The 144179-nt window shown below is 40.4% G+C and overlaps 2 protein-coding genes across 6 annotated transcripts; both read left to right on the top strand.

Moving 5' to 3' along the window:
- Positions 1 to 34421: 34421 nt before the first annotated feature.
- LOC105027114 (matrix metalloproteinase-16) lies at positions 34422 to 92502 on the top strand. Of its 4 annotated transcripts, none has more exons than XM_010899038.5 (11): positions 34422 to 34909; positions 50073 to 50221; positions 52935 to 52949; positions 53127 to 53249; positions 57200 to 57513; positions 72846 to 73007; positions 76181 to 76398; positions 84267 to 84405; positions 87658 to 87808; positions 87983 to 88098; positions 89469 to 92502. In XM_010899038.5, the coding sequence occupies exons 1-11, from the start codon at positions 34784 to 34786 to the stop codon at positions 89795 to 89797; spliced, it is 1842 nt and encodes a 613-aa protein (XP_010897340.1). In that variant the 5' UTR covers positions 34422 to 34783; the 3' UTR covers positions 89798 to 92502. The 4 variants fall into 4 exon arrangements, with proteins under 4 accessions (XP_010897340.1, XP_010897342.1, XP_010897341.1 ...); XM_010899039.5 differs by having other exon boundaries at positions 34423 to 34909; positions 57200 to 57504; positions 89469 to 89797; XM_010899040.5 differs by lacking the exon at positions 52935 to 52949 and having other exon boundaries at positions 89469 to 89797.
- A 15909-nt stretch (positions 92503 to 108411) lies between these two features.
- Positions 108412 to 116000, top strand: LOC117593602. 2 transcript variants are annotated; one of them, XM_034289225.1, is made up of 7 exons: positions 108412 to 110236; positions 110874 to 111019; positions 112751 to 113060; positions 113183 to 113286; positions 114977 to 115121; positions 115468 to 115542; positions 115787 to 116000. In XM_034289225.1, exons 1-7 carry the CDS (start codon positions 110029 to 110031, stop codon positions 115888 to 115890), a joined length of 1092 nt encoding a protein of 363 aa, XP_034145116.1. In that variant the 5' UTR covers positions 108412 to 110028; the 3' UTR covers positions 115891 to 116000. The 2 variants fall into 2 exon arrangements, with proteins under 2 accessions (XP_034145116.1, XP_034145115.1); XM_034289224.1 differs by lacking the exon at positions 115787 to 116000 and having other exon boundaries at positions 115468 to 115764.
- Positions 116001 to 144179: the final 28179 nt, after the last annotated feature.

Raw genomic sequence — 144179 nt, 5'->3', positions numbered from 1 at the left:
CTAAGGAGTTAGCTACTAGTTAGCTAGCTAGCAGGTAGCGACTAGCTAGATAGGCTAATGTATATTCCTAGATTAACTAAACAGATGAAGAGAGCTCAGAGATAACAACATTATATTGCAGTATCAGCATGGCTGCTGAGTAGAAATTAAGTAATGACTAAATGTAATGAAACATGTTGTCTGAAATGCTTTTCTAAAGACATGTGAATAAACTATGGTTAAATAATATGAACTGCAACCCCCAGACATTTCATAATGCATTTCAAATGAACAATTATAATAATCAAAACAGTAATAATACATTTCATAATTGAACTTTAACGAAAGCAACATCAGAAGTAACTGCTCAGCATTGTTTAGTAGAACTACACTCACCTAAAGGATTATTAGGAACACCATACTAATACTGTGTTTGACCCCCTTTTGCCTTCAGAACTGCCTTAATTCTACGTGGCATTGATTCAACAAGGTGCTGAAAGCATTCTTTAGAAATGTTGGCCCATATTGATAGGATAGCATCTTGCAGTTGATGGAGATTTGTGGGATGCACATCCAGGGCACGAAGCTCCCGTTCCACCACATCCCAAAGCTGCACTATTGGGTTGAGATCTAGTGACTGTGGGGGGCATTTCAGTACAGTGAACTCATTGTCATGTTCAAGAAACCAATTTGAAATGATTCGAGCTTTGTGACATGGTGCATTATCCTGCTGGAAGTAGCCATCAGAGGATGGGTACATGGTGGTCATAAAGGGATGGACATGGTCAGAAACAATGCTCAGGTAGGCCGTGGCATTTAAACGATGCCCAATTGGCACTAAGGGGCCTAAAGTGTGCCAAGAAAACATCCCCCACACCATTACACCACCACCACCAGCCTGCCCAGTGGTAACAAGACTTGATGGATCTATGTTCTCATTCTGTTTACGGCAAATTCTGACTCTACCATCTGAATGTCTCAACAGAAATCGAGACTCATCAGACCAGGCAACATTCTTCCAGTCTTCAACTGTCCAATTTTGGTGAGCTCGTGCAAATTGTAGCCTATTTTTCCTATTTGTAGTGGAGATGGGTGGTACCCGGTGGGGTCTTCTGCTGTTGTAGCCCATCCGCCTCAAGGTTGTGCGTGTTGTGGCTTCACAAATGCTTTGCTGCATACCTCGGTTGTAACGAGTGGTTATTTCAGTCAAAGTTGCTCTTCTACCAGCTTGAATCAGTCTGCCCATTCTCCTCTGACCTTTAGCATCAACAAGGCATTTTTGCCTACAGGAATGCCGCATACTGGATGTTTTTCCCTTTTCACACCATTCTTTGTAAACCCTAGAAATGGTTGTGCGTGAAAATCCCAGTAACTGAGCAGATTGTGAAATACTCAGACCGGCCCGTCCAGCACCAACAACCATGCCACGCTCAAAATTGCTTAAATCACCTTTCTTTCCCATTCTGACATTCAGTTTGGAGTTCAGGAGATTGTCTTGACCAGGACCACATCCCTAAATGCATTGAAGCAAATGCCATGTGATTGGTTGATTAGATAATTGCATTCATGAGAAATTGAACAGGTGTTCCTAATAACCCTTTAGGTGAGTGTATGTATTTATAAAGCCAAATTAAAACGAAGATACTCAATGGAAAATTATATTTGTGATCTCTCCAGTGTCTTACTTTCAAGGTAATTTGGGTTATAGATCATATTTTCAGATCTATTTACAATTTTTGTAATGATTGAGAGAAAAGCATTGGTTTATCGATTTATAACCTTGGGAAACCCACGTATACACTTTCAGTGTTACACTGGGTTGTTGCAATTGCCTGAGTTCTGTCATTAAGGTAGTTCTGAAATCATAAGCAGACATTATCACCCTTAGGAGTCTGATGTTTTGCATCCAGAAAGAATATTTTCATCTGTTGCAAATAGACTCATTGTTTACTTAGCTGGGTGTATTCCCACTGAGCAAAGAATGTTGAAAACATATGGAATTAGATGTCTTTCAAATAATATTGCTCAGTGGTTTGGCTCTGATTTAGCTTTTGCAGACATGTTTTGAGATCAGAGACACAGTTCCAGCGTCGTTGTTACCAACTCAGTGCACATCTTGTTCAATGTGAATGGTTCAGAGATGCAATTGGAGAGCAATTGAGTACATCTTTGAGATGGGTCAACATGGCCTTTTAGTGTAAGATGTGCAACTAAGTTTTGAGAACAGTGATTAGTAATAGCCAATGAGAGCTTACTAGAGAACATGCCAATGGGAATATTACGTTTTATATCACCCAGAATGTGTTGTGTAGCCATTACCAGTTACCTCCAAAATCAGACATGCAATTTTGGATTATCAAAACAACATAATTTGATTATTTTTCTTTGGGATTACTTTTATTTAAAAGGTCACTAGATTGAATCCCTGAGGAAGCAAGGCTAAAATATGTTCTCCTGTCCCTGAGCAAGCAGCAGTCCACCACAGGCTGTGTTCAAGCATTGACTGTGTTGTTAGCTTAATGGTCAGAAAGATCACGGGAAACTGGCAAGCATCACTCAAGGAGGTGGAATACATTGTCAGTTGATATTTCTGGGTTTTATCGCACTCTAATGACTACCTCAGGCTGCTCATGCCTTAAAAAGTTGTCAGGTGGGTGAACTTTCCCTTAAACACCTCGACCCACTTGGCTCCTGGTTGGAAGAACAGCATGGAAATAAATTTGAATGGCTTTCCGCAGATGCTTAAAGAGAAACTTGCCCCGATCTTCGACTCCCCTGAATCCATTGGGAGTTTTCGCGATGAGAAAGAGACGTAGACAAGTGCACATAGACACAACACACAAACAAACCTATGCAATTCTTTTATTCTCTTTTCAGCAATCTCACCTACCTGCTCTATCCGGTTCATTCCTTTGTGAAATATTTACAGTTCACACAATCCGCTCACTTCACATACTCCAGATGTCTCAAATGGCTCCCTGTTCCCTTAAAAGTGCATTGCTTTTGATTAGGACCCACAGTCAAAATGAATGCACTAAAAAGGAAATAGGGAGCAGTATGGGAGGTACAGTCTGCTCAGTTTGCTGCACTCTGGGCCCATGAAAATGGAATTACAGCTGGTGTGCTGTGGAGGTAACAATGGAAGCCAGATTGGGGCTGTTTATTCCCAAATGTGAAGTGTGTGTTTGTTTCACTTCCCAAATGTGTATTGAGGCTATGTGATGGTGTAATCTGTTTGTAACTGTGAGTCTTTCTCCCCTTTTGTTCTATAGGGGTCAGCTCCATTTCGGCTCTATTTCAGAATCAGTCGCTAATGAAATGTAATTGCGTAGACAGCCCTTAGAGAGCCTTCATGCAGGTTTCTTAGTGAGTCATTTTTTATGTCCCAACCCAACCATAGTCTGCTCAATTTCGGAGAAAGTTTGTTTGTGAAAGTTGATTTTGTTGAATTGTTATGTCCACGCCCCAACAACCCCTAACCCCATTCGGAAAGCAGTTACAACCTGCACCCAAAACCTATCCTGGTCTATAGCCTCATATCCATCTCCCCTTGTGCAAGTGCATTGTGATGGTTGGCTGCCTGGCAAGCTGACTGGGGGACTGTCTGGCTAGCTGCCTAGCTGGGGGACTGACTGGCTAGCCCACTGGCTGGTAGGGTGCCATGCTGCTGATATTACTAATGCACCCTGTGCCTGCCGCAGAGGTCATAAATTAGGCTGAAATACGAAGCAGCCTTCCCGTGCCAACCTCATCTGCAAAGTGAGCGGGGAAAGGAGAAGAGCATCGTGGGTCTCTTATTCTTTATGCCACACGCGTCTGAGGCACTGGACCAGACTCAGGGACAAGGTGGTCCCGGACCAGACCTGTTTGTCCTGGTGAAAGTAGAACAAAATGAAGACTAGGATGGATGACGCTTTATTTTGAGAGTCCCAAAGTGTGCCTGTAAATGCTATACAGATTGTCTACTGACTATCTGTAACATTTTAACCAACTATCAGAAATTCAACACTACTGTTGTTTGCTCCATGGGGTTTAAGGCTGGGTGTTTCTGTAAAAGCACATTGTGACAACTGCTGTTGTAAAAAGGGATTTATAAATAAAAATGTACAAACTACAAACCATAACCCTTACCTATATCCTATCCCTAACCTTAACCCCTGACTCTAGGCCTTATTTTAAACCTAACCCCAACCATAAGTTTAGCAAGCAGTTGTTTTTCAGTAGATAGGTTGTTTAAAGATTGTTGAAAGTTTGTTGATAGTAATACTATCTATATAACATCTACAGATGGAAATTGGGACTGTAAAGTGTAATTGAAGTTTAAATAAAGGGTAATCCTGAGATGCTGTGGACACAGCTTCAGTGTTCTTAGGTAGATATTCTACTGCCTTACAGAGTCTTTGACAGGGGCATGTGCTGTATTTGTATGTATATATTTGTATTCTTTATGAATTAATTATTCTATTATACTGTAGCTCATAAGACATTATAATGCATTAAAGGAAACATTCATAGAAGTTTAATGTCAACTGTTAAGTTGTTTTGCCTGCAAGACGGTGTGTAGTCTTCAGGTTTTGTGATAAATAGCTCTGTAGCTGTGCATATGTTTGTTTTTCCTTTGTTTCCTTTTACTGTGTACATTGGGCTGTTCTGAATTTACCAGTATAAGCTATTCTTGTATTCCATTACATAAGGCCTGTGGAATGCATTGTTTCATCAAAGTAAAATGATCCGTAAAAGACAAACGTCACAAACGCGTCTGCACGACTCAAATCGTTTGAATCAAATCAGTTAAATATAATTTTTTAGGGGACATGATCATCTTCAGTACATTTACAGCTGGGCCTACATTCCAAAGTATTTCAATGCATTATACCAACAAAGGTACATTTTACTGTAGTATTTAATACAAAACAATGAGCTTATACCTTACTTATTTTTTCTTTGAACAATTTCCACCGAAGTAAAGGTTAGATTAATTGTTTTGACTGTAAAATATATACATTTATACAATCTATACATTGTATTTAGGTTATGCCCTTAGCTTAGCTGTAATATATACTGACCCTAATGTGTATGTGGACTGTATTAGTATTTAATGAAAAAGAAAACAATCATATAGGACCGCTCTGAGAAAAGTAAATTCATATTTATATTAATCAGATTTTCATCAGTAATTGGATTCCACTATTATGGTTATGGCAAAGATAAGGAGCTCAATTTACCCAGAGATACCAATTTATGGCTCCTCAGAAAGCCCTTTAAAGTGATGGTACAAAACAGGAAAATGGCTCCATTTTATTTATAGAGCATGAATGTCCTCTCTAACCATCAAAATGCCCATACTATGTAAACTGGGGGAGCACAGAGTTTAGTTGTTTTCAAATATTATTTTGCATTGCTGAGAGAAGGGGGAAAAACTCCGGCAACCATGGAAAAAGAAACTAAAAACAGCTTGAAACGATTTGTAGTTGAATGCACCCCAATGAAGGCGACCTACAGTACACAGATGTTTCATCAAAGAAATTGACTATGTGGGTGGTGTTAACCATTTTACTATTTCAGATGTCTCAATTTTTGAGAAGAGAGCTGTAGAGATTGTAAGGACAGACAATAAATTATCTTGAAACATATTCCATGTTTTGTCATTGGATCACCATTGCTTTCTGTGCCAGTGAAATATCCTGTAAAAGGTAGAAAAGATTAGAGCTGGTCAGAAAGCCTGCTCATAGAAGATGACAGTCACTTGGCCTTATTCTATATATTCTCTGGACAATTAGGGTGAGAAGTCTTCAAAAAGGCATATAGATTGATATTTCACTGTTACAGCCTGCTCCAAAATGGGGTAAATCTGCTTTGGGATGGCAGAGACCTTAATAAGTAGAATGAGAATTTCTTTCTTTTGTTCTGCTCTACTCTTCATGGAAGAAGACTGCATGACAACGGTTTATATTTAGATTAGCCCTCAGGCATATTTGATTAATTGGTCTTTCAAACATTCATGTTACATTTTCATGTCTAAATTGTCAATGCTTAGTGGAGTAATGCCTTGAGAATTCAACTTGTCCCTTGTATATTATAATCAATAATTTAACAATGTGAAGTAAATGTATTACAATAGGATTCAACTTTCAGACAAATTCTTGGTACTCATCAACTAATTGATTGATAATGCTTGCTTGCGTGCCATCTTTTTGTAGATCTTTTTATTATTATGCAACAATTCTCCTACCTTTTTACATACATTTTGTTTACCTCTTCAGTTAAATCTGCTCACCAAAAACATCAATTTTCCTCCTAAATCTCCTTAGTGTTCATGACGCAACTAGCATTGTGGTCTGAGAAAGACAGAGTACATTGGTGATTGGGTGTTATGTTACAAAATGGGTACATTGTTTAATTTTTGTGATAATGTATAAATGCTATTCCATTCATAACAATGTTATGTAGTACATCATATTAAATGGAGGGATGAATGTAACAGACTCTATGACTTGTCCTGACGCCAACTTGTAAAAGCTGATACACACATACACTGCACTCTCAGGAACATAAACTCACACTAACAGCTTTCTAAATGGCGAATTCAAAATTCTTCTGAACAATCCCATTTTCCAAACCCGTACCCTTATCCTAACCTGAATTCAATCTTAACCATAACCCCAAAACAAAACTTAATCTCACCTCCAACTCAACCCTGTTATGTGTATCAGTCTTAAGGATACAAATAGTATGTTCTTCTCACACAGGAAGCTGCCCCTGAACACACACTAACACACCCCCCACCCCACACACACACACATACACGCACACACATACACACATTCACAAACACAATGACAGAAAGAGGGCCAGATGGAAAAACGGCATGGGCATTTGATCTTTTACACTGTGGCCACATCACTGATTTCACTCACTCCCTTCATCATTCTTTCTATCTTGCCAGTACATTCTTTCTATTTTCTTTAACAGTTTCTCTTCATTTCACATTTCAATTTGGTTCTTTTGAAGCCCTCTCCATATTTTCCTAAATGTTAACAGTTGTCTTAATATGTGCATACAGATTACCACTCAAAGGACCTTCTCTGTTAATTAGGTTTTAATATGGTTCTACGGCAAAATGGTGCATGATCTTATCAGAACAAATGATAAAATGTATTCCACCCTGCCTTCTCAATGATAGACCTCAAAATCTCCCTCACAGTAGATCCCTGGGAAGACCAACTGACAATAAGAGCAATGTCAGGAGTGACACCACACCTCCAACACTTTTAGAAGAATGAAAAGCATAGGGTTGTTTGGTTTGTACCCATAGGAACAGGTATACGGCAACCAAGCTTTTGCTGCTCAGAAATACTTCCCCTTCTTTTCCCTTTGCAATTTTTACTAAGGTAAGATATGAAGTTGTTTAAAGTTAGTCATACCCCTGAATATTTAACGATTAGAGTTTTAGAACATTTCAGGGGGCATAATAAACACATGGGGCATAATAAAGCTAAACAGAAATTCAAATTGTAATATCTTTCAGAACATTATTTTGTGCATTTTATACATCTTAAGATACATTTTTCTTTAAGTTTTTTTTTCTCCATTAGTTGGATTACATATGATTGATATTGCAATGGGACTTACTGAAGCATGGCTTGTGAATAACAAAGCATGTGTGTATCATACAGGAAAACTATACAGTATGTTCTAGAGACTTTACTGCCTTTAATTGATTTATTATTTATTTCGGAGCGCCAAATGCTAGGACTGAGCATTTGTTTTTGTGAGAAATTCTGAAAATGTTTTGTTGAATTGAGGCAACACATCAAAACATCCAACACATCATGCTTGCCAATAATAACAATAATAATAATGAAATAACATCCAAAAACATAGTCGGATGTAACAGGTTATAAGTCAAACTGTTTGTATTATAAGCGACCACTATCTCCAAAAGTTTTCCTCTTTATAAATAAAACAATAAAACCCTCAGGATCCATTTTTTTGAGTATACCTCTAAAGCCTGCACATGGATCTGGTCCCATAACAACTAAGCCTTAATCAAATCAGTGCCTGAGAGATAGAAATGCTTAGTCCTCTGGCCCATTTTGGTTGGAGAGTGCCCGTAAATATTGATTATAGGCAATTAAAATAATGAAAAAAAAGATAGACCTTGCCAAAGTGGTCTTGGCATTGCAGCACAGTTTGCAGCACAAATACATTGGGTGAGCAGTAAGAGAGCTATAGCGTTGTCCTGATTGAAAGACCTGGAGTGTCTTACTGGAATAAACCTTTAATAAGTCTTGGGCTGGATAATATGCATTGCACACAGTAGACAGAGACACAGAGAAAGACAGACAGTGAGAACCTGACCAAGGGAAATCACCTGCCAACGCACAAGAGTTAAAAGACAACACAACTAAAGCCAAGTAACAATTCGATAAAATAGCTGTGCACCCCTAAATTGAATTAATTATTACCAACAAGCTGTGCATTGCAGCTTTTGAGGATCACACAATGCTACAATCCTAGAGCTGGGAAAGATGTGATAAACAACTTGAAAGTTTGTGACAAAAAAACAACTACTGTATTTTTTATATGGTGATCTAAGTCCATAATGGGGTATAGTAAAAAGTAGGGCAGTGCACTGGGAATAGTTGTGTATTTTGGAAAGCAGATAGTATTCATACATTAAAATGCCAGATCTACTTGTCGCCTGCATGCTTGTTGCCAAGCTACAGATGGCAGAGAACCCAGGCTCTTCTTGTAAAATGCCAGAGAATCTTGATACATCCTGCATCATGTCATATTGGCTCCTATTCTATGATGGACATTATACCCCGGGCCTGTCAGTTTAACATTCCTCCACACTCTGTATCTGTTAGCACGCAAACGCGTGTATTCACGTATGCATGCACAGACGCGAACACACACACGCACACAAACACACACTCAGTAACTCATATAAGTTAGCTCAAATATATTCAGTCTGTCGTTACATGTTAAATTGATGGTATTTAATATGTGGATTATTTATTTTTTCTTCAACATTATTGCCAGAACCAATCATGATAACAATTAAATGATCATCATTTTATTCACAGAATTGCTGTGGCTTGTTGTGCCAGATAACCATACTAGCAGTGACTGTTTTGACGTTTTCTCTTAATCAACACACATATACTGACGTCTGCCGATTCCGACCCACAATCTCTCCACAGCCCATACTAAACCCCAAACATGCCTGGAGCTTAGTCCACACCTCTATCTCTCCTACACTCAGTATAAATAAACCAAGCTTCTTCATCCACCCAGAGCGCAGTGTTTTGTGAAATGCATTCCAGGCAATGTTTCACCTCAACCTAAACATGTGAACACCCCCCCCCCCCCCCCATGAGGTTCCCCCTGGTTAGGTCCGCACCTCAAGGGCTTACATAGGCTTCTGAGTGTAAACCACTTATGATACCCATGGGGGAGTTTGAATGGTAGACTTGTGATGCAAAAGAGCAACATGGAAGAAGGGCTACAAGGCCCTTATGGGCGTGCACAGCTCCAAATTAGAGTATATGTGTGTGCGAGATTATGTACATGTCTGTGTCCGTGAGTGATCGTGTGTCTGGGGTAGAACAAATTGCATCACCCTGGCTGAGCACCAACAGCTGCCTGTTTATGGGATGGATAGCGCGTGGCTGCCATGGCGGCGGCAGGGGATCTCAGAGCCTGGGGGGTTAACAGTGACTCAGTGCGCCGCGGCTTATGATTTGGGTGTGACTGAGGCAGAAGGAGAGATGATGGAGAAGGGCCGTTGGACTGGATGGCCTCTGTTGTCTTCACATGCCTGCAGGTCACTGGTGTGACGCAATACAGTTTCACTGGCGGAGAGTGGGTGAGAGAGTTAGTCTGAAAGTGTGAGCGGGTGGAGAGACAATGAAAGGGAGCAGGATGGGTGTTATGAAGACAAAGGTTGGCTGGGTATGTCGGGGAAAATGAGGAGGGATGTAACGACAGTAAAACTCTGAGTCATGACAGGAAGAGACCAGAACTGGAGTCCAAGGAGGAAGGAGACAGTGTCACAGAGGGAGAGACACACACTTAAGGTGGAAAGCATCCAAAGCACAAGTCCCAGGAGCTTCTAGCAGTAATTGGTCTACGCCAGGGAGTTTGCCAGTGCCCTGGCAGAAATCAATTGAATAAATGTACTTATGAAATATGCAGTTATGTCCCTCTCCTGATTCACTGAACCCTGACAGCTGATGAAGAAAGCATTCCAAAGTTGTAGTGCTGAGATGGACTCACACATGTAAAGTACTGCCTCCACTTTCATTAGCCCTGATTAATGTTGAAAAGATCCCCGGTCAAGTCTCTCTATACGTGGACCCATACCCCCTGCAGAGCCCTGCAGTCCGCGGATACAGAAAGCTGGTTTTATGCACCCAGACCAAAACCAAGATACACGCAAACACATTCATATTCAACTACCCTCAGTCCCTCCCTCCCTCCCACCCTCCACTACACCCATACACCTGTTGTAGAATTTGAAGGTGTGTGTGTGTGTGGTGCACATGTGTGAAAAAGGAGAACACTAAGAATATAAGAGGAGGGCTCAGAGGAGGCGGGGTTAGAAGAGAGAGACTGAAAGGGTTAGAGAGAGCTGGCATACAGTCTTACTTCAAATTGTTTCCAGCAGCTTTGAAAAGGCAAGAGGAAATACCATTCTGGAAGCAAGAGCTTTTGTTGGTGTAAAACATCATTGCCATTGTTTCTGTCTGAGGATTTTAAACTAAAACACTCCAAAACAGAGGCCTGGGTTAGAGGGGACTGGAGGAATACAGAAACTGTTTAGTTTTATTGGAGTTTTGCCTTCATCCACCTACATATAGCCAAAATATGGTGTGATAAAAGAAATGGTCCAGATTTCAACCTGTATGTGCATAGTGTTTAGCATAAGTGTTCGCACTTGGCATGCCCAATAATTATTTTTTCCACACCATTCACACAAACTATATGCTAGGATTCAGCCCCATGTGAATGGAAGCAGTGCCGGCCCTAGCCTTTTGGGGGCCCTGAGAATTTTGTTATTTTGGGGCCCCCTCTCCCCTAGTCCAGGGCCCACTGGCGTTCGGGGGCCCTAACCAGCCACTTATGTCACTCATGACTAGGGCCGGCCCTGGCTAGAAGTGCAGAAGTTGTCCCCCCGGATGGTCATATTATTGAACTGATAAATGTGTTGACCATGATGCTTGTGCATTGATAAACACAGCAATGCACATCAAAGATGGCACTGAAAATACGAAAGACGGCACATCTAATACCTTATTTCACAGCGTAGCTAATTGAATTTGCAAGAAGCTGCAGGCACATGCAATTGCAAGTAGCTAGAGCGCACCGAGGCCAGGAAATCCCTGCTGACGATCCCTCCCTCCTACCCAGGTCATGTTGATCTAGTCTGTGCCAGTCAGCTTGGTGTTACAAAAAGAGCCTTAGACACTGCACCACCTGGCAGACGGCTGCTCATGGTTAAACCTGGCCTAACTTTAAAAATGTTTTACAACATTTCAATTACAAGACACTGTAGCGTAATGAAAGATGTGTTTTGGTCGGTTTGTGAAGGCGCTGGTGTTGTCTACCATCTCAACTCAGTGGGACATCCAAATCTCACACCAATGGTCCCATTTGCTTCCGGAACGGAATGGACATACATGGTGGGAGCCAAGGTATCCCCATCTGCTCAGAAGAACAAGGTGTGATGATGGACAAATCAACAAAGTAAACATATGACTTTCGTTGGATGATCTGCACTGATGTTTGGTATTTTAATGTGTCCCATAAAGGGATGAACTCTCCAATAGGTTTCAATGCTGTATATGTTATGTACCATTTGTAACAGGTAAATGTTTATTGGAAGAATCCTGCAAGATAAGTGTCTAGCTTTGGATGGTGCTAATTGAATGTATGTAAACGTGTGAATGGTGGTTGCTTTGTTTTCATTGTTTTAGCCAAGGTGAGGTGATCCTATTGTAGATGCAATGGGGGAGTCTGGGTGGGATAAATAGGGAAGCTTGACATAGTTCTGGGAGTCTATCATTAACAGAAGCTCCTACCACACCATCGTGCTATAGTGTCTTAGATATTTATATTATACTTAGTAGAACTTTAGACTAATTGGGAGGACGTTGAATCGTGTTGGTACATAACTGTGTTTTGTATTGTCATTTTATTACTTGATTGGAATAAATTGTATTACTTTGGAATTTAGATTACTAAAGCATTCCTCGTTCAACTTCGTATTCAAGTTCATAGGGCTACAGATAATTACCCACACATAAGTACGTCGAAGCGGCCAGATCTGTAATACCTCACTCCTGGATTCTCGAAGCAGTCTGGTTAGGCCCAGGAACACTTGCCATTGACTTGTCATTCCTGAGTCATGGGTTTCGTAACATTCTGTGTAGCCCCAGGAACACATGCCATTTTACAGTAGGTTTTGTGTTAAGCGACCAACATATTATGGTCGCTTATGATAACTGATATAGGCACATAAATCGAAGTGCCTGGTCGTCCCTGAGTTCCGGGTTGCTACACCATCCCTTGTTTTCTGGACTTGACTGATGAGGAGCTTTGAAGATAACGTAGGCCGTGAAACACATGACCTTTTAAATGTTTGGCTTGTGATGAAAGATTAGCTACCTTTTTCTAAAAACTTCCAGCATTTGTTATGGTCATTTATGATTGCATGTGTTTACTTATTAGATATTTAATTATTACGTAGGTCATAGATTCTCATTCGAAGGGGTTAAACTTCATCCCCCATACAACATGTTAAGAACTAAATTGGAAATACAGTATAAAGGAAGACATTGTACACACTCACTAGGCCAAAATTGTATGCAGTGTACCTCTGAATAAGAACATCTGCTAAATAACTAAAATGTAAAATGGCCAGGCAACTGTTCAAAGAGAATACCGTATTTAACTGAGGGGACAAACACAAACAAAGACATACAACACACATGTATACAGAAATAAAACAGACTTGGTGGCATAATAGTAAAGGAACAGAAGTAACGGTGATGATTGACTGTGCATTGCTAATGACTTGATTGAAATGAATTATCCTGTGAAATGCACAGTGGAAAGAAGCAAATATTCTGCATCCATTGCTGCACATCTGGATAGAGTGAAAGGGGGTCAGCCAAGCTAAATCAAAGTTTTGTTCCCATACCCAGACATAATGAAACACACTGGCCAATATTCAGGATCATTTATCATGATCTAGGCATGCATGAAATAAAAGTACACATGACATACTTTGAACTTAAAACCACTACACAGACTCATTCAGTCTTGTCCTTAATGCAACTTTCTCAGAAAGTAACTGTTGTATAATGGAAGTTGTATGTGGTCTGAGTCCTGCAGCTGAATTCTTATACAGCCAGGTCAAAGCTAGGGCACTATATAGTAAGAAGGGTGCAATTTGGGATCCATCCTTATACATGGCAAATGCAGGCAGCAGCAACAGATGGCGAAGCTGAGTACCATCAAACACTTCAATGTAAAGCACCCAGAGAAGGTGACTTTGCAATGGTTCTCAACAGGTTCTGACTAATATTTCCATGTGCAGTTTGCCATAGCAAATTGTCAACTCCCAGATTCAGCTCAGTCTGAATATGAAAAATGTATACACTCTCTGCACAGGATAAATTTAATCTGCTAAATAACTTAAATGTAAAATGTAAATGTCTCTCCATTCAGCTAGCGCTCTCTGTGTGGGCTACAGTGTGAACTCTCTGACATAATTTGCATAGGGAGTGCCAGCTGAGGATTTTTGGCCTATAAGGACAAAGAATTGATCTGATCTGGCTCAGAATTACACTACATGTCAAATGAAGCATTTACATCATGCTGTAATGTTCCCAAGGATATGTATTATTTATTTAAACTTTTCTCCACAGTGTAATGTTCAGTTCATGATAAAGGCCCTGCTTCATCACAGAAACTCCAAGCGGATTAGGGACAGTCAATGATGAGATACGTCAACAGAAGCACATCTGATGCTGTTCTGGATCTTATCATGCTGCTCACTCAACCAGAAAGGCTAGAACGGAATCCTTACACGCTGGAGGGAACAGATTCTCTGGACTTCAATCTCAACTGAGCTTACAGATGCCCAAGTAGTCACTAGAGTGTGACGAGGCAAGGCAACCGTATTCAATTACTGAACCAGCCAACCCAGATGTTCCAGCTAACGGCACTGACCTCTGCGGGAACGCAGTACTAATCCAAATGAAGTATTCCAACCCTGGTCACTCAATGACAGCCAGTAACATCACCAAGTACCATTCCGGTGCAAAATCACCTATATCAGAAGGCTGGAGATGAAGTCTACAGACATTTTAGTATTAGTAATATGAAATGAAGCCAACTTTGTAGCTTCAGTACGATCATGTTGAATTTACAGTTATAAGAAATTGGAAAATTTACAGTTAGTCTCTAATAGCTTGATTAGTAGTTTGGTTGTTTCACCTAGTTCTTTTAAAGTGTATGCACTTGCAGTGAGTTGCTCTGTATAAGAGTGTCCACTAAATGACAAAAAAGTCAATGGAAATAACAAATGCATTACAATTATTCAGTTCCTTTACTGTTAATTTAATTAGAAAATATATAGAGTTCAGTGCAAAAGTTTTAGGCAATTCTGTATACCGCAGATGTTAATAAAATATAACAAAATTAGACATTTGTAAAAAAAAAAAAAAACTATAAATAGCAGTAAACAATGAAAAACTGTTGAATCACATAACAATCTATCAATATTTGATGTGACCTACTATTTGAGTGCCTAGGAATTTTGCACAGTAATGTATGTGATAAATAATGTTTGCACTATATAATTTTTTGTAGGAGGTATTGTGTTCTTTTACTAGAAATGTAAGTTCCAGATCTTTTAACAAATGTGCAGAATTACTAGGTTTTTTTATGGCTATCTGATGGGAAAGTATGATACTTCTATTTACATTTATATCTTAAAACATGACATATACTTTTACCTAATTTTACTTTATGTAAAATAATTTCTTCCACTGGATTGAGATGAGGGGAGGACGTTTACAGAAGGACCATCATCCTATTTAGTTATTTTCCCAGCCTGACTGTCACAGTTGATAATATCTTTAAATTATAAAAGAAACAAATTGATAATGAAAAGGTCACTTAGGAGCGGCTTTAAGCTCAAATTTCAAACATTTACGGTGGTGTATCATTACAGTGAAATGTGAAGAAAATAATTCACCAAATGTTAATTTTATGAGATTAGGATTGGTAAAAACCTGAAATGTCACTCTATCCTCCAAATACTGCATTATTAACCAGAACCCTAAACAGTGGAAAATTCAGTTCCAATTGAAACAATAATTTCATGTAATTCCAAAGGCATCACATCTAAAACTAGTTGTATGTTTTAATTCAACATACAATTGAAAATAACAATGTCAAAGGACATTGTATTGAGATACCAGGATAGTCTGCAAACCACAAAGATCATTCAGTTACAGATTAAGACTAACGCCCCTGAAGTGAAGTGTCCTCATCTTTGTCTCTCTTGACTACTAAGCATAATAAAGCCTATTCATCACTGTCCCATTTTTCACTGCAGCTCCATTAAGTACATGTCATTTTAAAGGCAGTATCCTTGAGCATAGCTGTTAACCTACCAGAAATGCATTTTATATTCACGGAAACATATATGAACACATAGTCCTTGTCTATTGCCCTCTGCTAGATGATGTGATAAGCCATTAAGTCCTATGATAACCATTGATCATCGGTGAACACCAGCACCACTGTTAAGGGCAACTTCAACCTCTTTACCAGCATTACAATTTGAGAGGTTCAGAGGATAAAGTCGTTTTTTTCTATAAAGCTGCAACGTTTCCAATTCTTATCTTTGAGGAAACCTTGATAATTGTGATAAAACAGGATTTAAGCAAATCAGGAAGATTGGGGTGTCTAGTGGTTGAAATAGAGACAATGGGAGAGAGAGGAGTGTCTGAAGGTTGAGAAAGAGAAAATGGAAAAGAGTGGGGGTGTCTGAATGTTGATAGAGAAGGAATCAGGGGTAACCATAGGTCGAGAGAGATCATGGGAGAGAGAGTTTGGAGAGGATTGATTCCTCGCTTGGAATGTCAGAGCAATGCTAAGAAACAGGCTTCAGGTGTAGCTCTGTAGAGTGTCAGTCATTGATTTAACGTGTACTTGCCCTAGGGCTTAGCATTGACATGAAGGTAGTTGGTGGCAAGTGTAAATAATAATAAAAATGAAAACCAGTAAGCCACCAGTGAACCCTCTAGAAAGGGGGTTGGAGGGATCATGCTAAAGAGTGTTACACATTACATTACATTCAGTGGAGTTTTATTGATACTATTATCATTGCATCAACCCATTTGACAGTTATTATTCTCTATTTTAGGGCACTTGAGGCCATGGCTATCAGAAACAAATGTGTGAAATCATTTGATTCATCTTTATAATCTAACCTTACTGACATCAACTCACTAAAAGTTATAGCACATGCTATGTCAAATAAGGTAATTGTGAATTTCGGTCTGAAAGCAGTAGCTTTGCAGTTGTTGAAATTAATCGGACAGGTAATAGAAAGTTCAGGAAAACTTCAGGGATGATAATCAAACAATCTTTTTGTAGGCAATGATTGTGTTTGGAGAGTCCATTAATTTCCCTCAATTATTCGCTAGAGTTACACTTTAAAGATTCTCAACTCCCTGCTAATTAATCCTGTAATTTATTTCAGTAATGGGGTCGTAGTCAGTAATAGCTTTAACTGTTTTAAATGTAATTTATAGGAAGAAAATGATTCCAAGATGCGCCAGAAGCGTAAGAAAGAGCTTTCACCGCTCCCACATGTCCGTGCCGCTAATAAAGTTACTCACGTCCACAAAGTTCAATGAAAGCAGACCGAGACAAACACAACACATTCTTTCAGGTTTATTGCCGTGAGCGACGAAAGGGTCTTGTGAGACTTGCAATGAGCATGCATATTCTGTTCCTAAGCTCTCAATGATGGATGACAATCAGGCCACAATAACACACTACACATCAGTCCAGACTAGTCAACCTTGAACCTAACCACTTAAGTAAAGTATTCAAAACATCAGTAACTTTTACAATTTTTAGAGCAACAAGATTACTAACAAGAATAAGAATACTTGTATTAGGTGTCATTAAATCTGCATGTTGCTTTTACCCAGTCCAACTTTTTTATTTCATTTATGACGTTAATTCTGATTTATACTGTAAAGTAGGTAAAACATTTTGGACTACCTCCTTGGAAATTGCGAATGATAGTAACCGGTGGACAATTTTTTATAAGGAAATACAATATTTACATTTTAACATAATGCCATTTGAAGGTAATGGAAATACCCTATTCATTTGTGTGGCTAACCATTATGTTGTTTTTGCAAAAGCAAATGACTGGCACCCACTCATCATTCCCCCATAACTGCAATAGCCTCTGTAGTCTGAGGGCATTATTTAATTCCATTATATTTATCATCATCTCTCATATGTAGTCTGATGTGATTGGTTATGGCCTTTTTGCACTGCATGATACATTCTCAAATGTCTTTGTATTGCCATCACCATGTATTTAAAATCCTCACACTGAAGCCTGTTTATAGCTGCAAGACTATTTAAAGATTTGCCAACTAAGTCCACATCTACAGTGTGGTCAGTTGATAAACCTTAATACCGTAGTCCCCAGAGTGATATGTATTAAATGTTGGTGTTAACTCATGTACTGCCTTGAAGCACATTTGAAGGGTTCCATAGCATTTCTTTTAAACGTGTTATTACATATTAACAAGAATATGTTAATGGTAGTTATTACAGGCTGTAATTACAGAGGCGTACTAATAAATTGCAAATGGGCAGGTTTCCATAAAATAAAAATCTGTATAAAATACATTCATTTAATGTTTAATTTCTTTACAGCCACATCAAATTCCGTTACAACTGTCACACTGAAAATGTACTTCCAAGGACAGACTCGGTAAATGCCACTCTAGAAACAAGGGAAGATCTGTTCAACTGAGTAAATGCAATACATATATTAAATACAATAGATTATTTGATGACAAAAAAACAACATTAAATACAACATTTTATATTTATTATGTACATGCATAGTAGTTACTATGTACTGTACAGGTTGTAATAAATACTTAAAACCAATTGAAAATATTTAAAGTCAATTTCTGAGTGTGTACTTTAGAAAACCCTTTCACATATAAGTTCATATTTGCAGACAGAGCATTTTGGATGCTCTAAAAAATTATAATTGGAACAAGCAGTCCTTGATACACCTATACAGTTAGAAAATGCAATCACCACCAATTACATGTTGGTAGTACAATATAACTATGACTTACTTAAAAAAGTATTTACCTATGTTATTGCACTGTAATATAATAAAGAGTTAACAACATTCTCATTGGTAGCAAACAAATGCGCTCTTTCATACACGTAGTTTACCAATGCTGCATTACGATCCCTCTCTCTGGAAAGACCACTTCTAAATTAAATTGTATAAAGTGCCTCAAGGAAATCCTTTCCTGAAAAGAAAAACTATTTATCAAAATATGTAGCCTATGAAATGTAAAGGTTTAGGTTATGCATTTTGTGTTTGTTTGTGCGTGTGTGTTTGCGCGTGTGTGTGTGTGCATTGGTATTTCTCTTTTGATTACATCGAGTTTGTAATGTGGGTAACGAAGCCGGGAGGAAGGATCCATCTGGATGGTGAAATGGGAAGTAGGAGGACGGGAGAGTCAGGGAGGGGGGTGTGAAGAAGGGACAAGAGGTGGCCACTGGGAAGTAGGAGGACGGGAGAGTCAGGGAGGGGGGTGTGAAGAAGGGACAAGAGGTGGCCACTGACACAGCTTTCCTAAAAGTCAGTCAGCTCAACAATAACAGATTGCAGCAGGAGGGATGGAGAGATGGAGAGATGTAGTCATGTGTTGTGTTTATGAAAGCAACACAGGGACCAGGCGAAAGCATGCTCTGAAGCACACAAAACGTGCCAAACAGAGACAGAATGAGAGAGTGACTGTAGAATAGAAGGGAAGAAAGGAGGGGTAGCGGAAGGGAGAAAACACTAACAGCATTCATCATAACAACCTAATTGAACATGGCGATACAGTACTTTCAAAGTGGCATAGATAAAACCATAAACACACATTTTTGTTTTTCCCAATGATGAATATGTAGTCAGATTTTATTTTTTTAATTGTCATCCATGTCAGATTAACCATTTAGAAATAAAAGCACAATTTAGAAACAGTGCCCACATTTAGAGTGACAAAAATATTTGAACAGTTTACATGTTTTGAACATTTCCAGTACTTGGTCGCACAGCCTTGGCTAACAATACTTTCCTAAAGTCTTTGACCCATAGACATCCCCAGACACTGTGGCTCTTCTCTATTGATGTTCCATCCAGACCTGTACTGCAGCCATCTTCAGATTGAGCTTGTTTTTGGGCTTTTTTTCCTTCAGACTTGTCTTCGACATTTGAAAAGCGTGCTTTGACACATTTCCTCATAATTCATTCTGCTGCTACCTTCAGCTGTCAAAACATAAATGAAGACAAGTTTGCTTGTCTCATGATGTCCAGGTTGCCTTGGTTTGACACTTTTCCTCACGTTGTCAGACACTAGCAGTGGACTCCAAATGCAAATGCCAGGCTTAGTACCAAGTAGATGTTGACAGCTCTCTTGTGCATGCACTAAACTCCCCTAAAACCTGATTTTATTTCTAAACGCTTAATCTGAAATGGATGAAAATACACTGTAATTAAAGCTGACAGTCTGCACTTTAATCGAGACGTCGTTGTCTAAGTAAGGGGTCCAACAGGTCGACAGCGAGCTACTGGTATGTAGGGAGCAATTATGACATTTTTGCAGTTTTCACGTTCCACCATAAAATCTCAAACAAATCTAACACGTTTTAAACACTATAATGTTGCAGCTTGATATTTCCCCACCTCTATTTAGTCACTACTTGTTTAAAACATAAAGCCAATTCTGGTAAATAAAATTTCATCATGTTGCCTGTCAGGGTAGTGCATGCGTTTCATCATTAGCTGCTAGAGTAGTGGTCACACTGGCTTGTGTGTACACATTCCATAAAAGTACATCAGTGCTGCAATATATTCAGTGCTTCCTCACACAAGGAGACCTCCTCACACAAAGCAAGGAGACGGTTTTTGCATATCGTGAGATGGGAACTGGTAAAGCTGTCCCTTTAGTTTCACTCACGATGGTGGCTTGAGAGTGTTGGTTTTTGTTTGACATGTTCAAACTCCTGAATGTTAAGTAGGGACAATGGTAGGTAGAGACCGGGTGGTAAGAAGAGATCATGGAGATTATGAACATGCCCTTGTAGACGAGAAACAGGTTTTTACCAAGCACTAACGCATTATTAAGTAATTACATTTTCTGTCAGGCAATAGAACCTTCCGCAACAAAATGTTGGCTAGTATCTAGCTATACTTTTAGTCGCGGGACTATGCATTGTCGTGAGGTATGTTAATGCACAGATTTTGTTGACAACATGTGTGGTGTTTATATGAATGCTACTGTTATAGCTACTGTCATGCATTTACTTTGGACAGACTGTCCATGAATTTATGGTTGCTAAGAAGTTGAGTGAATGTTTTAAGCATCCAACAGGGTTTTAGAATCTACTATTACCGGCACTATTCCATTTTCTTTAAAAGCATGGATCAATAAACTTAAAATGCTAATTTATTGTCGTCTGGCAAGGCAGGAGGTTAACGCATGTGCCAATAAAACTGGTAACGGGAGACAATCAACTCTTTTCCCAAAACATTATCATAATTGCAATGTAGTCTTACTATGCATGAATTTATCATGACTAAGTTGCCTACATATTATTGTTATTAGCAAGTACATTTTATCTGTGATATTTGTATAAAATGACAGCACCAGTAGGCTACTGATTCATGAACCTATTTTTCATTAGCTTGACGAGCAATTAATGGGCCAGTTTCTTTATTAAAGGAAAATTACACAAAAAAAACTGTTCTTTGAATCATTGAAATGGACTCATTTACTCTACACATTTTTCTATTAATCATATTTGTAACAATCTTATACATAGAATCCTAAACCAGTGAAAATGCAACACTGAATTTTAGTGTGATTTTTTTTTTATGTTATGGGCCCACCATTGGGGTAGTTCATGAACCCTTAATTTACCATATACACTCACCTAAAAGATTATTAGGAACACCTGTTCAATTTCTCATTAATGCCATTATCTAATCAACCAATCACATGGCAGTTGCTTCAATGCATTTAGGGATGTGGTCCTGGTCAAGACAATCTCCTGAACTCCAAACTGAATGGGAAAGAAAGGTGATTTAAGCAATTTTGAGTGTGGCATGGTTGTTGGTGCTGGACGGGCCGGTCTGAGTATTTCACAATCTGCTCAGTTACTGGGATTTTCATGCACAACCATTTCTAGGGTTTACAAAGAATGGTGTGAAAAGGGAAAAACATCCAGTATGCAGCAGTCCTGTGGGCAAAAATGCCTTGTTGATGCTAGAGGTCAGAGGAGAATGGGCAGACTGATTCAAGCTGATAGAAGAGCAACTTTGACTGAAATAACCACTTGTTACAACCGAGGTATGCAGCAAAGCATTTGTGAAGCCACAACATGCACAACCTTGAGGCGGATGGGCTACAACAGCAGAAGACCCCACCGGGTACCACTCATCTCCACTACAAATAGGAAAAATAGGCTACAATTTGCACGAGCTCACCAAAATTGGACAGTTGAAGACTGGAAGAATGTTGCCTGGTCTGATGAGTCTCGATTTCTGTTGATACATTCAGATGGTAGAGTCAGAACAGAATGATGGTAGAGCCGTAAACAGAATGAGAACATGGATCCATCAAGCCTTGTTACCACTGGGCAGGCTGGTGGTGGTGGTGTAATGGTGTGGGGGATGTTTTCTTGGCACACTTTAGGCCCCTTAGTGCCAATTGGGCATCGTTTAAATGCCACGGCCTACCTGAGCATTGTTTCCGACCATGTCCATCCCTTTATGACCACCATGTACCCATCCTCTGATGGCTACTTCCAGCAGGATAATGCACCATGTCACAAAGCTCGAATCATTTCAAATTGGTTTCTTGAACATGACAATGAGTTCACTGTACTGAAATGGCCCCCACAGTCACCAGATCTCAACCCGATAGTGCATCTTTGGGATGTGGTGGAACGGGAGCTTCGTGCCCTGGATGTGCATCCCACAAATCTCCATCAACTGCAAGATGCTATCCTATCAATATGGGCCAACATTTCTAAAGAATGCTTTCAGCACCTTGTTGAATCAATGCCACGTAGAATTAAGGCAATTCTGAAGGCGAAAGGGGGTCAAACACAGTATTAGTATGGTGTTCCTAATAATCCTTTAGGTGAGTGTATATTGGCATAAAATGTAATGCATTACGTTCTGTTGAACACTAAGGACCTTGGGAAAAGTAACAAGTGAGAGAAGAAGAATGTGCCTGATAAGAAGTTGAAAGGTGCAAACGCGCCCACACCCCACAAATCAACATCACGCCAATGCCCCCAACAGAAACAGCTGATAGCTTTCAGAAAATTCCGGAAGCTACCAGTTGGGTCAGCACCACCCATACACACCTGCATCCCCTTGGGACCTCATCAGAGGATTTATTTAAGGGCTCCCAGGGAGCAGCTTGGGGCAGCTTGGGGCAGCTTGGAGCAGTTTAGGCCGCCACAGAGACGCCGCCGCCTCCCCATAAAAGTGGTTTGTCTTTTAATTTTGATTAATTCATCACATCCTCCCCTCACCCTTCTCTTTTTATTAATAAAACAAACATACCCTGAGACTCACACTGAACACACCCTGAGACTCACACTGAACATACCCTGAGACTCACACTGAACACACCCTGAGACTCACATTGAACATACCCTGAGACTCAGACTAAACCTTCCTTGAGACTCACACTGTACACACCCTGAGACTTACACTGATCACACCCTGAGACTCACTCTAAATCTTCCTTGAGACTCACACTGAACATACCCTGAGACTCACACTGAACACACCCAGGTCTTTAAGTCCTGTACACTTAGTACTCTGCACTCTGTCATCATGTCGTCATGTCGTTCCCAGTAGAACAGTCAATAAAAGCCACCCCTAATCATTAATGACAAAATAGGATCAGTGGAACCTGACTGTATTTTCCAACGATCCGCTGAGCTGGATTATTTAGTAATTGTTTCCTTGTGGGAAAGCTGTCATATGTATAGATTATGTTAACTGTCTATTGCAGATATATATTCTATTTGATGAAATACTACACTGTAAAGTCAACTTGAATCCCCAGTCAAAACAATAAATGTATTTAGAATGCCTTTTTATATCAGCAGTGTTCACAAAGTGCATTACAGCAACCTGGCCAAAACCCCAAAGAGCAAGCTGAAGCAAAATCACAGTGGCTGGGAATCATGACGTTGGAGATGTGGCCTAACTGGTTGACAACATGCAAAGGTTGAGACAGACTATTGTACAAGTCTACAGTAAGCAGATTAAGACAATGAAAAACCTGGCATAGAAAAGGACTGTAGCTCCCAATGGAGAAAAACAAAAACTAGAGAAGCATCAAAGCCCCTCTGAAACATGACGTTGATTGATGTTATCTGAGAAACATGCTCCTATATTATATCCCCTCCACACCCCCCCACCCCACTACAGTATCTCGACACGCACAACAATTCAGTTAGTGATCCTTTTTCCACAACACATAACAAGATTAGTGCTGAGCGAGGAGCCAGGGCGATATATATCTCTCCCCTCTCTCTCTCATGTTTCATTCCCGTTAGAAAATAAATAAATAAATAAATATATAATGAGAAATAAAGCTCAGGCGTTAACAACAGGCCTTCCTGCCTTCCTTCATCTGTAGTCTGAAGCTTCGCATGTTGCTGATCCCCTGAATCCTAGTCTTTGCTTATCTCAACGACACACTCCCATGCCCTCTTCACTTGTGGCCTCTTCCTTGAAATGTTACAATGCTGCACGTTACACCAACAAACAAAATAAATAATCTAAATGCATTCTTATTAGCTTTGTGTTCCTTCTCATATCATTTAAAATGATGTTAAACATCTATCGAAAGTATGGCTTCCCTTAAGGCGCGTTCGTTTAATTATTTGTTTTGGTGAACCACGGCTTTCGTATAATGGCCCAAGGTTTATTAATACTATCTTGTGTGTCATGGCTTTATGTATAATGGCCCAAGGTTTATTAATACTATCTTGTGTGTCATGGCTTTATTTAAACGGATTTCCGACAGTATACAGCTTGACCTTAGAGTTAACGGAAGTGGCAAAGAGATAATGTGCCAGGCCATGGGGCTTAAAACATGTTAAATTATACAGTATCTCAAAAAGTGAGTACAGAAGTGAGGTGTGTACTCACTTTTGTGAGATACTGTATATCTGAGTTGACAACTGATGGGTTTTGAGCATGAGACAAACTTGTGTGTTGGAATATCTCCTCATTCTCCTCCTCCCAACAAATCCACTGGTAATCCAGCATCCGGTGTGTCATAACTAATAGACTGCTTGCATCCTAAAACTCTCCACACCACTCCATACTGTTGACCACCTATTAACACACGGCATGCCTCTCCCCCCAACTCCCGCATCTGTCGACATGCGGTATAATCTAATGCCCCACCTCCTGGTTTGTCATCACATGGTATAATCCCATGCCCCTCCCCTGGTTTGTCAAGACATGGTATAATCCAACGCCCACCCCTACTTTTTCCACGCATGGTGTAATCCAACAACACCCCCGCCACCCCGGTCTGTCAACACCAGATATAATCATACCATGACCCCCACCACCATGGGTCTGGTGCCACTGGTCTTACCAGCTGCTACCCACTCTTATCATCTTCTTTCTCATCAATTCTCTCATGTAGTCTGTATAAGGATTAGTTAGAGTGGAAAAATTCACTCCAATTTGTCAGCATTGATTTCCCATGTTGGATGTTAGTTGCTTTTGTCACGTGTAATGTGAGAGTATTGCCACCGATTGTCCTTGGGATATGATAGATGACGTGCATACCTTGTGTGAGAGATGAAGTACATTTTCACATAGGGGTGTACACACTTTTGTTGCCAGAGGTTTAGACATTAATGACTGTGTGTTGTGTTATTTTCAGGGGACAGAAAATGTACACTGTTATACAAACTGTACACTCACTACTTGACATTGTAGCAAAGTGTCATTTCTTCAGTGTTGTCACATGAAAAGATATAATCAAATATTTACAAAAATGTGAGGGGTGTACTCACTTTTGTGAGATACTGTATGTTGAGGGATTTTTGTCCATTCCTTCTTACAGAACACATTTGATTAAGGTTTTAGGGTTGTCTGACATGTACTGTCCGCTTCAAGTCCTGCCATAGCATCTTGACTGAATTAGATCAGGACGTTGACTTGATGATGTCCCCTTGATTATGTTCAGTTGATGAGATCCAGAGGAAGAAAAGTAGCCCCGATCTGGACATTCCCAACACCATGCTTGATTGTTAGGATAGGCAGTGTTGACTGTTGATGGTAGGCAGTGTTGGATCTTTGCAAAACATAGCGGTTTTCACTGTGACCAAAAAGGTATTGTCCCCATTATATCCCCTGGCTCCTAGGCCCTTGTGTGAGAGATTAAGTATTTACCAAAGGTTGCTGCACTCAATAACATTCCTAAGTGTTCACCATGTGAATGATAATCTATTGAGTATAGATCTAATTCATTTTTAGTTATGTCCTGTCTTCAACATTGTGGTCAACTGTATAATATCTTACTTCTGGCCTTTAAGGGGCCATATGTAAGATTTTAACTATGCTACTAGTATGAATACATACATAAATGACCAAAAGAAATATGTTGTTAATGTTTTAAGACGATTTTTACAAGTTCTTGAGATATTCACCATTGAAACTTTCTCGCCGGTCCCTCTATCTCTTTGCATTGCCTTGTAGTCTCCTTATTCTCGCTTTAGAGATTCACGGTACCATTCCATCTACCCTATACCACCCTGCAATAACTAATAATAGTTTGGTATGGTTTCACAAGGGAAGAGGAAGAGGAGATGTGTCATTTCATTTTTTTAATTCAGTGTTGTAAAGGTTAGAGGCAGGATGCTATACAGTACTCCTTTAAATGAAGCATGCATTTTGGTGTTAACTATGCTTTTTTGGAACAAAGCATGAGCACCACTACTGTATGCTTGGTTCCAGGCCTGTCCTTACAGCTAACATCACTGGAGTTGATTTTTGAGGTTCCCTGTCCAAAAATGTCAACAAGCTAAGTGAATGTGAATAAGCTGTGAATTTTTGTCATTGTTTCACACCGGTACCAAGAAGTTGAATCAGGAAGTGTTGTGCATAAAAAAAGTCTGCTTCCTGATTACTGCTCCATTCATACTAAGTCACAGCCAATTCATTACGGTAATGATCACTAGGTCCTTTGACAAAAAGGAATGAATATTGGCTTTGTTGTTCTTCATTTCTTCTGGTTACTTTTTATACAGAAAATTCATGGTCTGATCAGATTTATTGTGTTCAGGCTTCGTTTGAATGGGATATAAGAGGGTAAACAAAAATGAACTCAAATACACTCTATACAGGATGATTGGAAAGTAAACATTTGTTTGTAAAATGTGAAGACATAAGATGTATATGAGTTCTTGTAGGAGACTGATTTCAATACTGTCATGTTTAATGTTCCATTCCAAATTCCTGTGTTTCAGATGAGAAGACACATTGGCATTTGAACCATTAATATTTAACTTTTCCAGGTTTAACAGTGTATGAATGTACATTTGAGGTCTCATTGTGTGACCACCATTGCATATGTTCTGCGGCCAGGCAATTCATTTTCCTGAGGCAAATGAGACTGTATTGAGATGAATGGTGCATATTTCTGAACGGAAAACATTAAACCCTGACTTGAAGAGTTATAGATCAGTAGGCAAACACCATGGATCAGCGCTTTCCCCCCCTTTACCCTGAAAGGTTCTCTTTCCTTCTCCACAATGTTTTAAGAAAGATTACACTGATAATTAATCATATATTGGCAGCAATGAAACTGTGACATTTATGGTATTCATTATTTTTGAGTTTGTGGTGATGGAAACTTATTGCTGTAATGTTATAAGCTAATTTTCAAATCTTTACATGGCAATAATCAACACTACATTCCTGCAGGCCTATTTGAAGTTAGAAAAAACTGTCCAATTTAGAATGTTGCTCAGGAAACTAACCAGGGATACAATCCTCTCATCTATAGGCGAACACGTTTTCAAGGTTTGTAATTTTAGCATTTACAAATACTACAGCATAACTTCATATATTAAAAATATATTTATTTCTGATTTAGCAGAAGAATTCCAAAAAGTGTTCTTTAAAGCCCATGTCTTTATGCTCACCGTTCAGTTTGTATACCCAGTTATGGTAGGAGAAAACTGGAACTATCACCAACTTGGTTTGGTCAGACTGTGTGCTATGCTATAAACAGATTTAGGATGGAAGCAGTGCTCTGTATTTTGAGAGACTTTGGAGGAGACTTCAAGAAAACTCTCTTGGTCACACACGCCATGACTGCCAGCAAAACAGCAAACTTGGCAATTGTTATACTTCAATTGTAGGCGTGGATCGGATTGGAAAGAAATAAGCAGTGACCAAAGTGCTGGTGTGTTGTAAGTATGTTTGTCAAAGGAAGACTAAACAATCTATGACACGTTGTGTGTTTGTTTGGGAGAAGGGCTAGTTACCCAGGTTCTCCTGCTTCAAACTTTAACCTGTGAGGGTACATTTTCATCATCTTCGTGGTGGTTAGTGTGTTCAAAGTCTCAAAGTCATCTCTTAAGACCAGCTGCTAGTCCCAAAGTCTACGGCCTTCTAGGGAATATGTCAATCATAATTGTTTAGCATTGCAATCAAGAAGAAAGCATTAATTTTCTTTTACATCAAATGCCCACTGACATTAATGTAGATGCTAGACCATCCAGCAGAGCATGTCATTTTTGCATGACAACCATACAATGCACGTGCGTACGAACATAAACACTCAGAAATGAACATACAGTGAGAAGCGCACGCACCATCTCTCTTAATTCTCACCACAGATGGCAGAGACCTCATTGCTTCCACAAACTCTAGCTGGTTTCTTAGAGGGCTGGCTTGTGTAAAGCCAACTGGATGGTTAAGCTTATTATGTAAATACCCGGTCTGTTCACAGTGATGGGAATGTGTGGGCTGTAATCAGGTTATTTTTATACCGTGCACTGCAACCCATTTCTCCTGTTTTTGTCTGTCTGTACTGTATGTCACTAGCCACGGCTAAACAGCCAAGCATCTTTTCAATTACTGACAGGCAATTCCAAGCAAAGACAAACCTGAGCATCACAAGATAGACTTAATTGTCTTCCCACAACTAAATTGTGGAAGGGACTGTGTATCTGTCGTCATCCTGGTGTCTGTACGTACGTCACACCCAGTATTTCAGACACAACTGGCCCACCAAAACATAGTGGGTCCTGCTTTAAACATCCAACATTTACAATATTACCACACGGTGGCAGGGCTCCATCTGGCGCAAATGGTTATACCCATGGTACGACTAACAAACTCTTTTTTGTATATATGTTCTTAGCTAGTGGAGCCGGTGAGATATATGGGTGGCTTACTAGCTAGGTAGCTAGCATGCTAAGACTGATATATAGCTTACTTGTCGAGGAGATATATAGCATATAGCTAGTGTTTAATGTCCATATCAGCCCTTGTATTCTTCTTTTGCTTAATAACCCCTTAAAGACCCTCAGAAGTAAATTCAAATTTCCTAAGTAACAACCTGTGCAGTTACTTAACAAATAGATATTTGAACAAAGCACACACACTCTTAGTGGTATTTATAGTGGATCAGTACCATCATTGTGACATCAGCAGCTTTTCACCCACATTATTACAAGCTACTTCAAATATATATTTTTTCAAAATCTCACATGTAGGGATTATGTAGAATTTATTTAATTGAGAAACAAACATTCTGAGCCAAAGGTAGTGGTTTCTTTGAAAGTGATGCAAAATTGCAACGTGGAGCTTATAGTTTTAAAAAAACGCTGACAGAGGGCTGCAGTAATATACTCAGGCAAGTCAGAAGTAACTTCAGAAGTAACTTAAATATTCATTTTACACATGAAAAGGGCAAACATTTGCATTATATCACAAAATAGAAGTTTAAAATACTACCATTGACATCCACTAATTTTATGGTAAAGAAGAAGTAATATGTCAATGTTAAACCAAAATGGGAAAAGAAAATTATAGTAAAAGTGAAATGTTCACAATACATAATAAAAATCACAAGAAAATGTACAGTATGTGCACAACCACTAAACTGTGAAATGTTCAGGGGATGGGGCACTACCATGCACTGAGCATAAATCACATGATCTGTCAATTAACCAGTTAAACATTGGTTGAGTTACATATGCAAGTAATGCCTCTCAAAGGACCCTCAAAGGTCCCGCTCCCCATGGACCATTCAACATTGTATTTTATTTCAGAGCTGTATTTGTCTTGTGTTTCTCCATTGTAATATGATGAGCATTATCCACATCCACCAGTTGGATTTGCATCTCCAATTCCACCAATTTTAAATAGGTTAGCATTATTCATGTCTGTATTTCGGATTATAGTAGAGTTAGAGGAAGGAACTGAGCAGGAGGATGATTGATCCTTTTACTTTGACAGTCAGGCTGACACTAGACACTAAGCCTGACTGGTAGAGCACTGGACACATTGACATACATTTTAGTAATTTAGCAGAACCTCTAACTCAGGGTGATACTAGTCACATGCACCAACCAGTAAAATCACAAAACATGGCATTGTAGGCCCAGTTCTTCATTTACTGTGGTACACAGTACATCTAACATGACTGTTACAGTAACGCATGACTTTAGCCTACAAATACATCCGAAAAAGAGTTCGGATATGTAAACAGGATGTAGTTTAAAGGTATTCGGGGTAACCAAAACACATTTATTTTAACTATTATCATTCTAAAATAAATTGCATTTGAATATATAAAATATACCATAGCCAAGAAATTGGCAGTTTGAAGATTTTAATCCTGAAAAAAAATGTCCACATATTGTTTGAAGTAGAAAAGGACAACATAGCTAGTTAAGTAGGTTTAAAAAATAAATAAATAGGTGCTTGAAAACCTTGGCAAAGCATGGGTAAAATGTGGAATAATAGTGCTTCTGTTAATTAACTACAGTTTTTCGGTTTAGACCAATCCATCCTTTTCATATAATCTCTCCAGCAAGCCAATACTTCAAAGGACAAGTCAAACTGTTCGACTATCCTAATTTGCCGGCAATGGCACTGTTGTATTTATTATCAGACATAAAATAATTAAGGAGAAAAAGAGTAGAAATTTGGGGCAGAATAATAATATATATTATTTTTGCAGAGAAACATTAGTTTTAGTTTTGTTTACTTATTTTAACACTTTTGAATGATACAATGACTGTCAGGTTAAAGTGTAGAACGTCAGGGGTGCTTTGCAGGTGACACTTTCGGTGATTTATTTAGCGTTCAAGGCAAAGTCAAACAGCATGGCAACCACAGCATTCTTCTGCGATCCACTATCCCATATGGTATACACTTAGGGGGGCTATCATTTACTTTTCAACAGGAAAATGATGCAAAACACACCTTCATGCTGTGTAAGGGCTATTTGACCAGGGAGAGTAGTTGTGCTGGCTTCCACAATCTCCCATCCTTAACCCAATTGAGATGGTTTGGGAAGAGTTGGACCACAGAGTGAAGGTAAATCAGTCAAACCATTGACAGGAACTGTAAGTACAGTGGATATAAAAAGTCTACACACCCCTATGTGACTTTGTGATGTAAAAGAATGAGACAAAGATGAATAATGTCAGAAATGTTTCCACTTTTAATGTGACCTATAATGTGAACAATTCAATTGAAAAACAAACTGAAATATTTGCGGGGGGAAATTACAAATAAAAACCGTACAATAACCTGGTTGCATAAGTGTGCACACCCTTAAACTAATACTTGTACTTGTCTCCACTGTACTTGTCTTACCATTAGGAAACAGAAAATTCACGAAATGTGTAACGGGTGGTGGTGGAGAGGAACCAAACGCAGGCAGATTGCAGCTGACGTTTGTCTTTAAACAGCGAGACGGAAGCACTCACCGGTTACATGTGGACATACAAATTACAGCAACAACAACAATGATCCACCAGTGTGGGGAGCAGAGGAGAAACATTTAAACACATACTAATGGAATGTTCGGGACCTGGTGTGAACAAACAAGTCTGGGATGTGTTTGTGGAGTGACGGGAACAGGGGATGCATGGCACGGTGGCGCTGAACCTCACCGTACCGTGACAAAATGTTTATTAACATAGTCAGAAGTTTAATATTTGGTCCCATATTCCTAGCACACAATTACCAATATCAAACCTTTTAGTGCACAAAATGGATGGATGCACTTAAAATGTTGTGCTCTGTGGCATTTAGCCAATGTTTAATCAGGTTTTTGTATTAGTTTTTTTAAGCTCAACATGTCATTTCAGAAAATAGATCAAGACTTAAATAAACTGTAACATGCTAGATTTCATTTTGATGTTTGATTAGTTAAATATTACTCCACCAAGATAATCAAAAACAAGGTATGACCATTACCCATAAACCCTGGGTACAATGCAGATGTTTTATGGAGATGGATGACAATTGGACATACAGCAACAAATGTGATAGAGTAAGTTTGTTCTATACATGCTTATGGATAATTAGCAGTCATATATTTATGCATTTATCGACTTCTAAGTACTGAATTTACATGATTTTTTAAGACAGTGCCGCTTTAGGCAGCCAGAAATTAAGATACATTTTCAACTGTGTTTCTTTATTTGGGACTTATTAGGCACATATAGTAATGTTTTACTCAACCTCCTGAGGTATAATTTGGGAAATAATAAATTTTTCTGGGCCAAGTTTCACCTCTCAGATGGCAATGAATTAGTGGAACAACCCATAAATATATATTTATCTTCTGACTACTACATATATTATGTTGCCAAAGTCAACTGATGTAGGCCTATGAATTTTCATTTTAACAAATAGATGTGTGACCTTTTTATTGCCACGGCGCTGTACTGGTGGCTTTGGTTGATCACTCCAGTTAATCGTGTTTATTACATGGTTTTTAACTCTTGAAAACCTTATCTTTAAGGCAAAATTCCATTAAGGCTTTATATGGTCTATAATTGGTTTCTCTCCTTTCATTTTCAGTTCACTTACTTGTTACCTATCCGAAGTGTTTGTAGATGTGGTGGATAATATCCAGGATAACAATAATGTATCATAGTTTAGCATCACAGACGTTTGTGCATTCAACACATATTTTTTTTATTTTTTTTAAAGTTTGTATACAACAAACCATTATATGTATGTAATCTTAATGTTGAAATAATGTATAATTTATAAAGAACAATTACAGTATCACATAGTGTGGGGCCATATATACTATTTGGAACATAATCCTAATTCCTTCAGGCTGACATTTTGAAAACAGTTTACTGATAAATAGTGTTCAAGATATTTTCATATTTGAGCATCCATTGCAGAGTTATCTTCCATAACGTTCATATTAATTAACAATATATTTAGCATTTCCTTTTAAAGTTGAAATTTTGTGACCTAAGACTAACAAACTCACAGGCTTTTGTTGAAGTGTTCAATCTTCCCAAAATCAATTTCATGCACGTAACATCCAAAACACTTTTTTGCTTCAAGTATCCTGTTTGGGGTATACACTCCCTCCAAGGTTTACTATACACATACTAAAAGGATCATTTATATTCTGTTTGTCCATTCTGTGAGACAAGTTGGCATTATGTGCAGACATAATGTCCATAATGCTGGGATCACTGATAACGATCAACCATGAATAATTGTTTTGCAAGTTACGAGTATACGATATGTAGGCCACACATACTGCAAAAGCTGGTTTAACATTGGCTCCTTTGAAATCAGCAGTCTCATCTCTCAGTGGTCAACACAGTAACAGAGGTTGAATGTTGTGCAAATGTTTGTGAATGCTTTTCAATGAGTCTCTCTGCTTATTTATTGCTGTGCACACACACACACACACACACACACACACACAGAGTTTACAAGGAGACCCTGAAGAGGGGGGGAGGGGGTGCATGGAAATTGATACCTCGTCAACAGCAGTAATGGTGTCAAGGCCTTTCCTTGCCCCCTGTACCCGCTCGCTGGGTGTTTCTTTCCCATCACATTAAATCATTGATCGACTTCATTAAATCAAATTCCTTCTCTTTGGGTAGAGAAGAAAGACAAAGAGAGAGAGGTTTTGGGTTGTTTGAGGGAAAGAACAAGGCTGCTATTTTTTTTTTCCTCCAAATACATTGGTGTGAAAACTGTTCTTTTCAAATCATATTTTAAGGACTGGCGAGGGGATTTGTTGTTTGCATAACCATGCATATAGTAATTAAACTGTACATTATAACAAGCCGACATTTCCCTTTCATCTAATATTACACTGAGCTTGTCATTGCCCTCTAGTGGACATAATGGACAAAAACATAGTTCCTTATAGTGTCCGTGGTTCCATTACTGCATGCGCATCCCAAATGGCCCCATATTCCTTACCTGGTGCATTACTTTTAACAAAAACATGTTGGACCTTTAAATATTATACTATAAGGTTAATAGGGTCTCATCTGGAAAACTATCAGACAAAAAGTGCATATTGTTGGGAAATTGTTACTAAGAGAGTAGAAAACTCTGCAACATTATTTGTTGTTACTTCATAGTGGTATTTGAAATGATAAAATTGTTACATTTTCTCGAATGAGCATCAATAAGGATCAAGATTGAATCATTTTACTATTTAGGGCATCTGCGTGTAGCCTAGACCTAGTTAAGAATAACATATTGTCTATGTAGTATATGATAATGATAAATTAATGTTTCTCTTTTTAGACATAATTCGAAAGTGTCATTATCATCATCCGTATCATAATCAACAGCAATAACAATCAGCTACCACCCACGTTATCCAATTACTTGTGTTTGCATCTTGGCGCAACCACCACAGTCTCCTTTACACTAGCATCATATCTATAGGGCATGAGAATCCTATTGCGATGATATAGTTTAGCTTATCATCCAAGATTCCATTACGCTGTCCAAAATGGGAGTGTTATAATATGCGGCTCTGATGGGGGTTCAGGGGGAGAAAGAGCGCAGGCGCAGTCACTGAAGGTATGGTTGAAAACCAACAGCTATGCCGCGTAGCGCAGAATCTAAGCTTAATGTGTCTAACAACATCATTAGATGTGCATCCACTGAGAGGAACTGAGGAGTGGACAAAGAAAACCGAACGGAACAGCTGAAACACAATAATTATTGTCTTCTCCGGATAACTTCGTCTTCAACCGCTCGACGAGCCAAGGCGACGATTATTCTTTCCCCGGGCATGCGAGAAAGATACCATCACCACCAATGTTTCTCCTAGCCTCCGCCTGAGACGCCAGGGATTTACTCCTTGTCCGTTTGGTTTTATTTACTATTAATAAAACAAGCACACAAAATATAAAGAGGGTCATTATGTTTTTTTTAGCATTCCACTCTAGAAGACGTTTGAATAGATTTTATCTAGGACCGTTGGTTTTGCAATTCTTGCTGTGGATTTTATGTGCTGTGAACGGAGAGGAGCAACCGTTCAGCGTAGAGGTAAGGACGGACAAGGGGGGACTGTTGTTTTTCGTTCACTGGTGGTTTTCATTCATTCTTTCTATTTAGACAACAATACAAATGTGATTGTTATGCATGACATTATTTGTTTTTAGTAAAAACCGTTAGTTATAGCCTACAGTATTAGCGCTCAATGATTTAAGGATGAAGTTGGATTTCGCTTCATTAACTGCATCCCACTCTATCTGTGCGTGTTTATGAGGTGTGAACTAGATAGAATGTAATGGAACTGTTTTTTCACCCTCCTTTCCTACACGCTACTTACATTAATACATGGAATGCGCTTATAGCATAACCCTATTTTGGGCTATTTTACGAATGACAGGCATCGTTTGATGATTACGGTGAAATACATTACCAACTTCGCGCAGTGGAGTGGTATTTTTATGCACTGATCTAACTTGTGTTATATCCTCATTCAAACTCCTTTGCTTCTTTATCATAATGCAGCACGTGTTATGGTATATTGGGTAAACTATTGCCATTTAACTATACTCTAAGTATGTTATGTCCCATACAAGTTGTCTACAATGTGAATAATATTCATACAGCCTTTAAAAACACAACTTACCAAGAACTTACTAATAGTCGGAATACTTAACCGTTACACTACTCATTTGGTTCTACAACGCTTTTGCCTGTAAAATGTAGTGTTTTAAAAGCATTATTCGGGGCGAATCATAAGACGCGCTGTAGGCCACGTTATAACATCGTAATTACTTGTTATAACATGTTAACAATATTGACTATACATCAATATTAATGGTTCAGATGCTGTACATATTCTTCTCCAAACTGAAGGAAAAAACAAACAAACATAATATTTCAAAAGGTTATTGTCTCCCTTGCTTTCAGCTACTCTTAAATAGTTAATAAATAATTACCTGCTCTCTCACTGCTAAAATTATGCCAAGTGGGCAGCACCCTTATATTCTCATGAAGGAGGGTGTGGTAAAGGGAAAGGTCCATGCCAAAGGAAACTTTCTGCATAATGTGTGCCAAAAGAAGACAAAATGTATATTTTAAATATCACATATTTTGTGTCAGGTGCAGGCAATTGGGATAACATGTGCCTCTCCCATTCCACAACAAATGAGGCAATAACATATTACCAATCATTTAGCACATTATCAATGACAGTAGAAAATCAACATTACAATGGGCCTGGGACCCTCCCTCTCCTCAAACCATGAACATGTCCTAAAGGAAAACCAACTCCCTACAATGTGCAGTACTTTTGACCAGCATACTTTGGCCCAAAGTGGTTTGAAGGGGTGGACCATAAAGAGAAAGGGGTGACAGTTGGGACATAGGCCTTGTCTTGGTGCATTGTCAGAACCATAGCCAGGAGGCTGAAACTGAAAAGCATTGACCATTGTGATCTAGCCTGGAAACTGTTTGTTCAGTTGTTAATTCATAATGCAATAAATGTGCATTAGTTCAAAGTTTGAAGTGTGTAAGTTTTTATTGTGTTGCAAGAAAGTGAGACAACCAAAAGCGTGTATGAATTACATCCCTAAATCCCTCTGATACTAAAAATGGTTTGGAGATCTGTGGTGAATTGGTTTGGATTAGACAATAAAGGGTGAGTTTGGCAGCCTGTCCGTCTTGCTACTGTTAAAACACACAAAAGGTAACACAGGACAATAAAATGAAAGGATGAGTTTTTATCTCCTCCAAATAACAGGTATTGTTTTAGAGGGAGATAGACACAAACTGGCTGCTCCATAATGGGTAGTAATGTTGTGGTCAGGATAAAGCCTCACTATGACTGGTTGGAGGACAGTGTAATAATGTTAATAACAACGAACATCGAGATCATAAATCGCTTAAAATAATTGTTGGGCTGTCTCTTACGAGCCATCTAGGCTTTAAAACCTGCAACTGAAAGTTATCACAATAAATGTAAATAGCATATACCAGAGTCGATTGTGTTTCCCAATTTTTGGGGGGCTGTGTCAGAACATGTGTTACCTACGCAATTGTTATTTCGCAAAGTTGTATCAAATCGCTTTAGTTTGTGGAGGGCAATATAATCCTCTAACGCTGCACTTGCACTAGCTTTATCCTGCTCTCCCCGTGTGAGAGATTTGCGTGCATAAAGAGACAGTCAATTACATCAAGTGATTTGTGAACTTAGACACATTTTAGATATTCATCGTTATTCCCCTTAAAGACAGTTAGCTTTTTATAACCACATGCATCACAGTAGTTCTAGAGGGGAAAAAAAAAAAATATTTGACCTGATGGGCTGAGGGCCGTGACAGGAGTTGTCGTCAGGCAGAATCTTAAGCAGCAACATGGCCAGGTGGGCTTTGGACAGCAACACCTATACGGGCTTAGGTCTTATTGCATCTGGTTTGGAAAGTCATCCATCTGGTTTACAAATATCAGATAGGAGAAATGCATATAAATACAATGACATGTCGTGGAGCTCTAGTACTTGATAGGGCTGCACAATTTGGATAAAATATTGAATTGCGATTTCTTTGACAAATGTTGCAATGATTAGCGATTTTCAAGCATGGTGTAAACAACGTAGATTATTTCACTTAAAAATAGAGAACAGCCTACGTAATGTGCTATGAAACTGAATACAAATCTAGTTAAAGTTCAGTGTTTTCTATTTTATACTTATTACCAATTTGAAGCATCTAATGCAATGGCGTTTGCAGCATCTTCTATGCTTGTGCCGTTGCCATAGCTGGTTAGGCAACATTTCTCAACCCTTGAGCTATATTTTCTCTCATATTAAGTTGATTAACTTTTAATTATCATGCTGTGGTGTATGTGGGACAACGTCTTGGTGCCACTCGCTAGCTGGAAGCAGAGTTAACTCAAACTAACATTGACAAACCAAGTATTGAAGCAAAATTAGCCCAGGTATTTAAGTAATCTGCAAAAATACATACAGCACCCGCAAGAAAGACGATTACGGACGTATGATGCGTGCCTGCTGCCTCGAGCATCTTATTCACCTTTTTTGGAGCTGAAAATCACAGTCGGCGATTTGGATACTGCACATGTCAATATCGCTATTCTGATTATAATTTGATTAGTCGTGCAGCCTTAATATTTTTCGCCGCAGCATTGGGGGAATTGGTGATCCTCTGCCCATCATGACTTCTGAGAGACACTGCCACTCTGAGAGGCTCTTTTTATACCCAATCATGTTGCCAATTGACATAATAAGTTGCAAATTGGTCTTCCAGCTTTTCTTTATCTGTACATTTTACTTTTCCGGCCTCTTATTGCTACCTGTCCCAACTTTTTTGGAATGTATAGCTCTCATGAAATCCAAAATGAGCCAATATTTGGCATGACACTACAAAATGTCTCACTTTCAACATTCGATATGTTATCTATATTCTATTGTGAATTAAATATGAGTTTATGAGATTTATAAATTATTTTTACTCACAATTTGTACAGTGTCCCAACTTTTTTGGAATCGGGTTTGTACATACAGACCTTATTAATGCCAATGTAACAATGTGAGCCCCACGATGCTCCACCCACTGGACCTGCATACAAAGAGCATTCCCCCAGTGGAGAATCAGGAGTACAACTTGTTGCATGTTGAGCCCCAAAGGTTTTGAACAAAACCAAGACATTTGACTCTGGAGCCCAGTCCGTCAGGGTACAGTGTAGAGATGTACTACAACTAACATACTGGGTTGCTTTGATAGGATTAAACTAACAATTCAACATCGACCTTACTTTCATTAAAAGTGCCATAACAAGAGTTTTATAATTTAATTTATTGAGAAGCGCAAACAGCTTGCTCTCTATCTCTGGAACTGGTATGCGGTACAGGGCGGTATTGTCCCATGGACTCGGAACATAGATACACACGGGTGTAACGACGGAGGCCATTCCAAACAAGCCTCATGTTAATAGTTGGCATACCCCGTCTGGGGAGGCCTGGCTGACTGAATAATTGAAAGCGGGTGGTGTGTGTATGCGTGTGTGTATGCGTGTGTGTGTGCATGGCCGTGTGCTTGTCCATCAATGGGATCCATCTGTATGTGTGTGTGTGTGTATATCATACCCAGGGCCAACTGCGAGCGTTATGATGACTCCATGGTGGGACCAAGGCCAATGCTGAGGTCTGTGCTAATGGTTGATCAGTGGGCAGGGCCGAGACTGCTTGGTGTGTGTTTATTTGTCCAGTCCAACCATCACCTCATCCCATCTCTCTCTCTGTCTCTCCCCCCTCTCTCTTTCTCCTACTCTCGTTCTCTTTCTCTCTTCACCGTCTTTCTATCTGTCCGTCTCACTGCCTCTAACTCTCTGTTTACGTGACATGGTGTCTTCTTTTGGCCTCCGTGCCTTGTCTGATCCGCCCTGTCAAACGTTCTCCTCAGTAGGTCAGCTAGGGTCATGCAGGTGCAAGGAAAATGTCCTGGCTGGCCAATTTTATTTTATTTTATGAACACAAACACAACACAGCGTTGTTGATAACATAATGGATACTTAACAGCCTGTAACACGATCTGTTGAGAAGTGATAGTTTACCCAAAGAAGATATTTCACTTCAAACCTGTGGAAGCGCAGGGATTCAGGTACAGGGTCATCAGTAAAGGGTGTTGGATGTTGTTGTTGCAAGGACACATACACACACAGCTTTCCTGACATCATTGGGCTTATGTGTGAGAACCGATTTCACTGTGCCGCTGGGGTGTCAGTGTCCCTCTGTTTTCTCACTCTGAGAGAGAGAGAAACACAAGACCAGACCAAACCCAATTGATTCAGAGTCAAGGCATTCTTTTTTTTGTTGTTCACACTAGCCTCATTCCTGCGGCTGTGTTTGTCCAGACTTCTCTTTCCCTTTCTTCTTTGTCTTATGTATATACTGTACAGATTATCCCTCTTATGTCATTTTCACTACTGTTGTCTGTACTCCTTGCTATCTCTCACTTCACAGGCCTAGTAGGTTACAGTGATATTTGAGGTTGTGGTTAGTAGCTGTTCTGCGAGCTGTTAAATTTTCATGTACATGAAGCATAGAGAGAGAGAGCTGTAACGGGCAAGGTTTCCAGTAATCTTCACCAGTAGCAGGCCTGATGTATGTTTTCTGTACTACCCGTCAGGTCACAAGGAGACAGAGCCAAAAGGCTACAGAGACACAGTAGTAAGGCTACATATTTTCAACAATAAGGCTCCACAGGCGCTGTAATATGGTTGCATAGTCTCAGTAATAAGGCTGCAGGGTATAGTAATAAGGCTACGTAGTCTCAGTAATAAGCCTACAGGGTGTAGTAATAAGGCTACGTAGTCTCAGTAATAAGGCTGCAGGGTGTAGTAATAAGGCTACGTAGTCTCAGTAATAAGGCTGCATGGTGTAGGAATAAGGCTACGTAGTCTCAGTAATAAGGCTGCAGGGTGTAGTAATAAGGCTCACTAGTCTCAGCAATAAGGCTACAGAGACACAGTTATAAACAGGGACTTAGTATTGAAGCCTGCAGGTTTTAGGTTACAGAGACTCAACAATAAGACTACAGAGACTCAGTAGTACGGTTACATAGACTCAGTTTTAAGGCTACAAAGACAGAAAGTAATCAGGCTACATAGCCTTAATAATAACTCTCGAGAGGAGAGACTCAGTAAAGCAACAGGGACTCAGTGCACAGAGTAGTGATCTCTTCAAAGGGTGGCTGGTGGGTCAGGCTGTGTTGCCTTGGCGACCGTTGCTGGTTGGCACTACTTGCCAGCCGGTTGGTGGGTGTCCTACTGAATTATTTAAGCAGGCTGAGGGAGAAACGGAGGAGCCGCGAGGTGACGTCAGCTACCCCACGAGACCAGTGTCGTGTTCTGACATGTCATTTGTTAAAAGGGACCTTATGACTCCCAAAGGCAGCCTCCTTGGGAACACATATCTGTGACTTCTGGTTTACGAGCAGTTACAGGCGCACATGCGTGGAGGGATTTTCAGCATTACTGGAAGAAATTGCTTACATATGCATCCATTCATACACAGGCTATCTTGCATGCCCACGCGCTCATGCACAGACAGACACCCACAAACACACAAAAAAACACATACGCATATTTCCATACAGTAAATATAGTTGTTTATTGTAGAATATACAAAAAGAGTGCCGGAGTCTCTGCATCACAGTTATCCTTGTCCACCCTCATTTCAGCCTCACATTCAGTGTTTAGTGTGTGGTTTCATAGCATAAGTGATCTCCTACACTAGCCATGTGCAACACTGTTGACAACCAGTATGTTAGCGGCATGTTGCTATGGCTACCAACTCTTCCAAATATTGTGTCTGTTTTCCACCATAAGGTTAGCCTTTGATGTCGTAGCCAGGCTAATTAGGGAGCCTGCATGATGTGGCACTAGCTCATTATCTGAAGATCCACTGACGCTACCAAATTGCACAGGAAGTTCACATGAGTTAAGCACTGAGGTGGCGCAAAACACAGACTGATGAAGGAAAGCTACAGTATAAGAGTTCTTAATAGCCCTGATATAAATTGAATCTGTTATTAGCTGCCTGTTGCCTTGAGTGTTTGTGATGATCTGCACAATTTGTAATATTGTGTTGTTACATTTCAAGTTGTGAATGAGCTGTGAATGAATGTCATTGCACCAAATAACCGTGTTTCATATTTCTTAGTAATCCGTACACCTCTGTCGACTAGCAATTTCCTGGCCACTCAGACAACATCCTCGAACACTCGAAAGTCGCATTTACCAACTTTTTGATAGGAATAACCGGATCTTTGAAACATTCTTGTAGCTTGTCCAGCTTAAGACATGCCCCTCTCTTTCACCGTTAAATACATTGATACCATATTGGAACCTGACACATATCCCAACACTAACAACTACAAAAAAGGTGATAAGCACCAAGTGTTTTCTATAATTCAGCTTTTTTTTATTGTTTAGAGCATGTTGATAGTAAATTATTAAAAGACATAGGTAAGAAATGTTCACACACTCTCCCATCTAAAAATTAACATAATCAAATCAAATCATTTTCTCAGCGGATTGCACTAAACTAGTATGCAATGGTAAGGTAATTCAGATTTACAATCAAAACAAATCCTCAACTTCTAAGCTACCTCTGCATATTTACGAATTCTAAACAGGCAAGATGAAAGATATGGTGTCATTGGTATCAACAGGAATTCTGAGAGGTGGCAGAGGTTGAACGTAGATTCAGTATCATTTATGTCAGATGGCTTCAACACTTCCTGGTGCAGTCTTGGTTTGGTTTGTCATTTTCTTTAGAGATCGCGGGCAAGGATCCAGCTTTGTTTGTATTCAATTAAATGTTGCTTTTTATGGGCTTTTTAGGGCTAATAAACCCTTTGTATCACTACAAATAGAGTACATTTAAAAGGCTATATTTTTGTGATTTCTTTGAAAATAGCTGTATTGTGCATGGTTCCATTCATTTGTGTTAGAATGTTTTTCAGCTTAGATGCCAAACCGCACTCTTATATCTCTGTCCATCCATTGCCCAAACATTCTTTGTTCTTCCATTATTTGGGTACATTTGTAAGAATACACCATGTGTGAGGGGAAGTCAAGGTAGAAGTTTCGAAAAGCACACATTTTTGAGTTTCCCCATTCAGGAACATAAACATCCTAGTCAGATGTGCATCATTGTTATATAACCTTGATTGCTTCACCCAAGGGAGCGTTATGTGTCAGAACTACAAAGTCACTGTGTAGAACAGAGTGTGTGAAAACAGCCCCTAACATCACGACTTCGTTTGTACAAACCCAGAGGCAACTTTACTGAAAGACTCGCTAGGTTGGTTTCTAAAAATGTTTTCTCAGCATTGTTGCCGACATCTCCATCAGATATATTTCAGATACAAAAAAAAAGTTGCCAAATAATTTGCAGCAATGTCAAATTCACTGTGTTTTAGTCTAGGAGGGGCATTAGCAAAAGACAATATGATCACTCTCAAGTCACAAAGAGTTTGTGAGTTCAGCCGTAGCTGATTTTGTGTCCTTTGCACGTTACGACTTACACCAAAAGCCTACAGTACGTGTAGGACACACCAACACGTTTAGAAAGAGATTTACATAGTGCATTGACTGTGCTGTTTTGTGGCCGGTAACCTTTGTAAGGCCCAGAATCATGATGGGATGATTCACAAACACTGAAGGATATTGTAAAATGTCTTATCTACAGTCCACCGTTGTCCATCCCAAATCCTTTCTGTGCAATTGCATGAACATACAAATACTTGTTATTGTGTCAGTGAGAGACAGACATATTGTTGTATCCCCCCTATATGTATTGAGTGGGAGCCCGTCTGGAATGAAAGGCTGTAGCCTGTGCTTTAGTCCAGAGACCTTACATAGGCAGAACACTGCTAAGAAGCTATAGATCAGGAAGAGAATGAATCAATGAGAGAGAGAGAGAGAGAGAGCGAGAGAGAGAGAGAGAGAGAGAGAGAGGGTCTACACTACAGAGACCTTGCATTAGCTTTTAGAAAATGTACATTTGACACTAATTCATTTATGTAATTCATATTTCTCTCCCTACAACCGTCTTGGTTTCTCTCCCTGTACTTGCGCTTACACCTGGCACATTCATAGTATTCAAGTAATGTCCAGGCGTGAAATGGACAGCCACACGCTATGTGACTGTGATGGATCGACTGTCCTAAGTCACTTTCTGATAGCAGATGCAGCATTCTGATCGACTGTACAAAGGAGAGCTACTGTAACTGACAGGGGTGTATGTAATAAAAATAATTATCCGAATTTATGTTGCTTCTAGCGTTTTCCATGAAAACAAACTAATATAAAAACATACAAAACAGTATGTCTGGACGACTGCACAACAATGTTCAGCAAATGGAAAGTTTAAACTGTTTTAAGCCTCAAACAGATGGTGTGACTGTCAACAAGGACACACATAGCTTTACCGAGGGTGGGATAGTCAACAGGGAAGATGATCACATTGTTCATTGACAGGCAGGCAGCACTGTTTACTATCAATTCAAGGCATGTCTGAGGCGCCACGACGTTCCCACCGTCCGACCGTCTCTGTTAAACCTAATGCCGTTCCCAGGCACAAATTTGCTGAAGGTCTGGTGGACCATTAATTCTGACCGGCCTTTGTAGCCTACAAGAAAAAGGCCAGTTCCTGACTCTATTTGGAGGCCAGCCTTGCAGTTTTGTTTGTTGGGGAAATTAAATAATGACAAAAACATGACTTGCTAAAGTCCCTTCAACAAGGCCAACTTTGGATGGAAGGTGTTTCGGGCTCCTACCCCCTGTCCGCCTGGGGATGATGGTAAACTGAACCTTCTCCATGGCCGGTGCTTCTGTCTTGTACAAGATTAAATGACTGAATGATGACTTGATTAGGCTACTGCGGCTCTCCATCCACCCCAGTCTTCCTCATGGAGTAGGGAGCTGTAAACCACTAAATAAATATGGTGGTGGCTAGGCTGTTCAAATCAAAACACGCTAACAGGTAACATAAACTTGCAAGCAATAAATATATACATATGTTTGCAAAATGTACCGGAGATCTCTAGGCTCGCTGCTTCACGGCACCATGGCAACTATAGAACTAATATCCTCCCCCTCCACTGCTAAAGGCTTATGTGTCATTGTTATTGTCCCCCAGGGAATGGGGACACCAATGCAGACCTAACCCCTCTAAAGCAGTCCGGCTGATTTGGCTGATGGGTGTACACTGTAGATGATACAGTAGTTTGATAGGAACACAAGCTTCACATGTTCACCCTTCACTTACCTGGCTGGATCCATCCAAATTTGCCCACTATTCCCAGTAGTGCCATACCCAATGATACCCAATGAGCATAATGAAAATTGAAAGAGGAAAAAATGGATGTTATCACTTGGGTTGTATACTCATTTTGAGCCCCAGTAAAAAATAAAAATAAATACAAACTCAGCTTTCTAGAACGCATTTGCTTTAGATAAGAAAGTTTGCTCATAGGCTGAAAGCACATTCATCAAAGTGCTTATGGCTCAGACTATAACACTGTTTCTGAAGGAAGAGATATGTGTACGGGAACTTCATTACGTTCCAAATGGCATTTTATTCCCTATATAGTACATTACTTCTTTCCAGGGCCTTAGAGATGGTGGTAAATGTAATGCAGTAAATAGTGAATATGGTTGGATTTAGGATGCAGAAGCCTCCCAGGAAGTACTGTACTACTCAAAATCCAATCCCATGTTTGTTGTTTTGGTTTATTTATACAATTTACATAATAGTGCTCCACACATAACACATGCTTCTATTCAACAGCAGCACCACATCAGAGATATAACCATAACCAACTACAGAAGCAATTTCATGCTTTTAACTGTGCTGTGCATTGAAGTATTTGGTGGTGAGGCGGTCGCTTCAAAATGACTGAGTCCAAATCAACTCACAGGAAACACTGTGATAGCGGATGTGGATTTACCTAATTCAGTTAAAAGGCAGAAAGTAAGAGAGACGTAGCGAGAGGAAGAGGAGATACATGAAGTAACTGAGGTAAGAGGAAGAGAAAAAGGCAGTCAATGTGATGAACAGCAATGTAAATGCAACATGTTAAGTTTGTATTTAGTCCATGTTCCATGAGCTTAAATTAAATGGAAAAAATGGACACATATGCACAGATATGTTTATATCTCTGTTAGCGAGTATTTCTCCTTTGCCAAGATATTTGCATATCAAGATAAACAGCCAGATTATTACACAGGTGCACATTGTGCTGGGGACTTTCAAAGGCTGCTCTAAAATGTGAAATTCTGGGACCAACATATCTCTCAAGTTCTGAGGGAGCTTGTAGTCTGCATGAATGTCTCAAAGCTGTTACCAAATAATGTCATGTTGATTTCTATTCCATAACCCATCTTCAACATTGTTTAAGAAAATGTTGGCAATGCTACCAGCATCACAACCAAAGACCAGGTGTAACCCCTCCTGCCCAGGACCTCCACATTTAGCTTCTTCCATTCCATCACCAGATATTTCCTTCAATGAACTCCAACTCTGTAAAATCTTTGAACGTTTTGTGTGATGTTGTTAAATTCCTCTTGCATTTACATTTCTCACTCCCAGATCGTGCATTTTTTTTTAGCTACTAATTATTATTATCAATCCCTAGTAATGCACGTTAGACCAAATTATAATCAGCTCCAATGAGGATGCATTAAGTACAATGTTCATTTGGACAACAATACCTAGAAGCAATACCAGTTAGCCTTGTATATACCTGGCTGATGATTGCTGCACAATCCATGCAGTGAACGCAAATGAAAGTGCATGAGATAAGGCAAACTACAATGTGTGTGTCTGTGTGAATGTGGGTGATTGAGGAGGTGCTGTGGCGCTGAACGAGCCCACTCAACATCACAACGTCAGATGTAGTCAGTGCCCTGTGTAACTCCTGGTCTATATTTCCCACTGTATTACCATCAATACTGAATGGAGCACAGATACAGAAATCCAACACTACTGTTGTTTGCTCCTTGGGGTTTAAGGCCGGGTGTCTCTGTAAAGCACTTTGTGACAACTGCTGTTGTAAAAAGGGCTTTATAAATACACTTGATTGATTGATTGATTGATTGATACGTTTGGCTTTATCCCTCATAGAACAGAACCATTTTATAATTTCTGGGAGCAGATCTACCTCTAGAACAAGATCCAGAAGCAAAATAGGTCAACCTGCTCCCTGGTACTGTGGTCTGTCCTGGTACTGTTGTCTTATCTTGTACTGTGGTCAGTTCTGGTGCTATGGTCCCACCAGGTGTAGTGGTCCTTCCAGGTACAGTGGTCAGTCCTGATAATGTGGTCTTTTCTGGTCCTGTGGTCAGTCCTGATAATGTGGTATTTTCTGGTACTGTGGTCAGTCCTGTTGCTGTGGCCCTACCTGGTATAGTGGTCCTTCCTGGTACTGTGGTCCTTCCTGGTACTCTGATCAGTTCTGCTACTGTGGTCTTTCCTGGTATCGTGGTCAATCCTGGTGCTGACATCAGCCCTGGTACTGGGCTCTGAGGGGGCAGAGCTCCTGCATGATGTGAGTCAGGACACAACAGTCAGTACACAACACTACAAAGACGTGTATGTGTGTGTGTGTGTGTGTTTGTGCATTTATATTGCTGTAGTATTCTAGTCTTTGTACCCCTTGGGGCCTTTTCTGCCCTGAGAATAACCGACAAAACATAAATATTATGATCCCCCTCGCATAGAGAGAGAAAGATATGGAGAGAGGCAGGAAAGGGAGGAGCAAAGACAAGAAATGAAGAGTTCAGATAGACATACCCAATTTATCACATTTTATCTTTAGCCCTTTAAAGACCAAATAAGAACAAAGACAGTGATTCTTTTGATTAAAAATAACACTCCACCCCTGATCCCAAAGGCTCCCTGTATAGGTCTGTAGGGAATAGGGTGTCATTTGAGACTACGCCCTAGTAGTGGTGTTGAGTGTGATGAGGGGATAGAAATGCAGTAATGTGGAAGGACTGACTTGTCTCGACCAAAACAGATCCTATCCTGACAGGCTTCCTATGTGTGAGTGTATGTGTGTGTGTGCACGTGTGTGCACACTTGTGATCGAGTAGCAGTGGTGCTGAACGAGGCGCTGCAACATCCCGACGTCAGATGTAGTCAGTGCTCTGTGTAACTCCTGGTCTATATTTCTCACTGAATTACCATCACTACTGTAGTGGAGCACAGATCAGTTTGGCTTTATCCCTCATGCCAGCTTTGGAGACAGTAGAGCAGTAAAATGGAGTGGGACAGCTTGTTCAGTGGTGGGTAGATGTGGGGGAGAATGAATTTGAGGAGATTGACAAATTGTTGGAGATCTGCCTCATTTGCTGATCTCTGTTGGTCTCTCTTATCTGTCTCTCTAAATGTATGTGACATATGCTTGCCGTACAGTAGGCCACATAATGTTCTTGCCTTTGATAAATCGGAGCAATCACAAGGTTTGAACCTGATGTTAGCTCTGTTCCCCAGACACCCATCCTTTCGTCATATCTCAGTTTGACAGCTTCATGTAAAAGACAGTCAAGTGACAAACTGTCACCACCACTGTGACTCTCTTTACTCCCCTCCCTACCCAGAGTCCTTTGGGACAAAGAAGTCAGTACAGCAGGGATCCGTTATCCTCTGTACTGCTGCGTGCCAATCACAACATCTGCTCACAGGATGGGATGTCAGTAGCGACAACATACTTTAAAACTACCACAGGTGTCCCCTTGGGTTCTTCTGGTTCCATGGCTGCAGGCCAATTGTCACATGTTTGCCCTCAGTGTAAGATTGTTGTACATATTGGACAATGTCATGTTTGTCTGTATACCCACTGATCGTGTAGGTCATAAGGGAGTCTGCTTGATGTGGTAGGATAGCAAGCATGGCTGTTTCTCAGACTTGACTTCAAACCTTTCTCTGTACCACTCCCTTCATCTTTCTTTCTCTCTTTTCACTCTCTCTATATCATTCTATTCCACCTTTCTGTCACTCTCTGACTGCAGTGGATATTAGGTTTGAGCTTCAGCATGTGTGAGATTGCGTTTTACTCCCAGGCTGGAGAGGAGAGCGTCTTTCTGATGTAATGCAGAAATGCAGCTCCATAATGACTCTGTAAAGATGTAGTTTGATGTTTGTTTGTACTCTTGCAATCCGCTGCTTTCAGCTCAGGGTTTCTGGCTTACTACATTGTGTGTAGTAATTATTCTCTTTGTAGTACACTATTTTTTTCCAAGACCTCTGCTCTACCCTCATCTTCCTCTCATCTTCTTCTCCTCTCATCTTCCTCTCTGTCCCTCCTGACTCTCCATGATCATATAGACATCTCAGTGATCATCCAAGTCTCAGGTTTTATCGGGGCCTTAAAAGCTCCATTACACCAGATTATCTGACAAGCAAACGATCTGATAACAGTTAACAATCCCACGCTTAAAGGTCATCAGTGGATCTCTTGGTCCCTATACTTCTTCAGTAACCCTGTAGCTAGATGTTCTGGCTGGTTGCTTGTGCCTTAAAGGACACCCTCATTTTTTGTGTGGACACTTTTTGAAAGTTATTTCCAATACCTTTTGATTTTAAAGAGGATTTCTCAAACATTCAACAATAGCTGAGTAGCAAAAGATACATCAGAACATCTTAAGTGGAATAAAGTCTCTGCACAGTAAAAGTCAATGCAAATGTTCAGTTTAGTTACAAGCACCGGGTGGCCTGCTGAAGAGCCCTGGGCCGGTAGATGAAATGTCCGTTGTTATAAACCCGAGCCTACAAGGTGAAAAACTGTGTTGTTCTGTTCCTGAGCAAGAGAGTTAACGCTAATTGCTCCCAGGTCATTGCTGTAAATAGGAATCTGTTCTTAGCACACTTACCTGACAAATTAACAGTGAAAAGAACAAAAAACAATGACAGTTGCTACATTTAGCCAACCTGACTGCAAGACAAGTGCTAGGCACTTATTTTAACTCAGAACCAAGAACATTTTGATTGCGGCATCATATTATTTGTTAGACAATTTCTATTTTTTATTACACATTTCATAAATTAATCATTACTTATTACATAAATATTATAAAGCATGGCAACAGGTGTAATGACCAAGAAAGTGTACCCAGATTATTTTGCTCCTGGTGAGGCTTTTCTTTCCCTCCTAAAATGAATTGACAGTATTTAAATTGTAATTTCGACAGTGTGCTAACTTATAGACAATAAAAAAGAACATTACCCAAAATAGCTTAATCTTTTTACAACAATCAGTTTAAGAAACAATTACAGGAACCACAAACAGCTCAATTGTTGGAGTGAGTAGATTAAAACATGACCATCATGTGAAAGTCATCATTAGGTTCTAATGGATACAGAATCAAGCATTTGGATCAAAGAAAATGCCGATTATTAACATTTAAATTGGCATCGCTTGATTTATAAATGCAGGGCTTATGGTCAGTGGTTCTCCGGTAGTTTATTATTCTCACAGTTGAATTTAATAATTTAATTTGATCATTTATGGTCGTGTGGGTGGAAAGGGCTTAGGAATTAGTATCTCCTCCAAAAACCCACCTCATTATGATTATGCATTATTAAAACACTTTTGACCTTCTGTTCACTTTCTTTCTCTATTTACCTCCCTTTCTTCCTCCTCCATCCCTCCCTCCCTCCCTCCAGACCTGGCTCCAGAGGTATGGCTACCTCCCACCAACAGACCCCAGAATGTCAGTCCTGCGGACGGCCCAGACCATGCAGTCTGCTATCGCTGCCATGCAGCGCCTTTATGGCCTCAACGTCACAGGATCCCTGGACAGGAACACTATAGAGTAAGTCTTAGCACCATTCTTGTTTCGTCTTAATCACAATATAAGCTCTCATTTGGTGTGCAAGGTGATTTGTAGATCAGTGATTCTGTCAAATCCAACACTGTCAGATGTCCGAAGTGTAATTGGTTGACGAACCCCACTAATAGTGTCGCACAGTGGAGCCGGCCTTTATGGATAGAAACGGACTTGATTCGCTGCTTGACATTCCAGGGCAGAAGAGAACAGACGGGAGCGTTTCGCAGACACAGAGTTAGCTTGTCACGGGTTAAGTGTCTCGTTTTAATGTGATCAAAGGCCTCTTTAGCAGCAGACACACCTACACGGGCAGATCAAAGGCTGGGTAAATGCTACGGTATTACTCTGAACCTCCACGCTTGGAGCATGAAGGAAAGGACACCTTCTGTCTGTGTTTCGGTCTGTCGGTCTATCAATGTGTAGGAGTCTCTAGGGCTCTAATCTATGATTTAGAGAACAGGTTACTTTTTGAAATACAGAAAAGGGGTCTAAGAAGCTGACATTTTGTTGTAAAATTGATAAGTGGGACTATTAGTAACATTGTGCTATGTCTATGTGGCATGTTCTGATACCTGCCTGAAAACTAGGGAACCTTTGAGGAAATAAGCAATTTAAAGTATACTGACAGTAGTGCTTCCCCACAAGAATCCATACCAAGCTGTTCTGGTGGCTCTTGATGGCACAGTGCCCTTTTAGTACCAGGGGTGGGTAGAGTTACACTGAACTTAAGTGCTGTTACTTGGATTGCAATTTACTCAGTTAAAAGTAAAAGTTCGAGTAAAATGTGTCCGGTCAAGAAATTACTTAAGGACTAGTTACAACATTTATTTCAGCAAACATATTATAGGGGATCAGTAGTTACATGATCAGCCCATTCAGATGACTAATTGAAAAACAAACTGATTTGTTAGCACAGTTGGACTTTTCAAATCGAAAAGGATTTGAGATGGGTGTCATGTTGCTGTTTTATGCATTTATGGTCAAATAAAAGAAAATGAAGAACGCGTTGCCATTTATTTAGCAGACATATAATTTCAGCAAGCCAGATTGTTATTCTGCTGCAAGTCATTAATTCAAATGTATTTCTCTAACATGATGACAGTATTCCTCATTCATAAGTACATTATGTAAACTGGCAAAATTGTGAATATGTTTTCAAATGAAGTATCCATAGGGAACAAGAGTCGTATTCCCTTTTAGCCCATGGCTAATAAGGTGAATTGCTCTAATGACAAATTGTTTTAAAGAGTTAATAAAATATCCTTAATACAGCATACATGTCCCTACACATTCTTCACCCTGTCAGCTTGGGGATTAGAATCTGTGACGTTTCATTTACTGAACCAACATTCTTGAACAGTAGGCCAGATAAACGCCCCTAAGCAAATTATTCTATTTACTGTCCCCCATCTAGAAATAAACATATTGCATTTGAGGGTTCACCGACTTTTTTACCAGATGTATTTTCTATTTTTATTACAAGTCTGCAAACCTCACTGCAGACCTACAGTAGGTTCTTCTGTTGCTCCTCTAGTTGAGTCTTGTGCAAAATGCACATCACCAATGAAATGAAATGAGCTAGTGTGGATTACATTGAGTGGGCTGCAAAGAAAAAAAAGGTAGTAATTTTCAATACTAAAGGGATCAACAGTATACCAGTTTGCTGACAATATTGTAGCCAACAAGAAAGCAGCATTATCGTTTTTACCGGTTTTATGACATCAGCGTCAAAGTCTCTCCATTTAGCTTTGATCCACTCCACTGGAAATTTCAGGGGCATTTCTTTAAAACACTCATCCAATCACTTGACTCCTTACATAACTAGACCAATTATATGCCATGGTTCACAGTGTTGTGTCAAACATGTTAGCAGCTCTGTTTAGTGCTCTGTTAATGTCTGTGCTCAGGTCACTAGCAGAGAAGGAATCAGCAAATACTGTAGATTAGCTGAAATATGTAGATCAGCATATTTCACATCTATATATATACCAGGTGAGGAGTACAAAGACAAGTGTGTTTTGCCTATAGTCAAGCATGGTGGTGGGAGTGTCATGGTCTGGGGCTGCATGAGTGCTGTCGGTACTGGGGAGCTACAGTTCATTGAGGGAACCATGAATAACAACATGTACTGGGACATGACTGACGCAAAGCATGATCCCCTCCCTTCAGAGACTGGGCCGCAGGGCAGTATTCCAACATGATAACGACCCCAAACACACATCCAAGACGACCACTGCCTTGCTAAAGAAGAAAAGTTGAATTTCTTCAGTGTTGTCACATGAAAACATATAATCAAATATTTGCAAAAATGTGAGGGGTGTACTCACTTTTGTGAGATACTGTATATATTTGGTTTTATAGGTTATATACAATTAATGTAAATGTTGTACCAAGTTATTTGGTCAGACTGAGCTAAACCATTGCTTATATGAGTTCATTCAAATGACTTATACTGTAGGAGTACAGCTTACAGAGTGTAACAAGAAAAGTTCCTCAAAGAAATTTAAGAACATGTAATGCTTTGCTTGTAGTGCTTAACCACCCACCCCCGATCAAGACATTATGTTGGGGTTTTCTTTATTTTGGAGATTAAAGGTATGTGTCTATCCATGATGAGGTGGATCTTGATGCTGATCACTAACATGCATGCTAAAGTCAATTTTTTTCTGTTTCCTTGTGCTTCATGTAACGATGTTAGTGATAACACAGTAAGGTGAGGCCTGTCTCTTATTAAATGTACATTTATTTGCAGTTGTGTGCAAGTGTGTACGTCCTTGTGACTTTTAGTATGAGAGCATTGGAAGTCATGACAGGATTGCATTGTGTGCTGTATAGTCTTGGGCCAAGCGAACAGCCTGGTTTGACCTGTGATCATCTCTGTTCTTCCTAGCTGGATGAAGAAGCCTCGATGTGGGGTACCAGACCAGTTAGGGGGAGCATCCAAATTCAGTGTCAGAAAAAAGCGTTACGCCCTAACCGGGCAGAAGTGGCAGCACAAGCATATCACATACAGGTGAGTTGATTGATTGATTGGTGGATACTAAGTCACTGGACTGTTGTTAACACTCTGTTCTATGGCTGACTTACTACTGTAGCTGGTAAATCATGGCAACATCAGTGGTCAAATACTCACTCCCGTTCTCTCTACAAATGTAACTAGCAGCCCTATTCAATCATATTCCTAACGCTCTCTTTTTAGATGGATAGATAGACTGGCAGGCAGGCGGGCAGACAAGCATGCAGATATCAAAGCCAGATACCAATTAATATTTATGAAAAAAGTTAGTTTGCAATATCAGATTAAATATGTTTTCAGCTGTACAATATGGGAATTCCACTGCCCCCTTTCCAGACTTTTCAGGCTAATCCTTGAGTTTCAGAATAAAATTGTTTGATTTGTCTCAGGCTTGAAAGATCAATGTGAGCAGTGTCACTGAACCCTGTACAGAATCTGATATCTGGAATCTGTGACCCACTCATGAACTGGGGCAGTTGCAAAAAGAATGGACAAGAAATGGAAAAAAGAGAAATATGTGTTTGTGTTCTTTGTGTATGTTAAGATGAATGGATGGATTTGGAAGAAAGAACTAAAGAAGGAGGGAAGAGAATGCTTCCAGATTCGAGGAGAATGTGAATTGTTTTAGTTTGATGATTAAAAGGGAATTCTTCTGATGCTCTGGGGTTCATAATCTGGTGTTCATAAATTGCTTTGTGATTTCAGAATGAAGAATTTTGTACGAAACAATGCAGCGACTGCATCAGCTCTAACCAATCAAAGTATCAAAGTTAATGATACATTTTTGAAATGTTGCTTTTAACACATTTTCTGTCTCTGGCCCAACACATTGGTTTCTGGTACCAATTTAGAAGAGTCAGAATTTGTTTGCATTCTAGAAACAGGGAGTTACTCAGATCCAGACTCAGTGTAGAATAACCCAATGTCTATGAGAGCGGCTTGTTGACCACATCTATACCTTTCATCATATTGTTCTATTCGAAAATATTATTACTGCATATTATCATGAAGGGAAGTGAACAGAGAGAGAAAGAGCAAGAGGTGGAGAGAGAGAGAGAGAGGGAATGATAGAACACAGAGAGATGTGGAGAATGGGACTGTTCAGAGAGCACAGAGAGACATAAAGAACGGCACTGTTCATAGAGGAACAGAGTAAGCAGAGGGTAACTCTCAGTCAGATGTTGGTTATGTAACACGATACGAGATACCTTTTGGGAGAGGGAGTGGGTGAGAGACGAGGGCAGGGGAAAGGGTTTGTGTGTGTGTTTGTGTGTGTGTGGACACGGCAGGGTGTGTATGGGGCTGTTTCCAGTAGCTGGTCTGGCTTCGTGGGGATACAGCTGTTCTTCTAACCACATCCATCCTCTGTCCACCTTGTCTTATTATAAAGCATTCCTTGTCTATTATAATCCATCCCGTCTGTTGGAATTTTGACTCTCTCCGTGCTTTATGAAACTGAGTGGAAACAATGGCATGAACCTCTGTTGGTTTGTGATGTGTATTACTAAGACAGGGAGAACAGGGACCATGAGAAAGTAGTTTCCAAAGGCTGTATCATGCTTGTTCGATCAGCTGACATTTCTGCTGATCCACCAGGCTGATATTTCAGTTTCATGTTTCCCACTTCTTTGTGTTTTCCGTACCTCAAAGTGCATCTGAACTGAACTGTAGATTCTAGAAGTATAACCTCAGTCACACATTGACATAGTTCAACTTATACACACCCGATGGATAACTGATTCAAAATCCCCATTGCAATCAAAACCCTAAGTCTACCATTAAGATCAAACCGAAGGCGACCATAAGATCCTCGTCACAGCATATTTGTCACTGAAGATCAAGCGCAATTCGGATGCTAAAAATCTATCAGTGTGACACGTTTCCCGACGCCAACAGCCATACCCCCTGGCTGCAAAGTTGTGTCCCTTATAACGACATAATGAGTTGGTGTCCTCAGAGTACCTCAGCATCACACTGTGCCTCAGAGAGACCAGAGAGTCATCATGTGACACCAACAGCTGCAGACAGTGAAGGTTTAATACAACCAGTGTCAGATTAGAGAAGCACTTTGGTGGAAAATATCCCTTTGGTAGTTAATAAGAAAGACTTAGAGTCCCTACCGTAAACAGGGACATCTTTCATATTATGTACGAGTAACAGTTTCTGAACCGTAAGTCAAGGTAACGAAAGCGGATAAGAAAGACAGAGAAAAAGAGAGGTTGCCACAAAAAAAGGTGTCATCAATAGAATTATATACTTGGTTTTGTCTTCTGTAGCTGTAGGCTTCATGCTGTATTTTGACATTTTCATGACACTCATACAAAAGCCTTCTGCAGACTAGGGTAAACCTTTTGGCTCTGGGGCCACATCAGGATATTGAAATGAATGGAGGGCCACACATTGGTTTTGTAATTTGTTAATCATAAATGATTTGCTGGCCAAAAGGGGGCAGTTATTAAAACATTTATACAGTAAGTCCATTATATTGTCTAAATAATTTCAATTCAGATGGACAAGAGTTTGCTGGAGTGTTTACTTCTCCTCAAAACTATTTTATTAGCTATTGTGGGCCGGGTGGAATTGCCTCGCGGTCCGAATTCGGCCTGCGGGCCTTAGTTTGCCCACTCCTGGGCAAAGGTCGTGAGAGAAAGAGAGACAGAGAGAGAGAGAGGCAAGGGAGATTGGAGGCTGATAGGCTAAATAGAACCATATAGAGAACGGCACCCCCAGCTGCCAGAACAGATAGCCATGCACAGTATGGAGAGGAGAGATATCAAAGATCAACTCTGAGCTGCTCAGCCAGGCAGCGCAACTCTCAATTCACATCACGCTAGCTAGGTAAACTCCCTAGGAATTGAAGTATAAGGGGTCAAGAGACATGCTCCATAACTAAAGTTGTTCCATCTCCCTCACAGAATGGGACAAGAAACAGTGTATGTGGCAATGAGCATCACAACAAAAGCCATGAGAAAGAATAAAAGAAAGAGAGAGCGAAAGAGCGGATATCAAAAGAGAGAAAATTAGATATTGATTTTGATAAATATTTTTCGGGAGGCAGGCAGATCTCAGAAGAGCAAATGAGATGAATCCTCGGTGGACATCAACAGTTTCGATCCCTTAATGATAGAAAATAGCTCTGAGAACTCGCTTACTTCACTAGAAATCTTTCTGTTGTTTGTCAACTGAACTTTACTAATCCACTCCTGTCGAAGAGAATAACCAGAGATAAAAGCTGATGCTCCAGTCCGATGTGAACTAAAAAGAAGATGGTTAAATTCTAAGTGCCACTCTTCCTGTATTTTCCAGTAGGTGTGAATAAAGTAAAAAAGGTCTGGTGATTGGCCAAGCCAGACAGAGGCTTTGTCCTATATATATCTATTTCCTTGTAGTGCATTACTTTGTCCCCGGACCCATGGGTCTCTAATCTAAAGTAGTGCACTAAATAGGGGACAGCGTGCTGTTTGGGATGCAGAAACGGATGCTCTTGTGACGCAGTGAGCTGTGTATAATCCTTAATTAGAAAGTACATTTCAGCCACTGGAAATCAGGAAATCCTCCAGTTATTCTCTCAGCACCTGCTTAAAGCAATCCAAGCAGAGAGAGAGAGAGAGAGAGACTCAGCTGTTTTTCTGTCTGCTTCCCAAATGTAACCCTCCTGCATGCCCTTTATAGTTCACTACTTGTGACTAGGACCCCTAGGACATAGTGCCATCCGTTTCCAGCCGACCAACCTATTGCTGAAGGATGAATGTTATGTGGTGTTCTGCTGTATGCTGTGTTGTGTATGCTACGTTCCAGTATGGAATGCATGTTATCATGTGTTGCTTTGTGTTTTTACTGGAGAATGTACAGTATGTCTGAAATAGCCAGTCTGTGCTGTGTTCTACTGGGACAGGCTGTGTGACCTTAGTCGCTCACCCTCCCTCTACTCTTTCCCCCCGACGCAGCATAAAGAACGTCACGCCCAAGGTAGGCGCAGAAGAGACGCATGACGCCATCCGGCGGGCGTTTGATGTGTGGCAGAATGTGACGCCGCTCCGCTTTGAAGCGGTCCCCTACAGTGACCTGGAGCGGACAAAGAAGGACGTGGACATCACCATCATCTTTGCCTCTGGCTTCCACGGTGACAGCTCACCCTTTGACGGTGAGGGGGGCTTCCTCGCCCACGCATATTTCCCTGGCCCTGGGATAGGAGGGGACACCCACTTTGACTCAGACGAACCCTGGACCCTGGGCAACCCGAACCACGACGGTAAGATGGGTAATGATAAACTAAAATCTTCCTAACAATATTGTAGTTTTCATCAGTTGGATGATGTCTGTTAGGGACTCTTAGTAGAAATTAGAATCTTTGAAACATCATCAGTGTTTCTTTCTGTGGACTCAAATGTTTGTAATAATTCTCCGGTCTGGGCTGTGTCTCTGTTTGTACACATCCAACCCCGAGCAGAGATGGGGAGGAAACGAACGGGAGTCACTGGGTCTGGCAGCATGCCGGTCAGTGGGATTTGTCAAAGCGCAGAATCTGACCTTTGACCTCTCGCATGCAGACGCCAGTAATGTCAGAGTAAATCCTGTCTTGGATAAAACAACAAGATTCATTCTAGAGAGAGAGAGCGAGAGAGAGAGAGACAGAGAGAGAGAAAGAGAGAGAGAGAGGGGGAGAGGGAGAGAGAGAGAGAGAGAGAGAGGGGTGGAGGGTAGAAAGGGTGAAATAGAGGGTAGACAGAGAAAAGGAGAGGGAGGGGATGGAGAGATAGATGGGGCGAGTGGGGATGAGAGACAAACGTATGGAAATATATGGAAATAATATGCGGTAAAAGAAAAGTAGTCCAGAAGGACATGGCATATAGGTGTGGGAGGCATGAGAGTGAGTAGGAGTGTCCGAGTGTAAACAAAGGGAAGATGAGAGGGCTGAGACGGAGTGGGATACTCGAAAGGAAGAGAAGCAGCTGGATAGGGGAGGATGAAAGCAGAGAAGGATGAGATCTGTAGAGACGTCGAGGCAGGAAGAGGAGGATTCTGAAGCAGGAAGTCAAGTGGATAGCCAAGGGTTTAGGCAGCAATCCCAGTAAAAGACAGGATTCTTGAGAAAGAGACGGAGTACAGATGTAGGCTGAGTGAGGACATACCTGAAGTGAGTTCTAATGGACACACGTTTGCACGCACACACACACGTGCGCACCAACACACACAGACACGTATACACATTCAAACACTGCTAATGAGATGGAAAAGCAGCTGTCACAGAAGCTGTCTTTCTCTTAATGTAATATTGATGCTCCTGGTTCTATCCAACACTGCCCACACATCAATGAAAACATCCTATTAAGCATTCAATTAAATTATACATTCCCAAGCAACTCACTGAATATTCATGTATTGATTAACATAGTCTGGGTTACTTTATTACTACAATGTCCCCTGTGTGTTTTTCTTTTGTGTGTGTGTGTGTGTGTGTGTGTGTGCGTGTGTGCATGCAAGCATGTGCATGTTGATGTGAATGAATTGGAATATCTAATGTGTTGAACATTGTTACATAGAGCGTTTACACTTCCTGATATGAAGCTTTCTCTGTAGCACTAATTAGTTAATTAACCATAGGAACATTGCAGATTTACATAAACAGTGTAATGAATTATATCATCTTCAATTCATAGTCAGTGGTTAACCCCTGAGTCATGAGCTAGTTTGTCCTTTGTAAAATAAAGCCCCATTACTGTGTAACAAACGTATAACATTTTATTTATTTTGAAATTATGTGACTTGGGAAAGATTAATATTTATAGGGCCGCTGAAATGGAGAAAAATAATATTTGATGGAGCAATTGGAATAACAAAATACTTATTTGATTTTGTTCAGGTGAGAAATTCTGGGTTATCAGTAAATAAGATGTAAATATCTAACTATAAACTGGGTGTTTTGAATTCAGAATGCTGTGTGTTGGGATCCCACTTAGAGTATTTGGTACCCAGCACTCTTAGTGGGTACCAAATACTCTAAGTGGGATCCCAACACACACATCCAATTCCCTTTGTTATTCAGAGTGCTGAATAACATTATTGTAGTGTCAGCTGGAGGCTTCCAGGTCTTTATTTATCTTGCAACCATTGTAGTACTCCCTCATCTTAAGACTCTTATTCTGCCCTTACACATCCAAATCATCTAAAGACTCTTATCCTGCCCTTGCACATCCAAATCATCTTAGGACTCTTATCCTGCCCTTGCACATCCAAATCATCTTAGGACTCTTATCCTGCCCTTGCACATCCAAATCATCTTAGGACTCTTATCCTGCCCTTGCACATCCAAATAATCTTAAGTCTCTTATCCTGCCCTTGCACATCCAAATCATCTTAAGTCTCTTATCCTGCCCTTGCACATTCAAATCATCTTAAGACTCTTATCCTGCCCTTACACATCCAAATCATCTTAAGACTTTTATCCTGGCCTTACACATCCAAATCATCTTAAGACTCTTATCCTGGCCTTACACATCCAATTCCCTTTTTCTTCTTGCAACCTTAAACACATCCCCCTCTTTTCACCTCCTCCCTCTACTCCATCTTTTAATCTCTCTTGCGCTCTTCTTGACATGTTGTCCAGCCTTCTCCTCCTCTCTAGCTCTCTCAATTTCACCTAGTGATTGAAGGAAAAAATCTATTTTTCTCATGGCTCTGTCTTGTTTTGAACATTTAAATAAAATCACAGTATAATTGTCATTATAATCATAAAACTCATCATACATTTAAATTGTCAACATTATCATCATCATAATAATCCCCATGAGAATGGAATAGCATCAATATCATTATCATAATAGTCCCCATACATATAGATTGTCATCATTATAATCATCATAATACTCGCCACACAAATAGATTATCGTCATTATCACTATCATTATAATCACCATGCATATTGATTCTCATCATTATCATGATAATCACTATGCAAATAGAATCTTAATAATACAACAATACAATATATATTACAATTGTGAAAGTTGCAATATGTAGAATGTTGTGAATCCGTTTTGTAGGCCCATGGCTCAGTATTGTGATGATATGGTATCATAAGGTCCCTGGCAGAGTGCTAATTTCACCATCTATCTCTATTAAATCCCTCAGTTTTTCCTCTGTGTGTTTGGTGGGAACAGCTGTGGATGACGTAAAAGTTCTGGCTGTCACCTCTCTCCACCCACCCCCTCTCTCTCTGCCCCTGTCTTTCTACCTATATCTCTCTTTCTCCTTCTCCTATTTTTCTTACACGTGCTGACAGTTTATTCAACCTCGCACACATTTGCACAGTGCTGTTGCCAGGCCTGCTGTTGCCAGGCACAGCCCTTGCTGTTGTAGTTTTGTGTTTTTTTCCATTGATGCTGGTGGAAAGATTAGTCCTTCTTCACTCCGTTCTCCGTTCTCCCTTCTCCCTGTTTATTTTATCACCTGTGGTGTCTGCTGAACACCTGACCATGTACAGACATCCATATACGGTCTTCTATACAACCAAGCGTCCCTATTTAGTCTACCATATGGACAGACATCCTTGTTTAGGCTACTGTACAACCAGTCATCCCTGTTTAGTCTACTGTACAACTAGACATCCCTGTTTAGTCTGCTGTACAACCAGACATCCCTGTTTAGTCTGCTGTACAACCAGACATCCCTGTTTAGTCTGCTGTACAACCAGACATCCCTGTTTAGTCTACTGTACAACCAGACATCCCTGTTTAGTCTGCTGTACAACCAGACATCCCTGTTTAGTCTGCTGTACAACCAGACATCCCAGTTTAGTCTGCTGTACAACCAGACATCCCTGTTTAGTCTACTGTACAACCAGTCATCCCTGTTTAGTCTACTGTACAACTAGTCACCCCTGTTTAGTCTATTATATGGACAGACATCCCTGTTTAGTCTACTGTACAACCAGTCATCCCTGTTTAGTCTGCGGTACAACCAGACATCCCTGTTTAGTGTACTATATGGCCAGACATCCCTGCTTAGTCTCCTCCTATGTAGGCATCCATTTTTAGAATAGTCTCCTTTACAGACATCCATGTTATTCTCCAGTACACAGGCAGCCATGTTAAGTCTACTGTCCTTTAGAAATCTATATTTAACTGCATACATAGACACCCATGTTTAATTTACCCTCATACATAGACATCCATGTTTAATTTACCCTCAATGACAGACCTCCATGTTTAATTTACCCTCATACATAGACATCCATGTTTAATTTACCCTCATACATAGACACCCATGTTTAATTTACCCTCATACATAGACATCCATGTTTAGTTTACCCTCATACATAGACATCCATGTTTAATTTACCCTCATACATAGACATCCATGTTTAGTTTACCCTCATAGATAGACATCCATGTTTAATTTACCCTCATACATAGACATCCATGTTTAGTTTACCCTCATAGATAGACATCCATGTTTAATTTACCCTCATAGATAGACATCCATGTTTAGTTTTTGCCTCATAGATAGACATCCATGTTTAGTTTACCCACATAGATAGACATCCATGTTTAGTTTACCCTCATAGATAGACATCCATGTTTGTCGTTCAATTCCACTTGGCCAAATGTTCCTGTTTACTTTCGTTGGGTAAGTCTTTATAGAGAGAGGGAGTGTTCCAAAAAAACAATGACTGAATACGGAACATAGTCATCAATCATAAACAGTGTACTGTACACATAACAGATTACCTCAACTGTGAATATTACCTCAATACAAATACACCGCTTCTAGATCACAGTCTTGACCACAATGTAACTACTTAGAAGGGAGATCACAACCCAGCATTGAGGAAGCATGTGATGTCGGAACTAGGTCGTGTTGTTAATGAATAAAACACTATGTGACTGTGACAGTGATGCATCGAGCACAGCGATGAATAGGTCACATTCAATAGATGTGGTAAAGAGGTCAATGGAATGCAGACTGTTGGGGATAGAAGGGCAACTGCATTGGCACACAGTCAAAAATTGGATCTTACATTTGTCAAATCTGTTATGATGTACTTATTGTAATAGGCCCATAGTGTGGTTACTCAAAACTGATGTTGATATTTTGGGCTTTTTTTCCACTGCATTATATTTGGGAAGTTGTCTTTTTTTAGGTTTAGAAGTGTTGGCTAAATGCTAACTCCTTTTTGTATGAGGTGAAAGCATGGGTATTTCACAGAAATTGATGGTGGTAGTCAAAGTTGGACTACAACTCCCCTGTATCCTTAAAATAACACTTCCCTCAAAGAGGGTAAATGTTCATGTTTCAAATAAAACGTTCTGTTTAACCGGTCTGGAAATGTATGACTCTGTTCCCACAGTTGCTGTGAAACAGAAACATAAATTCCCACAACTTCCAAGGAACCTAATGTGCTAGCTTAAAGAGATTTACAGTTTTCCCTGAAGGTATCTTCCCCCACGTGTTTCCATGGCATTTTCATTGTTTTCACTGAGTTCCATTGACCTCTTCCATATCTATAAAGGCCAGCATTATATTTTCTTCTTCCTGTCACTCTCAAACTAGCTGTCCATCATTCCTCCCTCTCCTTCTCACTATCTCTCCCTCTTTGCCCGTCTCCAACGCTGTGACTGACTTACTCCCGTTCTCTCTCTGAAACCAATATCTATCTCCTGTGTCAACTCCCTGAGGTGCAGGAGGACAGACAGATAGACAGGCAGACGGAGAGAGAACAGTGATAGCTGCCAGCGTCGTGATAGCTGCCAGCGTCACGCTAGCACAGTCGGCGGTGGAAGAGAGGGGAGAGCCGGAGAGGGGGTGATGTTCAGCTGCTGTAGCCAGAGTGAGGGTGGGAGGCCTGGGGCTAGAACAAAGAGATCCATCCTCTTACCCTGGAGCTCTGGAAGTTCCATGGTTGCTGCTTCTTCCACACACACCTTCGGCAGCATGGAGAATTAGAGAGAAATTGAGAGAGCGAGGGATGGACCGACGGAGATGGGAATAAGGTCAGGGATGGATTTTTATTGAGTTGGTTTGATAAAATGTTTTTGTAATGAAAACCATGTGTTTTCGCAATAAAACTTGAACTTCAAAGCTTTTGTTCTCATCAGGCTTTGCAAACACATGGTTTTAAGGGCTGAGGGTTTTGTCACGAATTCCACACTACACTTGTAATGTCAGTGTGTGGTATTTCAGGAAGTGTGAAGACTTCTTGACTTTCAGGTACTATATAAAGATGGCATTATGGTACGTCATATGATTATTTTTGCAACGTGCCACATCACCCTGCATTCATTTGGTCATACGTACTCCTAATATTTGATGCCCAGGAGTCTGCAAAAAAGACTGGCACCAGATCAATACGATTACATTTAAACCAGATAAAATGGCAAACTGTTATTTTTCATACAGATATTATACCTTATAAGGGTTGGAATGCTTTACAACCAGTATTGTGGTGATAGCATCGACTAGCCAAACTCAGTGAAAATGATGTAACATAGCACCCATATTAGACGTCGTGCCTAGCAGGAAATGAAAGTTCCAGTGTGATATTTTCTGACTTCGGACCTCAAATGACTGTGGAGGTTAGCAAAACAATGACCTTAGAGCAAAAATCTAAAGAATTCATGAATTTGCAATCTTCTGCTGTATTGGGAATGGTATTTATTAACAGGAGTAGGGTGAATTTGCCCAAGACACTGATTATGGGTCAGTTTACCATTCAACCAACTAACCTAGTACTAAGGGTTGGGAAGAAGATCTGCAATTACATGGTAGAGAATGAGAAAACAAAGGGGCTGTTGGTAGGGTTGACTGGTTGGTTGATCGGGTGAGTGAATGTAACAGCGCAACATAGCAGGGAGCTTAATTAATTCTTATTGATTAGCGGTATTTCTAATAATCTATTTCCGATCGGTTTTCCCTATCAGTGAACTGATTCCTCAATTAAACGACACTAGCTAAGAACAGTCATCCTGCTTCGTTGTTTTGGATGTGATGTGGCAGTAGGGCTGGATGATTAATCAAAATATAATCAAAACTGCAATATCTACATGTGCAAAATCCAAAACGCCAACTTTTGCAATATGAGACATGCAAAGTTTTTTCTTGCAGGTGCTGTAAGAATTTTTATAGATAACTTTAATACCTGGACTAACTAAATGGTTGAGAACGTTTACCTAACTAGCTATGGCAACAGTACAAAAATTGCAAACGCAGCAAAAGCCATTGCATTGAATGTGTGTGTACTTCTATGTTCCAAAACCGGCTGCACCTTCAAATCAGTAATAAGTGTACTTTTTTGAAAAGCAAAATTATTACGTTTGATAGCGTATTATGTAGTCTGTGATTTCTATGGTCTCTATTTTGAAGTGAGATTATCGACGCTGTTTACAACGTGTTTTTGTTTTTTATCCGTGTAATAATAAATCATAAACATAATAATAATTCATGATTGGAGTAGTAAATCAATCGTAATAATAAATAATAATAATAAATCATTCTTGTAGTAATAAGTCCTAATAATAAATCACACTTGTAATATCAAATTCATTATTTGATCCAAATCGTGCAGCCCTATGTGGCAAAGACGTATTTTTTTGAAGGAGCATATGTTGTCCTTGTGGGTCTATTTTTAGGCCCGGTTACCCAGCGTGCAGCGGACCCTGGGATGTGGCACTCCGATAAGACGGAGCAGCCTTCAAACTGCAGGAGCAAAAAACAGACATTCATCCTCCGCTGCTGCTTGGCTGCCAGGGATGTGGGACTGATCTTTATCTGTTTACTGCAGCGGCCAGCGTGTGTGTTAGAGTGTGTGTGCGTGGGGTGGGTGTTGTGTGCGTGTGTCTGTGTGCAGTGCGTGTGCATGTGTGGGTTTGTGCGTACGTTTGCGTTAATAGTTCCCTCCTGCAAACACCCAGCGTGGTCCCATTTGGAGAAGAGGTATTGATATTGATGGCTCGGTTAGTGGTACACCATGCTGGAGGCCATGAGCAGGGAACGGTACTGTGAAGCCCTGAACCCACAGAGGCACTGAACAGGCCCTGCTACTGTAATACTCTGAGGGGGTGGAAATGACTTTGGTGAGATTTTTTCCCCCAATTACTTTTTCTGAATGTTTGTATAGCTATTAATCTATGCAGTAAAATACTCTATCTGGGAAATGATTAGCTCGCTCTATCTGGGAAATGACTAGTACGCTCTATCTGGGAAATGGGCTGTTCAGTGGTAGTGGTCAGGCTCAGCACATGCATTTTCTGTGTGTGTGTGTGTTTGTGTGTGTGTGTGCATTTTGTAATTGCTTTCCATCTTGCAGAAGAAAAAAAAACAGTGTGTGGCACAGTGTTAAAAACCATATCTGTGGTTGCATAAGAAAGAGAGAGAGACAGAAAGAAAGAAAGAAGAGAGGAAGAAGATAGAATAAGCTAGCACCTTTCTCTTCCCCACCAGGCCGCCTCTAGAAATAGACGCTCGCCCACTGTTACTATCACTAGCTTCCATGTGGGTGGCATCGTCCTCTTCCGCCCTTTCTCTCCCTCTCTTTTTCTCTCTCACACACACAGACACACACATCCACACACACACAGAGACACACACAGACACTCACTTGCACAAACCTCTCTGCTGCAACGCTTCAGGGAGCCTGAAGTCAAACAGTCTCATAACCTTCCTAATGTCCATTAAAGGACGGCCATACGCAGCGTTGCTTGGGTTTGTCCACGAAACGCACTCCTCCTCCCTGTCCTTTCTACTCTATTGACTCTGTTCTACAAAATATAGGTGAAGAACACAGACACATTGTTCCTGAGGCCAAGAGCTCAGGTACGCAGAGAGGCTGCAGAAAGGGATGAAGTTGCGTAGAGAGAGAGATTAAGTCAGAGAGATGGAGGGATGCAGATGCAGAGGGGGGTGAGGAAGAAAAAAAACATTTGAGTACTCTATTCAAATCCACAAACAGCGTTGCATCAGTTGGGGAATTCAGACATTTTGAAATGGTGACGCTTGTCGACACAAAAGGAACTCTCTCCCCCGCACAACCAAGACGGCTGAGACTGAGCAGTACGTAGCCAGCTGCATTTCTCTGGTCTTAAGCAGGCCTGCAGTCTGGAGCACACAGGCAAGAGGCCTAAATATACACCGTCAAGTCTGACAGGAATTACAACCACCAGCCTGTGTCGCAAGTACTCTTTGGCCTCCCCAACGACATCCTACCGACACACACACAGACACACACATTCCGGAAAGCACATACACACGCGTACCTCTCTGAGGGTCACTGTTCGCTATTGGGGCCTTGACTCAGACGCGGTCCCATGTTGTCACTATGTTAGACAATGGGAACACTTATTATCAACGTTTAGCTCCTCCAGAGAAAAACAAAGTGCTCATTGTTGTCTGCACTAAGACTCAAGCATAAGAAAACGGCCATAATAATAAAGGAATCTACGCAAAATAGGCCTTCAGATTGTCAGGGTGGGACGCCTAATAGGAGGTATCTGTCTTTCCTTGGGGAGCACTGGTAAAAGATCGGAGGGTTATACTGCATCGTTTGTAATTACGTGGCTCATGGATGTTGCAGTTCAATTGGTGCTGTTTTTATTCTTGAGTGCAGAAAAATATGTAGTGTCAGCCATTAAATATCATGCCGACACCATCCCCTCTCTCTTTATCTCTTTGAGTCTACCTGCCTTTCTCTCTTTCTCCCTTTCTACTGGCCTTCTCTCTCTCTCCAGCATGCCCTTCCTCAAAACCCGTGAATGGAATGAGCAGATAATGAGCAGAGAAATACAGAGAATGTGCAAAACGAAAGACGTGATGAAAAGCACCGATAAGCCTTTCTATTCTGAAGTTAGGAACGGGAAAGGGGAGCGAGAGAGACGTTGAGAGGTGAGAGAGAGGAACATCACAGTCAAGGCACCAAGTACGAAAAGTACAGTAAACGGCTGAAGCTCAGACAGGTCCCATGTAAAAGCGTCTCTTGTTGGGAATTGCCTTTGTCCTCTCACTGGTGTATAGGGGGTTGGAGATCCAACCCTGCAGATATAGGCCAGGGCTGCCATAAAGAGCCATTGCTGCTGTTGAACCTGTGTGTGTGTGTGTGTGTGTGTGTGTGTGTCAGAGAGCCATAGATCTAGTGGAAATGCTACGAACTGAGAGGCGGTCAGGCAGAACAGTCAGGCCCATTGACGTGTGTCTCCGGGAGAAGCCCTACACTGTCTTACGTGCAGCCACAGAGCCAACACATTATAGAGTAAGCCATGGGCACAGAAAATAGACCTCTAGCCTTCTAATCACAGCTCCTGTTGACTTTGCCTGCTGTGCCCCATACAGGGACGGAGAAAGGGAGTGGGGGGGGGGGATAAAGGGAAGGAGGGAGAGAGAGAGAGACAGAGAGAGGTAAGGGAAATAGGGAGGGTGGGTCAAAGGAATGAAAGGGAGGATAGAGGGAGGATAAAGGGATGGTTGAAGACAGAGAGAAAGAAATAGGTAGTGAGAGACTGACAGGTAGGAAGGAGAGACTTCTAATCAAACATTCCCACCCTCCATTCCTACCTCCCTCTCCATCTCCTCCCTCCGTGTGAGTGGGACAGCTGCCTCCCTACCTCATTAATAACACTGTGACCTCCAGTGTCGGTCCAGAAGGAGCAGACTTCAGTGGCGCAGGGAGGAGAGGAGTACTCAATTCCTGCAGGCCATCACAAGGCCGCTGGCTCTTTTGGTACCCTGTCAATCTGGCTGTCTGTCAGTCAATCCAGGAAGTCTGTATGTCTGTTGGTCAGGTTGGCTGTATGGGTAGCCTGTCAGTCTGTCTGTCAGTCTGTCAGTCAATCCAGGTAGTCTGTATGTCTGTTGGTCAGGTTGGCTGTATGGGTAGCCTGTCAGTATGTCTGTCTGTCTGTCTGTCTGTCAGTCAATCCAGGTAGTCTGTATGTTTGTTGGTCAGTTTGGCTGTATGGGTAGCCTGTCAGTCTGTCTGTCTGTCTGTCCGTCAATCCAGGTAGTCTGTATGTCTGTTGGTCAGGTTGGCTGTATGGGTACCCTGTCAGTCTGTCTGTCTGTCAGTCAATCCAGGTAGTCTGTATGTCTGTTGGTCAGTTTGGCTGTATGGGTAGTCTGTCAGTCTGTCTGTCTGTCTGTCAATCCAGGTAGTCGGAATGTCTATGCAGTTTAGGGAGAGATTAGTACAGGGAACATCGGGGCTGGCGATTGGTCAAGGGATTTTTTGGGTTGTGTGAAATTGTAATGTTACAGATGCCTTATTTTGATTGTAGCCAGTGTGCTACAACAAGAAAATAAAGTAAATGTGAAGTTTGTATGGGTGTTTTCATATTTATAAAGGCATCAAATTGTCAAAGCCCTACCTCAAACACTGCTCTACTATGGCAGCAAGTTAAACATGTTATCACATTCTCTTTGGAAGATCATGAAAGTGTGCGTCTGAAAACACTAAGTGGACCTCGTCAGACTATTGATGATCATTCAGCAGACTGCAGCTCTTTCAATGCAGTGCGGCATGAAGTACACCTCTGTTTCATCCAACACACCAGAACAGTTCTTCCACTATGCACATAAATGTATCTAAATTTCACTACCACCAATACAATGGAAGCTCAATCATGGGCTGGTTGAGTGAGCAGCTTGACCACGCACACTAGAGTGGAGGAATAAGGCCAGGGGTGCTTTCAAGTCATCTGGGAATGCTGAAAATAACATAGTGAAACCCTGGCTGTAAGACTGATCTTCAGGTCGTACAGCCCACCAAAAATTGCCTTGTCGGAGCAAATTAGCCCTAGTTGTATTGAAAGCACTGGACATGGGCATTGGAGATTTCCATTTTCTTTGTTTCTTGTTGTTTTGAACACAGCATTAGGCCGGATAAAAAAGTGTTTATGAGAGATCAAGGGTGCTAAACTCATACTGTATGAGGTCTAGAGCCTGCTGAATTCCTATTCTACCTCATCATTGATTGCACTCCCCGGGTGTCCCAGGTCTAAATAGTCTGTGATCGGAGGGTGGCAGTGAAAAAATGTAGGCTTCAGAATCCAGAGTTGAGTTTGAGGGTGAAAGATGTTTGATTAATCACAGCATACAGTCATTTTTAAATGTCACAGAAAGGCCATTACCAAGATTCCATGTGATTCTTTGGTTGAAAAGGGAATTATTCAAACTGGAGATACAATAGGCCCCAACTACCATAACAGAGACATATAAAGCCAATCATATTTACTTTTTTTGCCATATTTCTTATGACTATTCCAGTAAGTTAGTAGATACCGGTAAAGCTTATTACTGGCTAATACGCTGTTCAAACGGCCTGGTTTCTTGTCTGTTAAAATCAGCATAGATTCCGTGTGCCTAAGGCTTGCTAATTCGAATTTTGGGTAGCAAAAAACATTATGGTTTAACTTAATAGTTGACTGGTTTAATGCAGTTTGCGGACAATTTTAGAAGTTAGCCTACAATCTGGGACTACGGACCTTAACGCCAAACTTGAAGAGAAGGGGCTTTAATGTCCTGCTGATGGATAGAAAACAGATTTCTCACAGTGCCAGCTCAGGGATTTGATCTGTAACTATCTGTCATCCTTGGTGTCTTCTGAAACCAATAGGTAAGTCAACAGAGCATTTTATTGTGCCAGACCACACTGTCTTGCTAATCAGTTTGACGGGTCATAAACTAACAGTCTGAAATTTGGTAAAGGACGACATCATGACTGTCGACACTAATGTCACAGAGACTAAAAGGGTCAGGGTTGAAGATGAGTGTCACACTGTAGGAGGGAGCAGGACACAGGCGCAGAGGTGACTGAACACAGGTTCTTTAATCCAAGCCAAGGTACATGAAACAGGTGTCACAGCAAACAGTGACAGACAAGAAAAGACGCAACTAAGCTGAACATAGAAACATGCAAACTAGACCATAACTACACAGAACATAGAAATGCAATGACTGGCAGGCCACGCCACGCCACAGGCCCTCATCAATAGCCGTTACAGTGAGCGTCAAGGTACTGTCTGATTCTGTACCACACTAGGCAGTTCACCCCAACAGTCCTTTCTATATCAACAGGTCCCCATTCGCCTCCCTACCTTCCCATGTACCACGTCGCCTCCTGTTTGCTCAAGTCATTATACTGTAGGATTTGTCTTTCGGCAGCTTATTAATCAGTATGGAAATGGCTGTTTGTTTTCTTGCCTCTCCGAGGGCTGTCCCAGTTGGACTGATGCAACACGCGCACACACACACGCCACATGGCCGTAACCCAACAACCCTGTCCTTGATTGGTCCGTGCGGGATCGCCAAGAGAGAGAGACCACCAGCGACATTATCGTTTGTTTTCTTCTCTCCTTTTCTTCCTTTTCTCCTGGCTGTTCTTTCTCTCTCTTTGTCAGCTTGTCTCTGCTGCACTCTTAGCGTATGTTCAGTCTTTCCCCCTGTCTCTCTCGGTCTCTGTCTTCCTGACACTTTCTGCTATTGATAAAGAGATGGACGGAGGGATGGCATGAGAGACTGGCAAAGGAATGTGGGGCAGTTGAAATGAACTGTCTGCAAGGATCTCGTCTCCGCCAGGGAGACGGATTGGAGAAGACCTCTCGCACAGCTCATTTGCATAGAAATCTGCTCCAATTTCCAAGGTGCCACAAGTGATTCTTAAATCATTGGACTCTCTCTCTTCTGGCTCCTCTGGCTCTCTATCTTCCTCTGTATCATTCACCAACACTCATTATATTCTTCCATAAATCTATGGTACCCATTTTCAAACTATGTTTTCATTTAGATGTCAGGTGAACCACACAGTAACACTAATTTGCATAAAGCAATGCTACTGCAATAATTTCCGTCTCTGCCTGTTACGGCAAAGTACAACCCCATTATATTTTTTCGCATGCATCTATTTTACTTGTTCATAAAATCCTAGGTACCTATATGGTCATTGGTATTTAAGTCAAAAACTAAGAAAGGATCCCCCTCCTGTTCATTGACCTTGAACACATGAGCCCTCTAAGTGTGTGTTATATGCTCACTCCTGCACTTCCTGTTCACCAGTGACTGACGGTAGATTTGGGTTTCAATGGTGACGACATAGCCAACCCCGAGGAGGTTACAGTCCTGGCAGAGGGTTGCCAGGTAAACAAACTCCATATCGGCTTACATAAAAGAACAAAGGAGCCGATCAAGGAGTTCAGGAGATAGAGGAGTGAGCATGCTACCCGATTTGAGGCTGCCTTTCTGTCTGGCACAGAAACTTAGTTTCCCACAATCACAGGCATATTAAAGCATTTTTTCAGAGACCGAAAAAACTGCGAAAACATAATTCTGCCCCCAGGCCAACATGCTCTTAAACTGCTTATCTTACCTGCACTCTGATCTGCACCTTACAGCCCTACTGCACACTGATACACTCGCACACAAAGTTCACACACAGCTAAGGCTGCGGCTGCGCTGAAACATGGGCTTGTGACTTGCAAAGCTTTCTCAATGAGAGTCGTATGTTGGCGGACAGCGGAGATTATGCATCCCTGTCCAGGACCAAAGGACGAGATGAGGTACACTTTTAAATGGCCCGACGTTACCACAAAATCATATATTCGCTGCCCAAAAATGACCTTGTTAACCTGAGAAGCGTTGTTTTCTACACCCCGAGTAAGATGCTTCTGTAATATGTATGTGACTAATAAAACATTGAAACTTTTTATGTTTTTGGTACTGCATACTTGAGAAAGTACAACTGTTCTGGGGTGGACTGGGTGCGACCACATCTGTTATTGATGTGACACATTTTTTTGTAGATAAGTGCTCCAATTAAGTGAGAAAAGAATGAATAAATGATGCTCATTTATCCCTGACGGGTGATTCAGAAAGTGGGTGTGAAAGATTGAGAGAAAGAAACAAAGTGACAGATGGAGATACAAGAATAAAGCGTTAGAGACAAAGAGAGACAGACAAAGAGAGAGAGATACAAAGAGAAAACATAGAGAAGAGAGATAGAAGAGAGTGAGTGATTTTTTTCTCTCCTTTCTCCTCTGGGGCAGTTATTTAGGCGCCCTCCACCCTATGTACCTTTGTGCAATCATTTGTGTCAATTTGGGTCAATAGCCCGATATCCCCACAAACCTGACAGTGAAACCTGATAAATCGGTCCCCAGAACGTTTGAATTGGGGCTACTTGTAGGCGTTTTGGGATGTGGTTAGGCATAAATGCTAGGCTAATGAGGTAAGGGGAAGGGGTTATGGTTGGGTATAGAACTGAGGAATAAGGAATATCATCCCCACACACACATGTACACAGATTTTGTTCTGATCCTGCTCTGACCATATTCACCTGTCATATTGTTTATGAAAGGCGAATGTTGGACTGAGAGCTCTGATCTGATCTGACAATGCATGTTACACACATCTCATCTCGCCCTCCCTTCCTGTTTTTCTCTTTCTCTGAACTCGGTTCAATTCAAAAGGTCCATTGGCATAGTAAATATGTAGGAACATTGCCAACGAAAGTGGAACGTTATTATAATACAATTGCTGTTTGATGATGTTTTTACAAAAGTAATATACAATCAGTTGAACAATGAACAATCTCTGTCTCTCTGCCTCTATCTCCAGGTAATGACCTTTTCCTCGTGGCGGTCCATGAGCTGGGTCACGCCCTGGGACTCGAGCACTCAAATGACCCCACAGCCATAATGGCCCCCTTCTACCAGTACATGGACACGGAGAACTTCAAGCTGCCCCACGACGACCTCCAGGGCATCCAGAAGATCTATGGTAGGTTAGGTTTCCTGTCATCGGCTAATGTCATCAGAGGGGTGGGGGGGTCATTTGACTTCGGCACGCCATTAAACATCCCCCTTCTTTTATGTTTCTTCCTCCCCCACGCCTTTCCTTGTGCTTTATGACTTCAAAGAAATTAGGTAGAACCAGGCTAGGTTCTCTTTTTCCTCCTCTTTTCTCGCCCCAAAACTTCTCTTAAAGACAGGCTGTATCAGAGAGGTGTAGACTTTAGTTAAAGGTAGATAGAAGATAAGTGGTATCAGGATGTAAAGTCAATGTACTTAATGGTATTTTAATGGTATTTCCCTTAACTAAAATTGACCAACATCAAGTCACACCAAATGAGCAATACATCATAAAATGCATGTTAAAGTCAAAGGGTGTGATCAGCCCACCATTTTTTCTCAAACGGCTTTTGTCATTTTCTATATTATTTTTCCCTTTTTGTTATTATTGTCACAGCTTTTTTTGATGCCAAAGTCAAGAGACAGCTGTTACTACCGCAATTCAAGAATGACCCAGATTCTATTTCTGTGTCTAGTGTGTGTTTTATCTCTCTCTGTCTCTCTTTCTCTCACCATAGTTCTATCTATCATTACATAATTCAAAGGGCTTTGCCCCGACTAATCCAGGGTCTATTTCAAGAGATTTCATTCAGTCAATGAATGAAATCCCTGTGGTCCTGCTGGAGGCAGCTGATCAGTTTACTGGACTGAGTGGGATGATGATGATGATGATGATGATAACTAGCGGGGTTAGTAACTAACACTGTAGTTACCTAAAATTATAGGCTTTTTGTGTGTGATAAAATAACATTTTGGTCTGTTTGTTTGTTCCTTTTCTTTTAATTCAGTCATTCACTCTTTCTCTCTTTTTCATTCATTCAGTCATTTTTCAATTCAGTCGCCCTCTTTCTTTTTCCTAACCTGGACAGGCGTTAAAGAAAAGCCTGGAACTAGATCTACCACATACTTTTCTTGACAAGAGGAGAAAAATTATTGTCAGGGGATTTCTCATCTGAACTCTTCAACCCCTCCAGGAAATGTCAAAAAACGGAACAGTCTCTTTCCATTTAAACCATGAACTCCGGCTTGTTGTGGACACAGCACAGGCTGCTTTTTCCTAAAGCTCAATGTTATCCTGCTGCACAGATCCTGTCCAGTTAGGGTTTATGACTGTCTAATAACCCAGAGCTATGGAAATACATCCAAGAAAGAGGGATCTTAGGTGTTTCTTTACCCAAGCCCTTTAACATTCAATAACCATACTGAACCAATAAGGTAAACGAAACACAGTCAACTGATGTCACAAAGAAATATATGTATGTGTTTAGATGGCCGACCTGTGTCCTAACTTCATCTCCTATACAGTGCATTTGTTTTGACTAGAGCTCTATGAGTGGAAAGTAGCACTAAATAACAAATAGACACTGTAAACGCGGTAACTACCTGGGTGTACACTGGGCTGTTATTGATGTACTAATGATGCTAGTGTGTCACGCTGCATTTCCCTTTCCTTTATTACCATTCTATATCACCCTTTAATTTGCCAAGGCAATTACAGCATCTCTCTTTAACAGGTGGTTTGAGTGGATTAGAGCTAGCATTTTGGTGAATCCCTGCGATCCAACTCTCTGAGCTCCCCGGCTTATTTGTGTCTCTGCCCAGTGTCTATCGACTATTGCATTAAAATGTTTTAAATCATCCAGACAGTAGTCACTGAAGCAGACACTTCTGCATAAATCCGCAGAATCTGTGTTGAAAGACTCTTTTTACATATGATTACAGTGCATTAACCATTATTAAGAAGGTAGGCTCAATAATGATAGTTTATATATATATATTATCTGGTAGTGTCTACTTGCATCTACAAAGTTGTTTATTTCTTATGTGTATTTCTTGAATATGACTTGCCTGTATCCACTTCCACTGAAAAGACCTGACTCACCTCTTCCTTCATCATGGCCATGCATCCAGAGTGGTTGTCTTACAAATTGTCTTTATACACCTTTAGTTAATCCTGTCATTCTTGAAGGGAGGATTTTGTTCTATTACTAGTATTCCAACGGAATAAAGCAATAATAACTGATACCTCTCGATTAGGTACTTATTTTGTGTCGGCTTAAGTGAAGACAAATGATCCTCCTTAAACAAAGACAAACCAATGACCCATTGGTAGCTCTAAACCAGTTAGAACTGATGCTTCATTTAAATGAATGATGTTAAACTATCATTATCTAGCCTACCTTATAAATAATGTACAAAAATGTGATTATCTTATGAACAGTTTATATTACTTTTGTTCATGTAAACAACTAGCTACGTGAATGAATGTCTTGTATCAACATAAAAAAAAAAAACACATGGTGCAAACTGTGTGTTCCTGCAAAAAAGACATAGGTTCATGTCCTGTGTCAGCCTGAGCACAGACACGAATGGTGGAGGAAGCACCGTTATCAACTGCCACACAGATTCAGGCAGACCTTCAGACACTAAGCGCAACAGTCAAATGGCAACCTCTGTAGCCAACCTAATGAAAGGGGGTTGTATGATTGGAGACCCACAGGTGAGGGAGAGTCTGATTGCAGTTTGCCAAAGCACACCTAAACATGCCACAATCCTTCTGTGACAGTCTCTTGTGGACACACAAGACCAAATGTGAGTTTTTTTTTTGGTGAAGCACACCTCTATGGTTACAGAGGCGTTCAATGAAAATAACACCTTCCCCACCGAGTCGGCTCTGTGATGTTAAAACGCTGGACCTTTCTGACGTGGCCAGCAGTGAGTTCAGAGCTAAATCCGATTGAAAACCTGGGAAGAGAGTTGAAAAGAGCAGTTGATAAGCACCACGCAAATTTGGGAGAACTGGATGAGTCTCACAAGACTGGGCCACTTACAGAATTACAGGAAACTCATTCACAGTTTTTGAAATGCTTGATTGCAGTTATTTTGGTCAAAGGCTATGCTACCAAATATGAGATATCAATAATTAGTTCAATGCCATTACAATTTGTGATTTGATTCTAAAAAGATATTTTAGCTTCTGAATCAAAAACAACAACTACTTCTTTTCTACACATGACACGTTAGCCTCCCAAATTGGAAGCTTGACACCACGCTTGGGAACCAAGGATTTCTGATTATTATTATTTATTTATTTTTATTCAGGTCCACCCGATAAGGTTACCCAGCCGACCAAGCCTTTACCGACAGCCCCCCCACACCGATCACAACCTCCCTCGGACCCCCGCAAGCCTGACAGGCAGACTCGACCCCCCAGGATACCAACGGGGGATAAGCCCAGCCACCCCAACGCCAAGCCTTACATATGTGACGGGGGCTTCAACACCCTGGCCATTCTGAGAAGGGAGATGTTCGTGTTCAAGGTAAGCAGCCACTGTGTTTATGTCTATGTTAGATTGACAGTAGCCTATACAGAATAGTCCCCCGGTAGACAGTTATGTTAGGCACGAGAGTTCGCAAGGACAGCGGCAATACCCCCGCTGCTTCGCACGAAGATAACGTAACGACGTGATGTGAGAATGGGTGTTTAATGCACACTGTGCATCGGACTCGGCAGACTTGATTTGAACCATGTGTGTTTTATTGTCTATACGGTTCACCATAAGCTTGACATCATGGCGATACGTCTTCCTGGTGACGGACACATAGCGAAAAATACATCCTAGGCAGTTAAAATGTTAAAGGAATGACTGTTTGATAGAGTGTGTGCAGTGTGTGTTCGTCTCTCCCTGCATTGCTCCCTCTGGCTTTTAGGAGTTGTTTCTTCTTTTCTTCATCAGATGTAACTGCTTGCAATGAGTCAGATGGAAGGGAATTCCGTATTTTCATTGCTCTGTTTAGTACTGTGCATGTCCATGTTTCTGTTCCAGGGTTGCCGCTGGTCTCAACTTTTAGCCACGAAAGGCTGGCATGCATATACAATCCCTGTTAGCCCTGTTATTGTCAGTGGACGTTCCATGTGTGTTGGAGGACTACATGTTGCTCTGTCTTCAGTCATCTTCAGCTAAGCTTGCCCTTTCATTGCTGCACCTGACCACACCACTGTACAGCTGACAAAGATGGGACCAGAGTCAGAATAACTGGTACAGTTGATCTTTGTGTCAAAAATACGCGTGGAGGTGGATAAGCCTCAAACACACACACACACACGGCTGCTTTCAATCTTTCAGCTGTCAGTGTTGAACTAATGAAAAGGCTCAGTGTAGGACAGCTACGGTGTATGTCCGGAATGTACCAGATAACTGAATCACTGCCAGTAGTGGGCACAGCTGTATTCTATATATACAGCAGCTATGGAGTAGTAAGAGGATTCTGCTGGCCTGGATATTATATTCTGCTGGCCTGGATACTATAATTTTAAGCGTTCTCGTCACTGAAAACCAAAGGACATATATGCGAATACTGCACTGAAGCTCATAATTCTAATGCTCTGTAGTGTAATTCACTCTGAAGGGGTTACCACACAACAGATACAGTTTAAATGAGAATTGTGTTCGCTAAATCGACAAAAGGTCCTAAATACCCACTAAATACAGTTCCATTAGGGAGGCAGCCGAGACTTGTTAATGTCTATAAACTTCCACAGAGATTATGTTTAGTCCTGGGCTCTAATGAGAAATGTCTTGCCATGAAACAACATTGACTATGGTTTTCCCAAACGAAGCCCACAGTAGCTTTCTGTCCAGTAACAATACCGCAGTATTTATCTGTGCAATTTAACATAGAGTCATGTGGTGTCTGTGTTGATGTATCTTTATTCAGACTCATAGACTCAGAGCCCAAGGCCCTGGTCACTAAATGCACTCATAGACAAAAGCACACACACACATGCACGCACACACACACACTGACACCCACACACACTAATGAACACACAGGAGAAAACGGGAAATCCCTCCAGGCATCACAAAGATCTGTTCTCCTCAGAAGAGAATGAGGGCTTGTGCTTTTTTGTGTGTTTTTCTGGGAGTTATAAATAGCTAGTATTCATTGGTTAAGTAGGGTAAGACTTATGGAACTCAGTGGGAAAATACCCTCTCTTAGATCGCCAAACTCGCTAACACTACGGATTGGTTTATTTCATTGATACACTGATTCTATTTGTGTCTTACATTTTTGGGCAAATCTTTATACTCACATGGCTTTCCAGAGAACAGAAACATATATTTCCAAATTTCTATTCTCCTGTCTCAATCCACTGTACTAAGTATTACAGACAAGACAAAATGACAAATATCCATTAGGAAAGTAATTTAATTTATCTGTGTCTCCATAAAGACGTCTGTGATGTGGAGAATGTGAATAAAAGCACACAGACACTGTTTGTCTACCACTTTGCATTGCAATTAACAATGATCTTCTGGTAGACTGCACAGATAGGATTCTCAATTAAATGTTAACTACCGAACAGCTTTTGCCTACCTGTTAAAAATGATAGTGAATATTTAATATTAGAAACACTTAGGCAGCAGCAGGGGAGATATAGAGGATGCTACAGTACTGTGGCTCTCTCACTGACTCACAGGATGACAACAGGTACTATATACATTGCCTTGCGAAAGTATTCGGCCCCCTTGAACTTTGCGACCTTTTGCCACATTTCAGGCTTCAAACATAAAGATATAAAACTGTAATTTTTTGTGAAGAATCAAAAACAAGTGGGACACAATCATGAAGTGGAACGAAATTTATTGGATATTTCAAACCTTTTTTGCAAAATGATTCAGCCCCCTTAAGTTAATACTTTGTAGCGTCCACCTTTTGCTGCGATTACAGCTGTAAGTCGCTTGGGGTATGTCTCTATCAGTTTTGCACATCAAGAGACTGAAATCTTTGCCCATTCCTCCTTGCAAAACAGCTCGAGCTCAGTGAGGTTGGATGGAGAGCGTTTGTGAACAGCAGTTTTCAGTTCTTTCCACAGATTCTCGATTGGATTCAGGTATGGACTTTGACTTGGCCATTCTAACACCTGGATATGTTTATTTGTGAACCATTACATTGTAGATTTCGCTTTATGTTTTGGATCATTGTCTTGTTGGAAGACAAATCTCCGTCCCAGTCTCAGGTCTTTTGCAGACTCCATCAGGTTTTCTTCCAGAATGGTCCTGTATTTGGCTCCATTCATCTTCCCATCAATTTTAACCATCTTCCCTGTCCCTGCTGAAGAAAAGCAGGCCCAAACCATGATGCTGCCACCACCATGTTTGACAGTGGGGATGGTGTGTTCAGGGTGATGAGCTGTGTTGCTTTTACGCCAAACATAACGTTTTGCATTGTTGCCAAAAAGTTTGATTTTGGTTTCATCTGACCAGAGCACCTTCTTCCACATGTTTGGTGTGTCTCCCAGGTGGCTTGTGGCAAACTTTAAACAACACTTTTTATGGATATCTTTAAGAAATGGCTTTCTTCTTGCCACTCTTCCATAAAGGCCAGATTTGTGCAGTATACGACTGATTGTTGTCCTATGGACAGAGTCTCCCTCCTCAGCTGTAGATCTCTGCAGTTCATCCAGAGTGATCATGGGCCTCTTGGCTGCATCTCTGATCAGTCTTCTCCTTGTATGAGCTGAAAGTTTAGAGGGACGGCCGGGTCTTCGTAGATTTGCAGTGGTCTGATACTCCTTCCATTTCAATATTATCGCTTGCACAGTGCTCCTTGGGATGTTTAAGGCTTGGGAAATCTTTTTGTATCCAAATCCGGCTTTAAACTTCTCAACAACAGTATCTCGGACCTGCCTGGTGTGTTCCCTGTTCTTCATGCTTTAAACGGACCTCTGAGACTATCACAGAGCAGGTGCATTTATACAGAGACTTGATTACACACAGGTGGATTCTATTTATCATCATTAGTCATTTAGGTCAACATTGGATCATTCAGAGATCCTCACTGAACTTCTGGAGAGAGTTTGCTGCACTGAAAGTAAAGGGGCTGAATAATTTTGCACGCCCAATTTTTCAGTTTTTTATTTGTTAAAAAGGTTAGAAATATCCAATGAATTTCATTCCACTACATAATTGTGTCCCACTTGTTGTTGATTCTTCACAAAAAATTACAGTTTATGTTTGAGGCCTGAAATGTGGCAAAAGGTCGAAAAGTTCAAGGGGGCCGAATATTTTTGCAAGGCACTGTATTATAGTAGATCAACTTTATCCTGAACATATACTGCAGTTCTGCATAAACATGATGTTGGAAGGATGTAAAATACTCACAGAGCACTGATTTTTCACAGGCCAGGTTTAGGTGTGGAAAAACCTTTGTTCCTGTAGCCTGCACTGTGCAAGGATTGGCTTCAGTGGCCAGTACTACTGGAATCTTCATCAGACTGTCTGAATGGTATTTCCTCTACGGCGTGTCTGTGTGCTGAGTGACAGGCCTGTCTGGATGATGGGTGACTGAGGGAGGCAGGAAGAGAGGGGGAGGTTGGCTGGTTTGGCTGAACCTCATTCTCCAGTTGATTGTGTTGGAAGATACGTTGTCACTACCTGCCAAGTCATTATAGATGAAATCTCCTCAGCTCCGAAAGACTGAAGTACTGGTGGTCTTGTATTGTGAAGGACAGGACTTAACAGAGGACGCTGTGGTATACCACAACAGAAGTACTGCAAGCTATTTGGTGCAGAAAACAGGGAATAAAAAGAATAATATGGATATATTTTTAGATATGTGTGAAACATAAACATTTGCATTCTTAAATGCATTTGTTAAATTTTTGTTACATATTTGTAATTGTATATACAGTGGGGAGAACAAGTATTTGATACACTGCCAATTTTGCAGGTTTTACCACTTACAAAGCATGTAGAAGTCTGTAATTTTTATCATTGGTACCTTCTCACCAAGCTGCTTGCCTATTGTCTTGTAGCCCATCCCAGCCTTGTGCAGGTCTACAATTTTATCCCTGATATCCTTACACAGCTCTCTGGTCTTGGCCATTGTGGAGAGGTTGGAGTCTGTTTGATTGAGTGTGTGGACAGGTGTCTTTTATACAGGTAACGAGTTCAAACAGGTGCAGTTAATACAGGTAAAGAGTGGAGAACAGGAGGGCTTCTTAAAGAAAAACTAACAGGTCTGTGAGAGTCGGAATTCTTAATGGTTGGTAGGTGATCAAATACTTGTGTCATGCAATAAAATGCTAATTAATTATTTAAAAATCATACAATGTGATTTTCTGGATTTTTGTTTTAGATTCCGTCTCTCACAGTTGAAGTGTACCTATGATAAAAATTACAGACCTCTACATGCTTTGTAAGTAGGAAAACCTGCCAAATCGGCAGTGTATCCGAGTGAATCGGCAGTGTATCTACCCACTGTATATATCTACCTAGATATAGGAAGGGTGACTGCCAACTGAAAAATATATGAAAGAAGTTCACAATACAAATGAAAAAAAGCTGTTCATTGCATTTTCTTTTTGATAGGTAGCCAGTTGATAGGTAGCCAACCTACCTATCAAATGTGCCCCACAGCATTGATGTACAGTGGTGTTTCGGCACTAAAATGAGTATGGTTCCTTCCACTCCTTCCACACTTCAGCAGCAGGAAAATGAGGATGAAAGAAAGGTACACCTTGTTAGAGTGTTAGATTTATAGTAATTCTGACCATCCTTTCTTTCATGGCAGAGTTAAGGAGGGTCAGTGAGGGTATGAAGAGAACATTACATTTAACAGACATCGCTTCCAACAATAACCACCACATAATACCACACACAAAATAGATCCTTGCGTCTGCTGTTCAACTTTGTACACGTATACACAGAAATACACACACAAACACACACAAATATACATACACACACACACTCTTCCACATCCTCAGGAGGCACCTACCAGCCTCTATATGCAGTAATATCTTTTCGCTAAAAGGAAACCTATCACCCGAACTCACCTCCTCCAACCAACATGCCCTCCTCTCTGGTGGCCTTAGAGTCAGACACGGGGGAACACGTTCAAATGCAAGTGCCCAGTTTAGAGCCTTTATAGAGAGAGTAAAATGAGAGAGAAATACCTTACTTTACATAATCATTTACATAACATTTCAATTGACACTGGTATGTACTGTACTGAGAGAGACGCCGAGGGAGGTTTGGAGGCTCTGAACAAGGAACACGGCCATACAGCCACTAGATCCGAGCAATGTACTGCCTTTCAGAACGTTGTGGCTCTCGTGAGATTTTGATATGTTGATATGATGAAATAATCTTTTTGCCCAAGTGTTCTTCAATACACTTCAAAAAGTATCTCATGGTATAAAAACTGTCTTGAACAAGGGAACAGCAGAGACTACCTTCCTGTCCTGAACGTGTAGTGATAGGTTAAACTGACTTAGTGTTTTCCTGTTTTACTGGAACGTAACTCACATACTGTTGAGAACTGACTTTGGGTAGTGTTAGTCTTGTTTTCCTCAATCACTGAACCAGAGTAAACAATGAGAGTCTATGTGGTCCAACATTACCTCCTGACATGATAACTGTTACCACCACAACATTACCCCATCATGTTAATTGTTTCCACCACAACATTACCCAATCATGTTAACTGTTACCACCACAACATTACCCCATCATGTTAACTGTTACCACCACAACATTACCCCATCATGTTAACTGTTACCACCACAACATTACCCCATCATGTTAACTGTTTCCACCACAACATTACCCCATCATGTTAATTGTTTCCACCACAACATTACCCCATCATGTTAATTGTTACCACCACAACATTACCCCATCATGTTAACTGTTTCCACCACAACATTACCCCATCATGTTAATTGTTTCCACCACAACATTACCCCATCATGTTAATTGTTACCACCACAACATTACCCCATCATGTTAACTGTTACCACCACAACATTACCCCATCATGTTAACTGTTTCCACCACAACATTACCCCATCATGTTAATTGTTACCACCACAACATTACCCCATCATGTTAACTATTACCACCACAACATTACCCCATCATGTTAACTGTTACCACCACAACATTACCCCATCATGTTAACTGTTTCCACCACAACATTACCCCAGTGTGTTTTTCTTTTCGCTGACGTAGTTGTTGATGGGTTCCGTTGGTTATCTTGTGTATCTCAAGGATATTGCCCATATGCTGGTCAAGGCAACTGTGCCAATCTTCAGCATCGCAAGGTAACCATGTGAGTCTGTTTTTTTGGGGAGATTATAATATAATAGTGTCTGTGTGTCAAGGTTACAGTTTTTCTTTTGATTAGTTTGCATGTTTGGGTAATTGTAAAGGGCCAGCAGAAATTGTCTACATCTCAGGTTGGCTTGCCGTCAGAGCAGGGGAAAGAGGAAAAAAAGAAAATGATCTCTTTAAAAGAGTCGAAAGAAATCAAATAACTCTGATTCCACAGTTTGATCTGTTTTCAATTATCGTCTCCCATGCGGAAGAAAACGCTGAACAATTGAAATCAATCAGGGCTTTGGGGAGAAGGGAAGGGCCACGGGATGCCGTGTATTTCTGTGTGTGTGTGTGTGTGTGTATGTGTGTGTATGTGTGTGTGTATGCGTGTGCATTCGTGTGTGCGATTGCTTGCGTATGCACAGGAGAGATAGAGTTTGAAAATGGTCTGTACGGGCTTCAGTGAGAATGAGGTGTAGTGATGATGTAAAACATGTGGCGCTTCTCCTCACACATCCTCTCCTTCTCCCCCCACCTTCTCTCCCTACTGCTCTTCAGGGCAGGTCACTGTGTGTTTGGCGTCTGCCTCTGGAAGGCGAGAGTGGCCCTTCAGTGCCAAGGGTGTGGTGCCTTACTCAGCCCTAATGTCTTTTCAGCTGGGCCTGTAAGCTCCTTCCTCTGAGTCTTGGCCGAGCTTCTTTATCTTCAGGTTACATCCAGTATTACAAAGACAGACACACCTTAAACTTGGCCATCCTCACGACGGCTTTGGATTGTTTTCTTTTTCCTCAGGTTTCTCATAAAGACAGAGCCATCTGACCTGAACAGAGTGTGTTTAGAGTGTGAATGTGGATGCTGTGTAATGGGATGAGGGTCACCTCTCCATCATTTAGCTTCACAGCTGTGAAACTGACAAGCTGGTTTGAGATTTCCAACTATACGTTGTAGCTTGTGTTAATGTGGGTAAAGCAGTGTGTTTAAATGAACCCCCCTCCCTCTCTCTCTCCCTCTCTCTCTCTCACTCTCTCCCACTCCTGCTCTCCTCCTCTCCCTTCTCCTCTCTGCCCCCTCCTTCCTATTAGGATCACTGGTTTTGGCGGGTACGGGACAACGCAGTGATGCCAGGGTATCCTATGCTCATCAATGTGTTCTGGAGAGGACTGCCCCCCAAGATTGACGCTGTCTATGAGAACAGTGAGGGGAAATTTGTCTTCTTCAAAGGTAGGGATGCCCATAGAATGACTACGCTGTACATTATCTACATTTAAAATCCTGGAGCAAAAGGCACTTTTTAATAAGAACCAGCAGGATGGGTCCTGCTAGTTTTTTCTGTGACATGCTGGTACAACCATATCAGACTGAGTCAGTAGCCTGACGATTAAATCAACAGGTATGACATCAGATGTTGTGATAGGAATACCACTCAAGTTTTGTAGTTGAACTGGCTATGCTAATATATATAAACAAATAAGTTAAATAAAAATGCTGCACACTCAGATTCATATAATCTCAAAAGAGAGGGAGGCTTTGGGTGGAGGGAGGCTTGGGGTATGAATGGAGGAGTTGGGTGGAGGGAGGCTTGGGGTATGAATGGAGGAGTTGGGTGGAGGGAGGCTTGGGGTATGAATGGAGGAGTTGGGTGGAGGGAGGCTTGGGGTATGAATTGGGAGTTGGGTGGAGGGAGGATTGGGGTATGAATTGGGAGTTGGGTGGAGGGAGGATTGGGGTATGAATGGAGGAGTTGGGTGGAGGGAGGATTGGGGTATGAATGGGGAGTTGGGTGGAGGGAGGGTTGGGGTATGAATGGAGGAGTTGGGTGGAGGGAGGCTTGGGGTATGAATGGGGAGTTGGGTGGAGGGAGGCTTGGGGTATGAATGGGGAGTTGGATGGAGGGAGGATTGGGGTATGAATGGAAGAGTAGGGTGGAGGGAGGGTTGGGGTATGAATGGAGGAGTTGGGTGGAGGGAGGCAATGTAAATAAGGGTCTTTCAGAATAATATTTATAACTCACTAATGGCGCATTTCTATATTTTCCCAGTTCCTATGAAAACAGACTGGTAGTGCTGTGTACTCTCAATTTCCCATTTCTCTACTCTTTTTATTTCTTATTCCTTATACTTTTCAGTTGTAGCATTGACTGTGTAAAACTATTCATTCAATTACTGAGCACCTTCTGCGTCTGTATGCTCATTTAACTATAATGTATTCCAGCTACGAGTAGTTCACTTACTGTACATGTATTGTAGCTTGCCAAACAGTTCTGAATGTAATTCAGTCTTCACGTCTTCCACCGCTGACAAATCCCACAAGTATCAGACACCTCAAGCTTTCATCTAATCAATGATTATGCGTGGCTTAGAAGGCATGGTTTTCACGGAAATTCAGAACCTGGTCTAAAAGCCTAGTGTTTTAGCTTAAAGCATAGGTTTTGGGTAACATATTCAACTTGGGTTAGAGGTTAGGGTGGGAGTGAGCTAGGGATAGGTTTAAGCTATGTGTGTCTTTACATAATGTGTGAGTGTGTATGTGTGTGAGTTCGTGCATTTGATTATCCGAAACAGTGTGTGTCTTAATGTAATGTGTGTGTGTGTGTGTGTTCACACTGTGTGGTCTTGTGGAGAAAGAAAGAGCCTGTAGTTCTAGGCACTTTGCCCAGTCTCAATAAGCACCATCCCTTTACAACACTGTTACAACAATGCTCAGACATTTCTAGAAGATGGCAGGAGATAAGCAGTGGACACTGTGGGAGATCAAATTTGAGCTTACATCAAATTCTGACAGTTAAAGTGAAAAGATGTACTCGGCCCCAATAATTATCCTCTTCCCAAATATTTCACCCAAGGGAGTATTTCACCCAAAAGTCCCTCTATATTCAATATCCTTTGCGAGCTTTTCAACACACATACACACCACAATGCCCTCTGACCCAGTTTACCCAGACTGCCTCAGCGCCTGTGCCCGGGGGAGGGGCTTGGCAGTAACTGTGGTAACCATGACCCTGCTGTGTGTGGAGCATGAGAAGGAGACAGGTGTAATGACAGGAATTTCCTGTCACATGACTCCCCTGTCACAAGAGCAGAGCTATACCCTGCTTCATTCTCCTTCTCAAACCCCACTCTTCCTTTATTTACTCCCTCCTTCCCTCCCACTCTCACCACAATCACTGTTGACTCTTACTTCCTTTCAGCCCCCAGACCTTCACCAGTGAAGGAAAACCCCTTCCTGGGGTCGCTAAGTCAAAACCGTGTCATTTAACCTAATTACTAAAAACATTATACCTCCATCTCCTCTCGACTTCCATTTTCTCCTCACACAAGACCTTCTCTTTGTCTTGTTTATGTACAGTGTGTTTAAAGTGCAGACCTCAGACTAGGACTGCTGGTATGGGAGAACTCTTTCATATTCAATAGAACTATACAGACAGAATGTATATGAATACGGCCAACCTGAGACACTTCTTGAATACAAAACCCAGCGGCTAGACCTACACCTTGTCCCTGGTCAAGCCATGTGCCCTTAGATGGGGTCAACCTCAGACAGACTAGAAGCAGGTGGAGGGCCTTGGGTTTTTGAGATGCTCTGATACAGTGGAGGATTTGTGACGTGTTCTGATATAGTGACCTTTAGAGGAGAGGAGTCCAATATGCCTGGGTGGAACATGCTAGACCTTATCTGAGGACAGAGGCATAGTTTTTTACTCTGCAAATAGCCAGACTGTGAAATTGAATGTTTGTTCTGCCTGAACGTCAAGTCAGACCAAATAATGCAAATAATAGACTGGTAGATAATGTATCAAAAGCTTTCCCTACTGAACAAGGGTTATTGGATTCTTGAATGTTCCAGAGGCACTAGGGTAATATCCTGTGGTTGTATTATAACGTTACACTATACCCACATATAACTTCATATGAGTACAATAACGTTATGTTATGAACACGTCTGATTTTACAACTAATATAACCAACTTTACAAAACTGCAACTGTTTTACAAGAAAACAATCTACACCTTGGACTTCAGAAACTGACTTGATATGGCTCACATTCTAGCAACGCTTCTTGGCCAACCAAATGTCATCCCTGGACTTTACTTACCCCTATCAGCCAACCAAATGTCATCCCTGGACTTTACTTACCCCTATCGGCCAACCAAATGTCATCCCTGGACTTTACTTACCCCTATCGGCCAACCAAATGTCATCCCTGGACTTTACATACCCCTATTGGCCACCAAATGTCATCCCTGGACTTTACATACCCCTATCGGCCGACCAAATGTCATCCCTGGACTTTACATACCCCTATTGGCCGACCAAATGCCATCCGTATGATAAATACCCCCAACGCCTCTGAGAGAGTGGTTGCGTTGCACCCTATACCCCATGTAGTTCCCTAGTTTTGACCAGAGCCCATCTGAGGGTGTAGTATGCCAAAAGCAGTCCCTTTGAGCCCCTGTTGTCCTCGTGTCTGTTCCAGGAAAGCAGTTCTGGGTGTTCAAAGACACCATGCTCCAACCGGGCTACCCCCAGGACATCTCCATATTCGGCCCCGGCATGCCAACTCAGAGCATCGAGACCGCCGTCTGGTGGGAGGACGTTGCCAAGACATACTTCTTCAAAGGGGACAGGTGTGTACACCCGAGCAGGGTTGGGGTCGGTCGTGCCTGTGTGTGTCTGTGTGTGTCTGTGTGTGTCCGTGTGTGTCCGTGTGTTCATGTAGGTTCATGTAAGCGTGTATAATGTGGAGCTGTTGATGTTTGATGGTCCTCATGGCTGTCTGTTTTGTGGTCCTGCCTGTTCAGGTACTGGCGCTACAACGAGGATATGAGGACAATGGACCCGGGCTACCCTAAACCCATCACTGTCTGGAAGGGTGTCCCGGATTCTCCACAAGGAGCCTTCGTAGACAAAGCCAATGGTACTTCCTCAATAGTACAATGGACGAGACAGTAACTGTTACAGCATGAATTGTCTTCTCCACTCTCCCTAAACAGTAACATAACATGAATAACAAAAATGATACTTCCTTTAGCCTTTGTAACGACGCACATTAAAACTTTAAAGTTATATGATGCTACAAGATGCTCCGGTTTTGTAAGCATGTTGGCATTTACACAAATACACTCTGTTTGCAGTTTATTGCAATACCCAGTTGGAATGTGACAGGGAAGCAGAAAACAAAGTACCACAGTCTGTTGCCCAATCCGGTAGGGGCCAGTTGGCCTGCACAGAGGGTGGGAAAGATGAGTTCTTGAAATTTTTAGTCATGCGAGCTGGAGAGCCCGAGAAGGGATCCTATTGGTTATGGTCAACAGCGCAGTATTCATCCACCCTGGCAGCACCTATATCGGAAAAAGCAGACCAGGTGGGGAAGCGGGAGCTCAGTCATGCCATCTGTCCCCATCTCAGGCCTGCCAAATCTATAAAGCGGGTGGGCATGCAAGAATCCATCTAAGCGTGAAGGGTGGATCGATATTCCCCGCGACCATTTTTGGCCGACAACACTGGGGAAAAGTATTGTTGGCTTTAATGTGACGCTGTTGAGACACGGGACGTCAACCTCGAAAATGTGCCTTGATTATCACCCATTATCCAGTCTGCTGAAAGTAGGTTAGGCCGTGCAGCGTAGCAGTGGCTGTTTGCAATATGTTTTTACTCCACCCTTTGTAGACGTGGCAGTGTGACTGGGATCTGGTACACTTGATCAGAACATTGTTTCATGAATTAATTACCATCCGCGCATAGGTTAAAGTTGCTTCTATCTGTTTGCTCCCCCGCTTTCCTTCTCATCTCATTCTCTGTGCATTTTGTTCTCGGTCAAAGCACAGGCCAAACGAGAGTCTCTCTGTCTGCTTTCGCAAGCTGAGTCTTTCAGGACCCCGCCCCCTCACTCTCTACATCTGGGGATATTGCATCTAGTTTACAGAGTCGCCGTTCCAGAGTTCCATTTTCTCCAGAGAGGAGAAAGCACACAACTTTATCACTGCCAGGTCTTGACTTGGCTGACACCACCACCAGGGATATATTGGGCCCCCGGCATAAAGACAGAATTATAGACTACAGTGAAGCAAGTTATTTACCAACCGCAGGTTGACATCAAAATAAATCCCAAGGAGTCCATTTAGAGACTTAATTAGTGTGAGCAGATAGTCGACTTGGGTTGTCCTGTCATTGCCCCTTTTTCTGCTGCGCTGGTTCCCTCCCTCTTGTCTGTCCCTTTATCTCTGACCCCTTGCTCTTTCCGTGTCGATCCCTCACACCTCTGTCTTCATCCATTCATTCCTCCAGGTTTCACATACTTCTACAAGGGGAAGGAGTACTGGAAGTTCAACAACCAGCGGTTGCGAGTCGAGCCTGGCTACCCCCGCTCCATTCTGAAGGACTTCATGGGCTGCGACCTGACCCCGATCGACCCCGAGCGTCCGCCCACGGAGGACGTGGACATAGTCATCGAGCTGGACAACGAGGCCAACACGGTGAAGGCCATCGCCATTGTCATCCCGTGCATCCTGGCCCTCTGTCTCATCGTCCTGGTCTACGCCGTGTTCCAGTTCAAAAGGAAGGGAACGCCCAGACACATACTGTACTGCAAACGCTCCATGCAGGAGTGGGTGTGATGACAGGGGAGGGACACAGAGGGGGTCCGCAAGTTGGACCAACATCAAGTTATTATACCCCCCCAGTATAATGGAATGAATGGCCCCACAACTACAGCCAGACGGGGGGGGGGGGTGGAGGTCACACTAACGCCAGTGACCCCGCCGTCATCAGATCTGAGGACTGCGGCCCCCGATTTTAGACCCACTCCCCGAAGCTCCCCTGTCTTTTTAAAGGGGGGTAGGGAGAGGACGGGGCCTTTGCCTAGATAACACCTTCACCCCCCATTTCTAGCCCCGCCCAACTACCGCGCCCGGTGCAAACTAATTACGGGTGACTGCATACTTGGAATGTATCTGAAAGGGGGCGTTGTGAACTGAGTAGGTTGGACTCGCAGTGACGGGTGTTTTCAGCGGGTGGGGTCAACGAGGCTCCGCTATTGGTTGGACCAGCCCCAGCCCAACGCACCGCAGGTCAGTTTACATATCAGGTAATAGGAAAACTGACGTGTCACGTTAAGATAATGAACGTGGTGGATTGGGTTTGTTTATCTGGCAGGTTAGAAGAATTAGCTTTGTTTTAGGGGAAAGGGTTTGGCTAAAATAATACATAGGTTTATTGACTCATCGTACTAAAACTGTCTGCTAACAAATTGGTCCGATTAACTGTTTACACCCAGTTTTGTTAATGCACCAAATTCTTTTGTAACGCCCACATTCGGATACAGTCAAACTGCAGTTACCCATTTCTTGGTGAAATCACTCTTAAATGGGGAAGAACTTTCAGGTTGTTTTCATTTCTTCCCATGGTGCCCTGCATCAGTCATCCTCCTGTCATCTAATCAGCCTGTGATCGAATCAGTAGAACACAGCCAGTCCATAGCTACAGTATCTTACTGTAGGTCTTAAACCCTTCTGCACGCACTCAGAAAGACTAAAGACCCCCAATAACTAACATTGCTGAATTTAACTATCGAGTTACCAACTCCTGTCTCTTTTTATTGTTTAGTTTTTTCTTCAAAATATAATTTATTTTTCAAAAAGAAAGTTTTTACAATTCCTTTTAAATGAGTCCTGAAGATTTAAACAACCCAAACCAAATAAAGACTTTTTTCTCTCCAAAGAGGATCGCTTTTTCCCTTTTCATACTATTTTTTGCAATCATTTTGACTTTTATTTAAAACATTTTTGCTCTCCTTGATCTTTTATGCAGTGCTGAAGAGCCAGGGGAGACGTTGACTGTTGTGGCAGTCTGTCTCAAAAACAGGAGCCAAACTATTCTGCAATATTTTTAATGGCCTTAATTACCGATCAATTGTGTTCTTCTCATGTTTGGTTTGTTGTTTTTCTGCTATTTTGTATACTGCTTTGTTAATTTGTTCAGTTGTTTTGGGATGAGCTGGTGGGCCTCGTTGATTGCTTTACATGATAGGTAGTCCTGTGTTACCATGGCTGCATTCCAAATGGTACCCTATATCCTATATTATACTTAAGGCTTAGGGTTCCATTTGAGAGGCAACATATTGCCAGAGACCTCAGCGCTGGTTTGCCAGGCCACTAGAACAGGAAAAAGTGTCAGCCTGTATTTATATAGTTTTAAGGCAAAGGCTCAAGGTCAATATAAGGAAGGATGGATTTTCCTGAAAATGCCACTAAAGCTGAGTGTTATGGTATCTGACATACTACAGCGGTATGACAGGACAGACCGGTGAATGAAATGAAAGATTAAAATGCTTTTACCCTCAAGATTTGCTCATTGTTATCGTCTTGACCCCAGGAACCCCTTTGAAGTAATAGTTCTGTATTGGCTACGTTTGCATCCAAAACAGACTTTATGGTCTTTTGAGCGCACGGACAGATCGTGTCTGACCTTCTTGACTGCCTTGTCGAGAGAGTCCTACCGAAGTCACAGACGCCTACTACCCAAGATGCACTTGTCTCTCGACTGAGGACCAATAGGAGTGGCTGTGACATCAGTCAAGACAATACAGTGCCTGTGTCTACTTTGTCGGAGTGCATGCAAGCATCTACATCCAGTTTGGACTGCTCAGAAGCAAATCTTTTTGAAATGAAAACAGAACAAGTGAAAACAAACGACGTGGAACAACAGGATACACAGAGGTAGCATTTTGTTTCTCCAATGCTTGAAAAAAAGAACAGGTTTCATTTACAGTGGAACGTTCTTGCTGGTTCCTTGTATGCAAATGGAACGCAACGTGCAGCATGCAGCTTGACCAATGGCTCTGACTACAGCTACGGAAGGACTTTACCATGTTGACGCTCAAACTCTTGAATATACCTTGTTTGCATTTATTTTTCTATGTTTCATCGTGGCGGGTTCCCTTTTTGGTACAATAAAACAAATCAAAAGAGTCGTTGGAACCTCAACGTTCAAATGGTACATTGAGATTATCTCACCTGAGCTTAATTTCTAGGTAATTGGTAATTGGCGAGTTGGCCATAACTATCTTGATTTGGTCACCAAATTAGACAAAAGTAAATAGCAAACTAGTGTTGTTGCTTCATGGCGAACAGTGTTTGAATGTGTGTCTGTTTCATAATGGTTTATACTTTCTTTCTTTTTGCAAAAACAAATTCTCTGAATTCTCTGAAAACATCTCTGAATTCCTTCTTTGTGTAAGACTCAGATTGGGACCGTGGAAAATGTCCTGACAGAAATAATAAATTGATCAGTATATGATTAAAAAATGATGCCTTGAAACTCATTGCTTATATGTATGTATTCAATGGAAGTGTGGAACAGAAGTGTGGTAATGTGACCAGTTTAGCTATTTGTGTGTGGAGGGGTTTTATATATTTTTTGATGTTCAAGCTCTCCCTGTCACGCTTTTCTCTTTTCCATGGCAAATAATTACCATAGCAAAACTACTTTCCAGTCTCATTTACCTTAAAAGAAATGAAATCACAAATGTCTGACGTCTGGAGAACAACTAAATAAGTTTGAAATGTCAGATACAGTGTTCTCAAAAGACATTTAAACCAAACATACCAGACAGTCAGTAAGCATATGGCAGACAGGATGAACAGCACCAATTCCTAATATATTCTCTAAATTCTAGGGGGATTTCCTTAGTCTAATCTGACCACAAAAATATGAAATGTATATTTCAGACTTAGTCTTTATGTGGGAAATACCGAGACAGAAAACCCAAAATCCTCCTTATGTGTCACGTTACCTGTGATATAAATCTAAGCTTTTACAGATATGACTCTGCGAGCAGGGCAGCAGGCATTTAAAGGCCCACTCGGTGATATTTCTAAGTGGTTTGTGATCATCTAAAAGCATGCTGGATAGCAGGCTAAATGGGCAGAAGCCAGACAGTAGTGTTTATACTAGCAGTGCCACTGCACTCCAGACAGTAAATAACTGCCATCAACAAAGAGGTGGACCCAGATTACACACTGGGGCCATGGTTGTAGCTACGAACACACAGACGCTAGTAAGACAATAGCCCTTCTGTGGTAGAAAGTTCACTGTTTTCCCTTAACAGTACAAGTCAGCTGTAACATGACTTCTATTCACAGGGTCTGACTAGGCCATTTGGCACACTGGTTACAGCTATGTTTAGAGGCTTATTCAGACGTGGCCTTTTCCAAGGGCTCTTTTGGGTTCTGTTTGCACTTTTAACCCTTAACCGTTAATGCAAATACACTCCTGGTTGTTTTCTCGATTGCCTGTGTTTGCTGCCTGTGTGTCTCTGCATTTTAACATTCCCTCTGACGTTCCTCCCCCTCTCACTGTCTGTGTGTCTAGTCCGTAATGGATGTATGTCTGGGTCTCTGTCTGATTCTAAATATCTCTGTGTGTATCTGTGTTTGTATCTGTGTCTGTAGCTGGCCTGCACTATCCCTTGGGGACCTGTCACTCCGAGAGGCAGGCTAAAACATTGGTGCTAACCTATCCTACAGAACACTGGACAGGGTTATAGCCATGCAGGGCTAGTTTTATGGTGCTGATTTTCTGTCAGGTTTTCTTTATCTCTTTTCTGTCATTGACTAAAACTTGAGTGATTACAACGTGAACTAGAGTAATACATTCATTTAACACGATTCCTCATGGTGCTGTGTTTAATGGCTCCGGGTAAATGGAGCCGATACATCCTCCCGGTCTTTGTTAACGGAATGTACCAAGCAGCCATTTCGCTGACTAGTAAAAGGTCACAGGGTCAAGTAGTCAGCCAGACCCAGAGGTGTTCACAGGCTTATGTCCCAAATGGCGCTGTATTGTGTTTATAGTGCTACACTGTATGGGCTCAGGTCTAAAGTAGCAGACTATAAAGGGAATAAGGCGCGGTTTGGTCCGTAGTCATACAGAACGGAAGATCAAGAAAAGGAGTGTTTTTCGTGTTTCACTGTCACTGTGATCGGAAGGACTTAGGTCGGTAATATAGGGTTGACCTTCTGTTTTATGGAATAGCTGACGAAAATGTGTTGCTCAACCACCGTCTTCTTACATTGTGTATAACACAGTTGAGGATTGTGATAACCACGCAATGAGGGAGTACTGAGTCGCATGTATGCTGTTAATGTGTGTGTGTGTGCTGTGTGTGTGTGTCAAGGGTGGGACGCACACCTGCATACACCCCCCAGGCTACATCCCAGTGCGCTTGTGTTAATGGCATTACATTTGGGGAAGGGTCCTAGTTAGGTAAGGAATATAATGAAAAACATACATTTCATACTTTTTTATACAGTTTTCCATCACACGTGTGCTAACCATCATTCTCTATGCTGTGTTGTATCTATTGAGCCTTGATCCATCGTGTTGATCAATAAAGACATTTCCAAAAGTGTCCTTGTGTGTTTTGTCATCATGTTCATGCATATGTGATGCTCCACACGCATTTTCCATGTCAAGTTTCACAGATTTTTCCATCGATGTCCATTCATATTTATTTGACCGTCACTATTTGTTACAGTTCTTCATTTACTTAAATCAGCGGGTGGTGGCACAGTCTCAGAAGTGCTTTATTCTTAGAAGCATACTATGGTGTTAGCAGTGAAGGTACAGTACAATTTATCAAGGCAGGAAAGTCTTTGAATTACTATAATTCCTCAGTATATGGTGTGGTTAAGTAACATTCCTCTACCTTACAGTGACCACACCAGTGGTGAAGTTAATCCAAATAGCTTCCCACTGCCCTGCAGGGCTCCAACAGTAGAAGAAACATAGGAATGACGTGGCATGTGAAAGGTTTCTCCCAGGCCTTCAGTTAACCATATATAAACCCAATAGTCCATTGAGTTCCTTTCCATTTGAGAAACAGTAGTGTCCCTTTCCATTAGCAAAACAGTAATTAATTCATATGAAGTTAAAGTAGAGTTTCATTTCAGTTAAAGAGACAATACATTAGACTTTCTTTCTATAGGATACTGTCTATTTCCCCCAGCCGTGCTAAAGACCAGGTCTGATCCAGACATAATCTAGGTTCAGTCCCAAATGGCATCCTACAGTATTCTCCTTTTAGAGTAATACTTTACAAAGGCTCACTGTGAAAAGTAGATTATTAAAATAGGACGAGGTAGCCATTTGAAACAAAGACCTGCTCTAATATCTGGCTGTATCCCTTGGCCACCAACCAGATGTTCAGAATACACAGGGCAGAAATCTGTTTTCTAAGTTCAAACAGTTATTCCAACATTTCCCACATATCCCTGATACTTGTGACAAATATACTTAGAACAATATCTTGTAAAATTACACATTTGTTATGTTCCATGCTCTCAAATGAGATGGATAATGTACTCACATAAAGGATTCCTGACTACAGTGTGTAACTGCATTAGTCCCTGAAACATTGTTCAGCATTTGCCAAGAGATGGGTGTGTTCTAAAAACTTATGTTAGCACCCGGAGACAATGCTTTGACTTTGGCTCAGTGAGCTAAAACAGTCTTACCGGACACCCAAACCCAGCTAAGGTAATGCGAACCCAAGCTAATGTAATTAGAATCCAGTGAGACATTGGTTTGAGACTGGCACCACTCTACACTACTCTGTAATAATAATAATGAGAATAATACATAATATTTATATAGCGCTTTTCAGGGACCCAAAGACACTGTACAAAATGAATAGGACCAGAAACAAACATAAATTAAAAATAAACTGTGTTCGGTGGCCCCGTTTATACCTGCAGCTCGTTCTAATACGTTCCCTATTGTCCTGATTTGATCCACATTTTTATGATTCAAATATGCATTGCAATTAGATTTTGATCATATCTTATGTGCATAAGATCAGAAAGAAAACATGTTACAATCCTGTATTAACAGGGCTAGACAGACAGAGAAGGCAGGCCAAGCTAAGGTAATGATTGGAGCACCCAGGAAATTAGATCAATTTATCACTTTATTGATTTCACTACCATTCCATTTCAGAGCATGCTTTGCTTTGTGGATCACCTGCCTACCCTTCCACAGTCACCCAGCTCTATTCTCAGCTCGCTTTCTCTCCAGTCTCTTCTCTTTCACCATCCAGTTTCTGGAATGATATAGTCAGTGGGTTTTGGAACCGGTTAAATCAGTCATGCATTCTGCATTCTTGAGGCCTCTCAAAATCTAAATGTTTCAGTGGATCTTTTTTGTTGTTGTTGCAGCTTTAAAGCTACTTTCCAGCAATCTACACATTTTTGCTATAGAGCAGTGATAAACCAATTTCCACTTTTTTGAAAGTCCACCGTTTGATCTCTACTTTCCAATTCTCAACATAAGTTGTTCTTAAGACACGTTCTGTGGAGAGGGAAGGATAATCTGTTTAAAGGAAGAGGAGAGTAAGAGTTCAATGTATATCACAAGTGAGAAAATGGTCTCCTTTGAAAATGTAAATGCACTTGGTGGGGTTATGTTTGTCTTTTCCTTGTTGAAATACACCTGTAATCAGTAACTGCCTTCACTTAGGATAAGTGTCACTGCACCAAGTAAAATATACGTTTTTTTTTCACTGCGCTTATTTTTGAATGATAACCTTGCCTTCCTTTCAGCGGAAAACACACAATTTCAAATGAAAAACGTTTACCATTCATTACCTGTCAAACATAATGTACAAATTGTGTTTGTCTGAGAGAAAGAAAAATATCCCATGGTTCTCTTCTGAACCAATTGAGCCGTCAGACCAGCCACCACTGACACAATTGTGAGTCCCAAAATCCCACCATATTCACTACATGTGCCCTACTGCACATAAAATAAGGCACCGACTTGGACAGTCAGTGGAAACTTAAGTGAGGACATACAGTCGGGAGAACAAGTATTTGATACACTGCCAATTATGCAGGTTTTCCCCACTTACAAAGCATGTAGAAGTCTATAATTCTTATCATAGGTACTCTTCATCTGTGAGTGACGGAATCTAAAACAAAAATCCAGAAATTCATATTGTATGGATTTTAAATAATTAATTTGCATTTTATTGCATGACATTAGCATTTGATACATCAGAAAAGCAGAACTTAATATTTGGTACAGAAACCTTTGTTTGCAATTACAGAGATCATACATTTCCTGTAGTTCTTGGCCAGGTTTGCCCACACTGCAGCAGGGATTTTGGCCCACTCCTCCATACAGACCTTCTCCAGATCCTTCAGGTTTCGGGGCTGTCGCTGGGCAATACGGACTTTCAGCTCCCTCCAAAGATTTTCTATTGGGTTCAACTCTAGAGACTGGCCACTCCAGGACTTTGAGATGCTTCTTATGGAGCCACTCCTTAGTTTCCCTGGCTGTGTGTTTTGGGTCATTGTCATGCTGGAAGACCCAGCCACGACCCATCTTCAATCCTCTTACTGAGGGAAGGAGGTTGTTGGCCAAGATCTCGCGATACATGGCCCCATCCATCCTCCCCTCAATACGGTGCAGTCGTCCTGTCCCCAGAAAAGCATCCCCAAAGAATGATGTTTCCACCTCCATCCTTCACGGTTGGGATGGTGTTCTTGGGGTTGTACTCATCCTTCTTCTTCCAAACACGGCAAATGGAGTTTAGACCAAAAAGCTATATTTTTGTCTCATCAGACCACATGGCCTTCTCCCATTCCTCCTCTGGATTGTCCAGATGTTCATTGGCACACTTCAGACGGGCCTGGACATGTGCTGGCTTGAGCAGGGGGACCTTGCGTGCACTGCAGGATTTTAATCCATGACGGCGTAGTGTGTTACTAATGGTTTTCTTTGAGACTGTGGTCCCAGCTCTCTTCAGGTCATTGACCAGGTCCTGCCGTGTAGTTCTGGGCTGATCCCTCACCTTCATGATCATTGATGCCGCACGCGGTGAGATCTTGCATGGAGCCCCAGATCGAGGGAGATTGACCGTCATCTTGAACTTCTTCCATTTTCTAATAATTACGCCAACAGTTGCTGCCTTCTCACCAAGTTGCTTGCCTATTGTCCTGTAGCCCTTCCCAGCCTGTTGCAGGTCTAAACATTTTTGGCCAAGACCAGCTCTCTTGTTTTGGCCATTGTGGAGAGGTTGGAGTCTGTTTTATTGAGTGTGTGGACAGGTGTCTTTTATACAGGTAACAAGTTCAAACAGATGCAGTTAAAACAGGTAATGAGTGTAGAACAGGAGGGCTTCTTAAAGAAAAACTAACAGGTCTGTGAGAGCCAGAATTCTTACTGGTTGTCATGCAATAAAATGCAAATTAATTATTTAAAAATCATACAATGTGATTCTTTTGATTCTTTTTTTAGATTCCGTCACTCACAGTTGAAGAGTACCTATGATAAAAATTACAGACTTCTACATACTTGGGAAAAGTGGGAAGTGGGAAAACCTACAAAATCGGCAGTGTATCAAATACTTGTTCTCCCCACTGTACCAGGCTTACAGTGAACAATGGTTTCTGCTGAATATGACACATTTATTTTTGTCTTTAATTGATGCTCTGAGTGTTTAAACACAGCACGCAGTTCAGGATGGATTCCAGGTTCCAGGTACAATTCCATTCCCCACAACTGGCTCAACATTCAATGCAAGCAGGTTCACTAGGATGGCCTTCCTCCAGAAACCAATGACCTGCCCTTTTGTTCTGTTGATGTTGTTTGTGAGGTAGTTGTTATAAAACCTGTCATGAACTCAGTTAACTTCTCTTTGGAAATGCTAACATATCAAAGCTTAAGGCTTTTTACAATGACTTACGGTAATGCCATAGGAAAACGGTCTTTAGCGCCACTGGATTCTTCTAATCACAACTTTTAGGTCTTTCAGAGCGAGGAACCATGTCTTCTGAGAGGGAGTTGTTAAAGAGAGTGGAGAGCGTGTCAGCCAGCGTTCCTTCGGTAGCTGCACCCTGATTTCTATGGTGTGGGCATGTTTTAATTTTTTTTGGTGGGGTACTAAACATAAAATATAAGGTACCATCTCAGATGCAGTCAACGAGAACTTAACTTGACCTTAGCAATAGTTTCTGTTGAATATGAAACGTAATCTCCTTTGTCAGAGCTGTGCGATGTAATTGGACAATCATCAGATTCTGGAGTGTGGATTCACTTATGTTAAGCACAGTTCTCATAGGGATCACCTGTCTTATAATGCATGTGGTCAGCCAGGCTAAATGATGTAGTGATATTGATCTTATCCATTCATCCTCTCCTCTCACCTACTCTGAGCTTCTCCTTCTCTGTCTCTATCATGCTACCTCTCTCAGAACGAAATAAATCAGTAGATGGGATTTCGATTGGTTTGTATTCCCATCCTTTCTATGGGCTCAATTTAATCAAGCCTGCATTGCAGTATCACACAGTAGCTCTTTTTCCAATGGTGAAATTAGCTCACAGACTGGTCTTTGGTACTGTATGAAAACCAATAATTACTACTAGTGCAAGCCTTCACAGGTGGATATTTACTTTTTAGAATTAGAAGCATGTGGGTACAGGATGGTTACTACAACATTTCTATGGTTGGTTTGAATGAATCTCAGACTGCATGAGAAAGAGCTCTTCCATAAAGTTGTCATGGATGAGGTAAGGGATCAATGCAACAATCTCCTGGTGATTATGACAAGATCAGGGGCATAGCTTTTTCAGGGGGATGCACTGGTGTTATGATCCAAAATTACAGACAGGGCAATTTGACCACTGCAGTGAATACAATTCCTTAACCCATTTCCCTTGACCCCCAACATGGAAAACAAACCTACCTACGCCCTTGGACAGAAAGCCTGTACTCTCATTTTTGGTTTTACAGACTTTGCTCCTGAATTAATCAATGTTATTTCTGAATGTTTGGAATGTATGTGTTTCTGTCTTAAGGTTCCTATTTGAACATAATACATTTATACATTTTGCTTGAAAAATTACAGAATAGAATATTTGCACTATTAAAAAATCAACAGTGACCATCATGGGGATTCTACAAGTTTAATTTGGAATTCCAGATACTATAATGGTTCCAAGTGTCCGGTAATGCATTAATACCAAATCTTAATCAGCACCACTGAGGATGCATCAGTCTTAAACAAACATTCAAAATACTAGAAATAGTCAGTTCAGGTATACACTGTTCTCAAACTTTTTATGGAATATCTACAAAGGCATAAAGAGGCCCATTATCAGCAACCATCACTCCTGTGTTCCAATGCATGATGTGTTTGCAAACACAACAAGCCATTTGCAAATACAACATGCCATTAAAACACAGGAGTGATGGTTGCTGATTATTGGCCTCTGTACGCCCATGAAGATATCTTATTGAACATAAGCCGTTTCCAGATACAATAGTCATTTACAACATTAACAATGTCTACACTGTACATATGATCAATATGATGTTATTTTAATGGACAAAAAGTTTTCTTTTCTTTCAAAAACAAGGACATTTGTATGTGATCCCAAATGTTTGAACGGTAGTATAATTCTTATTTTACTCAATGGCAAGTCAATGAGATGTGGGCTACTGAACCCAACTCAGATTCTTCCAAATCACTATAATAAAGGAAGTACCATAAAGGCAAGGAAAAAAGCCTCGAACAAACAACCGAAGATGTGCAGTGTCTGGTAGGGTCAATCGGTTAGAGAGATCCAACAGTTATTGTATGTAAATCATGTGCAAACTAATACTAAATAAAAGTTATTATTTTGAACTTAATTATAATCCAGCCCAAAACATTTGGTGACCTAAAATTCAGAGACTATGTATAATAAGACTGTGTCCCTAATGTAACTATGTTTCTCCATATAAATCTAAAGAGAAAACAGGAAACCATAATAGAAATAGGAGGGCATTTTGGAATCCCTACATCAAGTACCGTCGTTATATATGGCAGTAGTTAGTTTCTGGAATTTCCACAGAATAAAATGTAAACCTACCCCTCTGTCAATATTGACAATGTACAGCAGTCAAATAGCCTATTTCCAAAAATCTATACATCAAACCAATGCAGCTGTAAGTTCTGTCAACTTAAGTTCTGTGACTTTTTCATTTTTTTGGAGAAACACGGACAAGCTAGTCTGTAATCCCACATGAGATCTCTTGCACCATTCTGAATACCTCAGTAACAAATCTCTAAAGCAAACAAGGCCCCATACGTATTTCTTTTTCTCTTCTGTTCATTTATTTTCTCATGGGTTCCTTGTGGAAACAGGCTTTGAGAAATGCTGTCTATACATTCCATTTATTTGTGCTGTGTCTAGCCTTGTAAAAATAATTAAGCTGTCTCTGCAGTTATTTTGTCTTGAAAAGTATGTTGTTAATATTGTCTGCCTATTTACTTGCACTGCTGAGGTTTGACTCCAAAGATGTACACTTTGACGTTTTGGATTTAGCATACTATCATATTTGATATGTAGGTGTGGTGTCTGATGACATTCTTTCCCCAAAATGTTCACACTTAGCAAGCACCACAGGATTTATATTCATTGAATAAATTATATTGAATTATATTGAATGTTTATAATAGGAAACCGAAGTCTACATTAGTTCTTAGGGAAAACAGTCTCAGCTCTTAGTTTATCTACAGTATGTCCTCTCGTGGGGAAAGTCGCGCCAGTCTGTGACCCTACATGGCCTTATACTTAATTGTTTGGGACCAGAAATGTTGCCCTCAAGCAATATTTCGAAAGCACACCCTCGCCATGAATTTCAGTGAATTATAATGTTTATGAGCTGGTGCCCATTGTCTTTGTGGGAAACAAATGCAAAAGTTTTGACACAATGCTCGTAACAAGTTGGATCATACTGTTGTTGTTTTATCTAACCACCAGCTGTCAGGGACATATTACATGGACCAAATAAGTGTTTTGCACTTTTGAGATTAAGGTTTTTCATTTACATAACTTAATATAGTTACACAATGGACTATGTGTGTGAGATCCTCAACCAGAATAAAATGCTTTTTTAGCATTAATATATTGCAATTTTCATTAAACAACAGTTAATTATGGGGAATGACAGAAATGAAATGACAAAAATATTGCAAAAATGTAGCTAAAATATTGCACAGGAAAAAAGTGTTTATGTAAAATAGTAGTGAAAATAACAACAACCATGTTTTTGTTGGGCTATCGACATAGACACTAATCTGGGCTGGATAAGTTTAGAACTGTCAAGCATAGAGAGGATAAACATGTTATTGTGCACCAACAATGTCAAGATTAAACATTTAGAGGTCACCAAGCAAAAAAAAAATATATTGCATGGTAATTACTCGATGCCGATGTGTCGGCATCGAGTAACTGGGGGTTATAATGAGGTCTAGATCAGACTCACAGATATCAGATTTTCACTCAAAGAAAATCTACCTTTCCTGGGACTCACCCAAAAAGGGGCCAAGCTTCACCTTAGGGGTATATTGCATAGCTTACTCAAAAACTAAATCAGGTTGTGTTTTTCTAAAATAGTGGAGGAATTAACTTGAAGCTTCCTTCCATCTTTAAATTGAAAAAAAAATTCTAACTTAATTTGATTTTACAGATGCATCTCAAAAAATATTCTGAATATCATGGAAAGTTACATATTTTTCCGTGATTCAAATAAAAAAATAACACCTTCATATATTCTAGATTCATTATACATAAAGTGAAACATTTCAAGCCTTTTTTGTTTCAATCTTGATGATTACAGCTTACAGCTCATGGAAATAAAAAATACAGTATCTCAAAACAATTAAGAATAAAAAACGTATTATAAAGAAATGTTGATCTGAGAAGAGCTCTAATCATCGAATTAATTCAAAACACCTGCAAATGTTTCCTAAACATGTTAATGTATGCACTCAATACTTGTTTGCATGGAGGCAATCAGCCTGTGGCACTGCTGAGGTGTTATGGAAGTCCAGGTTGGTTTGATAACAGCCTTCAGCTTGTCTGTGTTGTTTGGTCTGGTGTATCTCATTTTCCTCTTGACAATACCCCATATATTCTCAATGGGGATCAGGTGAGGCAAGTTGGCTGGCCAATCAAGCACAGTAATACCATGTCGTTTTGGCACTGTGGGCAGGTGCCAATTCCTGCTGGAAAAGGAAATCAGCTTCTACATAAAGCTTGTCAGCAGATGGACGCATGAAGTGCTTGATAAAACACTTGATAAAACACAGTGGACCAACACCAGCAGATGACATGGCACCCCAAATCAACACTAAGTGTGGAAACTTCGCACTTGACTTCAAGCAACTTGGATTCTGTGCCTCCCCACTCTTACTCCAGAACTTTGACCTCCAAATGAAATGCAAACTTTATTTATTTGTTTTCATCTGAAGAGAGGACTTTGGACCACTGAGCAATGTGAAGCTCCTTGTGAAGCTCCCCTAAGTTCTTGAATTGGCTTTGCTTGACAATCCTCTCAAGGCTGCGGTCATCTCTGTTGCTTGTGCACCTTTTCCTACCACACTTTCCCCTTCCAGTCAACTTTCCATTAATACGATTTGATACAGCACTCTGCGAACAGCCAGCCCTTTCAGCAATGACCTGCTGTGGCTCACCCTCCTCAAGAAGGGTGTCAACGAGTGTCTTCTGGACAACTGTCAAGTCAGCAGTCTTCCCCACGATTGTGGTTGTGCGTATTGAACCAGACTGAGAGAGTGAAGGCTCGGGGAGTTAATAAGCTAATTAGAGCTCTTTATTAGAGCTCTATATTTTATTCTAATATATTGAGAAACTAGATTTCTGATTTTCATGAGCTGTAAGCCGTAAGCCAAGATTGAAACAAAAAAGGCTTGAAATGTTTTACTATATGTGTAATGAATCTAGAATATATGAAGTTGTCACTTTTTGATTTGAATTACAGACAAAAATGAACTTTTCTGCAATGTAATTTTTTTTAGATGACCTGTACATAAACAATAAAAAAACATTTGATCAACTTACCTCAAAATAATTTTTTCAAGTTCAATCAATGAATCAAATGTATTTATAAAGCACTTTTTACATCAGCACTTGTCACAAAGTGCTTTTACAAAATACCCAGCCTTAAACACCAAGGAGCAAACAACAGTAGTGTTGAATTTCAGTAGCTACCCATACGGAAATGTAATATATGACATATATGTCCCTATATCGCTAGTGACACAGTCATATATGCTACATATAAGACAATATATTGCTATCACATATATACATATCTCTAGATATATGTTGATATAGGTTTATAACCTATATACATTTTCCATATTAAATAAGTATATTGATATATATTAATATGATGTATATGATTATTATTTATATGCTATATATAAGACAATATATTGCTATCACATATATATATATATATATACATATCTCTAGATAGATGTTGATAGGTTTATAACATATACTCATTTAATATGGCAAATGTATATATGTTATAAACCTATATCAACATAAATCTAGAGATATGAGTATATATGTGATAGCAATATATTGTCTTATATTTAGCATATAAATAATAATCATATACATCATATTAATATATATCAATATACTTATTTAATATGGACAATTTATAAATTGACACATGCATATGTATATGTTTATTATTTATATAATAATGTATGTTTTGACCATATATGTCACCGATATGTTTAATTTATATATGCAAAACTATTTAAACATACATTTTACATGCCTATGTTTTCCTTATTCCTTGTTTTCCTTTTTTGAACAGTTTGAACTTTTATCAAGTCTACACACTCCTAGTCTACACACTTCAAGGCTACACAATTCATTTCAATTTCTATCCCATTTTCAAATCTTTTATAAATAAAATGTATTATTTATTATTATTTTACCACTTTTTAACTGGCTCATCTAAAAAAAAAAAATGCACAAATTCTATTTGAAAACAAATTTAATTTTTTTCATGAATAGACATACATCAATATATGTAAGAAAGTACATACATGCACTACATATGCAGATGCATACAGATTACAGAATAATATACAGTTTTGTTTGTCTTAAAAAATCCAGGGTCCTTAATTTAAACGCATTTCTCTTAACTTAAGCAGCTATGCAAACCCTGGGTTCTCCACTAGCATTCAAAGAAAACAAACTTTTGGTGCTTTCAACAAAGCTTGTCAGAGCTGCAAAAACTGATGACACTGATGCCAGACCAAAAAAATACCAAAATTAAACGGTTACTTCGTAATAGTTAAGAAAATTCAAAATGTAATCACATCTGTGCTGTTCTAAAGGCATGTACACACATTTGTGTTCAATTGCTAAGGCATGTACAGCAGTTAGGTGAGACAGCACCTTCTCAACTGAATGAAAGTGTAGAGGATTTTGAACACAAGCAGAAAAGCTGTGCTTCCCCTCCTCAAAAAAGCGACCAATAGCATAACAAGTACTGCCGTTTCCTACATCTGTCACCATGAATGTTTTAACTGAGAAGTATGTGTTGTCAGTTTTTAAACGAACTACAGTTGAATTTCTCTTCTTTGAACGGTGGTATGCCTGGGAGTGAACGATCGCACCATTGACAAACACTCGATCATAATATTCTACAACCTGCTTCTCCACCCTATCACCAACACTATGCAAAGCAATGTAGTCATCATGTGCCATCATTTTTTTCTTGGGTGGTCCAAAAGCTGTAATTCCCAAACACCTCACTGCATGCTTTCGCTCTCGTTTTCCACTCAATAACTGCCCAAGAACAGCACTACACTCTGAGGAGGGATTTTTCAGTGTTTGACTGGCATACAGTGGAAGTGCTTTTTTCATCCAGAAAACTTTACATATTTGGATGGGCACAGACTGGGTGCTTTTCACCATTTCGATCAAGTCCATGTTATAGGCCTCAAATTGAAAGGCAGAATGGGCCCATAATGGCCCCCAATTCTGGACACTTCTAGAGAGATGAAGGCAGAGGTGAACATTAAAGCTGACATTGCCTATACCATAAAGGGGCTCCATCTCAGACACAAACTGATGAAGAAGGTCCTGTGCTTCTAAAAGCTGCCGAGATGAAATCGATGTGGTTAGCAGCAAAGCTATGCCACTTGCAAGTTTCAGCCAATGATTAAGGTATCTCTCAGGTAGAATCCCCTTAAGAATGGGGATACTGTAGTAAAGTAGCCACATCAGCCATTCATGGGCTTTCCAGTAACGTCTTTCTTTTATGGATCGAGGTGTTCTGGAGACATTACTTGGGGGCTTTATTTTTAACAGTAGTTTGTCAATTTGTTGTATGGACCTGCCTAAGTACCAAGGAGATTGGTGGTTTTCAGAGTCACACCATAGCGAAGTGATAGATCTTGTAACTCCAAGGAGGACACTGTGCATGTAATCAGGGACACATCCCTCAATTATATCAAATCCAGGTAAAAGGGACAACACCGATGGTCCTTTCACACCTGCTGAAGGTGTGCCCGTCTCAACAGCTCTCATAACTAGCTCCAAAGTCTGACTTGGACATCTAAGTTCTATATTTTCCTCAAATGGGTAAACCCTGGCCTTTCCCCGACCACGTTCGACAACTGTTCCCTTCTGAAGACAAAAAGAACATCCAAACTCCCCATTGAACTGCTTAAAGTTCTGTAGGAGTGGACGGGCAACGGAATCACTTACAAGTATTAAAGCATATACTTTGCTGGTACCATGTACACCATCAGATGTAACCCAATCAAAGCCACGCTCATGTAGATCCGTGCACTCATTCACAAATGGTTCAAGATACATGTTCATTGGGGGCTTTTTAGCTCCAAACCACAATGCTGTTAACATAATATGGTCAGATCTCAGATCGGGAGGTAGTTCATTTAAAGTGCACAACACGGGCCATATGGACTGTGAAGAGGATTTGAATAAAGGTACACCATCACAACTAAAGGTGATTGAAAAATTGGGGCAATCATTTAAAGTTGTGAAGATTTGCAAGGTCTTTTTATAGAGCACACCATCACATACATCACCCAAGTGTCCATTTACGTCATCCTTGTTATTGACGGTCAACTGCAAAAACTTGTGTTGTTCAATAATATTTCGTAGTTGTGCTTCTAGAGGGAGAACAATAAAAAAGTTGCCCGATTTCACGTGCTCCTTTGCATCAACTTGTTTGCCGCAAATTCTGCAACCTACTTTTTCATCTTTTGTTTCCATTAAGACCATACAATCTGAACAGAAATGCTTGATAATAATATAGTCCCTATAATCAGTCATGTTTTTGTAGAAGTGATGTTTAGTAGCTGACACTGAGTGTTTACCGGTGATAGCATTTATGACTTGAAGCATGTCTTCTAGTGCTTCATCGGTCAAACCATGTTTTAATTTTAGAGCTAGGAGGAGCAACTCATGCTCTTTTCTTTTTTGTTCATGTAGTGCTTTCTCACTGTATTCGGACACTGTCCATAAAGGAGATACATGGCTTTCATTGCTGGGCGTTTTCTCCATAATTTCATTCTCTGTAGTGCCATGTTGAATGTCATCATTGCCCTCACTTGATTCTTCTTGGTAGTCAGCCGTTTTCTGTTTCTCATGAAAGAGTACCTATACAAAAGGAATTTATTTAAAAACATCAGTTAAAACCTGAAAGCATAACAGAAAATGGAATGTTTGTATGGCACCGTATCCTTACCTGCACATTGACTTCCACTTTATTGTGTAGGATGCTTGAACCATGAGGTGTAGTTGAATCCTTTGCAACTTCTTGCTGAAAGTTAAAGTCAACAATTTAACAAATCAATTCTCAAACAAAATACAAGAAGCCCTACACATAAGGCAGGGCTCCATTTTAGGAGCACAAGCAGAACATTTATGGCCACACCTTAAATCAACCTGCAACACAGTTTTTCATATTAAAAAAATTAAAGACATTACAATGTGCAGTTTTATATGAAGTTCCCAGGGCTCCAGACAAACACTAACAACTCAGTTTTACAGAAAGCATTTGGTAGCACTGGGGGCTGACGCTAAAGTACTGTGCTTGAGTTGTAGATACAATTAACTTTATCATCATTCATAATGTCTTAATATTAATTCAAATCAAAACGATTAAAAATTGTAATTAGGGAGTGGAAATAACTAATAACCGCTCCTCTGTAGCCAGTGTTACAACAGTAATTTACTGTGTTTTTATTTTTAAATAAGTGAGTTTTCCTACATCTTGAAACTTTTCGTTTTATAAATAGGAACTATCTTTAAAGGATGAACAAATAATGTTTTGGTCATACATTTAAATATGGTAATATTAAAGTTTTGAAGTGCTGGAAAATATGTCTAGTACTTGTAAGTGTTTGACTATTTCTTTTTTTGCGTCATGCCTAACACTTCTTAGCTGTTATATTATCACTGTAAAAAACCACGACTGCTTTATTAATCAAACTCAAATATTTTTTGTGTAATTAAGCCTAACCCAAAAGCATTAGGTTGTGCCCCACTCTCCCCCTACAGCCAACAGTAGGAAGCACTTAATCCAGGATTAAGCTCATCGGACATAATTTGTTTGGACATTGTGTTCATTGTTGTTCCTCACCTGACTGGATGTCTGTACAGGGCTGATGGTCAAAACTGGATTCTGGTCTTCTGAAGTCTGATTCTGCTGTGTTGCAATATGATACATATTTTGTTTTATTGAAAATGTATTGCAATGTTTTAGGGGGATAAATAATCATTTTAATAATCATTTTCAAGCAATACTTTGTAACACTTATGACTAAGAACAGATGTATAACCTACAACACATTAGAGAGTAATTTGTAATAAAATTATTCATACCTGCAAAGTATCGCTCATGTGCTTGATACGCATGTCAAAAAAAGCTGGGTCTTGCTAAAAGGCAAATAAAAATAACATGGTAACTAAAGTAATACCCAAGACATACAACGGAAATTATTTACCATAAATTCCAAAGAGAAAAAACTAAATTTTGACAACCATGGAGTGATTGAAGTTTAAATGTTAAAAAGCTTATTGTGGCAATAGGGAATTCAACTGATGATTTTTTTTAAAGACAAAATAGTCTGGCTTTTAGTAATGCTAATTTAGAATAAAACTCTTTTGTAATCTAATCCTGCAGCCCTGAGTTTGTTCAACTACCATCAAGGTACAGGCCCGTGGTCTTTAATCCTTACCTGTAACATATCAACGACAGCATTTTGAGGTCCACGGACTCCAACATGGTGGGTTCGTCTGCAAAGCATAAATCAAGAGTTATATAACAAAAATGTTTGTAATAATTGACACTAAAATAAAAAAAAAATCGAAAACTAATACAATTAAATTAACTTAAATTAATAAGGGGTGATTTTCCCAAATTCCTGATCTGATGACATCGACCATGCAATTAGCATACAGAGGAAAAAAACGTAGCTTTAGCCTAACACTGTTCAAATTACTCAAACTGATGGTGTTAATATTACTTTGCAATATGATTCCATCTCAAAAATTCTGTAGATTTCAAATTAACATTTTTTTTGGCTATTGCCATTTGCCACAGACCCATCAAGTCCTTCTGCTATCCGCATTGAGTAATAATATTGATACAATTTAACATTACATACCTTCTCCAGCGATGCTGTGTTGTTCGTGGAATGTCTTTGTTCTCCAAGAGATACTTCTTGTACTTCATCTCATATCACGTAGCAAAAGGTGAACGGGCGCGAACCGACATATATGATCTTTGGAAACTCAAAATGTTCAAATTCATCGAGCAATCAGGACAGAACAACTAGCGCTGAAGCATTGCGAGAATCAAAGTACCGCGATTGCAGACTGAATCTCGTGATACTTTAGACTGTAGCCTATCTTTAGGCGCGCCAAAATTCAAACAGTCAAAAGACCGCCAAATACCGGTACGCTCATTCAGTATAGATAGACCAACGGATCAAGAATGTTCGCCCTTGTTGAGTGGAAAGATGAGACTGAAAAGGAAAGCTGGAGCATTGTTCCAACGTCACATATAAAAAATTTCACTTGTAATGATTTTTTAGACGGACTTGATGAAAGTTCTGTTCATATAATTGAGTGGAGAGGTGGACTGAAAAAAAAACCTAAAGGCGGATGGCCTTTGTACGAGGCAACGGTGCACAAAGTTGCAGGTAAGTTAATTTCTGACCTTTTATTATAATTCACACATTTTTATTGCACAGATAATACATAATTTAAATAATGGCTGAACTGCATGATCTATTTATAAGCTACTGATCAGATCGAACTTCGAAGCTAGTACATATAATTGAGCAGATATTCACCGTGTTTAACTGTAGGTTTTTTATTAGTAATATATTTTTTTTACTACGACATGTAACGTTACTATTAATACTGCTTGTGTGCGTTGCATTTTAATGTTCATTTTTAAGAGCTAACTACCAGTAGGCCCAGAATATTACAGTGCATCATTTGAATATCTTTGTTTGTTATGTGAGAAATATATTTCAAAAAAAATACGATTTCAGCTGTCAGACACATTTAGTGAAAAAAATAAAATAAAAAGAGTCTAGAACGAACACAATAAAAATCAAGTTAAAAATATTTCAAATGTATGCCAGTAAACTTGCAGGATATTAAATCCTTGTCAGAATATGTGCTAATATATTGAACACTGTATCCCATTATGACATCAATACTTATTGTGGGTGCATATATGTGGTCAGGCTATGTTGTTATAGCCTCATTGTTGTTAGTTGTCTCTTTTGTTTTAGATTCTACAATTTGTATTCCCTTTTTCCCCCACAGAGAGACAGTCCACCCTAGAAAAACTACAACACGAGAGGACACAACACCAGTCCAGTTCAAAACCTCTTACCAAACGAAAATGCAAGACAAATCCTAAGTTTGTTGAAGAGGAGACCAGTGATCATGGACCATCTAGCCCTAAAAAGGTAACAATATATATATATTTACTGAGACCCAAAACTCGCATCTGCATTGCGAAAGAAATGGCTATAATATAGTTTTTGCTTAAGAATAAAATTAAACAAAATCATTATTATTCATAACTTTGCAAATAAATGACTACATTTAAATAGTAATTTGAATTAAATACTTAAAATGAATCATCCAAAATTAGGAGTACCTAATAATAAAAAAAAATTCACTAGATCTTGACAGGATCCTTTTTTTAAGTTATTATTTTTTATTTTTCACCATTTCTGAACAAGCTTATATTAGCAGGGTTTATGCGGAGTCATAAAAAGTCATTAAATGTCTTAAATTTACTACTAAGAATTTTACGCCATAAAAAGTCATAAAAACGTCCAGATTTTCCATAAAAGGTCATAAATTTCATTCAGCCACGTCTTAAATTGATATGCTCGTTCATTCATTGGTTCTGCCATTGCCATGCACTGGCGGAATAATGTTAAATGCACAGGTTAAATGCGCCAAAAGCGGAACGCTCATTTGAAACGGGCAGCCAAACGGCAGCCAAGCCCCAAATACATCAACCGGAAGTTGAAGCCGGCCCAGTGCCGCCATCTTGTAGCAGAACTTCACCTGCGTTAGTATTCCCATTGACTCCCATTCATTTTGGCGTCACTTTGACAGCGAATAACTTTACATCTGAGGCGTTTAAAGACTCCAATTGTCCATTATTTATTTCTAAAGAAACACGACAATGTATAAAAGGCGCATTACCTATGTTACATTATGACCCCGTAGAAACCGTTTTTGTAAAGATAGGCTAACTATTGCGTCATAACCACGTGACTCTCAGTCGCACAGTAGAGAGATTACCGTAGAGACAGGAGGAGAAGGACACAGGCATTACAAAATAATTAATCAAAATACTTATTCCTGCTCACTCATGCCAAATAACTTACTTATATTGACTGTCTTCTATACTCTTTGCTCACGCTCGCCGTATCTGCAAGATTTACGTTAGTCTTGGCAGTTGGCCTGCACCGCTACTAGAATATTTACATCTGTCTGTCAGGATGCTCACGTCATCAAGCTTAGTTTGAGTCTGCGCGTCAGGAATGAAAGTGCAAAGCAAATCGCTAAAAGTGTGCTTCACTTGTCTCAATTGAGATCCAATGAGAAGACTCTGTCCACTTCTATATACTGTCAATGACGGCAGCGCAGCGCGAGCTCACTACAACCAATGCGTTTACTCTGTGAATTGTTCACCTGTTTGGCAAGTGTTTGTCATGATATGTTCTGACAATAAAGAGTAACTGTAGTTATCCTGGAAATTTTGGACAATCTCGATGGCCGGACATGTCCGGGAAAAATAGGATGGTAACCCCTAATACTCAGATTTCTCCACAGAATAAGAACCAGTTAGCTTAGCTTCCAAAAAAAGATAGCTGACACTATTTGTACATTCTGTGAGTGTGATCGCATCCTCTATGGGCGTGTTGAAAATTGAAAGAATAAAACGAATTAAAAAAGTAGATTTGTTTTTCCAGACAAAAAAATACATAAATCTCTCATCTCAGGGGGATATGAGGGGGAAAGCAGGGTAATTTGAAAATGCTACAGGTTTTCTACTGATACAAAGCTTATTGCTAAATCCTGAAGTATCCCTTTAAGAGAGAGTTTGATATCATAAAAAAAATTCAGCTCTTTGTTTTTAATGTTTTGTACTAATATTTTTGTCATGTTTTATTTAGCGGCAAACTGATGGAAATTTGGACAGGGAGATTTTGGAAAAAATTAAATTACACCATGGACCTCGATTATCTTCTGCCACAAATTCAGTTGCTTCACCTACCTCACCATCTTCTGCCTTGCCGCATTCTCCACCACCGGTTTCTAACTGTCCACCAGCATCACCCTCAGCTCCACCTGCCTCATCATCACCTGGTTCACTTTCACTTACCTCACCTTCTCCTGATCCTCGATCCATCGTTGCACAATTAAAGGCAGAGAATGAAGCCCTCAAAATTGAATTAGAAAACATTAAAACAAATGTTGTCAGTCGTAAGTGTTAAGAAAACTCCAAATATTTTATAAAGTGGTTGATTATAAATATTATCATTTAGAAACCCATACAAGTTTGCCCTACTGAAAATCAAATTTTTCTTTACTGTTTTGCTTCCTAGAAATGCCAAAACTTCTTATGACGATGGGCAAGCTGGAAAAATGGCTTGACGAGAAAGAGCAGACCCCACAGGAACTGCTATCACCTTCCAGCATACAGGAAACTGTGAGTATGCTGTTTTCCAAACCACTACTGTAGTAACAGCTATAACAGCAAGGTACGACAGTAAAGACTTATGAAGGGGGAGGAGAATTGATACGTGCGTCACGTTTAGGCAAGAAAAAACTTCCGCATAGGATACACCTGTGTATCCTCTAGGGGTGGAACGGAACACAGAAGACACGGTTCGGTTCGTACCTCGGTTTAGACTTCATGGTTCGGTACGATTTCGGTACAATGGAAGGAAAAGCAAAACAAAAATGCAGAAGGTATTTTTATCAATTTCTTAAGCCTTGTACTAAAAAAAAAGTTTTATTAATAAGGGCATAGAACCAGTTTATTTTTAGTGCACTGACAATAGTTTTATATAATTAGTTTATTGATTAAATTAATTAACAAAAAGACCTTGCAATATGTTTGGTAATATTACCTTAATGAATTAAAAATGTATTTGCTATATTTCAGATCAATATATTTGTTTTCCTTAATTCCAATTAACTCTAACTTTATTTTCATCTGAATTATAGGCTAATTGATTTCTGTATAAAATATTACTAACATTAAAAACAAGTGTTTGTAACTGTAGTTATCACTCCCTCTCTCTCTCTCTCACTCACTCTCTCACACACACACACACACACACACACACACAGTTTGATCGCGCGCGCACACGCACTCCAGCTGAAAATAGAGCGTCAAATTCGACGCTAGTCCAATGCGAATTGGACACGCGTATAAAGCACAGGTATAAAGCCAACGTTCGAAGCGAACACAGGTTCAGAGCGGTTCAGAGCGTGCTTCTCATTTCTTATTTGTGCATCCTCGTTTCCTTTCCTAGCTTCCTTTCCTTGCGTCTCAGCTCCACCCCCTGTAGGATGCGAGGAAAGGCTGCAAGGAAAAGACGCGAGGACAGAGGAAAACTTTTTATACATTAGAATACTTGATCACTCGAGTGTCACTTCATAGCGTCATGTTCAGCGGTCAAAGGATCTGCCCTTATGTTGTTGAAGTTTCGTTATTTAAGAAATTAATCATAAATAATAATACAGCAAGATACCATGTTGAAAAATGTGAGATGTGTGGTTTATATAAATTGCAAAGGTAGAGTATAAATAAAAATTATTGTAATTGATGTGAAGAGGGAGGAGAATTTATATGTGCGTCACGTTTAGGCAATAAAAAGCTTCCGCATAGGATACACCTGTGTTTCCTCGCTTATGACTCCTCAGAAAGCCTCCTCACTCCTCGATCCTTGACTCTTCGCAGTGCAATTAGAGAACTGAGATGTCCTTCAATATGGCTGAGCTCGATCGGTTTTCTGGTCATAGGATGGAGGACAGAGGAGCGAGAAGGGATATTGAGAAGCACCCTAGGTGTCACATTCTGATCTGTCGTGTTTGCACCTGTTCTCATTATCCTTGAATAGTTTACCTTCTTCCACCTGTGTTCAGTTAATTATCATCACCTGTTTTCAGTTCATCAGTGTTTGTATTTAGTTCCTTGAGTTCAGTCAGTCTTTATTCGTTCTTGTTGTTTATTGGTGTGTTATCCTTTTGCATCTTTTATGTAACATTGTGAGTAAATGTTTATATTGGAGTTCTTTGACTCACTCTTCTTTAATCTAAACCACACTGTGACACAATGTTTTATTTTGTAATATAACTAATATTAATGCATGTTTGTCCTCTCCCCACAGCTTGAAATTCACCCGGGCTCAGGAGTTTATGTTCCCAAAAACGTGTTGTGGTCAGCTAGCCATGCAAACACCCCCACTACTATGGCACGGATGCTCTTACTGGGAGTGTTTGATATCGAAACCCTTTTAAAGAGCAATCTTAGAGGTACGTAATTGGTCATACCATGTGCAAGTGTCTGTAGCCTATAATTAACTTTTTTTGGTAATTATGTAGATTAAACATCATATCTGAAGTCTTTGGGTAAGGGGTCAAAGTCAACAAATAAAACTGCTCCATTATAGTAATTCTTGCATATTTATAGATATGTATACTCATTCACATTTACATTGAAATATGAAGCTTTATAAATAATTTGAGTTGGTCTATTTACATTATCCCCATTTTACTAAAGCAGAATGAATAATGTAATGTACTGTATGGTTGAGTAGTTAGATAGGAGTGGAGTTAATTCTGATTTCGTTCTAATCTCTATTATGTTGCTCTTTCTTAGGTGGCAAGTCCAAAAATGTGAGCCCTGGGGAAACCAAAGAGCCATTGGACAGGATAAAGATTGATGCAATAATGAGTATGTATATTACTTGGTTAATTGGGCCTGAATTGTGTAAAACCAAATGTGACCGTCAAACCATCAGAATTGATCAGTTTCAGTGTGATGACACTTGCACTGGGTTCTCAATAATTCTTAAATTTCAGTAACACAAGTTTATCTACCAACAATTTAAGTTAATTTAGTGTTTTAGGTTATTATAATTTGGCTGTTCTTAGATAAATGTTATAAAACTAAATGCTTTTCTTTGTCTTTTATACAGATGCAGTGATCCAGAAGTTTCCTGGAACCACCGGGGGCCAACTAGGAGTGGCTATTAATCAAAAGGTGACTGAACTGCGAAAGTCCCAAAAGACTTGCACTTAAATGAACTGGCTGTATTGTACCTGTTGGTGGATTTTCCTGTTCTTGTTTTTGTTGTATTTGTATAATAAAGTTGCGTGTTTAGTAGTTTTCTAATTTTGCCAAGCTTAATTTCTTAAACTGTTTTAATAAATATTTTATCTGTTTTACTGTTGTTTTTTTTTTTGCTAACTGCACCATTTAACATTTAAGGCTTAGGCATGTCATGTTCATTGCATTGCAAGTGTTTAAGTTCATGTCCATAACCTATATTTAAAAATATGTATGGAATTAAAGCTTTTTTTTTTACGTTAGTTTACATCATACATTAATTCAAAATATTTAGCTGTTAATATAAGAACATAACATGTATTCAAAATATATGTCTACACAACATTTTTTCATACATTTATCAAAAATATATTTTATATATTTAATTTAAATATAAAATACATATACTATATAAAAACATATGTCACATATATGTAGGCAATATGTTATGCATATATGTGTAGTTTGTATATTGCACATATATATGATGTGTATATACACAAAGTAATATATGTCAGGTATATTGATAATCATATATGTGACATATTAAAAAAAATCACTATTATACATATATAAAATACATGGGCTAGTTTTATATGTCAGTATATGAAATTGTTCCATTTTCGATTAGGTTTTATATATGGGCAGACATATATGTACATATATGTTTTCACTTTCTATGTGGATATATTTAATATATGTAAATATCATATATCTACATATATTACATTTCCGTATGGGTAGGAAAAACTCCCTAACAAGGCCAAAATTTAGGAAGAAACCTAGAGAGGACACAGGCTCAGAGGGGTAGTCCTCTTCTGGCTGTGCCTGGTGAACATATTAAGAGTACAAATTGTAATAATTAATAAATGCATGTGGGCTGAGTCCAGAGTCTATTTAAACCTAGTCCAGGTTGGAAGCATGACCAGATGGACAAGGACAGGGAGAACACAGGGGAGGGGGAGGTGTCAGCACAGTGGCAGCTGAAATCATGTATCGTCTTGATCTGCAACACAACCAGGAGCACTTTGAACAGGGTCAGCAACGTGTCTTTCAAGCCTGGTACTCCTCAGGTGTGGGCCAAGACCTCATGTCCTCCTAAGCTTAAAACAGCAGGAGGCAGGGAACATTTAGAAAATGCTTTCCTTAGATCTACAGGGATTAATAGAGGAGAAGGAGAACTGACCCTACTCCCCCAGCACAATAGTATAGCAGTGTAAGACCTTGGGGCTGAGACAGGGGGGTCCAGTGACACTGTGGCCCAATCCACCCACATTGCCAAGCATCAACCAAAGGGACCCCTATCAACTGCAACCACCCTGAATGGGGGGCCGAGTATTGCCAGCAGAGTACAGCCCAATTGCACAAGTGCAAAATAGAGAGACAACAACAAGCCAGTGACTCCGCCTCCGAATGGCATTGGAGTGGGATGCCCCCGAATGGCATCCCAGTGGTGATTAGAGCCCACCTGGCAAGAGAGCAAGGGTGGACAGTATCAAACCTTTCTGGTCACCTTCACGCCCCTGGGCCAGACTACAATTAATCATAAACCATGCTGTAGAGATGAGTCTTTAGTAGACACTTGAAAGTTTGCACTGAGTTTGCATTTCTAACCTTGATTGGCAAATCATTCCACAGTAGTGGAGCTCTATGAGAGAAGGCCCTGCCTCCGGCTATATCTTTAGAAATTCTAAGTATAATTAAAAGGCCTGCATCTTGCGATCTAAGGTTACGTGTAGGTTGTTCATCAAAGGAGAGGTCAGGGTCAAGGGTAACGCTGAGGTTTCTTATAGTGTTTAGGGAAATGACCATGCAGGTTCACAGTGAGATCTGCCAACAAAGCTCTTTGTTTCTTGGGTCCTAAAACAAGCATTTCTGTTTAAAAGCAATAAGTTCTCTGTCATCCACTTCCTAATATCTGAAACGCATGCTTACAAAGTAGCTAATTTTGGGGCTTCTCCATGCTTTATTGAAATATATAACTGTGTCAACAGCATAACAGTAAAAATTGACATTGTGATTCCGGATTACATCACCCAGAGGCAGCACATAGAGTGAGAACAAAAATGGACCCAGAACCGATGTTTGAGGAACGAAACATACCTTTGATTTGTCAGAAGATATGCCATCCACACATACAAACTGATATCTTTCAGATAAATAAGATTTAAACCAGGCTAGAACATGTCCACGTAGCCCAATATGGGTTTCCAGTCTCTCTAAGTGAAGGGAGTGATCAATAATGTCAAGAGCAGCACTAAGATCAAGAAGCAACAGGACAGATGCGGAACATTAGAAGGTCATTTGTTACCTTCACGAGTGCAGTCTCAGTAATATGACGGGGTCTGAAACTGGACTGGAGCATTTCCAGGAAGGCATTCAGTTGTTGGGAAACACATGTTTCTAAGATTTATGAGAGTAACGGGAGGTTGGAATTGGCCTATAATTGTTTAATATGTCAGGATCCAGATTCGTTTTTTTTTAGAAGAGGCTTAATTTGCGCTATTTTTAGTGAGTTTGGTACACATCCGGAGGAAAGGGAGCAATTTATTATGTTCAATATTAGCTGACCTAGCACAGGAAATAGCTCCTTAAGTAATTTTGGAATCGGGTCTAGCTGACAATTTGTGGGTTTGGAACTCATTACAAATTCCGTGAATGTGTCAAGTGATACAGGATAAACAAATGCAAGTGTCCCCATTGACACCTGGACAGGGAGGTTCAGGACATTCCAGGACAGCTGAGATTTTGGGGACTGTAACTATTTAAGGAGGAGTAAGATATTTGTTTTCTAATGGTGATGATCTTTTCATCAGAGTAGTTCATGTATTCATTACAGACCCACTTCACTTTTTGAGCATTGCTTTTATGTTAACTTTGCAACTGTATTGAAGAGAAATTTTGGATTGTTTTTGTTCACCTCAATCAGGTTGGAGAAAATCGAGCAGATGTGAAATCGAGCAGATGTGAGTGCTTTTCGGTATTGTAGTGTACTGTCTATCTAGGCTAGTCTGAATACTTCCAACATTGTGGAGTGCCACATTCGCTCCAATTTTCTGGAGGCTTGTTTAAGTGCTCTAGTATTGTCTGTGTACCAGGGAGCAAGTTTCTTGTTGCGTATTTCTTTTGTTTTTAGTGGTGCAACCGTATCTAAAGTATTTTGCAGTGTTGAGTTTAGATCCTCGATTAGATCATTTGCGGTTTTATTTACTATGTCGATGATGAGCGAGCTTATATCAAGAAATCTGTAGTCCGAGAATTTATAGGCTTTTGAATCTTTTTTGAAATACATTTTAGGGAAAATAATGTATTTCTTGTACGGTAAATGTAATAAGACAGTGATCCGATATTCCAGGATTTTGGGGGACATTATTAGATCTACAATATCTCTTTCTCGTGACAGGACTAAATCTAAGGTGTGATTGTGGCAATGTGTTGGACCTGAGACATGTTGGATAAAACCCACTGAGTCAATTTTGGCTTCACAGGCTTTTGGAAGAGGGTCATTGGACTTGTTTCTCAAGTCTGCTGGCTGCCAGAGTAACCATTTTTAAATACATTTTGTGTTAATTTTTTTTAAGACTTAGGGGGGTGTCTTACCTCAGGAGGCATCTCACCCCATGTTACCCTACTGTTGTTCGCTGTATGGAAAGCAGAGGGGATGGTTGTTTCTGTGTGTTGTTTTCCCAACTCCATTTGATTTAAGCTACACATGTTGTCCCTAAGCAGATTTCTCCCTATTGTCTTGCCTACCTGGGGTATTTAAACCATATCTGGCCAATTCAGCCGGTTGTTGAGGAAGAGAGGGAAGACAGAGTTAAGAAACAAGAGAGAAATAATTCCAGGCTGCAGTGGAGGAAGACGCTGATTCCGACTCAACGACAGGCAGTCACACCAACAGGGTATCTGTCTATTTCTCCTTTTGTCTGCCCTAGGGCTCTATGTATTAATCATGATGCTGAGCTCTAAACCAGGTCAGTCCTCAGTCATCCTGTCACAACCGTCATTGAGCCTACCTAACATCACCATACAGACCGAAGTCCCCAGCATCTCAGATATGTGGGTCTAGTTATATACAGTACATGGGGTATCCATCAGGAATGTACAATATTTCTATATTTCTGTGAATATCTATGGTATGACTCATAAGTTATTAATTCTCCCACATGTCCGATCGGGGAGTGATTGTGTGTTCATTCTCTAGACATTGAGAGTATGTCTACAATATCCACCGAAGATAGGCTGTGTTCAGATATTCGTGGAATGCTGGGTGTCCTTTTTAGAGGCAAGGCCCCCCACCCCAATAAGTGACTGTAATTCATGTTTCGTTTGTACTGCAATGTTCATTAAAAAAAAATTGCACATCAAATACACCAACATGAACATACAATGTCGGGATGCGTATTCATTACAACATTGTTAAGTGTGTGTAGGCTCTTGAGGATCTCATACAGATCTCATACATTTGAAAAAAGACTAATTAAAGCTTCAGAAGTGTGAGTTCAGGATTCCTGGGTGGCATGAGTACCCCCTCTCAGTACAGCTGCATCACTGCAGCTAGAAGTTCAAATCCAGTATACCGACAGTGCCCGGGGATCCTGTCAAATAGGCTTGCATGACATCTAATTGTGCTTTTTGAAAAAAAGTGTCCCTGGACTGTATTTGAACATATTTCACTGAGATTTTGTTTAGAACAGTGTTAGTTCCACTTTAAATAGTAGGTTAATATTCATTGCATTGCATCATCTTCCGCTTATCCGGGGCCGGGTCGCGGGGGCAGCAGTCTAAGCAGGGATGCCCAGACTTCCCTCTCCCCAGACACTTCCTCCAGCTCTTCCGGGGGGACACCGAGGCGTTCCCAGGCCAGCCGGGAGACATAGTCCCTCCAGCGTGTCCTAGGTCTTCCCCGGGGTCTCTTCCCGGTGGGACGGGACCGGAACACCTTCCCAGGAAGGCGTTCCGGAGGCATCCGAAACAGATGCCCAAGCCACCTCAGCTTAATATTCAGTCAGTTATAAATAAAAGTTGTATTAAAGTCATGCATAAAAATGTGGTCAATCATAGCTTCAAATTTTAATGGCAACATTGGATTGTTGCTCGGTTTTGGCAGATACTCAAGGTTCAGTACTCAGAACTGGTATCGGCAATGAAAAGGTGGTACTGCTACTGATACAAAATGAATATGATTTAAAGCATATTAAAGCTTTATGGTAACCTCTTAAGCTCATGTGAAGCAAAAGTATATGCTTCACACGCATGAATACAGTATAGGTTTAAAAGAATGAAGACACCTGTACAATGTAATAAATAGAGGTTTATTTTATTATTTTAAGCTTGAATACCAATATTTACTTGAACATATCACACCTTAAGCTGTACCCTGCGTTGAATTTAGAATAATTCACTGGGTCAACATTCCCCTCAGTGATTCACCAACCTTTTGTCAACATCTACCCAACAAAAAATACCAGTCGGTCTTTGGAGACCAAAAAACAGCAGTGGATATGAGGGAGGGTTTTCATATCATTTAATTCAAAATAAAACAAATATTTAAAAAAAATATCAATCTTTCTTTTGTCAATGTGTATTAAATTACCAGTTGTTAGCACATTTAGGAAACATGGTTACATTATGCTGGGGAACCACTAGAAGGTCAAATATATAAAAATAAAACAACCAAACAGATTATACAGAATTATGTACAGTGAACTTTAATGTCTGGCCAAAGTTGCCAATAAGTAAACACAAAATGAACAATACAAAAACGATCTGAAAGCCACACCACGGATCTTTAGATCTGACTCAGTGGCTCATATCAACAACCAGGCACAATTCTAGGACTACAACATACTGAGGTCTCAGTTGGGCGGGAGGGCGGTTGGATACATAATGCGCAATTAAAACAACAATTCCAGCTGCAAATTTCAGCTTACAAAACAAGCAGACATAGAAATCTTTATTTATATTTCAAATTAGATCAAAAGACCCAGTACTAAAACCCCAGGCGCCGAGGTCCAACATCGCCACTGTCAATAACCCTGAATTAATGACCCAATACCCAGCATTCACCAGAAATTTTTAAATGAACCGAACTAAGTGACCAAATGTCTGCAACCCAAAGGTTTGGCATTACAAATTACCTAACAATTTTTAAAGGCAGTTACCATTTCAGATGATGTAATGGACTTGGTTGTAAATTGTTGGAAAATTCTATATTTTTTAGGACTAAAACAGTTACGGAGCAATGCATAAATGCCCCATATAGTGTATGACAGACTCCCAGTTCACCTTTTATTTCTCAGCCTCCAGAAGACAGCGCACTTCCTGATCACCACGAACACAGCTCACTCCTGGTTCCCAATCAACCTGGTTTTCATTAGTTGTTCTCTATTTAGCTCAGTTTGTTCCACTATTTCCTTCCTCAGGTGTTGTTTTCTATTTGATTACGATATACTAAGACTTTTTGAAGAGTGCTCTCTAGCTAGTAGATTTCTCAGTGTACCAATTAGTTTTCTACCTGTTTAGTCCCGACCCTGTTTTTGAGCTTGCCTGATTTTGTACTTCCGCCTTTCTGATCTTCTGTGTAACGACCATTGCCTGTCTGACTTCAGGTTTTTGCCTCTTGGATTCTAAATTAAACTTAAACTCTGCCTAAAGAACCACTCCACCATCTGGTTCTGTGTCTTATTCGTACATAGAGGAGTAAGATGGACAAAGAACAAAACAAAATGACAATTCTTGAACTACCAACACAGAGCTACTGATCACAGAATGTAATGTCATGCTGTTTCACCCATGAGACAACCAACTTTTGACAATATGCTGGATGCACGCTCTGTACTATTATAATCTTAAATAGGAATACACTGTAACGACATTGTATCTATTGGCCTTGCAAATCGCTCTCACAATACCCTAATTAAAATCAGCCTTAAGTCCACGTTCATCAGAGCACTAAGGATCTAATCTACCATGATCTACTGTGTTGTGTCAAAAGCAATTAATGGCCCTCCATCGACTCAGCACATCTTTTGTTCTCATCTGAAACTTTAATTAGATTGCTGAATGAATGTCTTGAGAAAAGTGAGGACATACTGTATAGGTTCTTCAGAAAGAACGCATACTTGTTCTCTTCATCTCTTCAACAGACAAAAGGCGTGTTAAGTCGTGATTCTGGAGGAATGTAAAATCCTTTTGGTCCTTTTTTCTCAAGCAATGCTAATGGCCCTTAAAAAACTCTGAAATCATTTCAACAGCTGGAACTTCATTCAATGACCCAGAACATTATAACAGCCACAGAGTACTCTAAAGCCAGGGACCAATCCTGGAAGAATCATCCCATAGCCTGTTACATTGTCCATCTCTGATCAAACCATGTATGGCCACAGCAGCCAATCTAGGCTAATATTACACTCCTTGAATCCTTAGTGATTTCCCGTATTCTTAAATTTCTCCCAGTCTTTCCGTGGATTTAATATTTTTGATTTCCAGATAAATTCCTGGAGGCTCTTGTCAGCCACAGTGGCCCTTAAGTGGCTTAACACACAGTATTATTCCCATTGTGACTCTTACCTGGTGTAACTGGAGCGAGGCAGATGGGGCTGCATGAATAGATAGGATCTGTGTGGTTGTGTGTGTGTGTGTGAAACAGGTCTATGTACATGTGGGGACCAGATGTCCATGTCAGATAATAGTAAAACCTGACATATCGGTCCTCACTAGGTTTTTGGTCGGTTCCCTTTGGGAATAAAGTGATTTCCGACTTAGGGGTTGGGTTTAGGGTAAAACCTACAGTTAGAATTACAGTTACTTTTAGGTTCAGGCATTACAAGTTCGATTTAAGGGTTAGAAATTATACATTATGTTACATTTAGGCATTAAGAGTTAGGATTTAAGATTCAGAGAACAGTGATTTCTGGTTTTCGTGTCTGCATGTGTTTTTCACCTTTACAGTACTCTAGTAAAAAAACAACAACACATGCCTGCAAATACACTCACACACCCACCATATCTAGATGTGGCCCCATTGCTAACGGTAACTGACATTGGCTTAAGCAAAAACTAGCCAAACCAACATTACTGCTTTTTTAGTATAATGCAGATTTGCGATAATGATATAAACATTCTTAGACAGAAAAGACTTCAAAGCCAATTATAATCCCAAAGTGTGAAATCCACCCATATGTGTTTACAGTGGGGAGAACAAGTATTTGATTTTGCAGGTTTTCCCACTTACCAAGCATGTAGAAGTCTGTAGTTTTTATCATAGGGACTCTTCAACTGTGAGTGACGGAATATAAAACAAAAATCCAGATGTCACGGTAAGGTGAGCAGCAGCGCCACCGTTCTATGCACCTTCAGTGTCCATCACACACGAAGGCATCCCGGACTTGTTTTGTGTCACGTCTTAATCATGCACACCAGGTCCCCATCATCTCGTTTGTATGTGTTTAAAGGTTTCCCCTCTGCTCCACACATTCGTTGATCATTGTTGTTCATGTCTCCTTGTGTTTCGCATGTGGTGAGTAATGTTTTGCTGCTTAGCCAGCCCTTTTGTTTTCGTTTTCATGTATTAAGTGCTCGGTGTTACTTTTAAGTAAAGAAGTCAGTGATGGTTTGGGGTGCCATGTCATCTGCTGGTGTTGGTCCACTGTGTTTTCTGAGGTCCAAGGTCAACCAAGCCTGCGCTTGGTTCCTTCCTCTTCACCACACATACTTGTGACACCAGAAAATCACATTGTATGATTTTTAAATAATTAATTTGCATGTCATTGCATGACATAAGTATTTGATCACCTACAAACCAATAAGAATTCCGGCTCTCACAGATCTGTTCGTTTTTCTTTAAGAAGCCCTCCTGTTCTCCACTCATTACCTGTATTAACTGCACCTGTTTGAACTTGTTACCTGTATAAAAGACACCTGTCCACACACTCAATCAAACAAACAGACCCCAACCTCTCCACAATGGCCAAGACCAGAGAGCTGTGTAAGGACATCAGGGATATAATTGTAGACCTGCACAAGGCCGGGATGGGCTATAGGACAATAGGCAAGCAGCTTGGTGAGAAGGCAACAACTGTTGGCACAATTATTAGAAAATGGAAGAAGTTCAAGATGATGGTCAATCTCCCTCGGTCTGGGGTTCCATGCAAGATCTCAGCTCGTGGGGCATCAATGGTCATGAGGAAGGTGAGGGATCAGCCCAGAACTACACTGGAGGACCTGGTCAATGACCTGAAGAGAGCTGGGACCACAGTCTCAAAGAAAACCATTAGTAACACACTACGCCGTCATGGATTAAAATCCTGCAGCACATGCAAGGTCACCCTGCTCAAGCCAGCGCATGTCCAGGCACATCTGAAGTTTGCCAATGACCATCTGGATGATCCAGAGGAGGAATGGGAGAAGTTCATGTGGTCTGATGAGACAAAAATATATATTTTTGGTCTAAACTCCACTCGCCGTGTTTGGAGGAAGAAGAAGGATGAGTACAACCCCAAGAACACCATTCCAACCGTGAAGGATGGAGGTGGAAACATCCATTCTTTGGGGATGCTTTTCTGCAAAGAGGACAGGACGACTGCACCGCATTGAGGGGAGGATGGATAGGGCCATGTATCGCGAGATCTTGGCCAACAACCTCCTTCCCTCAGTAAGAGCATTGAAGATGGGTCGTGGCTGGGTCTTCCAGCATGACAATGACCCAAAACACACAGCCAGAGAAACTAAGGAGTGGCTCCATAAGAAGCATCTCAAAGTCCTGGAGTGGCTTAGCCAGTCTCTAGACTTGAACCCAATAGAAAATATTTGGAGGGAGCTGAAAGTCTGTATTGCCCAGCGACAGCCCCGAAACATGAAGGATCTGGAGAAGGTCTGTATGGAGGAGTGGGCCAAAATCCCTGCTGCAGTGTGGGCAAACCTGGCCAAGAACTACAGGAAATGTATGACCTCTGTAATTGCAAACAAAGGTTTCTGTACCAAATAATAAGTTCTGCTTTTCTGATGTATCAAATGCTAATGTCATGCAATAAAATGCAAATTAATTACAAAAAAAATCATACAATGTGATTTTCTGGATTTTTGTTTTAGATTCCGTCACTCACAATTGAAGAGTACCTATAATAAAAATGACAGACTTCTACATGCTTTGTAAGTGGGAAAACCTGCAAAAGCGGCAGTGTATCAAATACTTGTTCTCCCCACTGTATCTACCATAGATGTAGATTTATTTGACGCAGCTCTGGGAACTCTCTGTTCAGTCTCTAAAATGTCTCTTGTGTCTGTCTACACTGGGATTCTGCCCACATTTTCAAAAATGTGTCTATGTGGAATTTAAATGTGTACAGACATTTTCAGTTTTGCAAACACTTTCAACCAAAGGGACTTCCAGTGTGTATACATCTGGGATACCCCATGAATAAAACCCTTAAAACTGTCATACACAACCAAATCTCATTGGTCGACATGGCCCAAGTCTCACTGACACAACACCTCAATTATTCACAGCTATAATTTTAAAATAATATGCATCTATTAACTTTATGACATGATTTAATGGAATAAGTCAATGGAGACATCTGTCAACAATGTAAGAGGATGACATGGTGATGGTTTAGGGCTCAATTCAGACAACAGTGCATTGCTATATTTACACATTTTTGGGTTTGGGTTGATATTTAAAAACCTAAACCTACTACACACAGATGTGAGTTTTTTAGAGTAAATGTTATTGCAGAGGAGAAATATTTTAAATAGAGACCCTGTGTTCAACTTTCGTGGGTTTAAAATATCCTCAGCCTTGAATTTCAATATACGGTGTTTGACAACAGCCTTGTTAATATCTGCTTTTATAATGCGTCCCAGACCTGAATCCAAATGACAATACAGGTGCTGGTCATATAATTTGAATATCATCAAAAAGTTGATTTATTTCAGTAATTCCATTCAAAAAGTGAAACTTGTATAATGTATACATTCATTCCACACAGACCGATATATTTCAAGTGTTTATTTATTTTAATTGTGATGGTTATAACTGACTACTAATGAAAACCCCAAATTCAGTATTGCCAAAAATTTGGGGGCACGAAGCTCCCGTTCCACCGCATCCCAAAGATGCTCTATTGGGTTGAGATCTGGTGACTGTGGGGGCCATTTCAGTACAATGAACTCATTGTCATGTTCAAGAAACCTATTTGAAATGATTTGAGCTTTGGGACATGGTGCATTATCCTGCTGGAAGTAGCCATCAGAGGATGGGTACATGGTGGTCATAAAGGGATGGACATGGTCAGAAACAATGCTCAGGTAGGCCGTGGCATTTAAACGATGCCCAATTGGCACTAAGGGGCCTAAAGTGTGCCAAGAAAACATCCCCCACACCATTACACCACCACCACCAGCCTGCACAGTGGTAACAAGGCATGATGGATACATGTTCTCATTCTGTTTACGCCAAATTCTGACTCTACCATCTGAATGTCTCAACAGAAATCGAGACTCATCAAACCAGGCAACATTCTTCCAGTCTTCAACTGTCCAATTTTGGTGAGCTTGTGCAAATTTTTCCTTTTTGTAGTGGAGATGAGTGGTACCCGGTGGGGTCTTCTGCTGTTGTAGCCCATCCGCCTCAAGGTTGTGCGTGTTGTGGCTTCACAAATGCTTTGCTGCATACCTTGGTTGTAACAAGTGGTTATTTCAGTCAAAGTTGCTCTTCTATCAGCTTGAATCAGTCGGCCCATTCTCCTCTGACCTCTAGCATCAACAAGGCATTTTCGCCACCACAGGACTGCCGCATACTCGATGTTTTTCCCTTTTCACACCATTTTTTGTAAACCCTAGAAATGGTTGTGCGTGAAAATCCCAGTAACTGAGCAGATTGTGAAATACTCAGACCGGCCCGCCTGGCACCAACAACCATGCCACACTCAAAATTGCTTAAATCACCTTTCTTTCCCATTCTGACATTCAGTTTTGAGTTCAGGAGATTGTCTTGACCAGTGCCACACCCCTGAATGCATTGAAGCAACTGCCATGTGATTGGTTGATTAGATAATTGCATTAATGAGAAATTGAACAGGTATTCCTAATAATCCTTTAGGTGAGTGTACATGGATCATACACACACACACACACACACACACACACACATACAGGGACCGGATCTCATGTTAAAAGCCACTGTCTTATAGGAAGGAAAGGGGTTATTTGTCGGTTTGCTTCAACATTTAACTCAATCCCTCCAGACTGGTAAGCGAGCTACAACAATAAGCGCCAGGGGAACAATTACGGTTAACTGCCTTTTGTTCCCCAGGGACAGAACAGTCTGTTTGTGATATTGAAATTCTAAGAAACGTACGTGTTGAATTTATATTAACATGCACTCAAAATGACTGCCTCTACAATTCTATCCTTTATTTTTGTTCAGGGCCACAGTGGCCAGTGTCACACATGCAGGCACAAAGATGAGCAGGCACAGCCTGGATCACTATTTGTATCGCTTTTATCTAGTTTATTTGCCCTTTCTTTCTCTGTCTGATTCCTCGTCTCTGTAACAAGACCTGGGGGATATCAATGAAGCAATCTGAACACAACACATCCACTGGTGGCCAATGGCAGATCTACTAGCATCTCTCCCATTCTGCATATATAGCCTGCTGTGTGTGTTTGCGTGTTTTACTATTTCCTTTTCTGTTTTGAGGATTATCTCCAAAACCAGGGCAAGACAGCTAACATGGAGATGATCTGAGTTTTCTGTAGCAATGTACCTGTCCAAATAAAATATAAAATCTCTCAAATGTGGGTATGTGGGTTTCATTGTATAAAACATTTATTTAATCATGGCATGGAGTTGTTCCATGACAGACATAAACTGTGTCTGTCGTGTTGCAACTCGTTTATCAATCACTTGATGGATTCATTTCCAAGTGCCATAATCACACTCTGTTTTAAAATATCGTATCCTTGCCTCAATGTCAGAGGAAAACAGAATCCGATGGTCCTGTCCACAAGAATCACATTAATTATAAGATATCCAGCTACAAAAACATTCCTTAAAGTTAAATTAAATGAAATAGAATAACAATAAATGGTGGAGTTACTACAGTATTTGGAAAGCATAGCTATAACATCCCAATTGCTATACCACAATACTGCACTACAGACTCTTTCCTTACCCTGAGTGCCTGAAAGTAGGACAGAGCTCTGTACTGACTTCGCTGTCAGCCTAATCAAATACATTTTCCAGTGGCTACCCCCTAAATTGCACAGTAACAAGCAAGATGACCCAAAACAAACACCAAACGACAATACAGTATTTTCACAGGTACAGTAGGGTTAGGTATTACGTTTAGCGTAAGGGTTGAGTTATTACGTGTTGGTTAAGGTGGGATCGGTATTTGTTCAGAATGGTTCGATTAAGATTGGGGTTCGATTTAGGATGAAGGAATTGGGAACATGGATTTCATTGTCAAGTTTAGTCCTCAGGTCCCCATAACCAGTGTTCAATGTATTCAGTATGTATTCAGTATGTATTTAATGTACAGCAAGACTCCTACAGTAAGAAAATACAATATGATGGCGTTTACAATGTTTTTGTCATATTCAAATTTTTGTTGCACATTAGCTCTAAGTGGGTTCCCATAAAATGTGGCTTTGTAATGTTAATAAAAACACGTATTATTTTATTTTGTATATAACATCAGTAATGTAGTTATTGGGGTGAAAAAAATTAAGTAACTAACCTCAGACATATAGAAAATTACTTTTGCTGAGAATTTCTATTTTCACGGTTTCAGAGAGATTGGTCTCTCATCCCTGTTGTGCTGTCATCTGGCCAGAGGCCTCTGTAGGCTAATTAACAGAGACAACACTTAAATTAGATAGCCCTACACTCACCAGCTCACACACACAAAGACACGCCCTTTCTCTCCCACACACACACACACACAAACATATACACCCACATTCTAAAAATAGAGCCCCCACCCCCCCCCCACCCACCCACCCACTACACCCACCCGCACCCCCAGGGGTCAACAATAATCTTCATTTCAATGAAAGTGGAAAACTGGATTTAAAGACACTGAATGAATGTTGATAATACTCTGTCCCGAGGTGCAGGACGCTTCAGCTGCTGCGCTGAGGAAAAGTGGACTGCTGCGTTTAGGCGCAATTATTTCATTATCTGAAATCCTGCTAACACTGGAGCAGGGTCACAGCGAGACCACAGATTAGCCTAAACCACAATTATTATTACAATTAAAATCGGAATAGCAGGCCTACAAACTTTGCCTTGGGAACATGTGAAAGTCAAGACTGCAATTAAAGAATGGACAGCGAGAAAAAGCAAGTGCCGGGAGTTTGTGTGGATTCTTGGGGAGGGGCTCATCTGTTTCACAGCTTATTGGTTTGGGTCGTTTTGACATGTATCGCTATGGTGATAGATAATGGGTTATTTGGGCGCCACATGTCACAGGTGGAGCAGTTAACTTGTGTCATCATTGTGGTATGTGACAACTAAATTATATTTAATCCTATTGTTAGAAACCAGCCTTTCACATTGTGGTGAAATAATGATTGCATACCTCGTCGTCAAGGGAGAGAGTAATTCAAGTTTACGAAGTTACAGACCTGATCTTACTTCAAATGACTTATTTCAAATAACTTCCGGTTGTCCTCTACTTTACAGACATTGCAGTCCAGAATACACAATACAGTACTGTAAGCCCATTGGCTAATTACTGTCGCGCTTTGACTGAACGTGACTTCCTGTGTACAGATAAACAGATGTTCTGTTGTAAAGTAAACATAACAAGCATACCTTCATACACTTCAACACTATGTATTAAATAGCATGCAATGTATTATGCTACAATGTATCATATACTGTACACAATAAAATACATTTCAGCTGCATCATGGGGCCATGCAATGATACAGAAATAACAACTGAATGTATATATATATATTTTTTAAACACTTAAAATTGGAATGTTGGACGGCAATGAGAGACAGAACGCAACACGTTGGTATTAAATGTGGGGAACGGCCATTCATTCGTTGCAAGGATTTTTAAAACCATCTTGTTGTTACTTTATTAACAAAGTGATAATTATAACTGTCAGCGGTGAAGTAGGTATGGCTCATATTATCGTGCATAGCCACAATCAGTTCAGAGTCATGACTGGCCTGTGAGAAAACCTGTCACATAGGAATAAAAGAAGGTATAATTGAGTATCACCGCATCGTTTTTTCACTGATTGAATCCATTTCCCACTTCAGCAAACATCACTGGCTCTCTCTATTGTGAACTACAAGAGACCCTTGGTTAAAGATATGTATTAAGATAATGGATTAACGATTCAGTAGGTTATGATGTTTTAAGCCCCAGCAAGGGAAAGTGAGGATAATGTAATTTATTGGATAGCTATAAATACAAAGTGAATATCCCAATGCAGGGTCTCCCAGGTGGCACTGTGGCACAGTGCTCTCAGGCAGATTATTGTCTTGCTGGCAAATCCAAATCTAGACAAATGTTTGTTTTCTGGCAGAGACAACCAGGGGTCTGACTAAAAAGTGCTGGAACAGGTCAAGTTTATGGTGGCGTTGACCTTAGGAAAGGACCTAGGACCAGTGGAGGCTAAATAGGCCAAAACTGTAATGCAAGTATGGGATAATTTTTTGCATATGCATTTTCATTCTGATGCAGCAAAAAAAATAAGAGTTTTGGTATGCATGAACAAAGAGCTCTATTTTTATGTTAGCCAACAACTATAAACATGTGGAGTTTGATAAACGGCCTTGGAACTTGGATAGGAACCGTTGCTATGGTCATATTACATAAAAATTGAGCCCTTTGACTTAAAACACACAAGCCAATATAACTCAATATTTATATTTCATTAAGTCCTTTTTTTCTGCTCTTTTTTGTAAAGGATGTAAATAATTATAGACCTCAATGTATGTGTGCATCCAAAATGGAACCCCATTCCCCGAAAACAATTAACTGTGGGCACACAAGCACCAATACTGGAAATGAGTGGAAAAACACTGCCTGTTCCATTGCATCCCAGTTATTCCATTGAACCCTTGTGTGTATCAAGATTGTAGATGCAGTATTTCTCATAACAGGCCCATGGACCCATCCTGCCTGGTGTCAGAGGTACATGTTGGTTGCCATGGCGTAATTTCTAGAGGGAATGGTTGCCTGGCCGTGTTGGTTGCTTCAATACAAATTGAGCATTGTTTGAACATCAAAGTGTATCATCAAGGATTTTTGTGTGGATCTCGATTAATGCTTTGTATCATTGTCCTGCTGGAAGATCCATTGACAATCAAGTTTTAGCTTCTAGGCAGAAGTAGACACATTTTGTTCTAAAATCTTATGGAACTACATGATAATATCCTAACATGGTTTCCAGGTCCTTTGGAAGCAAAATAACCCCAAAACCTCACGTATCCACCGCCATAATACACGGTTAACCCAAGGCCTTTTGGAGTGGTAATGTGAAATCAGTGAGGAATGTTGGGTATTTTACATTTTACATTCAGGTAATTTCACAGCAGTGATTGCAAGCATTTTTATATATTTGTTTGTATCATGCCTATTAACAGTAACTTCTAAAATTGCCTGGATTTTATGACTCAAAAGACTATAACATGCAGCTTCTGGCAATTTGCTGTTGCTGGGCCTTTGGCTCATGCAAGAATACAAGTCATGATCATAACATCAACGGTTAAGGGTTCTGAAATTCAGAGCAGGGCTAGTAGTTAATGTCATGATAAAGTCTATGGGATTGAGGTTCTGGAATGCTTAGCAGACCCATTTGAGAATAGGACTGAGTCTCTTTATGAGTCTCATTGGACCTTAGGCTGAATTGCATGCAACTGTGGTATGCTTGAGTGTGTGCATGTGTGTGTGTGTTACAGGACGGTGTGGGCATGCCAAACATCTGTGACAAATCTAACATCTGTGACACCTGTTGCTGACCTGCCTAACATCTGTGATACCTTCTGCTGACCTATCTAACGTCTGGGACAATTTCTTAACGCGGATTCATTAAAGAGCTCCTTCCTTTCATAGGCTAAATACAGTTTACCTCACCAACAGGTGCACGCCATTTTCCTCCTAGAGTAACAGAGACAGTTAGCGGGTTTCAGCAAGCAAGACTCAGCTCAATTCCGATGCTGGAAGAATGATAGAATAGCTATACATCAGGAAATGTGGAAAAAGTCCAGAGGCTCAATGTAAACACATAATAAATGCTGGGGGACTCTACAATAATGGTATTTAAATCTAGCCCACAAAGCCAGTTCCACTCCATTTTTCTATTACAACCCCCTGATCAGGGACTTGGCCTTCTTTCCTACCTCATCAATAATTGCACCCACCTGGTTTCCCCAAGTCTTAATAAGTCCTTGATTAGGGGGTTGCAATGAAGAAATGGAGTGGAGCTGGCTTTGAGGGCCAGATTTGAATACCACTGCTCTACAACGTTCATTGTGTCATTCAAATACTGTGTAAATGTTGCATGTATATGGACAGTTAAATATCCCTCACTGCCTCTCATCAGTAAATGAAGCTGTCAGTAGCAGTCAGTCTTTACTGTCGGCTGTGCCACAGCCGTGTCCTTGTGGAAATCAACGCTAAGATAATCAAGTAATGGCGGTCGGGAAGAACAGAGGCAGGAATTGTTTTAATAGGCAGCTCAAAAGTGTCACTCTGATTGGGTCTTATCTCCATGGACTTCTCCACTCAACAGCCAGTGTTATCACAAAACAGACACGCACGGACACACGCACAAAAACACACACAAGCAGATTTTATGGAGAAATCACTCCTGTCTCGCCTCGTTAATAAGACTGGGACTAATTGCTAATTACTGATTCCTAACGGAGAACTGGCTGCATGCAGCAGGAAGAAGCTGGCGAATCAGAGGTGTGACAGAAGAACATGAACCTTCCCTTTTCCCCTCTTCCTCTCATCACTAAACACACCCCTGATTTCAGCGCATTGCTATTCATTTGGCCAAGACTAAATAGGGGTACACTCCACCAAACGCGTACAGTACAGCATGAGGACGAGGCGATTATGAGGAAAAACACAGAGAAAAAGATAATGTGAAACAGTAACCTTTTAAGATGAACAATGACTGTACATTGTCAGTTTGGCTGTGCGTAACATTTTGGAGGTGAATCGATTGTGAAGTTCTGGAGTAGGCCAACCTGATCCTGGACTGCCATAGGCCCTATTTTTCTATTTACCAGTGTTGCTTTAAAGAAAGATTTTGAGATTAGTCCATAGTTCCAATCATCTTTGCTGATAGAAGTGGATGCGTTGGTCTAATTTAGCATGTGAAGTATTGTAAAGTCTCAATCCCTCTTACAATACAAAAGAGCTTGGAAACAAGTAATATTGACCAACATGCTATTGTACGACTACAGCACCAGTGATGACGCGTCAACATAGATGCATGCACATGGTTAAATTGAGCGAGGCATCAATACCGACAGGCTGACTTTGTTTGGTTTGTCATTTTAAGAGAAATCCCTTCTACGCTTGCCCTTGGCAAGTTTAACCTTTTAATGAGAAATGGGATATTATTGGAACATGCACTTTTATTTCCCTTGCTATCATCAAACTGTGGGCTCTTTTATAAAACGTTGTCAGTTCAATAAACACTTGTTACCTCGGGTATAATGGAAGGAATACATTATTTTTCAGTGGAAATGCCATGCAGTGAGATGTGGACCCAGACAGTTAGTAAGAAGTAGTTGGAAAAATCTCCCTAGGTCCCGAGGTTAGCAAGAAAAGTAGAAAATTGGGATTAGGTGATAATAACCTAGCAATGTCAGATTTATGACACATAAGTCAAATTTATTTTACAGGGTCTTTTGTACATCAATAGTAACAACGTGCTTAGATGCCTCTCCTAAAACCCCAATGAGCAAGCAATAAGATGTTGAAGGACAGTGAAAAACTACCTAGAATGGACGGAACCCTGAAAGAAACCAAGGGAGGAGCCGGCTCTTTAAGGTGACCAGTCCTTATCTGTCTGTGCCGGATGGAGATTATATGAACATATAATTCAAAGTCATTTATCAATATGTTTTCACATTCAGATGATGGGTGGGCTGTGGGTAGGGTCCTCAGGCAGAATACTGATCAGAAACACGACCAGGTTGATTTTGGCAGGGACAACCAATTGGTAGGAAGCCCGGAGGCATTTTACAAGGGTTCAGATAGGACACAGATACGTTGTAGGGGAGCCACATGGGTATTCAACAACTTCACTTGAGGAGCTCAACGAGAATGAAGGAAATCACTTCCTTTTATTAATTCCTGTTGTTAGACATCAGCTCCCCCCGTTGGCTTCCTGTTAGATATTGAGATCCAACTAAATGGAATTACATTGATCACAAAGCTTTCCTTTCCAAGACCACAACAGGCGGCCTAGAGATGGGCAGGCCATCAAACACGCGCTCTACTCAGCAGCCAATAAACTGCGAGTCATCTATTCTAACCGGACAGAATGATAATTTCTCTTGTTGTCTCATCATACTTTTGTCATGATAATGAAAGCTCTGAATGGGCTAAACTGAGAGAGCATATACTGATCCCTGGGATGGGAGGCAGTGCCATTCTCTACATTCCATTAACTGTAAGTACACACACACACACACACACACACACACACACACATAGCCAAATGGGGACACGGGTTCTTAGTGGGGTCATTCTACAGCAGCCTCATCAGGCAGAATGCCAATCAGTGCAGATGAATTTGTCTCCGTGGACATTAATAACAGAGCAGGGGATGTTGGGGATATATTGGTAATGACAGTGAAACATCGACTCAGCGGTCAACTCATATGCTGCATAGGACGTCCCTATAGTGCAGAGAATCGTGAATGCACACGCAATAATGTGAACCAATACGGTCCAAATGAAAGAAACCGTAACATGAAACGTCCTTAAGGGCTGGTTGGGCTGGTCGTTCACTGAATCTAAACCATGCAGTGATGTGTGTCTGGTTCTTTTGGATCTGCAAAACAGACTACAAAATAAGATGCAGCCTCCCACAACATGTGCATTTTAAATGGAAAATCACAAACGTATGCCACTATAATTACAACAATTCACATTTAGTCACAACTTGGGTTTCTTTACGTGGGGAGAACACACTGCCAACAAAGGGAGCACATGAATAAATACCAAAACAAGTAGTGATCAAAAACTAAAAGTTACTCAATGGCCGTGGCAAAACGTTAGTGACATGCTGGGGGCATATCTGACCACTATGAATTTGCCTTATGAATGAATGCACGCATCCAGACCCCCACAATATTTTGGTAGATTAATAATCCAATATCACATAACATTATTGAGATTGTCATTTTTACTTTTGAGCTTTTTCAATTATCAATGCATCATTAAAACAACAGCAAGTAAGAAAATGTTACGTATAGAATTATTCATAATTTTCTTTTTATAATAATAATTTTGGGCTTGCAGGTATTTTGGACCAGGTCAAGACTTAGGCTTTATCTGTTTTTGGTTACAAGCCCTTAACGAGTAACTTATCAGGTATTATTCTTTTTTTAGTTGCTGATTATAGTGGAATAAAGGGAAGAATAAAGAAATAAAAAAGCAGTGGGGTGCACCTTTTTTGCCAGAGCCCTGCCCCCAAAAATGTTGGTACAGAAAACGTAGTTCTTATATCAGACTAGCAAATTCCGATGTCAGAATTTCACTGTCTAAACGGAGACACAGTTACAGTCAACTTAACACTCACGATTACCATTCCGCAAAACCTCTTCCACTAACTTCACTTTCCTTTGTGCCCAACTCAATTCCATTTTTCATCCTAAAATGTATCCCATTCAATTAAGATACTGCTGGTAGTTTACTGGTAAGTGTAGTAGAAAGTTTCCAGGAGTTCACCACCCTACACAGAGCTAGCCTTCCCTTTCCCTTTATCCAGATTTCATTCAAAAAGCCAGCCTATGTAGAAATATGGTCCTAGACAATAGAGCAAAACTCTATAGGGAGACGTGGAGAGAATACTGCAGCTGTCATCTTAACAATGATAAATGGGGGAACCACAGGTTGAGATGGCTGGTGTTTGTTTTCCTAGGCCCCGTTGCATCAACATCAATTGTCCCCCTGAGCAACATGATCATTATCCCTTTAATGCCTCAATCTCCATCAACATCAGGAAAAAAGAAAGGTGGTGGGAGGAAAATGAGGAGGAATTCCCCTGTGGACCACCTCCTTCTCCATATGGCTCCGCTCCTGAGAACAACTGGCTGTGGTATCCCCCAACCCATCCTGATGTCATCCCACACTGCCTCCCTCTCTCACTCGCTCTCATCTTTTTATTATTTGTTCCACCACATGCTCAATTGATGTTCATACCCGCCTAAACCACGAAAGCGATGAGCCAACGTCTCTCTTCCCATCAGATAGCTTTCTAGTTTCCAAAAGCACCACAATGGAAGAAAATATGTCATCATATAACTCAGTGAATGGTCATTGTAGAGAGGACATGGTCCCGATTGACCTCTCAGAGTGAGCCAGAGAGACAATAAAAGTCTCCTGTGTTTTGGTACACAGACTCTGTGAACACACAGCCGTGGAGTACACCAACAATATTTTTCAAAGGAGATGATTCTGTTTTTCTTTATTTGGTGTACCTCAGAGACTTTTTGTAGAATTAACAGAAACCAGAGTGGATTTGTATTTATGTTGCTGCCTGTAGAGGTCACAAACCTTTTTGGAGGATTTGTTGACGGAGACCAACAGAGAATGGGACAGGCGGAAGTTTGGACAGTTACTTTAAATGATGAGTTAGCCTTTCCGCTAGAACAGCCCACAACACATTATATTTTATTTCAGTTTGTTACTCGAGTTACCTTTATTCGACCTTCATAGCTCACTGGTCTGTGTGGTTCTTGTTAAAGAAGGGAACTAGAGGAATGTGACTGATAGTCCATTCTTTGAATGAGAGCCATTGACCTATCAGGGCTGCCCAACCCTGTTCCTGGAGATCCACTGTCCTTTAGGTTTTGTGACTAACCTGATTTAGCTTTTTATCCAGTTAATCCAGTTAATAGAAGAAGGTGTGCTAAATTAGAGTTGGTGAGAAAACCTACAGGACAGTAGATCTCCAGGAACAGTGTTGGGCAGCGCCAACCAATACATATTTTATTGTAGACCGGTGTTTCTAAACTCTAGACCATGGAACCCAAAGGACTGTTGGAGGCCAGACTGAGGTAACCAACCCAAGACCAAAGTGTAAAGCGAAGACATTGTATTGAATCTCCTACTATAGGAGTCAATACTAGATGATCTCTACAGGATAAAATGGCTTGCACTGAGATTAAGCTTACTCCTGCAGGATCATTTCATGGTGTGTCAAATTGAAACTGAGGAGAGAAGTTCCAAACATTATTTGAAGAACCCTTTAAAAGAATCCTCAAAGAACCCCTTATCGCAGTTCCAGAAAAACCTTTTGAAAAAAGATCTGGGGTTAATTTTTTTTAAGAAGCAGTTTGAAGCTGGACGATAAAAGTTTCTTCAAAAGGGTGCAAAGCTGTGGTTGAGTGCTAACGCACTTCGACTGCATGCATCATATATTAGCACTCAACCACAGCTCCATGGAAAAGCTCCCCGACGAGGGATCAGCGCTCAGTAATCGTCTTCACCAATGTGTCTCCACCTCCGTTGTCTTCTTCTGATTCCTACTGTCAAATGAACCGTTGCAAAAAATAAATACAGGTAAATAATACATAATATAGTTATTCTAACATTGTAATATTCAAAGATTTGTTTGAGTTCACATTTTAACAACCTTTCAAAGGACTTATAAAGGTTCCATACACATTTTCAACTTAAAGAACCCCTAAAGGATTGCCAAGGAAAATACAATCACAGAGCAGACTTACCATTCACAGAAAGTCGTTATTCCATAGGAATGTCAGCTAAACATTAACAGGATGATAATCTCAATACAACATTTGTAATAAAACACCAATAGTACCAAATGTTCATGTTTCATCCATTCATCTGCTAGTGTTACAAGGAATTCAGATGATAAGCTATTGTGGGACCTCCTAAATGGCAGTACAGTTCATATTTGTGACAACATTTAAATTATTTGGTCTCAAAGATACCTTTTGGAAATGTTCTATTGTGACATAATTTAACCAAGGATTGAGACACATGTACATTACAGTATATTCATAGAACCCCATCTATAATCATATAACCAATATTGATCAAAAAGATGAGCACACCTAATGACAATATGTCTATAGTGTCTCACAAAAGTATTCACCCCCTTGGACTTTTCCATATTGTATTGTGTCATAAAATTACACATTTGCATTGTGTCAATTAAATTAGTTGAGTTTTTGCCACTGATCAACACAGAATAACTGTTACAGAGAAAAATCCCCATAGCATGATGCTGCCACCCCCTTGCTTCATAGTAGCCATGGTGTTCTCAGGATGATGTGCAGTCTTAAGCTTGTGCATTACATAGCACTTAGCTTTAAGGCTCTATTTTGGTCTCATCAGACTATAGAATCTTAGAGTCCCCCCACATGCTTTAGCTGATTTGTTTTGAACAATGGTTTTCTTTTTGCCACTCCCATGAAGGTCACTTTTGTGAAACACCCAGGCTATTGTTGAATTGTGCCCAGTGTCCTTCTCACCATATACTATGTTTTTGCTGATGGCCTGTTCTAGACAGATTCACAGTTTTGACATATTCTCTCATTTTCAGTAATGGATATTACTGTGTTTAAAATAATGGATTTTCAATAATGGATTTTAGGTAAATCTTAATTACCTTAATTGCACACAGGTGGACACCTCAATTAATTCTAACTTCAAAACACAAATGGTTGCACCACAGTTCATTAAGGTTTTATAGCAAAGTGAGTGAATACTAATGCAATATGTTTCTGTAGTTTTTATTAATAATTACAAATAGCACAACAATTTGCTGATTTTATTTTCACTTAGACATTCGACTTTTTCGAATAGATCAGTGGTAAAATCCTAAAATGAACTCCATTTGGATTTCATGTTATTGTAAAACAACGTAAATTGTTGAGAAGTCCAATTGGGCAAATACTTGAGAGGCACTGTTTATTATCAATAAAGGGTAGGACGGGTTTAGATTAAGCAAGTTCTTAGTCGGACCCACCAACAGTCATTTATTCATTTCTTGCTTCTTCAATGACAGATCCATGCATCCAAAGACAATATCCCTGTCTCTCCTGTCTGTGGAGCAGGTTCCTATTTCCAGGGGCCCTCAGTTCCTCTTAACTGACATCAAAGGAGAGGAGAGAAATGTCCGGAGGCCACGTTTCATTAGAGGGAGGGGTAAAGGGAGCCGGTGAGTTCTACAACTTGAATGTATGTTTTAAATGCTATATGTTGAATGAGTGTTCAATTTGCATACAAAACTGTTCACAGCTGAATGTGCGTACTAAATGACACACATTGAATGCACGTACCCTGTTGATTGTGTGTACCAAATGGTCACGATTTGCATTAGAAGTAGAAGGATTCATGCTAAGAGCTTCAATTCTTTTCATACATTTTCTTTAACTTACTTGTCTGTCTAATCATCAAAAGGAAAACTTAGGAAGGAGCAAACATAAAATGGCAGACAGGATCAACTAAGGCAGGCTAACACACTTAAATCTTAGATAAAATAAACACAGGAAGATCGCAAACAGGCTTGGTAGACTAGGACCATAAATGCACAACTGAAAATCATGCTTCCACAAGGACTGAAGGGAATACAGTGACAGATAAAAGGTAAGACTAAAAAGAAACAGGTGCAAACACTCAGGACTAATACAAACATGTGGGACTAATAATGAACTGGACACAAGCTTCAAGACACAAATAGACAAACTAGGAAACAAAAGGCAGGACCAGGAACATAGGGGTGGCTAGGGGTGAACAAAAACAAACAGACAGCATTAGGAACAAGAACCTCACTGATGTGCGTTCACGATTTTACTCATTGAATGCGTGTTGAATGTGCATACAACATGTTAGTCAATTAATGTGCATTGAATGTGTGTACAAAAGGGTAGACATTGAATGTACATATTAAATGGCGTCCCGTAACCTATAGAGTCCATCACTGTTGACCATGGCTCAAAGGTTTTTTGTCCAAAGTATAATTTCTTCCTGGTTCTCCCTGAATGGGCCTCTCTTACCTGTCTAATGATCTGAAATGACTAGGTGCTGAAGGGCCCTTGTCATGAAAAAAAATAATGCTGAGAAAAGATGGGGCCCACATGAGAGCAAGACATTGCATTCAATGAACTTGTCTTTGACACGACATATACAGTGGGGAGAACAAGTATTTGATACACTGCCGATTTTGCAGGTTTTTCTACTTACAAAGCATGTAGAGGTCTGTAGTCTTTATCATAGGTAAACTTCAACTGTGAAGTCCAGAAAAATCCAGAAAATCACATTGTATGATTTTTTTTATAATTAATTTGCATTTTATTGCATGCCATAAGTATTTGATCACCTACCAACCAGTAAGAATTCCGTCTCACACAGACCTGTTAGTTTTTCTTTAAGAAGCTCCTGTTCTCCATTCATTACCTGTTTGAACTCGTTACCTGTATAAAAGACACCTGTCCACACACTCAATCAAACAAACAAACCCCAACCTCTCCACAATGGCCAAGACCAGAGAGCTGTGTAAGGACATCAGAGATTAAATTGTACACCTGCACAAGGCTGGAATGGGCTACAAGACAATAGGCAAGCAGCTTAGTGAGAAGGCAACAACCGTTGGCGCAATTATTAGAAAATGTAAGAAGTTCAAGATGATGGTCGATCTCCCTCGGTCTGGGGCTCCATGCAAGATCTCACCGCGTGGGACATTAATGATCATGAGGAAGGTGAGTGATCAGTCCAGAACTACACGGCAGGACCTGGTCAATGACCTGAAGAGAGCTGGGACCACAGTCTCAAAGAAAACCATTAGTAACACACTACGCCGTCATGGATTAAAATCCTGCAACGCACGCAAGGTCCCCCTGCTCAAGCCAGTGCATGTCCAGGCCCATCTGAAGTTTGCCAATGACCATCTGGATGATCCAGAGGAGGAATGAGAGAAGGTCATGTGGTCTGATGAGACAAAAATATAGCTTTTTGGTCTAAACTCCACTCGCCGTGTTTGGAGGAAGAAGAAGGATGAGTACAAACCCAAGAACACCATCCCAACCGTGAAGCACGGAGGTGGAAACATCATTCTTTGGGGATGCTTTTCTGCAAAGGGGACATGATGACTGCACCGTATTGAGGGGAGGATGGATGGGCCATGTATCGCGAGATCTTGGCCAACAACCTCCTTCCCTCAGTAAGAGCATTGCAAATGGAACGTGGCTGGGTCTTCCAGCATGACAACGACCCGAAAATCACAGCCAGGGCATCTAAGGAGTGGCTCCGTAAGAAGCATTTCATGGTCCTGGAGTGGCCTAGCCAGTCTCCAGACCTGAACCCAATAGAAAATCTTTGGAGGGAGCTGAAAGTCCGTATTGCCCAGTGACAGCCCCGAAACCTGTAGGATCTGGAGAAGGTCTGTATGGAGGAGTGGGCCAAAATCCCTGCTGCAGTGTGTGCAAACCTGGTCAAGAACTACAGGAAACGCATGATCTCTGTAATTGCAAACAAAGGATTCTGTACCAAATATTAAGTTCTGCTTTTCTGATGTATCAAATACTTATGTCATGCAATAAAATGCTAATTAATTACTTAAAAATCATACAATGGGATTTTCTGGATTTGGTTTGTTTTAGATTCCATCACTCACAGTTGAAGAGTACCTATAATAAAAATTACAGACTTCAACATACTTTGTAAATGGGAAAACCTGCTAAATTGGCAGTGTATCAAATACTTGTTCTCCCCACTGTATATTACCAGTATATGATTCTCAAGGAAAGTCAAATGCACACATTCACACAGCACAACTTTGCCCCATAAGACACACTTGACCTAAATACTTCTCTCAAACTCACCTATTTCATTGTTCATATAAATTGAAGTTTGAATCACATATCTTCTTCTCCTCAGTCCTTTTATCCCCTTACACTCCCATATCTCCTTTCACCTCCCATCACTAGTGGCCATCTGAATCCTCCCAGAAAGCCTAACCAAAAGTATCTCATTAGATAGACATGGTTCCAGAAGAATGTAGGCGGGCAGCGCAATAACTTTGTGCTGCCTAGTTTGACAGTATGTACACATGCACACGTACACACACACACACACACGTATCCCTGTAGCACATGTACGTACACACCCACACACATACACGTACCCCCACTGCACAAACACCAGCTGTAGCAATTGAAACTCTCCATTGGGTTGTGAGTTGCACCCTAATCCTTTGAACCCTAATCCCGTGAACACTAATCCTGTGAACCCTAATCCTATGAACCCTAATCCTGTGAACCCTAATTCCCCCGAATTATCACAAGTAAATGCCGGTTATCAAAGGAGACAGACAGAGGAGAATAGCCACTTATTCCTCCTCTTGTTCCTCACTCTTCAATGTATACCCTTTGTACAGGGGACAGGGAATGAATGGACGGAGAAGGAAGGAACACTTAGATATTTGGAACTAGAAAGATATTTGAAAATATTTGAATTGGCTAACATTGGAGCTGCTTCAAACTGTTGAAAAAAGCCCTGCTTACCTGCATGGAGAACATATATTGTTTATAACATACAAGGTTGATATCCCAAATCACACTGTATTATAAAGTAACCCAATGGCCCTGATCAAAAATCATATGAATAAAATAGGGTCGCATTTGGGATGCAGACACTGTCCATTTTGTTATTTTTAAATGTGTATCTTTTCAGGGAAGTAATGTTTACCTCTTCTACAGCTGTCTTCTAAAATGCAGCAACGTAATGTTGTGGAACCAGCAAAGCTCTTGCATGCTACTTGTGCATCACCCTGTATTGTCTGGTCAATTTACTATTGCTACATACTGGCAGGAGAATTTATCACCGAGATAAAGTTTGCTACCGCCTCAAAGTAAACAGGGAAGTATTAACGGACAACAACATATTTCTTATCTCTCTCATTTCTTCTGAAGGACACTTCCAAAACCTGCCTGCATTCAGCACTAACAACATAGTCGGTTGTAAGCAAAACAAAACATTTCACATCTAAGGAATAATATTTCAAATTTAGCCC

This window comes from Esox lucius, chromosome 21, assembly GCF_011004845.1.
Source record: "Esox lucius isolate fEsoLuc1 chromosome 21, fEsoLuc1.pri, whole genome shotgun sequence".
Classification (NCBI taxonomy): Eukaryota; Metazoa; Chordata; class Actinopteri; order Esociformes; family Esocidae; genus Esox; species Esox lucius.
The sequence above is the reverse complement of the archived record's forward strand: the minus strand, read 5'-3'. Positions and strand labels throughout refer to the sequence as shown.

Coding starts and splice junctions, on each gene's coding strand:
- LOC105027114 (XM_010899038.5), top strand. CDS start 34,784: ATGTTTTTTTTAGCATTCCACTCTAGAAGACGTTTGAATAGATTTTAT. Junction 53,250..57,199: donor CACAAGCATATCACATACAG/GTGAGTTGATTG, acceptor CCCCCGACGCAG/CATAAAGAACGTCACGCCCA. Junction 87,809..87,982: donor TACTTCTTCAAAGGGGACAG/GTGTGTACACCC, acceptor CTGCCTGTTCAG/GTACTGGCGCTACAACGAGG.
- LOC117593602 (XM_034289224.1), top strand. CDS start 110,029: ATGTTCGCCCTTGTTGAGTGGAAAGATGAGACTGAAAAGGAAAGCTGG. Junction 111,020..112,750: donor GACCATCTAGCCCTAAAAAG/GTAACAATATAT, acceptor TGTTTTATTTAG/CGGCAAACTGATGGAAATTT. Junction 113,061..113,182: donor TAAAACAAATGTTGTCAGTC/GTAAGTGTTAAG, acceptor TTTGCTTCCTAG/AAATGCCAAAACTTCTTATG.